At 45.3% G+C, this 144,179-nt stretch overlaps 4 protein-coding genes and 1 pseudogene across 11 annotated transcripts in view; 1 reads left to right on the plus strand and 4 right to left on the minus strand.

The window, feature by feature from the left end:
• Positions 1 to 1,184: 1,184 nt before the first annotated feature.
• LOC144132861 (uncharacterized) lies at positions 1,185 to 26,524 on the minus strand. Of its 5 annotated transcripts, none has more exons than XM_077665565.1 (7): positions 26,371 to 26,524; positions 26,235 to 26,320; positions 15,519 to 15,659; positions 13,867 to 14,154; positions 12,855 to 13,006; positions 3,000 to 3,103; positions 1,185 to 2,618 (listed from the first exon to the last, which is right to left on the minus strand). In XM_077665565.1, the coding sequence occupies exons 5-7, from the start codon at positions 12,887 to 12,889 to the stop codon at positions 2,068 to 2,070; spliced, it is 690 nt and encodes a 229-aa protein (XP_077521691.1). In that variant the 5' UTR covers positions 12,890 to 13,006; positions 13,867 to 14,154; positions 15,519 to 15,659; positions 26,235 to 26,320; positions 26,371 to 26,524; the 3' UTR covers positions 1,185 to 2,067. The 5 variants fall into 5 exon arrangements, with proteins under 5 accessions (XP_077521691.1, XP_077521692.1, XP_077521693.1 ...); XM_077665566.1 differs by having other exon boundaries at positions 1,185 to 2,615; positions 26,371 to 26,523; XM_077665567.1 differs by lacking the exons at positions 12,855 to 13,006; positions 13,867 to 14,154; positions 15,519 to 15,659; positions 26,235 to 26,320; positions 26,371 to 26,524 and adding an exon at positions 7,881 to 8,574.
• Positions 26,525 to 36,780: 10,256 nt separating this feature from the next.
• On the plus strand, positions 36,781 to 45,655 carry LOC144135209 (uncharacterized; annotated as a pseudogene).
• Positions 45,656 to 64,934: 19,279 nt separating this feature from the next.
• Positions 64,935 to 73,539, minus strand: LOC144132862 (uncharacterized). 2 transcript variants are annotated; one of them, XM_077665570.1, is made up of 4 exons: positions 73,404 to 73,492; positions 70,810 to 70,996; positions 68,629 to 68,717; positions 64,935 to 65,733 (listed from the first exon to the last, which is right to left on the minus strand). In XM_077665570.1, the coding sequence occupies exons 3-4, from the start codon at positions 68,702 to 68,704 to the stop codon at positions 65,159 to 65,161; spliced, it is 651 nt and encodes a 216-aa protein (XP_077521696.1). In that variant the 5' UTR covers positions 68,705 to 68,717; positions 70,810 to 70,996; positions 73,404 to 73,492; the 3' UTR covers positions 64,935 to 65,158. The 2 variants fall into 2 exon arrangements, with proteins under 2 accessions (XP_077521696.1, XP_077521697.1); XM_077665571.1 differs by lacking the exon at positions 70,810 to 70,996 and having other exon boundaries at positions 73,404 to 73,539.
• An 18,239-nt stretch (positions 73,540 to 91,778) lies between these two features.
• On the minus strand, positions 91,779 to 110,381 carry LOC144132864 (uncharacterized). Of its 3 annotated transcripts, none has more exons than XM_077665572.1 (3): positions 110,204 to 110,381; positions 103,967 to 104,055; positions 91,779 to 92,502 (listed from the first exon to the last, which is right to left on the minus strand). In XM_077665572.1, exons 1-3 carry the CDS (start codon positions 110,356 to 110,358, stop codon positions 91,928 to 91,930), a joined length of 819 nt encoding a protein of 272 aa, XP_077521698.1. In that variant the 5' UTR covers positions 110,359 to 110,381; the 3' UTR covers positions 91,779 to 91,927. The 3 variants fall into 3 exon arrangements, with proteins under 3 accessions (XP_077521698.1, XP_077521700.1, XP_077521699.1); XM_077665574.1 differs by lacking the exon at positions 110,204 to 110,381 and adding an exon at positions 108,477 to 108,611; XM_077665573.1 differs by lacking the exon at positions 110,204 to 110,381 and adding an exon at positions 108,447 to 108,597.
• Positions 110,382 to 131,868: 21,487 nt separating this feature from the next.
• LOC144132866 (uncharacterized) overlaps positions 131,869 to 144,179 on the minus strand; it is an 18,036-nt gene continuing 5,725 nt past the window's right edge. Inside the window, exons 2-3 of the mRNA XM_077665579.1 lie at positions 143,862 to 143,950; positions 131,869 to 132,586 (exon numbers count right to left, since the gene is read on the minus strand). Coding sequence (XP_077521705.1) covers positions 132,012 to 132,586; positions 143,862 to 143,937 — 651 coding nt within the window. The 5' untranslated portion in view covers positions 143,938 to 143,950 and the 3' untranslated portion in view covers positions 131,869 to 132,011. The remainder of the gene's footprint in view (positions 132,587 to 143,861; positions 143,951 to 144,179) is intronic.

A 144,179-nucleotide genomic window follows, 5' to 3' on the forward strand; every position in this document is an offset into this window, starting at 1 on the left:
TTGAGGCACGGATGGCAGTGTGATTGTTCCGCTATGGCCGCATTAGGTTCTCAAAGACTGCGCTGGACTGTGAAAGGTAAGGCCCGCGCATTACCATTTGCGGCATGAAGCACACTATTGAGGAAGCCACTATTCGCATGTTTTTCTAAACCGTCTAGCGCTGTTCTTACAAGAGAGTGATGTGGCTGCTTTTAAAATCCCTTCTCTACATAATGGCAGGGCCATTTCATGTCTACACAAATAATCCCTTTTGGAAATGAGAAATATAGATGTATTCCAAGGAGCTCTATGACGGCTAGAACTGCTGTCTTGTGCTCTCGCTTGCTTCTTCTGTGACTAAAGCCGCCGCGGTGGCTCAGTGGTTACGGCGCTCGGCTGCTGACCTGAAGGACGCGGGTTCGATCCCGGCCCCGGAACCGGCACTTCGATGGAGGCGAAATGCTAGAGGTCAATGGACTGTGTGACGTCAGTGTACGTTAAAGAAACCCAGAATCGTAGAAATTCCTGGAGCATAGTATTAGAATGTCTCTCATAACTGAGTCACTTTGAGATACTAAACGCCACAAAGCTAAGCCTAATCTTCTGTGACCAGGTAGACTGTCTTTATGAAACATATTACGCCTTAGTTTTAGTTGCGGAAAAAGATGGTGCCAATAAGAAAAAAGTAATTGTGAATTAATGTGTATTATACACGAGTAATGGTATATTTTTGTGAGCACTGAAGTGTGGCCTGTGTGTCGTCAAAGTTTTTGAGCCTCTATGTTTTCATCAAAGGGGGAACCTTTCTCAGTGGCAAAATATTCTGCACTATCTTTTCTTAGAATTGCATAGAAGCATTCGCCTTCGAAACAATGAAGACACTAGGCGACATTCCACGATATGAAAATTATTGAGTTTGAAAGCTTTTGCAAGCTCAGCTCGCAGAGGCAGATATTGACATACTTCATTCACTTTTCAGCACTCATAGACGTCCTTAAAACTTTAACACGAGAAACCTCACATCTTTTTTTCCAAAAATAGATGTATTATCCTGATTAATATTATCAGTATTTATGAGTCATTCCGGCAGTCCAGAATTTTGCCAAGCCATGTGGGCGTCCAAACTGAAGCTCACGACGCATTAAACTGCAAACCCATGGCACCTTTACCCAGCGGCACAGCAATAAAAAGCACTCATAAACAATTTGTTATCTTCTTATCTTTATTGAACTATAAAGTGATTGATTCTTTTTTTTTGTAAGCATCGTAGTGTCCTGGGTGCTTAGACGGCCAGGTTCTTGAGGTGAAAGACGCGGGAACATTTGAACAATAGTAGAAAGAAGCAATCCAAAGAAGAAGCAACTTGAGTAGGCACGCACTGTTCCGGATCCTCGCACAAATACTAACATTTTTGCACTAGAAAGAATTCACCACAGAGCTCTTTGGTTTATATTTTCTAAATATCGCACCACTGACTCACCATCTGCTCTAATACTTCAACGTAATATAAAGTTGCTTGAAGTTCGGCGTAGATTATAAAGGTTAAGGTTTCTCCTTCTAATAAAAATAAGAAATGGTCAAGAGCTTCTGATTTGTACCTTCAAGCAATAACGTCCAGGTCAACAAGAACAGGCACACTGATTCGCTAAAACCTTACTTTGCCACAACTAACATATTCAAATTTTATTTTTTTTCCACGCCCCATTACCGAGTGAAATCAGCTACACCATCAACAGTAGTTGACATTGATGCCTTACAAAATGCCGTTCATTGAATTGTTGCTTTTGTTCATGTCTTGCTTTGTGCTTTTGTTTTGAGCATATGGCGCCCCTCACTGGACCTGCAGTATGCTGTAAATAAAAGGAAATAAAATAAAAATTAAATGAGAAAGCCAATTCTTCATGTCGAAGTTCCCGGGCCTTCCCTCTTAAATGTTGGACTAGCAGCTATAGAACCACAGATCATTGTTCACCATCGATAAACGATCACAGTATCGACAACAGTAGTCGCACCCGCTTTGGTTCTCTCCTCTCCTTGTTTGTGTACCAACTTGTCCCAAACGTGTCGTGTGCCAAACGAGAGCTGTTATTAGAGAATCTTCTCGAAAACCTCATAGAGCGTTGTGAAGAATAAGCGGTTCCACTCCTCTCGCTGGTGAATGGGCACCAACTTGCCGATCATTGCTGCTGCGTCCTCCAGCGGTTTTCCGGCTCCGGTAAGCCTCAGATGTATTCCTTCGATTGCCACAGGTGTGGCTGGTCCTTCGTACGCCAGCTTGGCATCGGCTCCCGTTCCGTCAACTCGGAATGGAAGCGTTATCCGAGTGAAGCCCACTGCTAGTCCTATGGTGCCGCCGCTTCCCGAACAAAAGAACTGCCATGGGAAGGTTATTTGAATCCCTCCTCCACTGTTGACGAGGTCCACTTGAAGGTATCGGTTCCCCTTCTCACAGTACAGGTGGATGGGACCATAGCGGCGAAGGATTCGCAGTCCAGTGACGTTCGCGCCTCCAATTTCTACACCCGGGATGAGTGTCTTCGTGAAGCCAGGCTGAGTGGCCCACTCCTCCGGCATCTTGTCCAGCATGTTGTCGATGAGGGCGTCGGGGTCTACGTCCGAGAAGTGGCATCGACTTCCTGCTAACAGGATAGAAGTACACCATGAAATAACAGTTTAGATAAAAAACGGGTAAACAAAGATGAAGTGACGTTGTTACAGGTAAAATGGTGAGTCGCGGTTAATGTTTCGACAGGTGCTGTGTGCATACTAGTCGTAGGGGCTAAATCAGGGCAGTGGCTAGGAAAGAACCGAAGGGGCACATCAAGTTTGCACGCAGAGCATGTGAACACTAGAAAACTGGGGTGCATAAAATGGCAACACATCGCACAACAAACGCCTTAGTCGTAAAATCCATGTGTTGAGCGTCTGCACAGAACACGCACTTATAGTGCAAACATTCACCCCAAAAAGGAAGATGCTGAACACAATGGGAAATGTTCGGAATTTTTTTTTACACGCACCTGCCACAGCATGAGCAGTTTCCTTCTGTAGGAAGAGAAGTGTGACAGTAGTTAGGAGTGCATTGCGAGCCATGTTTCCTTTTCTTTCCTTCGCTCCTTTCCTTCTGAAAGAACGCGCATACCATCTATAATTTGCAGATATCATGGGTACGTAGCCAACACTGTAAAAGCGTGCCCTTGACAGGAAAACCATACAAACTCGGGTAAACTGCTCGGAAAGCAAGATGACATCACCAGTATATATATCATACAATGAAACATTACACACGTCAAGCATGAATATTTTGAATTTCATTATTCGTCGTACGGTGCTCGCTTCGATCATTTGAACGGCTCATAAAGCTTCTTGATGATTTCACGATATGGCTGCGTGCCTAGATCATCGGCTATGCTCCCTTTGTTTTCAACATTATTTTTGTCATCTGCGTTTTTTGTGCTCCTCTGCACGGTTCTTAGTGTATAGAGTTAGAGTTTTTTTGTTATTCCGTAAAGTTCTGCCTAGCAATTGCGCACTGGCACAGTACAAGATTTATGACCTCCAATTTTGAAGACAATAACGCTTTGTTATTGTAAAAATTTGTTTTTCATTGTGTGCACCTCATTTCTAAAAATTACGGCGATAGGCGTTTTCTATATAGAGTGCGATAAGCTGAGATAAAATTATTTTTGTGGGACAGGATGATGGTTTCAATCTGGAATGTGGCTAGCAATATTTGATATATTTAGGCTATGTTAATAAAAAGCACCCATAAGAAAGGTGTGCCGAAACTCTTTAGAAGCATTGAGTGTTTTTGCAAAGACTGCTGAGTTTAAAAGTTAATTAGTTTTGTTTCAAATACATTGCTCGTCAGTTCCTCTATCCACAGTGAGGCTACGCATGCCAAGACCGGCGAACCAGCAGATTCAACGTCTAAAATAAAGTTGCATGAATCTCGTACCTTACTTCTGTGAAACATTTTAAGGGCACAGGGTAAGCCCTATACTTCCCATGCATTTTAGGCCATGTTGAGGTACATGTTTCTCACTAACTAATTACAGTAGCCTAATAATACATATATCATTGTTTGCCAAATTTTGTGCTCTTTTTACTAAACTAGAATATTTGAAATGTGTTGAAAATTCGATTTTTAATTAAATTTTTTCCGGTAGTACACAAATCTGGCCTTTCTTTGCGCATTTCAAAATTCATACCAGAATAACTGCTCAGTGAAATTGCTTAATTCTAGTTCAGTAGTTGGCAACACTTATGTAGATGATTGCAAAAAAAAATCAGCCGTCTGTCTTGAAAGGCATTGGAAATAATGGTACCTTTGTAAGAAAAAACACTGTTTTGAGATAATAGAGCGTAAAGAAAAAAAAGATGTGAAAAACCTTTTTTTATTCGCAGAAACGCCTCCATAGTAATTGGTTTAATAGCCCCCTGCTTCGTTGTCACTGTCGCCGTCATTTTTTCGCTTTTCGGCTTGTCGTTTTGACTGTCGGGCCTCTTTTGTAAGCTGTCGTGTTGCTCGGTCCGCAAAGTACATGCGCTTATGGTCAGCTTCCCTCAGCCACTTGATGGTGTTGCTCCCTGGGTTCAATCCACACGCCTTCAAAACGTTGGCCCGTGCGATGCTACCATCATTAAATGAAAGTACAGCATCCAGTGTTGCCATCCGTAGGGTCCGAAGCCTAACAAACACATTCTTTGGCGCGCGTTCCCAAACAACATGGTTGAACGACTCATTTGCATTTTGAGTTCGCCCATGCGGGCACTTCTCTCTGAGCTCAGCCTTCGATAGCTCCCTATAAATGGGTTTGATAGCCTCCAAGACAGATGCAGGCAAACTCTCCTTGTGGAAAAATGGCTTGCCCTCTGACTGACTTCTGTTGAAGGCACACCACGTATCAGGTCCCTTTGGGCAAAGTCCATGGCATGGGTCATCGTCTGTGGCCGATAAGTGGAAGAAGGTTGCCCAAACGGCCTTTCGCATTTCGTCCAGGTTTCCTACATTTCTTCTGATGGCCAAACCATAGTACGTCTGGAGCATGTCTATTACTGCATCAGTCAGTCGGCCTCGGCCCGAGAGGCTCTTTCCATCAGAGAGTTTTCCTGCTTTGTTTCCTTTTTTTAGCCTTCGTAACCTTGTGCCCATCCTTTTTTGCACGTGCCCTATGCACTCAACCTTGGATATTTCAACCGAATCACCATATGGCTTTTGTGCCTTCACAGCCATAAAAGCCTTGCTGTCACCATCCCCAAGGTATTTGACGTATCGAACGCCGTGAAGCTCCTCACTCCTGCCGAAAATTTTCAGTGCTCCTGCGACTTCCATTCCACCGCTGGTGCCTTGGTAGTTGCTTTGGCACACCTCTCTATGAAGGGGGTCACTGTTTGTACCCTTGATGCTGCACTTTGGACAACGTTTAGACAAAACCTCCACATCCAGCACTTTCCCAGAGTCTATCTACACTGGTCGAGAGACTATGCCGTTATTGGAAGTATGGCCTCGCTTCTGCCAGCTTCCATCAAGAGCAACTGCGATGTCTTTATCCCCCTCATTTAGCTGCACACCTTCGTCAGCTGCCCTTTTCATCGACTCCTGAACAGCAGCTTCGATGTGACCTAGAAGCTCTTGATTGTATTTCGCAAACTTTGTCGGCGGCTTAGGAAGGTTTAGCATAGCACAGAGTATATTTCCTGCAGCCATTCCCTTACCAATGAACCTCAAGGCATACACTAACCTGAGGCATACACTAACCTTCATAGAGGCCAGAAGTAGTTTTCTTCGACGTCTCAAATCGTTGTGCGGCCCTACACACTTCACAGTTCAAACTGTAAACGCTTGCAACACCTACCCGTTTTGTCACAATTTCGATGAGCTCAACACTTCCACCGCACTCTCTGCACACACAAATCTGTGTAATTGCGGCACAAATGCCGTCCATGTCCATTAAGGCATATTGGCTGCTGCTCTGTAGCACATCCTCTTCCTGGAAGCACAGAGAAAATCTTGAAAGCTTCGATGTCGAGGAGCTGGCGCGTTCGGCGTTCGGGATCTCATTCGGTCGTGGACATCGTTTTGCTTTTTCACGATGAGCGTAGCGGTTGCCGTGAAATTCACGCCTGGCGAAGGCCTTCTTTGCCCTGGGCATCTCAGCTTATCAGCAGCAACCAACACCGGCACAATTTACAATACTGATCGAAAGGGATAGCACTCGGACGCAGCTGCATGAAGGTTGCAGAAACGTGGAGAAAACGTGCAAAGCGTCTCAGGATTGTCTTGGCTAAAAAAGAGGAGCTGTACAATAGTTGCCAGACAATGTTTTATATGTAGCTGATTTTAGACAAGTTTTGAAATCAGGTGGTGGACTTTTTGGTTGAAAAAATTGACGTTAATCCTGAAAGGGGGCGTGGCCGCTCACTACTTGGTTTCGGAAAAAGCGTTTTTCAGCCGTAAATATGGCTTTCTGAGGAAAGTGCGATCATGGAACATGTGTAGAAAGAATTGAACTTCTAAAATTCCAAAAGAAAAAAAAAACATTTTTTTCTAATTTTAACTTACCCTGTGCCCTTAAATCACTTGTATTGAAACACGCAACAAGTCAGTTTTGATCAATACATGACACACCGGAATGTACCGAGTTGCTTTGCCTTTGGCATGTCAACGACTTTGCTGATGTGGGTTAGCTTTATACCTATAATGTTCCTCGCAGCAGATCGTGTTATTCATTGAGGCATACCTACGGAGTTCGATATCTGTTATTGAAATCTGATCTGAACCCAGTCACAAAATAGTGTGTAAAGCCTCGTCGATGTACTTAAATCCGGATAAACTGTCTGTCATTTGGTATACCAATTTATGTTTTTACAGTTATTGTAATATAAACCTTTCAGCTGCTACATGCCATAAGAAATAACTCTGCAGAATTTGTTTTCTTCGTAAGAGCTCTTTATTTTTCAAACTGAACGATAATTGGTTGCTCTGATATTTACGTTAATATTTTTAAAAATCCTTACCGGGTTTAAATCTCACGTTGCTTACAGCTGCACTTCACTCGGAGCACTCAATATGTCATGCGATGTAGTTTATTATATTAAACTATCGGATTTAGAAACATAAATTCGTGAGTTTCAATTTATGACTAAATTTACACGTTCAGTCATTCTGTCACGAAGACAAACAACCGTACTGCTTGATTTTTACTTTGCTAGAAAAATAGCGCCATCGGTCCACTTCTTGAAAGATTCAATGCTTTTACTCTGCAAATAGAAGCGAAATCAGTACCGTGCAATGCAATATGCAACTTGCCATTTCGTATTGCTTCACAAATCAGAAGCTGCTTCTCGAAGTGCAGTTTATTACGATGTTTCCGTTCATAGACGACTCACTAGACCCTCTCCTCCATCTGCTTGTTCAGCATCACAGCCACTCATACTGTTCTCACGACTACAACGTATTTGGAGCTGTAACTTCTAGCTTGCGTATCGATTATCGGCGCATATTCCTTGAGGAGCTCACTTCTAAGACTACTTGCATTTTAATGGTCCTGGCCATGCGAATAAATAATAAGCGATTATACATTGAGCTTGCGTTTCACACGAGAACCGGAGACCTCAGAAAAATCAAGATCTTTTTTTTTTTGCGAAATAAGGGGTTCCTTCGGGATTGGCATGGCTTTGTGTTAATTGTGTCATTTCATCAGGCTAGAATAAAATATAAGCCGCAAGACAAACCTAGCCGTGAATCAAGTAGGCCAGTTTGTTTGGAAAGCGGTACGGGACGCAGAAATGACAACATAAATGACAGCAGCGTCTAAGGTGTGGGCGTTTGGGTTGAACCTATCTCGGCTGCACAACGGTGCTGAATAAAGAAGGACAAGCTGAAGATTCTGACTCACCACAGGTGAAACAATGCTGAGCAAGAAATAAATGACGGCTTAAGGCTTCAGGCCGCTCACGTTGCACCCTTTGGACGCGGTGCCGCTCCTATATGAAGCGGAAGAAAATGGCTCCGAAAGAGAGGGGCGTGGGAAGTCGTGCGACACGCTTTCCGACAACACGTGCGCGAAAGAAACAACCGCAAAATAAGTTTGTGCGTCTTCCGACAATATATTGCGCAAGCCAGCGTAAATGTGGGCACAAGGAAGGCGTGATAAGCGGCGTTTACAGGCACGTGCCGGTGTCGAAGATGGTTGCGACGTCCGGACCACTGCCAGCGGTGAGGGTGCGGACGGAACAGTCAGCCTCCACAGGGGCGCCGAGGTTGGTTTGCACGAGGACGCTAGTGTTCCGCGCACGGGTCGCAAACTGTAAGCGTGCTAGACCCGTTTGAGTAGGCCTGGCGTACCAGGTCACATTTTTCGTTGCGCTCTGTTTCTCGGGTCGCAAATACAATGGAAGAAAAACTTACTGCGCCAGAAATAAAAAAAACGACATTTGCTTTGATGGCATAAACCGCTTTGAACGTTGAAGCGGGCGTGAGTCGGGGGAAAAAGGAACTACCACTTCAAAACCATAGTTGTACAGCCGCAGTGCGCAAAATGAAATTACAGGAAGGAAAGCCGACATATCTCTACTTATCTGTTCCACATCGCCTTTTCTCTGGGCTCGATGCATTCATAAAACGCGTCTAAAATTTTTCTTATACTTACTGAATGCCTAAATTCCTAGGCGCTGGTTGCTAATCGATTTTTATGTGCTGTGTTTCAGCTTCAAGTATCACGAACTTGTGCTTCCTGGACGAGTAAACATTCTCCGCTAATAAATGTCTCCATCCGCTGCTTTATAAAACGACACCGATGCCCGCTCTACAAACGTAAACCTTGAAGCCAGGCTACCAACACCAATGAGGAATGTGCATGCTGGAAGGAAAAGCAGCAAATTTAGACAGTGAATCTGACCAGAATGGTATTTTCTATAGCTAGTCGGCACTGGAAGACAGCAAAAATGCACATACGAAAATTTTGTGGCAATAGGTCGCAGGGCTCAAACCCTCGAATGAAACAGTTTTCTTACCAGTTTGACCACAGCAGCCTCATATACCGAAAAACTTGCAGACAGAGCATTATAAAAATATCCCAGCCTAAGAAGACGTCCTGTAGAGTATTTTGCAGCTTGTAGCAAGAGAGGTCTGAAATTGTTGGTTAATTGGTCGGCCTCAAATAAAGCTAGCACATACCCACTGCGGGGGAGAGGACAATGCGCTGGCGGTTAATTGCTGGAACCAGGAACGTTTTGATGGAAAAGGAGTAGTTTTTATGGTTTATGGAGGATTTAGCGTCCCAAAGCGACTCAGGCTATGAGGGACGCCGTCGTGAAGGGTTCCGGAAATTTCGACCACCTGGGGTTCTTTTACGTGCACTGACATCGCACAGCACACGGGCCTCTAGAATTTCGCCTCCATCAAAATTCGACCGCCGCGGCCGGGATCGAACCCGCGTCTTTCGGGCCGGCAGCCGAGCGCCATAATCACTCAGCCACCGCAGCGGCTGGAAAAGGATTAGTAATAGTTTATACGTTGACAGAATGGAAGACGCAAAGACAGGGGTTCTGTTAACTTGAAGATCGAAGACGGGACAATGGCTTAATGTGCACAATCATATACAACGTCTGTAATGTTTCAGTTTCGCGCTGACTGAGACCAGGAGGACAAAAAAAAATAGAATCGGAAATTGCCTGAAATTGTCAGACCGGCTACAGGGGCGTCTTCGTTGTCTTCGCTGTGACTTTGTGCAATGGGAGCCGACATCCGTTGCCCTTACGTGAGTATGTTTTTCTCTGCGAGAAGTAACGCATGTCATCACACTGGGTGTTGCTGTCTCCACTTGCCGTGCTGCTGTGTACACTTGTAAATATCCATGACAGGATTTATCCACAACTTGGCCAGATAGCCGTGCCACCAATCTATAGTTTCTGCCTGCACGTAGTCACCACATCTTAAATATATCAGCATTTCAACGTTTGTAGCCTGCGCCTAGTATACTGGAAAATTCTGCGAATTAAAAGAAAATAGAAAAACGGAATGACGGACTACGGATGCGAGATGCACGCGGCCCGAAGCGCTGCAGAAATCTTTCGCGCTGTGTAGCGCCCAAGGGAATACAGTAGTGGGTGGGACAGCCAACAAAGCACGCGAGCATTGCTCTGGCCATTGTCCGTTTAAAGACCTTCCCAATTTTAAAATTAGCGCCTTTTAAGACGTTTGTACGCGCAGCAAATCTGGTCTTTTTCACATCATTTTATCCGATGTTTCGGAGGCTAAGGGGCCGGATTTTTCCTCGTTGTTTAGGAGGACGCCGATGATTTGTGCATTCTATCGTGAAGCGTTACAAAACTGCATTTCAAACCATAGAAGTATGAAATTCCTCCGTAAGTACACCTTCGATAATGCTATCTGTCTAAGAGGAATCATACTTGAGTGTTTCTACAACGTGCTGTTGTGCCTTGCTATAGGGCAATTGTCTCTGTTTTTATAGTTCCTAGATGCCTGTGCCCCTGTTCGCCTTTGTTTTCGAATCTTCGCTGGATAAAATAAACGCGCATGCGGAAGTTCGCGTTTTGTACATTGACTAACCCTTGCCAGCCGTCTAAGAGCTGAGGAAAACATACCGCTAAACAAGTTTTCTTCCGTCCCTATCTCTAAAACGCAACGGATGCCTCTGTCGCACATACTAGACGAAGGCCGAATAATCAGATACGTACGGAAGCAAGTGATATATGCTTTGATATTTTTACGACGGATGGGATGTTTTTGTTTGCAGAGCGCTACTTGTCCTCCACTACGCGAGCGGATGACAGTATGGTCAGGCCCAACCTGTAAAGCAAGTGGACAAGATGGAACTTCATTTGAGCTTAATTGGAATAAACACGCCTTTATGGCACAGAAGGCAGGCTGTCATCATGGGCCAAAGACTCCGTATGTTCTTGTTGGTCAGAAGTATGCCGGCCTCCGCACTCTACTGAGTAAATGGAATGCGCTGTTGCATTTTTAGATGCACCAGATAATGAACACAAGTTGTATAACTGCACTGCTGTGTCATTCCACGTCAAACTTCCCAGACGTGACGCTCGACCATCTCCAATTTGTTCAAAAAAATTCATGGAACCTTATCCTAATGTCTATAATCAAAGTCTCAAATATGTTTGCCGAAAAATTATTCGTGAGGGCAGTTTGAATATTTACGAAACGCGACAAACCAGGCACTGCTCAATAATTAATAGAAAAATTAAAATTTATAGAAAACCCTTCATAGTCTTTTTTCATTGACATTTGCACAGAGTCTCGCTTTCGATATAATCCCGAGCATGCAGCTTTATGCGGCATAAATATTTTTAAAAATCGAAAATAAAGATGAAAATGTGCCATTTTTGCCTTTTATTGTTATTGTCAACTTGCTGTAATGAATTCTGAAAGAGCCGTTTTGTTTTTTTAGATGTACCTATAACAAAATGTTACAGGGGATGAAACTGCGTACATCAAAGTAAAAAAAAATACTCAAGTCGCAAAAATCGCGTTTTGAGCCAAAGCACTCATTAATTTCACCCTGTGAGGTTCCAAGTAAAATACAAATATTAGCGAGTTACGTAGAACAGTCTACTGCCTTTCATTTCTGAAACTTTCATCGAGAAAATTTTTGTTTACAGTGAGAAAATTTTCGAAGTTCAGTTGCACCGTGAACTCAAATTTACAACGTTGCTCTCGCTGCAGGGATCTTTCCGAGAGAGACGCAAGTCGCAATGTTATCGCCATTTATAAAGTATGATACGCATTAGATTTATCAAATTACCAGCCCATCTCGATCCTGCTTGTGTTATCAAAGAGTTCAGAAAAAATTATATGTCCCAGCATAACTAAATTTTTAGATACGCATGCTGTCCTGTTGGACCAACACTAGCTTTAGACCTAGAAAATCGACAGACAGCTTTGATTAAACAAAAACAGCTAATAATTAAAGCCGTTGAGAAGAAATGCCTGGTCCTTGGAATTTATGTCGATTTTTCGAAGGCAGTCGACTAGCTTAACTATAATCTGGTCCTACAAAAACTGGAACGCTACGGAATTAGGGGAGCCACTTTGTGTCTTCTAAAATCATGCTTACCTCATCGCAGTCAAATGGTTGCTCAAAATAAGTTATCGATCCTTAAGCCACTTCTCTCTGGTGTTCCCTAGGGGAGCTTAATGGGTCATTATTATTCCTTGTTTACATCAATGACATCTTTTTCACCCCTGCCGTTGACCTTGTGGGCTTTGATAACGATATTAAAGCACAGTGGTCGGGTAGCACCGAAGCCGAATTACTTTCGCGAGCCAATAATTAGGTTCCTGGAGTATCTTCACGAGTTGTCAAGAAATGACGATCTGAATGTGTATTCTGAACAGACGAAGGCCATATCATTCGGAACAAGAAACAAAACTATTCACACTAACTTCAACCTATCCCTAGGAGGCAAAACAATTGCAATCGTGCAAACATGAAAACAACATGAAATGCTTAGGAGTAATCTTCTCAGAGTGTTTCACCTGAGACGAGCTGGTCAATCATGTTCGGAAACAACTGAATCGCTTCAATGGTCTTATTTACCAACATAGGGACACACTTACGTCTCATGTAAACGTCCTCACTTATCAAGCATTATTACTTCCATTGCTGACTTATTGTCTCACAGTTCGGGGAACGGCCGACGCAGCACAACATATCCAAACTTAAAACAACACAAAAGCGGGCAATTAGACTAACATCAAGCGTATCGTGGCATACCCACACACATCCATACTTCATTAAATTTGGCATTATAAAGATCACTTTTTTGTTTCCTTTCCTCGCGGGGGCACCTTGAGTGTTCAGGTGTTGGTGCCTGGCGACATCACGTACCCCAGCTCCCAAACCAAAGCTGTCATCCGCACCATGGCGATAGGTTGTAAGGTGAAGGGCAGAAACCACGAACGGGGGCGGTCGGGTCCATTGTTAAGCTCCGGCCGATGGGCTCCCCGTCTGTTTACCAGTCGGGGGGCTCCGGTGCCCTCCTGTGAATAAGACGGTGAATCACAGGCGACATTTTAGGAAACGTCACCATATCTATATCGCATGAGTAATTCTTGTTCTAAAAATCTGATCGGTCCCTGAAAAGGAACCGCATCGATGAAAGTAGTGCCATAACCCAACTCAACTCTCAACATTGTCCTCGTTTCCTGATCGTCCACTCGCTTGTAGACAATGAATCAATTGCTGTCATGTTTATTTTTCTCATTTCTACGACTCGATAAAATGGTAGGCAAAAAAGCTTACATCCGGTGACCTTCTTCTGGAAATGTCACAGAAAGACCACTCAGACACCCTGCTCAAGCAAAAACAGTTCGCCTACCTCCTGGTAAGCATCTCCCCTCCCGCAGCCTAAACACAGTAGACGCTGTTATATCCGAACGCGACCTTATCCGTGAAACTGAGTCAGACCTCCTTGAAGGCTTCAGAGTTCTAGGTGTCATTGCCCTTCGTCGCATCACGATAAGGCGGAACAATGAAGAGGTGGTGGCACCTCACATCGTCTTGACGCTTGAATGCTACCGTCTACCAGATGTTGTCAAAGCAGAATTCATCCACTGTAAAGTTCGCCCCTATATCCCCTACCCAACAAGATGCTTCATCTGCCAAAAGTACGGACACGGATCTAAAGCATGTCGCGGAAAACACACATGCGCGAAGTGCAGTGTCCTTGAGCACACAAGCTATAACTGCAATGCCGCTCAACTAGAATGTCCAAACTGCCACGGGCCACATGCCGCGTACTCGCGGACATGTCATACATTCCAAAATGAGAAAAAAAATTCAACTGAAAGTCACCGATTACATCACATTCCCGGAAGCCCGGAATAAGCTCTCGCCTCACCCTGGAAGATCCTACGCTGACGCAGCGCGCCGAGGGGCCGGGAGGCGTCTCGTCACGGTGGGCGCGCAATTCAGCATTGTTGATGCGCGACAATCTCCGCCCCTCACCAAGCAGCCTCCGGCTCTTGGTGAGCCTCTTGCAAAATGCGCATCTGCTTCTGCGTCTCGCCCGGAAGCAATGAACGTGAAATCATGATACTCAGTATCGGAGGCGCTGAGGGAGTCCCCCAAATAGAGCGGAGTCTTCTAGACCGCTTCAAACCAAAAATACATCGTCCAGTCAAGCCACCTGAAAAAGGTGGCGACATCTAAATAACCTCCAATAGTCTTCGCTTTGTCACTAAGGAATATATCAGTAGAGAGCATTATTCACTGGAACTGCAGAGGTCTACATAAGAACCTGGATGACATATATGAAATACTCGCGCAAAATCAAACGTATTTTGCCTACAAGAAACACATTTAAACGAAACACATACAAACTTTCTAAAAATATGTAGTATACAGGAAGGACAGGCAAGGCAGCGCCCACTCATCAAGTGGCGTTGCTATAGTGGCTCAGAATTCAATCCCTCTCAATGTCTTCCACGATTTGAAAGCAGTGCCAATACGAGCCCGAACTTTCGGCAGAGTATTAACCTTATGTTCCCTATATGTACTATTCGATCATCACCTACCAATGACAAACTCGAAGAACTCAGTGACCAGCTAGCCGAGCCTTTCCTGTTGGTTGGAGACTTTAACGCACACCACCCATTATGGGGAGGTAATAGAACCGATTCCCGAGATGCGCTAATTGTAAAATTTCTGTTATCATCTGGCTCACGAATATTCACTTGAAGAGAACCAATACATTTAAATGCAACACACAGCTCATACACGGCGATAGACCTTGCCATCGGCTTTCCATTACTCTTGGCAGCTACTGAGTGGGCTGTTATTAATAACCTCTGTGGAAGTGACCACTTCCGCATTTCTTTAATATACACAGAAAATATAAATCCGAGGGCAAATTATTCTAAAAAGTTTAAAGAGCAGATTGCTGACTGGAAGTTGTTCCTGGACCTCTCAGCTTTGCCCTGTTCATCAATTACAAACATGGGTATAGATGAATCTCAATCCTTGCTCACATTGCATATTATAGACGCTGCAAAGAAATCCATTCCACAGACATCAGGTAAAATACAAAATAAGCGAAAGCCATGGTCGAATGCACAGAGCAAGAAAGCTTCCCAGGACCAAAATCATGCATGATCGAAATTCCGCCGTTGTCCGACGGCTGACACCTTAGTAAACTTCAAGCAATCTAAAGCAAATGGCAGGCGCACTCGGCGTATATCCAAACGGGAAAGTTGGCAACCATTTATTTCTTTTGAAACTTTTTACGCAGATACGCATAAACTATACAGTACACTAAAAACACTTAAAGGGCATAGTTCACATCCAATTCCTCTTGTTAGCACTGTTGGCGATACATTGGAGCACCAAGCAGATGTACTAGGCAAATACTTCGAATACATTTAGCTCAGCGCATTATACAGATTCCTTCTTGAGATACAAGCTTGCTGAGGAGCGCAAACCTGTTCACAATAATAAAAGGCCATCAGTAGGAGAACACAATAGCCAATTTACTTTACAACCGTTGAAAGCTACCTTAGGCACTTGTGGCAACTCAACAGCAGCAGGCCCTGAGAGGGTGACATATGGAATGCTCCGGCACTTGCATGAAGAAATCCTTGAAACAGTCCTGTGCCTGTTTAAAAAGATATGAGCTGCTGGGCGTCTTCCAAAAGCCTGGAAAGAAGCGATTATTATCCCGGTATTAAAGCAAGGCAAAGAAGCCACACTAGCGGCCACTTATCGGCCAACTGCCCTAACCAGCTTTTTCTGTAGACTCTTTGAAAAAATGGTGAATCTTCGCCCTGTGCATTTTGTTGAAATCAACGGTGTTTTTGACCAGCACCAAGATTGATTTAGGGCTAACCGGTGAACAGTGACCTGCTCGTTGCCTTCAAATCTTACGTAAGGGACGCCTTTGTGCATAAGCAGCACTGTTCTTCTGTTTTCTTTGATTTAGAGAAAGCTTGCGATTCCCGTTGGCGCTATGGTGTCATTCGTGACCTGTTCGTCATTGGGATCTCGGGGAATATGCTGTCCACCATTCAAAGTTATCTGTCTGAACGAGCATTGAAGGTCCGCGTAGGGAACTTGTTATTTAAGCAGTTTATGCAAGAGAATTGTGTTCCTCAAGGCGGCGTTGTTAGCTGCCGTCTTTTTATAGTGAAAATGAGTTCATTAAATAGCGTCCTGCCTAGATCTATATGCTACTGCATTTACGTCGATGATGTACGAATAAGTTGCAAGTTAGGTAATTTGTCTATCTGTGAGCGGAAAACCTAGGAGTAAACAAAGTAGCAGTGTGGGCAGATCAAAACGGATTTAAACTGAACTCATCAAAGACTTTAAGCGTACTTTTCGCTAAAAAAACGTCGTATTAGACCTAAACTCGATATCTAAGTTAACGGGCAGAGTATTGCTGTCTAAACAGGCCACAAATTTCAGCGCATCATAGTCGACGAAAAGCTTAAATTCCTCAAACACATTGAGCAGCTAAGGCTGAAATAAATGAAATCAATGTACCTCCTTCTAAAGATCCTGTCCCACCAGTCTTGGGGTACAGATCGGGACTTCCTGCTGAGTCTTCTAAATAGTGTAGTTCTATCATGTATAGACTATGGCTCAGTAGTGTACGAGTCACCAAGAAAAAGCACCTTAAAGATGCTCGATGCTGTGTACCACCTGGGTCTACAGTTAGCTACTGGTGCTTTCTGTAGAAGCATATTTGCCACTCTGTACGTTCAGGCGGTTCGATGGTCACTTCAACGACGACGCAAGTGCACAAGTTTAATATACGCTACGAAGGCATTATCTCATGCTGACCATCCATGCAACACGCTCTTGCGAAACCCAACCAGTACACTGCTTTTTTTAAACCGACCCTCTGATACCCCATCTTTTCATTAGAGTCGCAACACTTGTTTAAGACATGAACATACAAGTCTCGAACATTCTGGTAACTTCTTCTAAAGACATAATGACCCCTGGGAAGTGTATCCAGTTGACTGCGACACATCTTTTCCTAAGGTTGGTAAGAACGGGTCAACAATTGGCATAAAACAGCATTTCCTGCCCCTACAAGCAAAATATCAGTGCACAGAGTTTTACGCTGTTGCCTCAAAGACATACTGAGCTTCATATACAGTTCACAGTTGTCAATTTTCTAAAACAAAAACATTGAATAGAAAAACAAGCATATTTACTGCCAAATGTCATGGTATTCTGTTGGCTGTTACATTCATCCCGGGAAAGAAAAAGTCAAGCTCTGTTATTTACTTAGATTCCTTAAGTATGATTATGGTCCTGTCTTCTGGGAACCCTGTAAAAACCCTGTAATGAATTCCCTCTTGAAATGTCTTATGTCTGCATGCACGTTGAACCTTAAAATTACAATATGCTGAGTACCAGGTCACTGTGGAATAGATGGAAATGAAGGAGCTGATAGGCTTGCAGCACCAGGTGATGTACTGAGTAGGATGGATATAAAACAACTTACATAACAGGATCTCAGGTTGTATATTTGGACTGCACTTGGCAAAGAGTGGCAGCAGGATTGGGATGAACAAACAGACAACAAACTCCATACAATAAAACCATGGATTGGGAGGTATTCCACATAAAAACAAAATAGATTAAAAGAAGTTGCTCTCTGCCGGCTGAGGATAGGACATACATCACACACTCACATCTCTTACAGGGTACTCCAGCACCACAATGCGCGAGAAGTGGAGCCCACATTTCTGTTGTCCCCACACTAATCATGTGCCCGAGACTGAATACACAAAGACGACAGCACTTCCCTGAACTTTACACATTTAAAATACCAATGCACCCTTCATTATTTTAGGTGATAAGCACGTGTTTTCATTATATAGGGTTTTTAAATTTTTAGCTGATGTAGGTTTCTTACCAGAAATTTCATAATCAAAGTAACTTCAGCACCTCCTCAACGCTGAGGAGAGTGCCAAGCTTACCCATAGCTGCTAGACGCCTCGCCCTTGCTCAACCAAGGACAGGGGTTGAGGTTACCGTTTTTCATATATAACTCCTCTTAAAACAATTTTTAGGCGCTATACATCCCTGTAAGCCATTCCACCAGATATTTAGGCACCCTATACACCCTCTTTAATCATGCACATACTCACTACCCTTAGTACTATACACGTGGTGTTGATTTTATCATCTGTACATATTTTAGCCTGAATCGAACAAAAACCTCGGGTTTGGCGCTCTTTGTCATTATAGGTGCCCTTGCTCCATAAAATCCTAGCACCATCGTTTTTGTTTCCTTTCATATTGCTGTGAATATAGAAAACTGCGGTTATTTCTAACAATGAAACCACTCTCTTGCTTCTAAAAATATCTCGCGGTTCAACCGTCTATGATACCCGCTGCCATTTTCCTTGGCCATGGCCTCTTTGTCGCAGCAAACACAGTATGCAGTCATGGTCTTTTATTCTACCAAAATACCTGAACAATATAGAAAATAATATATCGCTGTGTGACATCACAGAGAAGAGTCTGAAAACCATTTTGTACCTTTTTAATGACGTTTAGCTAGAACTTGCTCTGTACTGTGAATAAAACCATAACGCGGGTTAATTCTGCTTACGTTATACAATTGGATTGTGTAATGCTTTTGTTTTATTTATACCGTTTTTTGTTGTGATTGTGGTGCTAAATGTTGAATTGCTACTGTAAATATTTCATGTTGATACTTTAGTTTTTTTTCGACTGCATTACCTCTAGCTGTATTGTCAACAACTGCGGCAATGCGTTGTCTCAGCATTGTGGGCGTAAGGTGCCTCTCAAGCTGAATTCAAGCAGGTTTTTTCCCTGCGTCCTCTCTCTCCCAGTGGTACATATACCACTAAGAGCGACGAATGAACTTCAACCTCAAATTCAAAAGAAGAAGTCTGTCATTAAGGTCTTAAAGATACCGTCCACAATTAGAATAGTTCGTGTTTTCTTCGCTTTTGCACTACCTTGAAAAAACTCCAGCAGATGTGCTTAACAATGTGCATGATATATTGCTTAGAGGGATAAAGAGAGCCAGGTTGGGGTTGCTTCTTAGGTATTTAGGAGCAAGGCCCAGGACTGGCTGAGTGATTTTGGCTCACAATAATCATATACGAACACTGGCCCTCTTATTTTCTCGTTGTGGTGACCATCTTAATGCATAGCTAATTATTGTCACTGATTCATTCATGTCCAGAAATGAATGTTTGCTTACAAGTTAGACTTGTTGTATTTACAGTCATGGATTAAGGACGTGGTTAATTAGCTACGTAAGTTTTTCTGTTGCACTGGTATATAAGACGACTCTAATGAAAAAGCAGGTTGACCAGGTTAATCAATTCTGCCATTTCGCTCTTGTCTCATAAGCAGTCACTTTGAAACAGAATGTTTTAAATTAAAAGCTAGAAACAGCAATCGAACGTGAAGGTGATGGGTAATATTTACTTTTAGGGCAGGTTCATGAATATCACGGGCTTTTTTTAGAAATACAGCCAGTTTCCAACCAGTCGCTGCGCCTGTACAAATGACTGAACGGAGTCCGATATTATACGACCCTGTTCAATAGGCTGCAGGCAGCGAAGAAGACGGCAAATACTGAAGGGATTGCGTCGTCTGCTAATATTAGAGCCCACCCAGATGCTAACAAAACACTTCTGGACATATCTCGTCTGCGGTACTTTGAAGAAGATTCGCATTATCATTTGTGCAATTTTGCCTGAAAAAAAAAGAAACAACACTCATCAGCTGTACGCTTGCAGTACGGCAAAGGAAGCAAGAAATTTCTCAGCCTAAATGATCGCGACTATTTTTCAGCATAAACGCTTGCCCACAAATCTTTGAGCTTGCTACAAACAACTTTAAATTCTATTCCATTTGTTAGGGAGAGTATCGTCCGGTAGATGTCGTCCTGGAATTGCAGCGGGGCCCAAGTGGTTGAGCATCCGGCTCGCATGCGGGAGGTGCGGGATTCGATCCCAAGTGCCGCCGGCTACCAACCGGTGATACAATGGGTACAAGGTTTCCCTTGGCTTGGTGCTTGGCTTATCTGTTTGAAATGCATGGAAAATGGGTCATCAACCCCACCTTGAGTAGTCGAAAACACCTTGCGCCATGGCGCTCGTCGGCCATAGATGCCCTTGCGCCATAAAAATCCATAAGCAGATGCCGTCCTTTGAGAGCTACAGGCGGCAACGTTGTATAATGGGCTCAAGCTTGCTGTGCCAAGCAGAAGAGCGCCGATGAATTATAGACGGGAGTGGAGTTGAAGAAATCCTCTTGCAGACAAAAAACAAGATGGACCGACGTGATTTGCTTCGAAGAAAAAATGTTTCTTTGAAGCAAATCACGTCAGTCCATCTTCTTTTTGCCTGCAAGGGAATTTCTTTTATGCCCTGAGGCAATAAACATCGTTTCAATAAAAATCGTTTCGTAGAGGTGTCCATTATCAACGTTCGTTTAAAAAGTCACGCGATGAACAGATAAATATGTGTTGCACAAGGCTTACGGTGTAGAAAGATACAGTGCAGGCTAAGCTTTTAAGAGAGTTGCTCCCTTCCTTACTTTGTCCAGAAGCGGTGCCTCAATCTGAAGTTCAGAAAGGACGACGGGACAGCCGCGAGTTTTGAACGTAAGTTCAATCGAGAGCCTTGAACATACGCACAAATGTAAGCCTGAAGCCGGAAAATATGCTGATGTAAATGTAAGCCTGAAGCCTTAAAATATAAACATATGCATACAAGCCTACAAAATAGTAGCCTAGAAGCCTGAAAATATACATAAATATAACGGGGCGGACGGACACCTATTTGCATTTCCCAGTTCGATAGTATTCGAAACCGTTGATGTCTTTGCTGGAAGTGACTGCTTAGCCTTGTGAAGCCTAGGGTGGTCTGCCCGAGCAATGCTTCTCTTCGTACAAACCAGCTGCCATATGCTACGGTTGACAGGCGGTGGCTTCACACACGTATACATTTGCTAATGACGTCACTGCCGGTCGGATGGCGTCCCATCCCTCCAGACAGTGTTCATTCTCCGGTCTGACAACGCCACTGCCGGGCTGGCGACGTCAAGGTTTTCCAGCCAATGGCATGCCGCCACTTTAGTGGTGTCACGTTTGACGTCACTGCCTGCCAGCCAATCACGATTTATCTGGACGATGCAGGATTGTCGCCGCCGGCTTGTTTCTGTGGTAAGGTTTCTATGCTATCGCATAAAAAAGACCACCCCCTACTTATGTATGGTCATCGTCGTTTACATTCCACTGAAAAAGCACCCCTATTCACGGATAACGGATGATGTGCTGCTTTCCTTTCTTCTTATATTGCCCACTGTACACTGTGTAAAAACGGCTAAGCTATATTTCGCATTTTGGGAGGTCGGTAGAGAAAAGAATGCTCCAGCTGTCTATTTGTGCTGAATACATCCGCAGCAAGCGTAAGAGCTGTGAAAAGAACTCTAGTTAATATTTTGCCTTCTTCACAGTCTTATCATCTGCTGCGGGATGTACATTCTCTTTTCGACATCAGAAGACGAAATGTAAGCTAGGCAAACGTAGGATGGAAGACAACACGGAAAGCAGATGCGCACAGTTTGAAGAGTTACTCAACGGTGTTCGATTGGGAAGCTCCGAATTTTATTGTCCGCTGGCTTGGTAACGCTTTGGCATGCCATATGTTCTTTCGTTGCAGTAGTTCTTCCGTATGCCGTTCAGACTACTGCCCATGCTGTAGTTACCAGAGCTGGGCAGCAGCACTAGCTGCACTAGCTGCTGATGATGGCCCATATCAGTCGCAACTCGTGCAACCAAAAGCAACCCAACACTCAATTCTCAGCGCAGTTGCTTCATCATGAGGCAAATACGTAGGTCAATAGTTATTTCCCCTTTGTTATTTCTCTCTCTCTCTCTCTCTCTGTGTCTGTCGCATAGGTTAGCAGCTTAAATTATCACCTCAGACTTCATGTTGGTGTGTTGCAATTTAGCCCCTCATGAGCTCACTTTTCTTTGCCAGCCTGGGCTCCGAAAGACTCGTTGAAATCCTTGAAGAGCAAGGAAAGTGTGTGTACATTTAGTTCCTATATGAACGAGAACACACCATCCGCCTTAAACAAATGTTTGTTTCACAACTGTAAGTGAAAATCCTATTCCTCAATCGTGCTTAATGCGAAGTGTCACTCTTGATGGATAGCAGCCAAGGAAAATTTTAAAATTTGTTTTTAAAGCTGTATTTTGAAATCCAAACCAACCTTTCATCATTTCCACCGACACAGTTTGGTGGTGAGAACTTCCGTGCAGTTAACAAGGCGGTCGTCTTTGTCCATGTCCGCTGCGGTTATGGAACCAATTAAAATAGCATGATTGGCAGCTTTATGCTGCTGCTTGCCAGCAAAAGGCACCGAGCCATTCTGATCGAACGTACACGTTTACATAAGTTGTTCTTCCTGCTTACCTTTCCGGTCATTTTTCTCTCTGTGTGTGCGTGCGAGCAGAAAGCAAGAAATTACTATTCCGCTACAAATTAAATACTTTTTTTAAAGCAATAACGAAGCCTTGGCCTCTATATATGAATGCTGCTCTGTTGAGAGAGTATGTAACTGCATCCAAAGCCGTTGATCTCGCTGCTGACTCTTTGCGTGGTTGGTAATGAAATTTGTGACATAACAAGAAATAAATCGGAGCGAAATAATGTTACAAGAAGACAGTTTCCTGGGTTTCCACATTTGGGGTGGTGACAATTCATTTTGGTCGATCTAAGGAGTGGAATAGGGTGCGACATATTCTCACGCTTTGTTCTGACGGGAATCGGCGGCATTTTGCTCTCGTGTGTAGGACGAATGCCAAGCCGCCAAGTATCGGGAGTGCATCATTCATGAAGTACGTGTCCTTCAGCAATAAGGGGCAGTTAGTCACGGAATTTTTCTTTAGTTCAGTGACGGCAGCGACGAAACATGCACGTGACGTCTGCAGCCTCTTTTGTTCCCATACTTTTGGGAGAAATTTTTCGTCCGGACTCATGGGAACTCTTTTCTGTCCGGAAAAAGCGCACACCCTGATTTAATTGGAGGCTAATTACGCCTTTAAAAACGAGCACACTTTACCCATCGCCACGCGAGTATGAAAATATGTTATTTCCGTTATGCAGGTCAGCTTTCAAGAACTGAGTGATAAAGGCCAGAAAAAGTCGAAAACAGAAAGTGGGATAGTAACGATGCAGTCCTGGGGCCCTTATGGGCGATCGCGTAAATGAATTTCTACTCCAGTTGCAGGCAACGTTTCGGGTAATTGTTTTGACGGCAGGTCATGATAAGATCAAATTTCCATAACTTTTCATGAAACTTGCTTTGCTTCTATTCGACCCTCTGTAGTCCATGTGCCACTTTGGGAAGTTTAAATCCAAATAACCTGCTAAACCTGCAGCACTGTACTGCACCACAGCTTACCATACCGAGCCATACAGTACCGTAGCATACCATGATATACCATTGCATAGCATACCTTACATTACCATAGCCTAGCCTACCTTTGCTTATAATACCATATGTGTGTGGGCTTCATTATGAACCGGCGTTTCTTGATATTGTGTCCCCACAAGGGAAAATAAAATTCCTAAAAGTGAATTCCTCCAGACAATATAGCACTGAGAAATAAAGGCGTGTTATGAGTGCCGTAATGATGGATTGACGAGAGGCGTTAGCAGTATGAACTCTTTATTGCTCACATACTTGACTTCCTCTAACTTCTTAGTGTTCTTGGCAATAATAAATATATGAGGCAGCGCACCCTGTTGAAATGACTACGAGTGTCCTTTCCACATAATCCATCGCCGTAAGCCGGTTTCAGGTTGGGTTTCACTCGAGCGTCCTTTGCAGAGCAAGCATAAAATAAGGGAGAACCATGTCACCCCACAGATGCGAGGGAATGAATTTGGTGAGCACTTCAGTCACGACGGCGTCGATGGGTCCAGAACCGCTCACAAAAAGGGGAACATTGTGTGCGTAAACTGGCACCGTGGGGCCTTCTTTGAAGAGTTTCACGTCTCCACCCGGGACGCCCTCGCTATCAATGCGAAATTGGGCTGTGAAGCGGAATAGTTCCGAGCGGACGGACAAACTGCCCAGTTTTCCGGAGCACCAGCGCCAGGGAACGTTAAATCTGACACCGTGAAGACTGATGAGGTCGACTTGCATCATGCGCTTTCCTTTCAAACAATACGGAATGAGAGGTCCATATCGCTCAATTTGGTCCATACCAGTCACGTTCAGGCCAGCGAGTTCAAAGCCAGGGAAAATTGGTATGAAATCCTGAGGTCCGGCATGGAAATATTTTGGGAACTTCGCCAGAACCTTTTCCACTGCTTCGTCTAGGTCGATACCCGCGTAGTCACAACCTGTTGAAAACGATTGAGATGGGGAATTACAAGGTTTATTCCTCCCTAAGACACAATTCGCAATGCTAAATAATTGTGTCAACAATGGAAGCAATGAACTAAGAAGCCCTATTGAGCTTTTGGTGTGTGACTGAGAGCGCTGATGTTAAACATTGCGATGTGTTTACTCCGAGCTGTGCAACGTGCTAAACTTAATGAAAGCTGCCGCTGTGCTGGTTTCATTCCTAGGTAATAGCAAAAAACAACTGTAAAGCAAAAACCAAACTGACTTTGTGCCAGTCTCAGCTCCCATAGGCAGCACCGGGCGCATGCTACCAGATGCTCATCGTGAGTGCTATTATATTACCAGATTTGTCGGTTTATGGCCTAATTCCTCAGGAACGGTGCCGTAAAAATAGTTCGCTACCAAAAATAACTCAAGGTTATGTGCAACAATCGTAAAACGTCGCGAAATGCACGAACTATGCATGCATGAAAATATTTCCGACAACACATGACTGAGGCTTGATACTTTGTCGAATCACAAAAAAATCAAAAGGGCACTGATTTACGTTGCGTTTTCTTTCCGATAACATTAGGCGCTGAACATGTCTTTAGCGGAAGTGATGTCATTTGGGGGCTTGCGACGTCGTTACCTTCGAGCCAAGAAGAATAACCAGGTCTCGCGACCTAACTTCCCATCACCCAAAGGGAGTTGTCAGGAACGGTGACGTCACTTATCTCTGGCCATTCCGCAAATTTTTTTGGGCGAATGCAAAATTTTCCCCCGATGAGGCTTCTAACGCTGTCGCCATAAAGCGCGTACAGGAAGAATGTCGAAACCTATTCGAGTTGCGAGGAGTTCGAAGTACAGGGGGCCCATTCTCAGCGAGTGCATCAATAGTTAAAGTTCTTGGGCGTCTTTACTGCACACACTTCAGCACGCGGAAGCTATTTTCTGGCATGCGCGCAATGTAGAGCCCTTCTACACCCACTAGCTCCATGACAGCGGACAGGACGGCTTTTTGGTCCTGTGTTGAAAATTAAATGGTACCCTCTGCGACAGGTGCAGGCCTTGAGGCAAGGAGCTGACCGACAAACGTGATGACCGAGTCCCTGACTTAACAGCGAAAAGGCAATAAGTGTTAGACAGACTGGCCTGCAAAAGTAGAGACTACTACACGCCGAGTGCGGCGATGGTCGATCGTGATGGCCACAATGATAAACTGAGCACACAACAATATTAGTACCTATATTATCGGGCGCTCAGTGCTGTCACTTGAGCGTTAGTAATGATTACTCGCTGCATCTCATCTAGGTACATTGCTTTCAGGCAGAAGCGAGAAATTAAGCAGCTTGTGCCACCGGCCATGGTTCAACGTTTACGTGTCGTTTAGTATTTATTAGGTATGTGCTATACATTACCGGGTGGTTGTTGGTATAAATATTCGTGCCATTTACCTGAGACAGAAGTGTCAGTACTAAGCAATGAAAGGTACACTTCAAAAAAGCCAGTGAATTTCATGACATTCCACTGTAAAGCACTCCGAAGCCCGTTATACCTAGTGACACGGGCTGGGGCATTTTATTTTTCAATCCTTTTTTCTTGCCCCACCAAAATTTTTGTACAGTACTCCACGTCTAGCAACAAATTATATAAAAACAAACTGGCTTTGAACTTGGCAGCGTGAAATCCAAATTGAATGTCCTTCCTGCGTGCTCCTTAAACGGAATGTCCACCTTTCTTCTTTATGAGACCTTTAGTAATGCCTGAGACAAAACATTTTCCGCGTGTTTCATATGACTTTCTCCACTGTCTGTCTTAATACGTTTCTTTTATGACAGAAATACTGAAAATTTAATGGCTTACCCTGTGTAGTGAAGCGATTCGCTGAAACTCCAAGGGCCAAAAACAGAACCGCTAAGACTTCCACACGTGCCATAGCGATCGTGGACCTGCAAAGAAATGTGCTTGTAGTTTCAACATCAGCGCGTGAAAAACTTACTTATATTCGCGCCTCTCTATGGGAGCCGAGCACTGAGCTTTTCTTTCTAAGGAAGGTCATACAAAACCCTGAACACAGGGTCGCAGTGCGTCTTTATATAATGATAGTCAATAATTGCTTGCGCAGTCGATTAGTCGCAAGAGAGTGCAAACACTCACTTCGCTCAATAATAGCGCCCCTTAGAAGGACCTATCACAGGGTCCCGGAAATAAGAATCCGGTGTATTATCAAAAGCTCTAACAAGGTTTAGACGCCCCTTCGTTGTCGTGTATGCAGGGCAGGATATCTACAATTCACTAATATTTTAAACAATGAAACAACTCCTTCGCTGTGCTCCCCTAATAACAACTTCACTTCTCAGGAAATTACCCACGTCCGCTCCATAATTAAGCAAGAAGCTTGTTTATGCAAGCTGTTCGGTATATATAAGACCAACCGAGGGGATATCCGCTCTCTCCTCTGAAATGTTCTTCCGAGAGAAGGGCACATTTCGCATCGGGCTTGTTAGCGCTCTGTAGCAATGAATATACTTTGAAGGCGAAAGAAGTTATTTTATTCGTATATCGAACGTTTAATTCTAACTGCACAAGGTGAAAACTTGGGGTTCTTCGCAACATGATTCATAGAAGAATATGTGATAGCCTTTCCATTTCCGGCTATGGTGTCTACAATGAGCCTGCAATGTTCTTGCGGCTTTTTCATGAAAATTTCAATTAACAGCGGTTCCATTGCCCTTGCATTGTATGCATAAGACATAACCTTCTAGAATGTTCGAGTACTTTCCTTTGTATGATCACATGGGATTATACGAATGCGGCCAGCTAATTAAGCCGATCGGATCTCGGAGAATATATGTTGTCCACCGTTCAGAGTTATCTGTCTGAACGAGCATTCAAGGTCCGAGGACGGAATTCATTTTCTAATCAAATTCTACAAGAGAATGGTGTTCCTCAAGGTGGCGTTCTTAGCTGCACTCTTTTTATTGTGAAAATAATTCATTGCAGAGCATCCTACTGGATCAATACCTAGTGTTCTATGTTGAAGATACACAAATAAGCTCCAAGTCACGTAATTTGTCCATCTGTGAGCAGGTAATCTAGCGAGTAGTAAACAAAGTTGCAAAGTGGGCAGAAGAAAATGGATTTAAACTCAACTCAGCACAGGCAGTAAGTGAACCTTAAAAAAACGTATTATTAAGGCTGAACCCGACATCACAATGAACGCGCAGGGCCTTGCTGTCAAATAGAACACAAATTTCTTGACGTCATAATCCAAGAAAAGTTTACATTCGTCACGCACATTAAGCAGGTAAAACCTAAGTTGCATTAAATCAGTGAACCTTCTAAGCATCCTGTCCAGCCAGTATTGAGGCTGCCTGCAGAGTCGAGTCTTCCTGCTGAGTGTTCTAAATGGCATAGTTCTATCACTTATAGAAAACAGCTCAGTAGTGTTCGAGTCAGCACGAAAAAGCACCTTAAAATGCTCGGCGCAGGGTACCGCGTGGGTCTGCGGTTGGCTACTGATGCTTTCCGTACAAGCACAATTGCCAGTTTCTACGTTGAGACGGACTAATTGTCACTTGAACGACGGTGGCAGTTCACAAGTATATCATACGTCACGAAGGTATTGAAGCGAAAGCTTCTCTGGGCTAGCTGCGGCGCGTTTAGCATGCACCGCAGTTTGACCTCTACCTGACCTTCAACCGAGCCACAGTTGTTCTGTCGCGCGCCGTCGCCGCCGCTGCTCGTGGTTCGAGTATCTACCAATATATGTGAGACAGTTACTGCGCCGTTTGTTTTCATGAAAACCAATTTTCAATATTAATGCGATTTCCTTGGAAAACATAGGAAAGGCACATAATGGCCCCCTGAGACAGTGGAAACTTAAGTCGCGCTTTAACCTACGTGGCGGTAGTGACACATGTGCGCTGCATGCGTTGGCATTCATAACGTTGTAGCAGAAACACGGTACTGAAGCTATCGACCATCGGCGTTCTTTGTGTCCATTGGCGTTGGCGTTGACAACGTTCTACACCGATAATTTTGAGGAAAGGAAGGCGCATCAGTGGCTCCATCGGACAGCGGACGCCTCAATCGCGCTTTGAGGTACGTGGCGGTTGTGTGAGAGAGATGTGAGCTGCATGCATTATCGCTGAGAACGCTGTGGCAAACACACGTCACTGCAGCAATAGGCCGCAGCGCTCGTGAGGTGACCAACCTCTCTCGATCAACCATTAACTGCCACCTGCCAGGGTGGCAGGGGGCGCGCACTGCCTAGCCTGTGTCCGGAACGCACTCAACGTTGCAGACGCCAAGCCGCGTCTGATTGCCCGATACATCACAGCTTTCGCTCTATAACCAGGTTGAGCCGTAGTTGAACCACAGCTATTTATTTTATCTCATGCTGACCACCCATGCACCGCGCAGTTCCGAAACCCAACCAGTACACTGCTATTTTCAAACCGACTGTCTGAAACCCCCCCCCCCTCCCAATTTACACATTAAAGTCACCACACTTGTCCTAGACGCGATCATACCAGTCTCCAGCATTCTGGGGACTTTTTCTAAACACATAATTGCTCCCTGGGAAGAGCATCAGTTGACAGTGACACATCTTTTCATGAGGTTGGCAAGCATGGGTCGCCAATTGGCATAAAACAGCACTTCATGTCTCTACAAGCAAAGTATCAGTGCACAAAGTTTTACACTGAATACTCCAAGAGTTCCTTGGTTTCGTGAGCAGTTCACACCTGTCAATTTCCGAAACAAAAACAATGAATAGACATACTAGCATATTTATTGCAGAATGTCGTGACATCCTCTTCGCTTTTATATCCATCCTGCAAAATAGAATCCCAACCTGTTATCCACTTAGATTTCTTACATGTGGTTATGGCCCTGTCTTCTGGAAACCATACAAACACCCTGTAATAAATTCCCTCCTGAAATGTCGGATATCTCTATGCACACTGAACCTTCAAATAGCTATATGTTGGGTACCATGCCACTGTGGCATAGAATGAAGTGAGGAAGCTATAAGCTTGCTGCGTAGGCTAGGGAACTGAGTCATGTCCACCTAAACAAACTTCCATGCCAGAGCCTCAAACCACATAATAGGACTGCACTCCGTAAAGAGTGGCAGCAGGATTGGGACGTAGAAACAGATACCAAACTAAACACATTAAAACGAAGTATTGGAAGGTATCCCACACAAAAACAATAGATTCGAAGAAGTTGCTTTCTGCAGACGGAGAATAGGAGAGACATAGATCGCACACTCACAACTTTTAAAGGGTACACCGACACCACCATGCAAGAGATGTGGTGCCCACACCTTAGGTGTCCCCATATTAATCGTGCGCCCGAGATTGGAGACGGAAAGAGACGAAGGCACTTCCCAGAAATAAACACATTTAGAATAGCAATGCACCCTTCTTTAATTTTAGGTGATGATCGCATGTTTTCAATGGATAGCGTTTTTAAATTTTTATGACATGTAGGTTTTTTGCAAGAGATCTCTTATTCCAAGTAAGCTCAGCCCCTGCTCAATGGTGAGGAGAAGGCTGAACTTAGCTGTAGCTGCCAGATGCCTCGCCCGTCTTGCTCATGCAAGGATTGTGATTGAGGCTACCTCGCTTCGTCTTTTATAAGTAACATCTCTTACCACAATTTTTAGGCGCTATACACCATTTTAGGCCATTTGAGTTATGCTCCTTCTTGACACACTGAAATCATCGCTGTAATATCGTACTCTTAGGCCCTCTACACCTAGTGTCCACTTTAACATATGGCATATTTTAGCTTGACCCGACCAATTATCGTGCGTTTGGCACTCTTCGGCCTTAGGTGCCCTTACGGCAGAAAACCTATTAATATTATTATTCACAAAACTACTTTGGAAACGTTTTGGATATCAGAGTGAACAAGAGTGTAAAGGTAGACGTTTATTAGCTTTAAGCCCGTTGTTTGGGCACCACTGGTTTATAATTTGTCACAGATTTTATTCGTCCTTCCCGGCACAGGTTTAGAAATTCGCGACATACAGGTCGCACACTGCGTACTAATTACTACAAAGAGATTGGATACAAAGATTGATGTCCGAATATTTTCGCTAGCCTTCGCATTCAGGTAAAAATGTTTGGTGCTACCGGCAGAAAGCTGTGTCATCGAAACGTGGGTGAGAATTTTTGAGTTCCATCTACCACCCAACATTTCATGGCCTGTCATTTTCCGATGGATGGACTTCAAAAAAAAGGGGGGATTTTCTTACATAAAAAATTGGTTACACTTCCTAGGCCGTCCAACATCTTCAAAGTATTTAATTTTGTAGGTCACATAACTCGGTAAGCAGCACAAAATAGACAAAATGTTTACTGTGGCTATTTGGTGATATGCCACTTTATCAATTTCTTTTTCACGCTCGCATAACCTCGATACTCGCATTTAAATGTGCACAGATTGCTGAAAAAAAGTGCAGGTAATAATTTTCTTTAATTTTTTTCTACGTATTGTGCACTAAAAAGTTAAATAATTAGTAAATACCCTCACCACATCAGGGGATAGTGCGAGGGCAGTTTTGCGCGTTTATGAAAACTAATGCCCAGTGTCACGTGCGTGGAGAATGTTCTCTGGCTCGTCTTGTTTGGTAGCTTTAACATCAATAACCTAGCTAGCTTCTTCTTTAGGGGCTTATTATTTTTTAAAAACATACTTAAGGGGATAATTTTTTGTTTAAAGTCATCCATCTTCGGTTGTCTTGGGCAATGACCCCGCGGGGGCATCTGCAGCGCGCATATGTTGGTGAGTGGCGACACCACGGGTTCTTGAGCATCTGCAGGGACATCCTCGCAGGGGGATGATGGTGAACAGTGCGCCACCACGAACACGAGCGCCCGCGCCTAGCCGTGCGTGGCATCGCCGTGTCCGGGGAAAAGGGGATCCTGGCGGTTGAGCCGAAGCCGAGCGTTTGCACCCTTAGGGACTCTTGGCGGAGGCAACACCCCACTTTGGCCCCAGCTTCCTGTAGACGGCACTTCCAGCCTGAGCTGACCGGGAAAATCGGCAGTCGCCTTTTCCTATCTATCCTCCCCCCATCTTTCACTTTTCATTCTTCTTTCTCACAACTATCATGTCTCCTCCTCTCTTCTAGGTTTTTTCACCTCTCATCGGCGGCTAGGGTTAATCTTGTGTGGCCAACCATCCTGAGTTGCGCTATATTTATTTTAGTTAGGGCGCAGAGCTGGAGTGAGCAGGACTTGCGTGCAAGTTCCTGTCCCGTCCCCTTGCGGGGCTGCACGGTGGTCGGCTGGCATCTAACAACATACACATTTCATGGCTCCCCCCTCTCCAAACATGATCACCCTCTGAAAGGGTGCGGAACAATCCAGCATATTTTTCACTACCAAAAACAATATTCTCAAAGTTTATTGTCATACATAGTGCTGTAGAAGGAAAGCATGCAAGAATCCTACCACCTTTCCTGCTAACAAAGTGTCTAACAGATGCCTTGGGCCCCGGATACAAGGTATCGAAAATGGTCAGTGGCGACTTATTGCTATAAATCCGTGACCATGTCCGAAACTACAAAATCGCAGGCATAATATCGATTCGAGACATCCTTGTCTCCATAACAGTACACTGATCCCTGAACACCGCCAGGGACGCCATATCAGAAAATAATTTCATGCATCTAACCTAAAAAAAATGCTAGAAGAGCTCATCGATGAATATGTAACCGATGTGTACCGAAACAAAATTCGCAAGGACCACAACAAAATAGATGCTAAACACCTGGTTCTCAAATTGAACACAACTACATTACCTGAAAACATCGAAGTCGGATACATTAGACTAAAACATCAAGCATTACATTCCAAACCCCCGAAGGTGCTTCAATTGTCACAGGTGCGGCCACGGCTTGCAGAGCTGCCGCAGCCGCAAAACTTGCGCGAAATGCGCTTCAATTGAACCACCAATTTTGATGAATGTGACGCAGCCCTGCGCAGCGCTGAGAAGGAGACCATGCTGCATACTTCATGGCCTGTCCGTCCTAGAAGAACGAAAAAGAGATAATCACCATAAAGTCCAAGGAAAACATTCCATTTGAAAAGGGGAGGAGGCGTTTTGCGCTTACCAATGCATTCTCCTTCACAGAAAAAACAAACTTCGCTGATGTGGTGCGCAGGGGCGGCACACCACACAGCCCTCCGGCACCTGCTGAGGTCACTTTCACCGACCTGTGGCAGGGCCATCCGCGGGTTAGACAGGAGCAGCTGTCTGCCTTTCTCTGGTGCATGGGTCGCTATCACGCAGGACTACCCCCCCCCCCTCCCCGGAGGAGGCCTCTGGCGAGGTGAGCACCTCTGGCAAAGTGATGGATTTAACTCCCAGGCCGTCCACTTTGTGCGGCAAAACAGCTTTGTTGAGCGAAAGAAATACGAAGTCCTCAAAACGGGTCCAGAACATTAGTACACCCGTTATCATTTCCACCTGCAAACGTAAGCATGGCTTTTTTAGTTCATTGGATCATTACAGACACGATCGCGAACAGGCAAATATTCTCCCGGGAGGCGTCGCGATTGTCTTTCAAAGCGCCGTCCCTTCTCAAGAAATCAAACTGAAAACAAAACTTGAAAACATTGCAGTCAGCATCGCTAGCTATAAAACAATAACAATCTCTTCTGTATATATTCCTCCACATTTTGCATTAACAGTCCATGATCTACAAGAACTCATCGATAAACCTCCAGAGCCCTATCTAGTACTTGGGGATTTTAAAGCTCAGTCCCCTTTCTTTGGGGAGCGAATGCTGTGACTCGAGGGGCCAAAAATAGAAGGTTTTATGCTCACAAATATTGTTTGTCTTAAATACAGAAAAACTCACATGCTGCACCCCAATCTCAGAAAAAATTAGCTGTTTAAATTTTCTTTTAGTTCACCTTATGTTTTAACAATATTAAATGGGATGTCACTGACAACCCTAATGGCAGTGATCACTTCCCTATACTAATCAGTTTAACATCTCCACCAGAAATTATCCCAACAAAACATCCACGTTAGAAGCTTCATTTAGCAGACTGGCAACTTCTTAGAGAAAAAGCCATATTAGAAAAATTGTTTTAGAAAATCTGAGCACTGATCAAATGAATGAAAAGTTCATGAATTGTGTCGTACCTGCCACACAGTTTGCTATTCCTCAGTCATTGGGAGTGGTGCGACCAAACAACAACGTGTGGTGCACAAAAGAGCGCAAGCAAACAAAAAAACTACAAAATTGAGCTTGTGGCAGCTTTCTTAAGTGCCCGACACAAGAGGACCTCGTACATGTTAAAAAGGCAAGAGAAAAAGCTCGGTACGTCAGTCTCAGCGCCGAGAAAGCCTCATGGCAGAGTCATGTTCCATATTTAAAGAGTCAAAGAACACAGAAAAAATGTAGGAGTAGATTTGCAAATTAAATGGCAGCTTCTCACCGTCCACGATTCCTCTTTTGACAATACCTGGCACAAAAACAAGCATAAAGAAAAAGGCAGACATTTCGAGGGAAAACTTCGCTGAAGTTTCCAGTATGTCTCACTACACGTAGTCATTCCGAAAAAAAAAACACTGCCGGAAAACGAAGACTTCCAACAAGTGGAGTTGGGAAGGAATAATACTGCAATTTAGTTACTGTCTGCCTATAAAAAACTGGTCCAGGACCCCACCGGGTATTCTATGAAATGCTGCCCACCTTTCTCAGCCTGCCGTAAAGGCACTCTTGAGTGACTTTAACGAAATATTCATAGAACGAAAAATACTCAGAAGTGGAAAAGAGCCGTCATAGGGCCATTTCTGAAACCTGAAAAACCACCGACTTCCCCTAGCAGCTATAGGTCAATAGCACTTACAAGCCGTCTCGCGAAATCTTTTGAAAGTATCCTGAATATAAAATTAACATTGGCCCTAGAATCCCGCGAACTTCTCGACATTCATCAAAGCGGTTTTAAAGAGGCATACTCAACAACTGACCATCTAGTTTGCCTCGAAAACACCATCAGAGAAGATTTTATACACACACAGCATTGCCTTGCTGTCTTCTTCGATATAGAGAAAGCGTACGATACAACATGGAGTCTTGGGAACCTCTGGGACCTAGGGGACCTAGGTTGAATGACTACCTTTACAGCCGTTCTTTTAACGTACGCCTAGGCTCAACTCTCTCGTGGTACTTCATTCAGGAAAAAGGAGTCAGTCAGGGGTGTATATTAAGCACGACCCTCTTTATTGTAAAAATTAATTCCGTAGCTAAAATAATCTCCAAGTCCATTATGTATTCAGTCTACGTCAATGATCTTCAAATAGCCTGCACATCTTCAAACATAACAACATGCGAGAGACAAATACAACTGACAGTAACCAAAGTAATGACATCGGCAGGCAAAAATGGTTTCAAGTTTTCCAAGCACGAGCCAGTAGCTGTTCTGTTCTTGCTTAGACGAGCCCTGCACACTGATCCCTCTCTTCATCTGGATGAAGTCACACTAAAAGTAAATGATGAACACAAATTTGTAGGAATAACGTTTTACAAATGACTCAAATTCCTGCCACGTATAAACACCCTAAAAAAAAGCGTGTCAATCCCTTAATATACCAAACTACTCTCACGAAAACACTGGAGTTCCGATAGAACATGCCTTGTACAAATTTATCAGTCTGTAGTACGCTCTACCGTAGATTACGGATGTATAGTTTATGGGTCAACGAGACCATCTTACCTGGAACGACTGAATCCAGTAAATAATTTAGGTTTGCGTCTTACAACTGGTGCATATAGGACGTATCTGATAAATAGCTGTATGTAGAAACCAATGAACCATAACTTACAGACAGAAGAGCCATGCTCACATGCTCATACAATCTAAAATCCGTTCACTGCAGAAGCATCTATGCTACCCCATCACTACAAAGCGTCCGTCTAGAACACCCCTTAAAAATAAACCGCAAGTTACCCGGCCACTGCATTTGCGATTTCAAGAGATGGGCCAAAGTCTCGGCGCACTAGACGCATTGCCAAGCATTGCTCGCAGACAAGATTCTCTGCCGCCATGGTATAATTTTCCGGCATATCACTCTTACAGTGTTCCGAAAAAAAAACAGATCCACAACAAGCTACAACACAAGAATTTTTTAGACTCGAGGGAAAGCACACTGCTAGCTTTCACAGCTTTTTACACATAGGGTCCAAAACAGATCCTTACGTTGGAAGCGAAGTGGTACAACGCAATTGGAATGAAATACTAAGACTAGTGTGCATCCATCTTCACTGCCGAATGTTACGCAATTTATGAAGTCGTAGAAAAAATAATAGATCAGAATGTCGCAAACGGTGTTATTCACACATACTCGCTAATTATGCTTACAGCCCTTCACTCTTTAAATGCAATCACCCCACTGCTTGATGACATCCAACACAATATAATAACCGCCATACCTCACTGACAAAGCATTAAACTGCGCTTTTGTACCTGTCATGTCGGCATAAAAGGCAAGAATGAGCAGATTTGAGCGCTGCTCAAACTTGTGGCAAGCAAATTAAAAATGTAAATATGCCCTATAAAGATTTCATGCACTTAGCACATTCAAAAGCAAGAAAAAATAGCAGTCTACTCAATTCAACGAAGCGAATAACAAATTACACTCACTAAGACCAGTTTTTGGTGAACGGAAGTCATGTGTGCACCAGAAACGTTTCAAGGAAGTCATAATCTGCTATTTGATATGCGTCACACGCAGACATCAGAAGATGAACAGCAAACACCATGCTATAAGCAGTGAATTCTTAATAGGAAATCAATTCTGGTAATAAATCAATGCGGTCAACGCAGAAAGTTTGGATAGTTGGCAGCTTATTAAGAATTAAATGACTACCGCTTAGAACCGGGAAGAAGAAATAAAACAGGACGAGCGATCATGCAGTCTTTTCATATTGATACGTAAACTTATATTTATCCGGTGACCACGTTTCGCCGCCTAACAAGTGTTATCGCACAGCGCCGGACGCGCCTGCATCTATCCGAAGTTTCTGGCAAGTCATCGATGTTTCTATTCGCTGTCTGTTGTAGACGAACCTTATGTGATCTGATTTCATCGCCTGACGGGAATGGTGTAGAACTTTGTGGAAGGCACGAGGGTCCCAACGATTAGTCTGGAACATTCGACGACTGCTATATAACAGCCGACGCGCTTGACCCGCGGATCAGATTTTCGACGATCGCCGACCGTGTTCGCCGCTACCGTTGTGCTGTAAGTGTAGCCTCTTTTGTGGGCACAGGTTCGTCCAATAAAAGTTAGTTTTGTCTTTCACAGTATTGCTACTGTGTTCTTCAACGTCACCACCACGTGACATCTGGTGGAGGTGCTTCTTTTTTTTTTGTTCATGTACCGGACGCCCCCTACAAGCCGTGATCTAAGCCCGGACCGCGAAGAGAACACCAACGTAGTCCCGGAGAATCGAGCAAGCAGCCGTCTTCAACAGCTGCCCCCGGAGCACGGATTTCTACCTGCGAAAACCAAGAAGATTGTGGCCGAGGCAACCCCAATGGCAGCACCAGCGTCCCCCATCGTGCTGCAGCAGCCCAGGGAACCACCGACGTACCGCGGTTCCACATTTGAGGACCCGGAAAGCTGGCTGGAAACTTATGAGAGGGTCGTTACGTTTAACAGCTGGGCAAGCGACGACAAGCTACGATATGTCTATTTCATATTGGAGAACGCCGCCAGGACGTGGTTCGATAATCGAGAAACCACCTTGACGACGTGGGACTTGTTCCGAAGCAGCTTCCTGCAAACATTTACAAGCGTCCAGCGAAAAGAGCGAGGCCAAGCTCTACTGGAGACCAGGGCGCAGCTGCCGAATGAGACGATCGCAATCTTCACTGAGGAAATGAGCCGTCTGTTCCGCCACGCCGACCCGGAAATGCCCGAAGAGAAGAAAGTCCGCCTACTGATGCGTGGTGTAAAGGAGGAACTTTTCGGAGCAATGATACGAATCCCACCGACGTCCGTAGAAGAGTTCCTTCGCGAGGCCACCAGCATTGAGAAGACACTCGAAATGCGGAACCGACAATTCAACCGCCGCACGAACTCGACAAACTACGCCGGAGTTCAGTCACTGGCCACCGACGACCTGCGCGAGACCATCAGGGCAGTCGTACGAGAGGAGCTTCAAAAGATCTTCCCTTCATCGCAACCTCAAGTGGCCTCAGTCACCGAAATTGTCAAAGAAGTCCAGCGATCGCTGGGAGTTCCCGAGGTACAACCACAATCATCGCAGCCCCAGCCAGAAGCGATGACCTACGCCGCCGTCGCCCGCCGTCAAGTTCCCTCAACACGACCGCGCGAGGACCCTGTAAAGGCGTGCTCACATTAGCGGGAAAACGCGCAATGCAGGACGTTTTCCGCGTGCCGCTTCCCGCACAAGCCGGTTTTGTTCCCGCAGACAGCCTGCTGTGCCGTCCCGCAAAGCGATGGGTCCGGTACCTATTTTTCCCGTGCCGCTGACGAGAGCAGCCAATGGGCACCGACCGTCCCTTGACGTCGGTCCCAGTTCAGTGACCCCGTCGGCGGAGGCGGAGACTGCTCGCGTCCGGCCGGCTGGGCACTCGGCTGTTGCTTTGCCAGCATGAATATGCCATTTGGGGATTCCAAGACTTCGTTCCCAGTCCAGTGACCCCGTCGGCGGAGGCGGAGGGTGCGCGCGTCCGGCCGGCCGGGCACTCGGCTGTTGCTTTTGCCACCATGAACATGCGACTTGAGGATTTTGAGCGGTTCCTGGAATGTATTCGGCCCTACCCTTTTCTATATGACAAGACGCATTGTGATTATAAGGACACAGATGGCAAGAACAACCGATGGGAATTAATCGAACTGGAGTTCGGCCTTATGGTAAGTTTATTTTGTTGTGTAGTGTCTAGTATCCGGTGTCGATCCAGGTGTATGTCAGCATGAGGAAAATATTTTTTGCGGCTTCCGAGGCATCAGCAAAATTTAGGAATGCCAGGGACCGTTGGCTTAAGATTGTCAGCGGCACTGACGCCACATGTCGGAGTGGGGCACCCGGCAACGGCGGCATCGCCGCGAAAAAGTGGGCGCTCTTCCCCCTGATCGACGGCATGCTGCGAGGCACGCCGCACTACGCTAGTAGGTTAGTATAATCGCACCTTTGCCGGCATGTTTTACCCTTTCAGTGTGAATCTTTTTCTGACTTGGTGCACAGCCACAGTTCTCCAAAAGTGCCTCCGCTACCCTTTTCGCAGTGGGAAGGAGAACTGCACTTTCGCAACCCCAATATCATTGAAAGACTATCTAGAATTGGGCGCGATTGGGCACCGCCTCCGGGTCCCTTTGTGCTTGCGGCACTTTGCTTCGATACGCGTACGCGTACGGCGGTATATATGCATATGGCACGGTTCAGAACATAATGCGAGGTGTGATTTTTGAAACATTCTTTGATATCTCCAGCAGAATATTGCAAATTCCATGTTCTCAGTTCTCCTAATCTGAAAGTTTACGTCAGGGATAGTTAGCAGCCTTAAGCATGCTGCCTCACTGACAGTGCTGTAAACACTTAAGCTTATATGTTTGCGCCTCAGGATCACAACAAACGTGCCAAAGAAAACCGGGTATGTATAGTTATGAACTTCAGCTGTGATTTGCATGCATGCTTGAGCACCAAATGTTTTAGCCTGGCGTCTGTTATGCAGGCAATCACCAGGGCTGAGTCAGCGAAGTGGCAATGGGTTTGCTACCCCAGAAAGGTCGGCGTTATTGTCTGTATGTCTTGCTGGCAAATGTATGCAATTATGTCAAGCTTCTGATTGTATCTTGAGCAGCGTTGAGGCAAGGTTAAAGAGGATTTCATTGTTTCATGCAGCACTTACACAAGCCAGAGCTCTCCAGGCATGGAGCTTCTCGAAATACAAGTAAACACTGAATAAGCAGGTGTGTACTGTGTTAAACACTGCACACTACAGATTTGGTAATTTTTGTAGCTTAGAATGATAAACAATACATTTGTGCTTCTCAGTATGTTTTCAAGCAGTGTTGGTACAAGGAGAGTACAAAGAATGTCATGTTTCAGTACATTTATTTGATGCAGTGCTGATATAAACACCGTGAGCCCCGCAGAAACACAACTTCTCGGATTGTAAGTAGACACATCCATGCGTAAGTCTATATCATGCTGCAAGTTCAGTGAACTCACATTTTATACAATCCAGGTACGACTACACAGCTGTCAATCCAGATGAAGACGACTGCAGGTAAGCACTTACCATCCTTTTTACTGATATTTGCGTGATCTATATCAGAAATTTCGGAAGTGCACTGTTTGTCACGCAGCCCAGCACCTGCTCAAGCTAGGTGTGCAGGGCCTGGTAGCCCTTCACCAGCTGAAAACCGGGGGCCATCGCCTCTTAGCCCTGCACCAACTGAGATGGAGGTACTTGGGCGATACACAGCGCCAGTCAGGTAGACATGCAAGCAAAGTTTCATGTAATCATTTCTTGACTTGTTTTTGTGCTTTTTCTTCTCAAGGCTGTCCAAAGGCACATACTCAGGAGGGCCACCTTCACGGTATGTACTTGCAAGTATCATGCTTCCTAACATAAGAGAGATAAAAAATGGTGTAAACAATGCAGTTTTCATCATTTTGCAGAAGGAGGAAGAAGACCGACGACAATTTTGAAGATTGTGTCAAGGCGACCCTTGATAAATGTGCTGGCAGTCTTGCTAATATTACAATAAATCAAAGGAATGAAGTGCAATGTGACGACGAAAGTGATGCCACGGGCCGCTTAGTCACCGTGAAGCTTCGTGCTCTACCACCAAGGCAGCGATCACAAGCTATATTTCAGATCTCTAAAATTTTATACGAAACTGAGCAAGAAACTCTAGAGTAATTTGCCTTGATTTCGAGGGGAATAAAGCTTACAATTGTTTGAACTCAAGAGTATGATGCCTGCATTCATATTAAAGAACATCGTTTAGAGCACATGCAGCATTATCCTGCTTGTTTTACCTTCCGTCCTGCACGGTTGACAATCGCTTCTTGCCATGGAACTTTTCCATCCGTGACAAAATATTGTGCCAGTCTGTCTCGCACATAGACCTGCAATAAAACATCGGAGCAGCTCAACATATACTGCATAAAAATGTTGGTTGACGCAGGCTTTCCATATTTACCTTGCAGAGTGGCATCCTTGTCTACTTATCCCTCTCATTGCTGGAAGGTCATTGCCGTCTGTCCTCCATAAGCCAGGAGTTTCGTTTCCTTGCCAGTCCTCACTGTCGGCATAGCCAGGTGGGCTGTAGGCAGATCTTGCCAATGCGCTCTCCGACATCATAAAGTTATGTAGAACACATGCCTTGCAAATATTTTCCGTTGTTTCCTCTGATGCTCTAAAAGGCCTCCTTAATATTCGCCATCTTGCAGCCATTATGCCAAATGAATTTTCAATGACCCGGCGAGCCCGGCTTAAACGGTAGTTGAAAGTTGCTCTCTGCTGGTACTCCTCGCGTCCAGATGGGCTTAATCTGTGCTTCTGCAAGTCTAGAGAGGAGAACATAAGGCATATTATTTGAAAGAATCCTGCCACTCGAAATCATTTTAACTTTTAACAATAGGGTAAAGGAACACTGAAAAATAAAGTGTATAATGGCTGTGTTTGACAAAAGGCTTTCTGTTATGATGGTGCATTACAAAATGCATTGTGCCACCCCGAATGGCTTGTATCGTATACTTGATTTCAAAATAAAGTGAGCATGGTTGCAATAAGTACTACTGCTTTTGAGTAAAAATATGTTGCCGGTTACTATAACAAAAAAAAGGGATTTTAATGTGGACTTCAAGGATCACAAGCAGAACCGTCTCTTTAAATGTGCATAATGTGGTTTGGTCTTATTTGACTAGGGTACTTCACCGTGATATTTGCTCTAAAATAGAAAACAAATAACAGAAATACTTTCTGGGCAACAACATCAACTTCAATGAGCATCATGCAATTACTGGCTGTAAAATGCATAATGATGTTCATTTCAGGCTCACCACGACGGGCATAGGGACGCATCAGGAATGTTTTCAAAGGGAAGGCTTCATCGCCTACAATCACATAGGGAATGACACCTGCCGACCCAACAGTGGTGGGGGATGGAACACCACACAAGTCTTCGGTGAGGGTTTTGAGCAAATCTGACCGCAAAAATATACCAGAATCCCCTTCACCACCATAGTGGCAAAGATCGACATATGTGAATCTGAAACAAAGAGGCATATGAGAAGGAAATCAGTGAGCTAATAATGAGTGCTATAATAGCTCGATGAGAAAGGCCACGTTAAACCTCTGCAAAATATATGACGTCACTATGGGACAATATTTCACGCAGGTGTTGATAAAAATAATAAGTGCATGTTATCAGTACGTTATGCAGCTAATAAGAACTTTTAGCAGTTTTAATATTTTACACAATTGACCTTATTCCTTACCTTACAGTCCCAGAAGAATTATGACAAGTGCCCAATGCCACATGTGAATTATAACTACACGTTCTGACAATCTTAGGCATCAGAAGCCTGGCATCATTAATTATATTGCCAATAAGTATGAGCAGCTAAGTATGAAGACCAAAAAGATGCGAACTGGAAAACCACTGACTTGCGGCTGCAGTCAAGAAATGTTTCTTTGACAACCACTAAAACAATGGAAAAAAACCAAAAGAAACACTGATTTTTTTTCGACAGTGAGGGTGCCTATCTAAAGCATATTTACAGTTACAGTAATTTGATGACTACCCGAATTGGCATCGGTGCAGCACTGAGAAAAAAAAACAAGCAATATAGAGTAACAGTTTTTGAAAACCAATATTTTCTGGCAGCCAGTTCACGCATGCTATGTTTAATGCAAGGAATAATGAAGCTGCAGTAACTTCAACTGTGACCAATTTTGTCCTTTTATCCCTTCCATTTTTTCCCATACCCCTCAGAACAAACACGTTGGCAAACACTTCCTCAACTTCCAGTGAGTATCTTGGTCGGGGCTAGTTGGTTCATTGTTCTTGGGACAGACAGAACGGGCGCTGCGCCCATCCTGTCTTCCGTCTTCCTCTCGTTTTTGCTCCATGGCGCTCTGTCGCAAAAACTTTCTCGACAGATGCTCATGGTCTGTTGCTGCATTTCTTACAGCATTCAGTTAGCTTTGCCATTAATGCTTAGTATTGGTGCAACCAAAAGAGCAAACCACTGAGGTGTACGTGGCTAGAATTAAGTTGAAACCAGGTGCAGATAATAACTTTACCTGTAATGTGCATCACAGCAGGTCAAAAGAACGACACTGAAAGTTTTTTTGTAGTTAAGATTCCTTGACCCAGAGTTATTTCGGCATTCAATGTTTACATCAAGGTGAAAAACGTAGCGCAAAGAAACGAGGACACAGAAAGACGGACAACACACGGCGCTTGTGTTGTCCGTCTTTCTGTGTCCTCGTTTCTTTGCGCTACGTTTTTCACCTTGAAGTTATGAACCAACAAGCCCAAGCATATACCCTTCTGAATGTTTACATGTTTGCCGTCAAGGCTCCCAATGCAATTAGGAAAATTCCAATACTGTTCCATGTCGAATGCAATCTGAAACAGACACAAATTTTGAAGCCATTAACTGGCTTAGGAAACAATTTCATGGAAGTGGGGAGCGGGAACAGTGTATATAATGAACAACGAAAGTTATGCAGGCATAAAAATCCTCATCTCTGCTTCCTCTTTGTACAGCTGAAATCAGTTTCTTTCAGAAGCATGAATAATTTAACGAGTTTCAAAGATTTACACATAGGTCTTGCAAAACAAAATAATTCAGAGAAAAATTAATTAAAAGACCTCTGAAGATGCGGGATTTCACTGCGTAATCACAGTACAAAAACCAAAGGATGACTGGAGTAAAGGAGGCACTCGGTGTATTTCTGACCATTCCATTACACTTGCACTACATGTCATGGCAACATGTATTATACTTTAGTAAGTTGTGTGGTTCGTTGGAGAAAAGAGAGGTTTGCTTCCCAAAATTTGTTCCTTCTTAATTTAAGATTAAGGGTTATGCTTAGTTGTCACCGCAGGGTGGAACAAAGGGTAACGTGAAAAATTATAGTCGTCCATGCAGTGAGCTAGCACTGAACAGCTTTACATTCCCAGGAATGGGGTGGCAAGGTTCATATGGATGTCACAACACATCACCTGTGGTCTCCATTTTATGTTCTCACAGCCCTATGCAAGTGCTGTTTTTTCAGAAAACTAATTTCTCTCACCTTTCTCCATTCTATCTCAGTCTGAGGAAAAGGAACATATGTATGCCACAGATTCTTCCATATTGCAGCTGTGGTTTCTCTTATGAGAACTGAAGCTGTATATCGGCCAATTAAAAAGTTGTATGACAAGCTGCGGAATGTGTCCCCATTTGCAAGAAACCTGGAAAACAATCACATATGTAATAGAGATTGAGCAGCAATATATCTGACCGGCATATTTTGTAAGAAACCAAAACTTATTAAAAATTAAAACAACAAGGTGTCTAGTTGTACTGCATTGAAAGATCAAAAATTTTACAGTTTGCTCTACAAATTTGAAAATTGTGGTGGGCCACGTACAATATTTCCTCTTCCACTTTCATGAAAGAAAAGACTGCTTCACTTTGGTGTTCCATGCGCTGCCAACGGCGGAACAGCAAATTTTTTATGCTGAACATTAAAACCATTATTATTGTGCTTTCTGCATTCTTCCAGTCAAAACACACTATGCACCTAATAAGCAGTAACTTGCAGTTTCAGCACCTTCTACTTGTTTTACTTCACATTTCAGAAATTGGCTCTAATAAAATGGTTGCATCAGACAAAAACGTGGACCACACGATGGGTTAATTGCAACTAATTATTCGAAAAATACTCGCTCGCGGCGGCGCCTTAAACCTGGAAGCCTTCTGCTCCATCAGCTCTGGATCATAGGTTGAAATTCCAGTCACGCGAGACGTAGCCAAAAATATTAATTTCCTTATGCTGTGCGCAGTGTAATTAATCTCCAGATGCTTATTTAATAGGCACTATCCATAACAGCGCACCACACTACATGAAGCAGCTTCAGCAAATAAATCTGCGGTAAGCTCTTAGCCATTTTAATTAATTGGATATGATTAGCCATGGAAACTCACCGTAGTGTTATTGCCAGACGATCGTGGGCCGAAATCGGATCTCTGAATGGAGTCACCTGACGGCTGAGGCTGTGCTCGACGAAGCCCAGAAAAGTGTCGAAGGTGCTGGGAGGCACCCGAAGGTAGCTAAAAGACGACCGGCAATATGTCAGTTATATCCCGTACGACGAGCACACTTTACGAATGCATCATAAGAAACGGTACTTACTCGCGGAAGTATGCCTCGTCTTCCGCCCGCAGCCGTGGCAGCAATAGACGCGCCTGTCCTTCTTGCTCTCGACGGCGAAACATGGGTCGCACCCAAAATCGGCGCTTCCGCGCATTCTGTGTACGGCGACGGTGCAGAAGCAGCGAACAAGCAAGTATAAGTACGTTTACCGTAGCCAACAGCTCATCGTTCGAACCAGCCATCCTCGAGACAAAAAGGGCGACGGGAGGGTAGCTAGCAGACGATCAAGACTACGACGCGGGAAAAGGGCGTGCTTTCCAGTCTTCTCTGGTGTCACGTGACTATCCCCTTCTCTTTCTGCTCGTTAGGGTCCTCCCTCAGCGCCTCCTCACTCCACATTCCACGACAACCGCAGCGAGAAAACGCGCGCAGTGTGAGCGTCATTCTGAGGAGCTGCGAGGCAGCGTCGACGTTGACGCTGTGCCGCTGCGGGAAGCTTCCCGCTAGTGTGAGCGCGGCTTGACGCCGCAATTCCGTCGACCACCGCCGCCGCCGCCGCCAACACGCCCACCCGTCGACCAGCGCAGCTACCCGAGGAAGACCGACGTTTGGCGCGCTCCTGACCACCGCCCGCTCTGCTACCACTGCGGGGAAGCCGGCCATGTGTACCGGCGATGCCCATACCGCGACCTGGGATTGCGAGGGTTCGCCGTGGACGCACCGCGCCCTCAGGGAGGCGAACGCCCTCGTGACATCGCCGACTACCTCGCCGCTACTCAGCGGAGCCCTCGACGGCTGTCCCGGTCGCCGTCACCAGGCCGCTACCGGTCGCCGCAGCGCCGTCCATACACTGGCCCAGCACGGGGCCGCTCTGCGAGCCCATATACGGAAAATTAAAAGCGTCAACCGGTGGAGGTGCGGTTGCTGTTCGTCGAACTGACGAAGATCCTCCGCCGCCGACGAAGACGACGCAGAGACCATCTCGACGACATAATAACGACATGCCGCCGTCCCGACGAAGTCAGAAAGCCAAGACTACACCGACGAAAGACGACTTGACGACGCGATGTTCCAACTTCAGTTCAACACCACGCAGCCGTGATCCGGCGCCAAGACCTAACTGCAACGCCAGACAAAGAACCACCGACCTCGACGTGCTCCTCGACGGCCACGCAATTACCGCCTAAGTGGACATAGGGGCTGATTACTCCGTAATGAGTGGACACATCGCCGCCCAGTTGAAGAAAGTTCAGACCGCATGGGAAGGCCCTCAAATTCAGACCGCTGGAAGACACCTCATCACGCCGTCTGGAATCTGCACGGCAAGAATAACCATTCATAAACGCACTTACCCTGCCACCTTCGTTATCCTCCAACAGTGTTCACGAGACGTAACTCTCGGTATGGACTTCCTGAACCAACACGGCGCAATCATCGACCTCAAGTCGAAGTCAATAACGCTGTCGGAAGATAAAGCGATACTGCCGGAGAGCCCTCGTAGTCACCTTGAGTGTGCTCGAAGATCAAGTGAGCATCCCGCCTCGCTCCAGCATGGTTATTTCGGTCGGCACCGAAATACCCGCTGATGTAGAAGGTGTCATCGAAGGCGACCAACGTCTACTGCTAGACCGTGAAATTTGCGTCGTAAGAGGGATCGCTCGACTGCATGGAGGGAAAACTGAAGTGTTGCTGACAAACTTCAGCCAGGAGTTCAAGCACATCAACAAGGGCACGACGATCGCGTACATCGAGGAAATTCTAGAAACCAGTAATGCGTTTGTCCTTTCGGATTCCGCCGCATCTACCCCGACGACCAAGGTTCCCGAACCAGACTACGACATTAATCCAAGTCTCCCCTTGATTAAGCAACAGCAGCTGAGAAGTCTGCTCCGACGATACAAAGGCTGCTTTTTGACGTCATCGAGGATTCGACCAACACCAGTCGCCAAGCATCGCATAATCACCGAGGAGTGCGCTCGACCACTCCGCCAGAGCCCTTACCGAATTTCGCCGTGAGAACGTGAAGCTATAAGAGAACAAGTCGACGAAATGCTGCGCGACGACATCATCCAGCCGTCGAAAAGCCCGTGGGCATCAAATGTTGTCCTGGTGAAAAAAAAGGACGGAACCCTACGTTTCTACGTCGATTATCGTCGTCTGAACAAGATTACGAAGAAGGACGTATACCCCCTCCCACGGATAGACGACGCATTGGAACGGCTCTGCTGCGAAAAATACTTCTCTTCGATGGACCTCAAGTCTGGCTATTGGCAAATAGAAGTCGACGAAAAAGATCGCGAAACGACCGCCTTCATCACCCCAGACGGCCTCTACGAGTTCAAGGTTATGCCATTTGGACTGTGCTCGGCGCCTGCAACGGTCTAGCGCGTGATGGACACGGTTTTAGCAGGATTGAAGTGGCAGACCTGTCTCGTTTACTTGGATGACGTCGTTGCCTTCGCCGCAAATTTCGACGATCACCTTAGGCGACTTGCCACAGTACTAGAGGCCATCAAGTCATTAGGGCTCACTCTGAAGCCAGAAAAGTGCCGCTTCGCTTGCGATGAGCTTCTTTTCTAGGCCACATCATCAGCAAGTCTGGAGTCCGCCCTGACCCGCAGAAGACAGCTGCCATCGCACAGTTCCCGCAGCCCATCGACAAGAAGGCAGTGCGTAGATTTCTTGGCATGTGTGCCTACTACAGGCGATTTGTCAAGGACTTTTCACGCATCGCTGAGCCACTGACACAGCTAACCAAATGTGACGTCGAGTTCAAGTGGGAAAAGCCGCAGGCCGACGCATTTCAAGAACTCAAACGATGCATGCAGTCGCCGCCCGTACTTGCGCACTTCGACGAGCATGCCGATACCGAAATCCACACTGACGCCAGCAGCCTAGGCCTCGGTGCCGTCCTAGTCCAGAGAAAAGATGGGCATGAACACGTGATAGCTTACGCTAGCCGGTCGTTATCAAAAGCGGAAGGCAATTTTTCTACAACCGAAAAGGAATGCCTCGCCATCGTTTAGGCCACAGCGAAATTTCGCCCTTACCTATATGACAGGCCATTCAAAGTGGTCAGCGACCATCACGCATTGTGTTGGCTAGCTAACATAAAACCCGTTGAGGACGGCTGGCACGGTGGAGCCTCAGACTACAAGAATACGACATCACTGTAACCTACAAGTCCGGACGAAAACACTCAGATGCTGATTACCTATCACGCGCCTCCATTGACCCGCTGTCGCAAGATGACGAGGATGGCGACGCCTACCTTGGCATAATAAGCGCGGAAGACTTCGCCGAACAGCAACTAGGAGACCCGGAGCTAAAAGCCCTAGTCAATTATTTGGAAGGGCACACAGACGTTGTCCCGAGGGCATTAAAGCGTGGATTGTCTTCGTTCACGCTTCAAAACAACCTACTCGTGAAGAATAACTTCTCACCAGTCCTCGCCAACTATCTTCCTGTTGTTCCGTCGGCGCTGCGTCCAGAAGTACAGCCCGCCCTACAGGACGATCCGACCGCTGGGCACCTCGATTTCGCCCGGACGTTATCAAGGATACAAGAAAGATATTACTGGCCGCACCTAACCGCCGATGTCGCCCGTTACGTCAAGACATGCCGAGACTGTCAGCGACGCGAGACACTACCGACAAGGCCAGCGGGATCACTACAGCCGATCAAGCCTCCTTACCGACCTTTTCAACAGATCGGGATGGACTTGTTGGGACCGTTTCCGACATCAACTTTCGGAAATAAGTGGATCGTCGTGGCGATGGACTATCTCACCCGCTTCGCTGAAACTAAAGCTTTGTCGAAAGGCAGCGCAGCCGAAGTGGCGAAAGTTTTCGTCAAGAACAACCTGCTGCGACATGGGGCTCCAGAAGTCCTCATCACCGACAGAGGAACGGCTTTTACAGCAGAGCTCACGCAAGCCATTCTGCAATACAGCCAGACAAGTCACAGGAGGACCACTGCCTACCATCCGCAGACGAATGGTCTCACGGAGCGCCTGAACAAGACCCTCGCCGACATGCTAGCAATGTACGTCGACGTCGAGCACAAGACATGGGTGCGGTCCTGCCGTACGTAACATTCGCTTACAACACGGCAGTGCAAGAAACAACAGAGATCACGCCATTTAAGCTGGTTTACGGCAGGAACCCGACGACGACGCTCGACGCCATGCTGCCGCACGACACTGACGAGGAAAATCTTGACGTCGCTACCTATTTCCAGCGCGCCGAAGAAGCTCGACAGCTCGCCCGCCTACGGATCAAGAACCAGCAGCGTACCGACAGCCGACACTACAACCTGCGACAACGCTTCGTCGAGTACCAGCCCGGCGACCGTTTTGGACCCCAATACGCCGACGAGGACTGAGTGAGAAATTATTGCGACGCTATTTCGGACCTTACAAGGTCATTCGACGTAGTGGCTCACTGGACTATGAGGTAGGGTAGTGCCAGACGGCATTTCGCATTCACAGCGGCGCCGCGCACGATCTGAAGTGGTCCACGTGGTGCGCCTTAAACCCTTTTACGGACACTGACTAACTTCCTTATTTTTGTTGTTTTCTTTGCTACGAGTGCTTTTCTTTATATTTCGTTTGTTTGCAGCATCGGGTCCATGCTTTTCAAGAGGGGGTGTAATGACACGCGTACTTATCTTTATCGGGCGACCACGTTTCGCCGCCTAACCAGTGTTATCGCACAGCGCGGGATGTGCCTGCATCTATCCAAAGTTTCTGGCAAGTCATGGATGCTTCTATTCGCTGTCTGTTGTAGACGAACCTTATGTTATCTGATTTCATCGCCTGACGCGAATGGTGTAGAACTTTGTGGAAGGCACGCGAGTCCCAACGATTAGTCTGGAGCTTTCGACGGCTGCTATATAACAGTCGACGCTCTTGACCCGCGGATCAAATTTTCGACGATCGCCGACCGTGTTCGCCGCTACCGTTGTGCTGTAAGTTTAGCCTGTTTTGTGGGCACAGGTTCGCCCAATAAAAGTTAGTTTTGTCTTTCACAGTATAGCTACTGTGTTCTTCAACGTCACCACCACGTGACAATATTTTTGTGTGCCCTTCAAAAGCGCTAGTTTTATAAAAATAATTTTGGCACTAAATTTTGTCATCAGCATGCCCACCTAATACCTGCAGAGCAATATGCTTGAGCTCTGAAACTGAGAAAAGTGTTCGGTCTTGCTGTGTTAAGGACACTTCGTTTCGAGTTACGATGTCACACGATTAACACAAGACTGCGACGGTTTGCCGGTACCAACGCTATGCCTGATATATCATCTTTTACTACAAACATTCATCAATGGATCTAAGGGAGCCGTATTGTTTAATGAAAAATAAGTTTACGTTTGAGAACTTGAGGTATTATCATATTTTGGCCTGAATGTAAAGTTTGTGTTACCACGTTCTTTGTATTTTGTCATGTCGAAAAGTAGCATTGATCGGCTTTGTTCTCTAAATCGTCAAGTTCACCGTATCGTGTTTATATTAAGCAGTGACGGCTTACTCCGCAGAGATTCACATAATTTGTGATGTGACCGAACTATCCAGAGAAAACCTGGTTCTGTCCTTACCCTTGAACAAGAAGTATGATAACGCCACTTACGCGTTAAGGTTATATAAAAATGGGCTTGAGTTCGGCGACTTTACATACGTATAAGAAGATAACTCCTGATGTTTTTTTAGCGTTGAACAGTCACGTAAGCACATTTATGGCCTTCATGACCATATATATATATATATATATATATATATATATATATATATATATATATATATATATATATATATATATATATATATATATATATATATATCAGCAGACAAGTTAAAGGAACTGAGGGGCCCGTTTGACAAATTTATGAAGGGAGCCAACAGTCACAGAAACCGAGGTGCATAGGGGAACGTTAATTTTTTTTTTAATGTGTTATGCTTATCAGTGGGATAATAATACTTAGATTAATAAATCGCTTAAAGAAAATTACTTATAAAGCAGCAGAATAAACAACCATGCCGCCGGTGGGATCCGAACCCACGACCTCCGAATATCGCGTCCTGACGCGATATTCGTTCCCCTATGCACCTTGGTTTCGCTGACTGTTGGCTCCCTTTATATATATATATATATATATATATATATATATATATATATATATATATATATATATATATATATATATATATATAGCAAACTGCAATGTCTGCCGCTTGTATAACACATGCCTATTCTTTCATATATGCGTATAAGTTTCAGGACAAGCCGAAAGAGGGAAATAAAGAAAAATAATATAGATCTTTGAAATTCTGCGCACTCATACGCAACAAAATCGCAAGCGCTGGTCATTGCCGAAATAAAGTGACTTGCCGTGCGGTGCCTGGAGAGAGAATATTTTTCTTTAATCACATTTGATTATGCACTCATTGGCCATACAAGCTGCGGTTGCATGCCGGTGCTTTCAGGCAGTGATCGCTCAATTAATTCGTGCCCAGAGCAGATTTAGGTTGTAGCCTACGGTCGAATGGTCTTTATTGACGCCTCCTTGAGCTGGTCTTTCTAAATCCCTCGAAACTTCCTCAATCTCCCTAGGCTGTGACGTGAAGTGTGGAGTCAATAAGAAATCCACTTCTCAAATTTAATCTTCGATGTAAATGCTGTATTTATGCCCACAGTGTCCCCCTTCAAAGGATCATGGCAAATAAGATCAAACCATAATTTTTATGCGTTGCATATTGCAATCACTCAGTTCAGCCCATGGGCGCGGCCGGGCAGCCACCAAACCACGTGGCGTGACGTCACGACAGCCGGAGGAAAAGCTGGGCCCCAACTCGCGCGGTCGCGCGCGGCCGCAGCCACCACCTGACTCCCGCTCCTCCTGCTAGGGGCGCTGCGCCGGCGCATGACGTCACGGAGGAAAAGCTGGGCCCCAACTGGCGCGGTCGCGCGCGGCCGCAGCCACCACCTGACTCCCGCTCCTCCCGCTAGGGGCGCGGCGCTATGATTGACGTCACGGCATATGTATAAAAGACCTGCGCTCCTTCGCCGGGACAGTCTTATACCCCTGTCACACGGGCATTTCGAGGGCCCTCGAACCGATAGTCTATCGACTCAAAGGCGATCGAGCGCTGCTGCACGGACAGTTTCAATGGCGATCGAGTCAATAGCCTATCGAGTCAAGGGAGCAGCACGGAACTCCATCGAGATATGCAACGCATTCTTGGCTTAACCAAGCTAAGCCTGGCCATTTTTTTTAAATATTTATACAAGGATGGACTGGTGTTATGAGGTATTAACATCGCAAAGCAATTCACGCTATGCGGGTGCCGTAGTGAAGGGCTTCGGGTAATTTCGACCGCCTCGGGATCATTTATGTGCACACGGACCCAGTGCCCAGAACACACGGACCTCAAGCATTTCGGTTTCATTGAAATCCGACCGCCACGGCCGGGTTCGAACTCGCAGCTTTTTGTTCACCAGACGAGTACCATAACCACTAAGCCACCACAGCAGCTTTTCGGGAATAATGTATGGCTATGAATTGCGCATAATTTCATCTGTTACCTGTTTTTCGTTCTTATGTACATACCTTTACGTATTTGCCTCTTCGCCTAAGCACTGTCCGTTTCCGCTGGAATAATTTGTTTGAACAACAGCATACATTGGACGGGCCTATTCAAGCGTTTGTCTCATGCTTTGTTTTACTTTTGCCTTCTGAAAACGAGGTTGGAGCTACTTCACCTAGACACTAAATGCCTCTGCCAGACATGTTCGTGCATCATCAGGATCGGTGTGCTCTACTCGACGGCTACTGCCGACTGAAATCAGCACATTGTACCGAGACAAGTGTGTGTGTGTGGGGGGGGGGGGGGGGGGGTGGGGACTTGTCATTGTTGCAACATCTGTGCTTTTCAAGTGTTTCCAACAATCTTAAGACCTTGTGGAGATCATTACAAGGGACAGATATGCAACCAACGGAGCTGGTCAAGATCATTTACCTTCTGTAGAGGTGGCTGTTCAATACTTTGTGCTTGCTCGGTTAAGTTGTACCTTCCTTTAAACCGTTCATTACCAGCTAAGTGTTTCAAAAGAGCCAAGAATGACTATAAGACTCTCCCAAAGGCTGCAAAGCTCAGGAATTTTTGAGGGCTTTTCAGCTGGCGACCAATTGCCGAAAGGACTTATGTTTGACTTCTAGAGATTGACAAGACAAAACCATACAATCAATAAAACCTGGTTGATTGCACATCCAGCTTACTAGATCAGAGCCCTAGGTCAGCCTTCGTGTTCTCATTGCAATACGAAAACATATTAAACATCATAAAAGTAAAAAAATCTGCTCCACTATGATCAGATCAGCGCATACTTACCTTACTACTGTCTTTTTTGGCCGCTCACAACTAGCGAATCGCTCAAATGGTTCAGCGGTCATCGGAAGGAAATATAGCTTGCAGGGTCCAGGCGCCTTGTAGGAATGTACGAATTCAGGCCGAGATTGGCGAGTTATGAAACGCCATGAACCGCTGCCTTCCGCTGATAAGCCAGCCACCAGGCGTTGCGATCATTCCCGTCATCCGCAGATAATGTCACCCGTTACACCCTCAATTAAGAGGTAGAAAACGCCCCATCCGCCGTACCTCTGAAAAACGGGAAAAACATGGACTCGAAGCTCGAAGCTGTTTGCCGGAAGAAAACGCTCCTTGATCAACACCCGGAGTGGAAACAATTAGGCAGGATAGGTTGTTTTTATTGGCTCTCGCAAACACGCCATGGATTCTTAAGAGGAGACATGGGTATTGAAATGAGCGATTTTATTAATAAAGTAGCGTAATGATATTTGATTCGTATACGAGTTTCTTTTTTCTGTTTTCAAAAATATAATTATTTCCACAATATCTGAATTATTTATCAGATTACGGGAAAATAACTGAATCCTAATTGGTTAAATTTTTACGGTTCATCTATGCACTTTCTTTCTGCAGTTTTTGGTTTCATTTGAAATATGGCTGTTGCCGAAAGCCTTCAATCTAGAGTTATACTAATTACATTGTTGATGAAGTCTATCATCAATAAAAATCTTAAATTTTGTCGCACCGTAATTATGAAGTATAGTTAGGAGACATTGGTGTTCACAGAATTTGAAATGTTTGACTCAGTCAAACAAAAACAGCATAGCTCCACAGTTTGCTTCTTTCTGAATTCAACAGTATAAGATTAATTTATAGTGCACCATAAAAACGGAATAAAAACTTAGTAAGGCTACACCCATGGTTGCAAAAAACACGAAGCTGAGAAAATCGCAGCCATTCGGAGGTTGTTGTAGAGGCCTCAGAAAACAACCGAATGCATTCGTTCCATAATTATTCCACAGCAGTGAGTAATATCAGGTAGTGGGAAAGGGGCCTTGCCTTTCAAACAAAACCACCATGGCGGCCGTCTGGGACACGGTCGTGCAAATAGACTGGACCGGAGCAATGCCGCAATTCGCTCCAAAATCACCAACTCCTGCCTTCGTAACCACGAAATATAGATATTTAAGTATTTGGAGGTCGAATTCGAACCTTGAAAGTTTTAGCCATGAAGTTTAGAATGTACTGTTCCCGAATATGCCATTTTTTGAAATGAAAATTTTCGCATTTTCTAATTATTTCAAGACCCGAGTCTCCCCTTAACTACACTAGTTCTAGCCATACTTTTGGATAAAGATTAAGGGTGAGCGTAACCTGTGAGCGTTTTTGAGGAGTTAACATCAGTTATTAGTGTCAATATTCAACAAGGGTTAACCGACAGCTCACATGAATGTGAAGAGAAATTTTCACAAAAGAAAGAACGATACAACATAAGAAAATAGTCCTATGTGCCATAAAACACAACACAACACAATAAGAAAATGGTGGGCAATGGTGCACACGATGAGCGAAGAATATTTCAAAGAGTAACTTTCTCATTCTAACTAGCGGGAAAAATATATGTTTAGACTGGCCGCGGACAAGATATCCATGAGGACTGCAACTGAGAATTTCTTACGAATAAAGAATATCTATACAGAGATGGTGAAACATATTTAATACATAGATAACATCTAACCCCACCTTCATCTAAACCGGATACTGTGGCCTCAATGAATCATTTTAACAAGTGAAACGTGATAAAAATCTGGAGGCATCTGACTTTCGCCTCAAAAATCATTGGAAATGAAGACAAGCGCATCCAGAAGGAAGAAGAATGTAAAGAAAGACCCAATTGTGCTCCCTGAGATCGGAACACCTTTCATGGAAACGAAGAATAAAACCAGTGCACAGATATGACACAAACAAAAGAGAAAAATGGAGATAAAAAAACGATAGTCGAAAGCTCATAAGAAAAGAGAGAGCAATTACTGTGCTTACCCGGAACTTCAGTGTCAATAACCGGTTTTACTTTCTCGGTTGGTTGCTCGTATTTATGGACTTTTTGGTATTGAGCAGCAGCTCAATTGATATTGATGCTGATGTCATTATGAATTTTTTGTGCGCAAAGGCGGCTTAGGCCAACATCCCCAGGCCCCATGATGTGGTGGAATTCCCATTTCGTAAAACGTTTACACGCGCCAGGCCAGAAAAAGCTTGTTTGGTACCTTGCGGCAGTAGGGATCGAACCCCGCACATCACACGTGCGAGGCGCATGCTGGAATCACTAGGCCACCGCTTCTGTCGGCGACATTTCGGCAACCAGGCCAGACGAACAAAAAACTCATACTAGAGGGTAGAAATTAATCTAAATGCGAAAATAGGAACAATTAAAAAAAATGTGAAAAACGTCATAAAAGAAACAATTCATCTGAGGATAAGTATAACTACGCTTCAGTATTTTATTCTGAACTTTGAGACAAGCGTAACCATCAGCAAGCGGGCTTAATTTACAGTGTCCACTATATATTCCTATCACTGAGGCCACGGCGCTTGGAAGTGCAACTTTTCAAAGGCAGCTCCACTGCCTCTTGAACAATTGGACGATTTTGAAGGGTTCAAATGTATATTGCTTGAAGGTAAATCTTTCCAAGCGTTTGTGCTCTAATCTTAAGTATGATGGCGATAGCGAGGCCGCCATTGCCACTGAAACGCAGTCAGGATTGAGTAGCGGTGAATAGCGCTTACTACTTGTTCAGACAGCCGGGTGGAAAATAAATGTTAAGTCAACTCAAGTGCAGCATTGGAAAAGTGCGCCCAGAATACTTTCCAAAATATCGTTGTGCAGAGTATCATGGCCATGACTCTTCGTTCAGTGTTATATATTGAGTAGTAGAACTCTCCGAAACTGGGACTTATAAACATTGCATATATACAAAATATAACAACTGTTCTGGATAAGTGCCATTTTAATTACTGAATAAGCTCACAATTTATCTTGCCGCATCAATGACCTTTCTGGCCACACAGTGTAATGTCGAGACATGAAGTCTGAAGTCTGAAGTTTCAAGTTAGAAATGATGAAGGATGAACAGTAAGTCATTCTCTGCAGCGGCTGCAAGCTTTCAATGAGGTGATGCCACTCTGAACTGGTTTGGCTATTGCGTACACCACAGCCTAAGGCTCTAGCACTATACTGGCGTTTGTATGGAAATGGAAAGTGTCTTCAATTAGTCAACTTTTTTTAGCCAGGAACGCAGGCGAAGATACCATTCTATTCAAGTGGAAAGCGCCGAGCACGAAACATTTGGGCACAATTCGTCGCATTTAACTGTGAGCATGGGGATTATAGCTGCACGGCAATGACCCTTCGTTAGGGAACGTTTGCGAGCCTTCTTCCGTCTATTCTCCAATTTTCTTTATCACCCCGGTCAGCGCGGCTTCTGCTGACGGCGGCGGCTTTGTCTGTACCCGTATCTGGAACTTGTTAGGTCGGGGTGGGGGGCTGGAGAGCCATGTAGCCCCCTGAAATTCGCGTGGATTTTACTCCACTGTAAAGCACTATGCTAGTCACCATTAGATGCGCTACAAATTGCGGAGCCACGGGAGGCGCTGCTGTTAAACCCAGGCATTGCTTCTACCTTCACCTCAATCTCAGCGCTAGCGGAGGACCATTAAAAAATAAAGCGCACTCAGGGCAAGGAAGACTAGACAACACAGGCGCTTACTCGCAACTTAGCGTTTATTCAAAGCACACAGAAAAGGAGAGTAAAACCACAAAGGAAAAAAAAGCCTTTATGCAGGCGCATCAGGATAAGTATTCATGGACAGCCGGGAAACACGTTGCTTTTGAAGACCAAGAGCTTGGAAAACTGGGCGGCTGGCCCGAGCCATCGGGACCATGAAGAAGAGATGCAGCGTTCACTCGCAGAAGTTATGCGTGTTTTTTTTTTATTCCGCCGCTTAGGCATTCAGTAGCCTGACAGTTGGTCGCATTTTAAACGTGTCCTCAGCCGTGGCAGGGCAAGAAAGTGCCCGTTGCTTCTGCCTCGCACACTCTATGTGAGGGTCGTTTTTTCCTTGTTTGTAGTGGCGTTCTGGGAAAGCTATGGTTGTGTTTGGCGGGAAAGTGCCCTGTACGTATTCGCAATGGCAGCGATTGTGGTGTCCGGTGAGAAGCTGCTCAGAAACAACCGGCCCAGCGACGACAACAGCCCTCATCACCTTGCGAATCGACCACTAGGGCCGACTTGGTTAGAGCGATTGCACTGGCTACTCCTAAGATGTTACGAATGAGACTACAGTGGGCATCCAAGAACTTCGCGTGCCATTGCCTATTTTACCGACCACCAGAGCTCCGTATTATAAGCCTTTGATGAACTTTAGAAGCGTACAGTGCGTCGCCGTGCTTTTCCCTATATATACCGTGCTTTGCCCAATATGCAATTAATTAGGCTTACATGATTTGATTTTTTTTATTCAAAGGAAGAACAAAATAGGTATCTCAAACCTCATTGGCGACTGCATTCGAAACAGCCACCTATCGGATTGCAGCAAAATCCCCGACGAAGTTTCGACAAGTACAACGATTCCGCCGCGACTTGCGGCTGCGGTCGAATTCTCGTACCTCGAGATCCAAATCTGGGCCGTCCAGCAGGTCTCGGCGGCTCTTGACAGATAAAGGCCGAGAGACACCGACGGAACGTTGCCCCTCAGGGTGACCGACCGCCGAAGTAACACGCGCTAGACTTGAGTAGAGGCCACCCGCTGGGAAGGCGTCAGGGCCCGCGGCACGGCGCCATTTAGTCATGGTGCCGTTCTGCAGGCGACTTAACAAAGTGGTTTCCTCCTCCTCCTTCTTATTCAAAGGATGAATTGTCACAATTAATGCCCTTTGCTTTTCAGACCGAGGAGATTATCATTCTCATGAGATGTAGATCATTGTGAATTGAAGGTAGAGTGTACATCGCCGAGAAACGACTGACTTCCGCTTCCTTTATGTACTTTGCAATACGGGTGCTGTTTTATGACCTATTACTGTCATTCAAGATTTGTAGATTGGCTTGGCTTGGGTGTACTGTCACATACATCAACCCGTTCAGCAGGAAACAGTAGCATCCTGTTTTTGGAGCTTTATCTGCCAAATATCCACGACTTTCTAGTTTTCTCCAGACATTTATGTTACCATCTCATACACTTATAGTGCCACAAATTAGAAAGGTCACCAGCACGTTCAGGAAGTCAGAAACGAATAATTTTTATCTGTCTGAATATCGGGCCCCTGATGCCACAAAAACCATCCACATTACAACAACCTCACCTTTTATTTCGCCGATCTGCAAGTCATCACTTAGACTTGTGACTTCTTGTATTGCTCTGTAAGCTGAGCTTTACAACTCTTCACACCCTTGAAGGACATCCCAGAAATCCCGAGATGGCAAATGCGCCTTCAGGTAAACAGAGTAAGTGACCAGGTTACCAGTTGGAACACGAGGGAGAACGATGCGATCATCATTTCTGTGGTTGTTGGCCTCTATAATCGCTCCGCCAAAGGGCGAAAGAACTTTCACGGCCTAGAACGTCTAGAAGCTTAGTCTGCCGTAACACTGTCCTCGTCTTTCTCTTAAAACCGAGGACAAATTAAATTAAAGATGCTTGCAGCATATTGGTTATGGCCGGAATGCCATAACCACACCGCTGGATTCCTGTCCGAGCATAACCAACATCCAAGGCCAAGATTTGCTGTTAAGAATAAGATGTCGATTACTGGGCGATGCGTAAAAGCGTATCTAATACACAGGGGCATAGCCAGGGGGGGCGGCTTATGGGTCCTCAGCCCCCATCGAAATTTGTCCGTACTGTTATGCAGCGCCGACGAAAACAAACACCGGCGCTAGAAAGCTTGCTGGATTTTGTCTACAATGTGTTTCTCACACTCGAAAAGGCATTTCGGCGCGAACAGAGCGAACTCGAGCTGGATTTCGTGGAAATTAACGCCGATGCACCTGGAGTCTCATAATGCAAGAGAGCCCCATCTGAGCACACAGTTCCAAGGGCGTTTCGATGACGAGGACGCTCGTCGCGGCACCTCGCGGCGGCCGCGGAATCCACGGAGAGCATGGATTTCAATTCCGAAACTTTATCTATATAAACTTTTCATAAACATTGCCCTTTACTTAGCGAAGCAGCAAAACCAATTGCAGTAAAAGGCCCTGTTCCTTCAGGACCATAATTGCGTAATTAGAAAAGCGTATGAGTATTCATTAGCCTTTAAGAGCCCATTCACACTTGAGAGTTGCAGAGGTCGCGCGACCGTTTCGGTCGAAAAGCTACAGGCGCAAACGGCCGCGTTGGTTGCAAAACGACAGTCGCGAGCCAGTCGCTCACTGCTCGATACTGCAGCCTCTCCAACTGCACGTAGGATCCACCTCCAGCAGATCCGGTCACGTCTCCTACGCTTGAAAAATGGGAAGCTGTTCTCGCCAGCCCGCACCCGGACGTTCAGTACCGGGCCACGGCAAAAGTGCAGGATGTCGCCGACAGACTTAAACTGCTGGCCACCTTGAACGGCTGAAGTCACCCAAGAAGATTACCATTTTCTTTGTGACAATAATGCTTCTCTCTCTTGCAGCCTCCCGACTGCGAGTCGCAAACCGCTGAACCATTAAGCGAGCGAGCCGAACTTTCGGCAACGACGCCGCTCGCGGGTGCACCGAGCAATGAACTGCGCTATCTGCTCCTTGGCTGTCCTAGTCGTCGGTAAACATAGCCGGTTTCACATCGATGCCGCAGCTCAGGGCGTTTCAGAACTGACCAGCGCTGCAATCAAGATGCTACTCTCGTCACAGATTTATTGTGAACCCCATCTCATGATCATATAAAAATGTGCTCAGTTCCGCGACGCCTTCAGCAGCGGAGAAAGCGGACGCCAGGAGATCTAGCCGCATTGGGCAGTTGCAGCAAAGCGGCTGTGAGCAGAAATTTGCTTGTATCCAGCAGCTCGGTATTCGCCAACGACCCTCAAAACTGATTCATTTTTGAATTTCTACTTCCCAGAGCATGGTGTGAACGCGAACAAGCAAGATACTAGAGCATTTTTGTGACGCTAGTCGCCGGCATCCACGCTGGCTGGCAGGCCGCTTGAACGGCCGCGGTGCACATTGCCGCTATATTGTCCTTTTCGCTCAGGTCGTCGCAGTACATTGCTAATATCGAGGTATGAGAGCGCTTTCGAGGGCCAAGCGCGTGCGCAGTAGGCGCGGCCAAAGCAGACGAAACTCTGGAAAACACGGGAACGGCGTCATTCCCAAGAGTTCTCATTTCAAACAAGAATCGAACGAGAAGGCGACCTGCAGGTCGCCCTTGCAAGTGTGAACATTGGTGTTCTCGAGCTGCGGTGCAGTAGCAGGCGACTGCTGGTTCCGTGACTTCTGCGACTCTCAAGTGTGAATGGGCCCTAGAACCGCAGAAAATTTAACTTTCTATTGTAACAGCATCATGAGGAAGATTATCATGCGAATACGAAAATTACGAGGACATCAATAGCCAATTTCACCGACATTACTCTCTGAAACCCTGGCGAAAACGGTGTTTCTCAACAAACACTCTTGGATATTGGGTAATTCAACGTGTCGCATCACCTGTGGCTTTCATTTGTTGTTTTCTTTCGTTTTTTAGCTACCTGCTTTTTCGTCCTTTTTGAAGCACACCATTACTCATCTTTAATTTTCTGGACAGAATGTTTGTTACCACTTTGAAGGCAGATAAAATACACATTTCCTTATTGATTTCTGCATTCTTCCTTCATTATTCTATCCATGTGGTGCTTTCGCGACCACCGCATGGACCAAATATATATCCCGATTTCGGCGATCATAGTTTTGTTCTCTCAGGAGAGTCTGTCTTTCTATGCGTAAAGGTTGCTATCTGTGATTGAGCAACATGTTTATTTGACTCCTTTGAATTTGTATATATAGCAACTTTAACTTAGGTATGTAGAATTATTAGAGAATATACGTATATTTAAATATCTTCTTGCCGTGTTTCGTGTATGCACGCAGTGAACTTTGTTCCCAGCGACGTTTTTTTTGCCCTTTCTCAAGCTTTCTTCGCATTTGTGATATTCCATTGTATCTTCACATTTCTAAGGTATATTTTGCAGAACTACTGCTTTTTATGTGGGTTCTTTGTTGCGAATAAAGTTCAGGGGCGATCAGTTACAATATTCGAGTGGTGACAGCTGCGCCCGAGCAATACATTCGAACGAAGGACAGCGTCACTGAGATTTTTTCCTGGCCATTGCTTATGTATAAAATTGTAAACAAGATTCTTGGATGAGAAAGATTCGTTAAAATATTTGTCCTCAACTTGATTATTCACAGCAGGGACATGCCTTACCTTGACGGTTTGCAACTGATGTAGTTTTGGAATTCATGAGACGTTTTCTTTACTTACGAAATAGACAAAAAAGATGGAAGAATTGAAATCAGTTGTTTCTGCCGCAGTGTTTCGGACACACGAAGATATTATTTTATGAAAAGTAGATATTTTACTTGTCTAGACAGCGCTTAGCGTTCAAGACTTTGTTTGCAGCATATAATAATCAATACCATTTGCAATGGCAATTATGATTAATGTATTTGATCCCTCTACAAATTCTATGAGCAGGAGGCCACGGTGCAGCATGAGCCCCTCTTGAACAAAATTTGTGGCGACGCCACTGCTAACACAAACCTGACCAATGAGCAGCTGTCTTGTCACAGAAGAAGGGGCATACAGATGCCTGGTTGAGAGTATGCCAGGCAATAAAATGCCAAGGTTCGGCAATGGTGAATACATGGCACTTTGCCCGCGCGGCGATAAACATGCACACCCAGGATATGCTTGCTAGTTCCTTATCTCCGCGGCGTTACGTCTGCAGTGTGCATTATACGAGTCTCCATGTTAATTTCTCGCGTCAGTTTCTACGTGCGCCTAGGTCGAAGTAGACACGTAACGTGATCGCTGCATAAGTTGATGCACCGCGATCTTTAAGCGACGTGATGTTCAACGCGTACTGCCTTCGAGGTACACTTCTGTTCACGGCATGCACCTTAGGATATGCGCGCACATGTGCATAAAAAATTAGCGCTGGTATTGCTCGAGTAGTACTGCAAACTTTTATACTCTAAGATGTTTAAATGGGGAATCAATTTGATCGTTTTGCCACGAATTACGTCATTCTAAACTAATGCGCATTTCTTTGAAAGGTTGTAATTTGGAAACCTGGAGCGTCATAAGTGATCAGACGCTTGAACGACAAGGACACTGTGGTGGTTCATGAAATATGACTGGTTTATGATCGCCATAATCAATAATATTCCTGTCTAAAGTTGCTTCAGGAAGTGGAGCGGCAGGATCAATCAAAACGCCAGTGCCCAACCTACGTACTTAAGTGGGTGGCAAAAAAGCATCTGCAATCTATCTGAGTATACATTCTCTGAAGGACGCACAGCCGATATTGTGGCTCTGCGCAATATATCGCCAATATTAATGTCTCTCCTGACTTTCATGAAGCTCAAGGCGAAGCACTAAAATGGTCATCACACAAGGGAGCGAATAATATGACATGTGCTAATTGCTACTTTTGACTGAATTCTTATATTACAGAAAACTGCATAGTAATGCTGTGAGACTGGAGGGTTGGTGGAGGAGGAAAAAATATGTATATGAGAAAGCATACAGCATTGCCGATTATTCTTGAAAATTAAAGTTATTTCTAGTTTATTCATTAAGAAACTGACCCAGGCGCCAGCTTTCTTTTCGTTATTTCTCCTCACGCGCGTGTTCGTGTACCTGTTTCTCCTCATCTCAATTCATCAATCCTCTCATCGTGGCTACATCTTTAACCGCTCATGCAATTCAAGGAAGAGTTGCAAATGTATAGCGCATATCGTTTCGTCCCATCTGCTTTGTGCCCTCCTTTTTTTTGCGCTTCATCTTCTCAAGCCATATGTGGCATTAAGTGTTAGCAAAATATTCATTCAATGGGCTTAATAATAATGTAATACTGTTGTTTAGTTATTCTGCATATCAGCGAATTAACGGCATAAAATTACATCGCTTATTAACTTTAAACCTGTCGTTTGGTCACCACTGGTAGAAACTTTGTCGCGTATTGCCATTGGCCTATTATTACCAATTGCCAGAAGTTTGTAAAACACCATTCTCAAGTTTTTTCTTCATTACGACATGCAACTTCGGTACAAATATTGGTGTCCACATGTTTTCATCAGCCAGAGCGCCCAAGTCAAAATGCCCAAGTGAATAGCTGCGTTAACAAAACGGACGTGAGGATGCGCGTGTTGAATTCACATGCAGCAATTCGTCCCCTCGTTTTCCAACACATAATCGTAGGAAAAAACAGCGAGATTTTTTTGTGTAATAAATCTCTAGGGCGTCCAACATCTTCAAGGCCTTCGGTTTGTTCGGCCACAAAACTCGGAAAGCAGCACGAAATAGACAAGATACCAATTGTCGCTAATGGGTGATATTCTGTTTTGTGAAATTTTAAGTCGATAGCATTATATCGGTGGTAGGTTTTCAATGCACGTATATAAGGAAGAAAAATGTTGGGGCGCAGATTTTTCTGATGTTTTTTTTTTATTTTGGGCAATAAAAGGAACAGAAAACTGGGCAAGTTGGAACGGATTAATCCTTAAGCAGCGCGATACACAGGACGCGCTCGTGTCGTCACTTGTTTCTTCCTCTTTGTCCTGTGTATTGCGCTGCTTTGAGATTAAAAGGAACAATAACTAGAAAACACCCTGATCAACGCAGATGACAGCTTGAGGATACATCTGCTGTTTTCTGAAAAACGTTGTCTTGCTTCGCTTTTGCATTGGAATGTCGCCCACATGTGGTGGCTTTAACGCGTGAATAATTTAGCTAGCTTCTTTCTATTCCATTTGGACACACGGAACCAATGGGTAAACTCACACGCGACCACACCATTTTGGTGGCCGCAAGAACTTTTTAGTACGGCAACGCTTTTCATGCAAAAACGTTTTTTTCTCCCTTATATTGTTTACATCTTTTTATGGCTGCTTCACTGCGTTGTTCTATCGTTTCTAATGCCAAAGCGTTAATAAGCCAGTATCACAGAATGACCACAGTCACCGTCGGCATTGTTGGCGTCTGCCTCGTCAGGGTCGCTGAGCGTGAGCAAAAAATCCACAAAAAATTCCTAGAGAAGCAACCTAGGAGGGCGGTTGGAAACATAGGTCATGCGATCTTGTGGCGCCATTACAACTTAATCACTGGATCACGAGCAACTACCCACCGTGGCACCGTGACAGTTATGTTAATGATTGTTCGCTTGGGAGGAACAACCGGTTTACACAAAGCCCACCGATGGCAGCACGTCCTATCGCAGAGCAGTGACGGATCGTTTAACACTGCTCCAGAAGTGGTAGGAGTACTCGGATCTACGACTGTAAAGTAGAGAATGATCAATTCTGCTTATATGGAAATTTGCCCATTACGCTATCGCGTCATAGAGTTAAGGCGAAAATTAAGTGTCCCCTCTAATTTTTTCATAGGCGGCATTTCTGAAGACTCGGCGAGGTTGGCACAGGTGCGTCTACTCCCAGCGTCACTGTAAGCGCCGCGAGGGGACGATGAAAGTTGAACAGCAACATTAATGTCTTTGGAACTTCTGAAGGGTTTGTGGAGGCCTGTATATTTCATACTGGTACATGGAAACGGTGAGAGAAATAAAATATAGCCGTTAAGGAATCTTTGCATCGGATGTATTCGTTCTTTTAAATACACCTTTCGCCGCGTAGGTAGCGACATAACATGGCGTAGACGTCATAGATAACGGAAGATTTTTATTGGTACAAGGTTATCCTGCCTCCGTAGACTTCCCCACTGTTCCTGAGCCAGGCAGGTGATCCCCCGCATTATGCTGTGCTAGCTCTGAGCCGCTTCTTAGAACGAGCTGACCAGGAGCACAGTTAAAAGACTTCATTGTTTTGCTGCAGGGCAGAATCCAGTACTCCACGGAGACTCCAGAAGAAAGCTTGAATCCACACTTCCAAAAACACCGATGGGAAGAGCTTGCTCAAAACACCGCTAGCAATGTTGCCGGGTCGACCCAGGCCCTCCACAACGAAGTTGACGTTGTATGTCATCACCGGCAACGGAGAAAAGTCGTTGCCCATGGACAGGTACTCCCCGCTGCTTTCCTCGTTGGCAACGCTCAGATCCATAGTGAACCGCGAGAGGTCCGCGCTCAGGTGGATATTGCCATTTTGTCCGGCGCATGTCTTCCAGGGCATGGTGAATTGCACCGCGGCCGGGTTGATCAGATCCACCTGGACTATGCTTGAGCCATTCTTGCAGTAAGGAACGACTGGTCCTGATCGCTCAATTTTGTTCATACCGGTGACGGTCACATCGCCGATTTCCAGGCCAGCAAATACAGAACTGAAGCCTTGACGGATCCCCAGAGGGTGGGCTTTTGGCAACTTCTCCAGCAGTTTGTCTACTTCGCCGTCGAGATCAATGTCCGGCGTGTCACAATTCCCTCCTGAAAAGAAAAAAAACTCATTCGCCACTACAAATATAAGCATTTTGTTTCACGTCTGTTTTCAAGTTCTTACATGCGCTGACAAGATGCCACGGTGCTCATCTTAAAGTTGGCTTTTAAAGTTTGGTTTATAGGGGTTTAACGTCCCAAAGCAACTCAAGCTATGAGAGACGCCGTAGTGAAGGGCTCCGGAAATTTCGACCACCTGGGGTTCTTTAACGTGAACTGACATCGCACAGTACACGGGCCTCTAGAATTTGGCCTCCATAGAAATTCGTCCGCCAGGCCGGGATCGAACCCGCGTCTTTCGGGCCGGCAGCCGAGCGCCATATCCACTCATCCACCGCGGCGGCGAGTTGGTATTTAAACTAACCTGGAACCGGTGCTTGCTTTGTAAATTAGGCTACAGCAGTGGAGTTGTCAAAGCTGAGCGAAGATGTATTATGAATTTGTAGATGTGGTCAGTAGCGCTTAAGTAATTCATTAGCCAGCAAACAAGTTCTAGAGAAGTGGCATTACGAACGTGTCCAAGCGGCAGAAAGGAGCTAGGAATAGAGTTCCTGTAAATTTATTTTCCCGTGAATTTTTGATTCCTATGCTGAGGACGTGTCCAAAACAAAGACAAAATGGACTGCGGCTGTAAGGGTGCTTCGATATTTTGCGTAGCTGCGTCAATCTGAGCAATTTATGCTATAAGCCAGTAGGAGATTCCGTGAGATTCTTTGGGCTTAAAAATGATTTCGACGTCGGGGTATTTAACACTTATCTCGATTTGCACAGTGATAGCGCTGCCATTTTGTAAGTTACAAACAGCATTTTCTGATTAGTTTGTAACTTTTTTAGAGTAGCTCCTTGCGTGTCCCTCAGCACGTTGTGGTTTAGCATTTACTATTCTTTCGAGAGGTTAAACTCAAAATACAGAGGCGAGTTCTAGTATATGATAAAAACCACATGAAGATTGAAATTCCGCGAAGTGCATCGGCTTATTTACGTTCGTTAAAATTTAATAGACTTCAAATTCGATTTCATGGGAAGCTAAAAGCATTTCAGAGAAATATTTTTTGAGGCGCGAAGCAAAACTTCGAAATCAAGAAAACCTGTATGCCAAAGAGGAAAACGAGGGCTCTCCTTTGACGTCCTGCCTTGCTACCAGCGATAGAATGACATGGTTTGTGGTTCATGGACATTAAACGTCTTAATGCGACTCAGGCTACGAGGGACGCCGTAGTGAAGGGCTCCAGGAATTTCCACCACCTGGGGTACTTCAACATGCAATGGCTTCGCACAATACACGCGTGCCTCTAGCATTTGGCCTCCATCAGAATGCGACAGCCGCGGCCGGGATGGAAGCCGCGTCTTTCGGGGCAGCAGCCGAGCGCCATAACCGCTGAACCAATGTGGGAGCCGTCGACAGAATAACGTGTATATTTGACGAAGACACTGATTTATTCCCAACAGGGGCCAAGGCTTAGCTCGTGTGTGAACATGCGAAGACAGCTGGCGGACACATCCCTAGAATGTTTTGCGTTAAAAAAAATCTGGTTTGAAATCAGTCACGCAATTTCCTTGATGCATTTATTCTGAAACACAAACCTATAAAATTAGGCTTGCATGGAAGTACTGCGACGCACTACCCTCATAAAGTCAAATGCACAACCCTGCGCGTCATAAGGCCCATCTTAGAGTAAGAATAATATCTCCTGAAGATTCCTCTTAAGTTTACTTAAAACAAAATAATACATGCTTGTGAAATGTACTCTATATTCCACTGCAAATAACCATAAGATATTTGCGTTATTTGCTCAGCTCACTTCTTGGTGAGCGGGACATTTACTCGCAAATAAACCCTCGTTTAGAATGTGGTAGCTCTTTACTTCTTGAGAAATCCTTACATACTTCCTGATTTAAAAGTGATTTAGAAAAGGTACCTTTTTCAGCAACATTCAACCGCCCTCTCTGGAGCGCGCTACGCGACAAGCCATTTCCTCCTATTCGGATAGTTTTCTGTGTGCAGCGTACAGATCTGCACTAAGCGGCGCACCGTATTTAGAATGAGTATATTACAATCGCCAAACACAATAAAGAATGTGATCTAGAATGTTTTTCTCTGAAGCTCTAATTCCCTCTCATTAGAATGCAAATATGCATAGAAGAACACTTAAGTAACGGCATTATATTATGTACCGACACCCCTTGAACAGTTCTGAAGGACAACAACTCTGTTATTGTCTGTACAATACTCGACGAAAGTCGATATAATACCTCTTAGTCATCAAAAAAGACGCGCCTTATTTTTAATCAAACTCGGAAGTGTTCTCATACCCCCAAAACAATGGACAAGCAAAGTTTTCAAAGGGAAGTTGTTTATGAACACAATTTTTTCATATATGCTGAGATTTTACAAGAATAAATATAACCGCGGATCTCTCTTGGCATGCTTCAATTATTTCCTATTAACGTTTTTGCTATCGTCAAAACGTGCCTCGTTAGTTTTTTATTGCAGTCTTAACTACTTGATGCGAGCGATAAACAAACTTTTAAAGCAATCTTTTGCTACACATGGGAAGAATGAGCTTTTTTCTGCAATATTTTCCTAAAATACTTCACAATATTCCACAGTTTTCTGGCAGCTGAAAAGTTGTCCAATAACTTCGGAATTCTACGAAGCATTCATTTCATATTCATCCCAGTGTCCCTGTTTTGCGGTAGCTAAAAATATATTGCTGACCAAAGCAAAATAGGTGTAATTGATTGTAATTACACTTTGTTTACACTATCGTCGAGAGTACGAGAATACGCCAAGAAGTTCATCTGTCGTTTCCTGTCGCCCGCTATAGTACATGTAAATCTGGGCTTTTTTTATTGCAAAAGGAAAGTAATAGCACTTTGGCTTACCTCTTGTACTGAATGCACCCGCTGCAACCGCAAGAGCCATGAGAACAGCTGCAGCCAGAAGTTTCACAAACGCCATGTTGCTTTGTGACCTGCAGTGTGATTCGAGTAGGCTTCAGACATCAGAGGATGAGCAGCAAATGGCTTGTTATCAGACTTGAAATCAAAATATGAAGACAGTTGTACCAAACCTCTGTCATCAGCATTACCTAGTGATAGCTGCAGAACGATATGCGTGCGCACTGAGTATGACGACATTGCAAGGTCTTGTTGGGTTTCGCACAATGCGTTTCGAAATACGATGAAGTAACACCGTTTACGCAAAACGGAGTCTATATGCCGGTGTGAACAGACTGCATGGTCGACCAATCTTTAAGGGACATGAGGAAACCGTAAGGTTTTACCACAACTTAATTTCCAATTTAGAAGTGCAGTACAATCTTAATTCTAGCCTGAACATAATGTTAAACAAAATTCTTACAACCTTCATTTTCTTTAATGAAAACAAAACACAATGAAAAAAATATAGCATTTTTTTGCTCACTCCGCCGGAAGCGAACTGTCATCTTTGCCGTTCGTATTATACCTGCCAACTCTTTGAACGATCTGGATAGCTATCTGGAAGATATGAAACAAGATAGTCAAGAAGAATAATATGTACCTTTGAAATTCTGCGAGAGCAAACGCAACAAAAACGCAAGTTCTGGTCGCTGCCGAAATGAACTGAGTTGCCTTGTGGTTCCACACAGATAGTGTATTGTTTCTTTGGGTACCTTTTATTATACACTGCATTAGCCATAGAAGGTGCGGTTGCATGCCGAGGCACCCAGGCAGTGATCGCTCAGTTGCACAATTCATGTGTAGAGCAGATTCAGGTTGCAGTCTACGGTCGTCTGGTATTTGCTGATACGTCCTTGAGCTGAAATTGCTTAACCCACTGACACTTCCTTAATATCACTAGACTGTGACCTAAAGTGTATAAATCAATAGGAAACGTACTTCGCACCTTCAATCTTCGATGTAAATGCTGCACTGATGCCTACATTGTCACCCTTCAAAGCGTCATATCAAATAAGATCAAACCATGATTTTTTTCTAATATTTATAAAAGGATGAACTGGTTTTATGGGGTAATAACGTCCCAAAGCGACTCAGGCTATGCGGGTGCCGTAGCGAAGGGCTTCGAGTAATTTCGACCAACTGGGGATCTTTTATGTGCACAGGAGTCCCAGAGCACACAGACCTCTAGTATTTTGCTACCACTGAAATCCGACCGCCACGGCAGGGTTCGAACTCACACCTTTTAGTTCATCAGCCGAATACCATAACCACTGAGCCACTATAGCGGCTCTCTGAGAATAATGAATGGCCATGAAGTGCGCATAATATCATGTTACCTGTTTTTCCTTCTTATGTACATCCCTTTACGTCTTGGCGTCTTCGCTTAAGGACTGCCCGTTCCCGCTGGAATAATTTGTTCGAAGAACAAACAGCCTACATTGGACCGGCCTATTCATGCGTTTGTCTCATGCTTTGTTTTACTTTTGCCTTCTGGAAACGAGGTTAGAGCTACTTCACCTAGACACTGCCTGCCTCTGCCAAACAGGTTCGTGCATTATCAGGATCGGTGTCCACTACTCGACGGCTACTCCCGACTGAAATCAGTACATTGTACCGCGGCAAAGAGCCTAGCGAGACACGTGCATGTGTGTGTGTGGGAGGGGGGGGGGAGAGGGAGTTGACATTGTGGCAACATCTGTGTTTTCTAAGTGTTTCCAGGAATCTTAAGATATTGTGGAGATAATTACAAGGTACAGATAAGCAACCAACGAAGCTGGTCAAAATCATGGACTCTCTATAAACGTGGCTGTTTAATACTTCGGGCTTGCCTTAAACCGTTTATTACATTTTATGTGTTTCTCGTAGCGCCAGGAATGACTACCAAAGTCTCTCAAAAGCTACAATACACAGGAATTTCTTGAAGACTTTTCTGCTGGCTACTAATGGCCAGACTCAACCATAAAATCAATAAAACCTGCTTGACTACACATGGTGCTTACAAATGAGTGCCTAGGTCAGCCTTCTTATTCTCATCGTAATTTGAAAACGTGCATTTAACGTAATGAACGTAAAAAAATATGCTCCACAATGATGAGATGAGCGCATATCTACTGTACTACTCACTTTTTTGGCCACTGAGGACTAGGAACACGTTCAAGTGGTTCAGCGGTCTTCGGAAGAAAATACAGCTGGCTGGGGCTAGGCGCCTTGTAGGAATGTACGAATCCAGGCAGAGATTGGCGATTTATAAAACGCCGGGAACAGCTGCCTTCCGCCGATAAGCCAGCCACCAGGCGTTGCGATCATTCCCCTGACCAGCAGATAATGTCACCCGTTACACTCTCAATTAAGAGTTCGAAAACGCCCCATCCGCTGTACTTCTGAAACACATGAAAAGCGTGGACTCGAAACGCGAAGCTGTTTGCCGTAAGAAAACGCCCCTTGGTAAACATCCGGAGTGGGGGCAATTAGGCGGGGTGCGTTTCCTTTCTGTGTTCGCGCTTAAGACGCGATTTTTTTTTTGCTGAATTAGCTTTGCCCGTGCATTAAGAAAAAAAAAATTCCCTCATTAATTCTGAGGTCCTACGCTTGGATTTCATCGCCAGTGTTCAGCTAGTCGTGCGAACGTGTGTCATGTAACGTGTAGACAAATTTGGACACCGGAAAGAACAATACGGTGTAATACGGTGTGGGAAACGGTATTCGAAAGAAACTGAAAACATTTCAAAGCGGTAACTTGTTAATTTAACGAACGAAAAAATAGACGGACAAAAGAGACCGGACAGTATGTACATCAGGCCTCCAACTGACTATTTGATACCAATGAAGAATATATATAAACAGGCGGTGATGCGTATGTACTACACAGAACATCATCTGTCCATATTATCACCACTACCAGCTACTGCCGCCTCAGATAACAGTTTTAACAAAAATACAATATACGGCTCGAAAAACTCTGGCAAGGAGAAAACTCAGAGGGAATACTGTAACAGAAAACCCAAAGATGGGCCCGGAGCTCAGACCACCTCTCAAGAGAATGCAAAAAAGATAACAGCGCACAAATATGGCTTAAACACTGCAGTAAAATAAATAAGGGCAGAAAACGGCAGTAATAACCCTGAGAAGAAAGAGAAAGCAATAACTGCGCTTTCTAGAAACTTCAGTTGTCAGTAACAGGTAGTATTGTCTAGGTAGGTTCGTCGTCGTTTTGGCATTTTTCCATTAGGCAGCCGTTATAATAATGATGATCATGTGATTATGATTTTTTGTCCCGCAAAAGCAGCTTCGCCCAACGGTCAAGGACCCAATTCCTAAGCTTTTCATTGTTGGGTTTCATTGATGATCGAAACCCACACCTCCCGCATGCGAGGCTCATGCTGAAACCACTAGGCCACCGTTTGTGCCAGCGGTGCTTGGGCAACCAGGCCAGACGGACAAAAAGACATGCCAGAGGCTCGAAATGGATCTAAAAACGAAATGAGGAACCTCTAAAGAAATATTAAAAAGTGCAAAACAACAAACCACCTCAGGATACTTATAACTCTGACTCAGGACTATATTCTCACCATTGAGACAGGGATAACCATGCGCCCCCGTGTTCAAGTTACTCGTGCACTCTGCACTGCTGTGAGCTTGTACCACAAGTTTTTCGTCGCGCTCACTGCTTTTAATGCAATTATTTTGCCACTAGTGAGTGTAAGCGTAGCCAAAAGGTGGTAGCGCAGGCCCATGCCACACAGGCCATGCGCCAGCGGCTGTTGCGCTGCACCTAACCTAACCTAACCTAACCGCGCTTGCGCAACAGTACGCGAAACACTATGATAAAACTCTCTAACGGGGACGCTGCGTGCCACGAAATATTAAGGGCCTTCAAGCGTTGGACCGAAGACGTTGCAAAGTGGTACTATTGCATATTCGATGATTAGTAACCGTCAGCTCTCCTCGTTCGGCAACCTTATTGTTTTTTTTTTTACATAGTACACGCGAGACACATGACCGCCGGAACTTTTTATGGAGCCAACATTCAATATAAAAGCCCTGTGCAAAATTCTGCGCGCTGCCGCTTTAGAACGACAAACTGCTATTGATGCTTCTAAGAGCACAAATAAGAAGCACTTCGACATCAGGCTCTCTTCTGCGTTCGCCAACTGCTTTTGTTGGCCTCCATTTAAAGCACTATTTTTATAGCGGGTGTATTACGATGACGCAGTAATTTCGGAAACGGGGCGCAGCTCTCTCTTACAGGCAACTGTAGATCCATTTTCCTCAATATCCCATGAGGCCACAATTTTCTTGACGACTTTCATGACTCAGTGACGGCAGCGTCATATTTATCTGATTGGATTACAAGCAACTCCGCTTTCTAAGCGGTAGAATTGATTTCTTCTTTCTGATGAACACTCAAACTATCAAGAACTTATATACACGCCGCTTTCAGTTACTATAAATTCTCTACAAAAATTCGAGCGTTTCTTTCTTCGTGGCACACCCGCACAAAAAGATTGTGGAGAGATGTTACTAAAGTGATTCTATCGTCACTTTTCCATGGAGCGCGAAATGCATGCATGCAGCCAAAAGGCGAATATACGGTTTACATATCCCATGGTTAAGTATTAGTCTTTACGCGTTGGGTGTCAAGAAATCGAGTTCCTTGGCCAAAGCCCCGTGCGATACACTTATGACGGCAGGAGTGGTTTCACTCAAAAACTACTTACTTTTTCGACGACACGTTTTTCGGCCAACGACACAGCTGGAACCTGTAGAAATGGACCTCTTTCTACAGGTCCAAGTATGAGTCTTCCTCGCCGCGGTACGTATGCAGGGCATGTTAAATAGTGAGACCTACAGTCGCATCTGGGTTGCGTGATGCAAGCAATACGCTAGTCCTCGGTGCAACAGCGATGACCCGCTGTCAAGCCGTCGCCCCCGGAGATGCTTCTATGAACGGTAACAAGCTACAATTGGCAGCGGCGTGTCTATTGGCGCTGCAAACACCACAACAACTCGCAGTCGCCGCTACTTACGTAACAGCTTACGCATTGCTGACGTCTAAGCTGTTTCTTTCTTAGTACTTGCGGGCTGGAAATCTGCAGTCGAAGCCAGCTGAATGAGTATGATTACACCAGCGTCAGCAACGCTAAAAGTTATTGCCATGATCTTGGCATCTACCCTGTTCTTGAAATTATCCGAAAACCGTTAAATATGAACGCTCTCTATATTTTAAATTAGGTAGCGAATTGCAAACTGTGTTCGCAGTTGCCCTTTGATATGTATCACATAAACGACTGCGAGATAGAATTAATTTTCTGATGGGCATTATTTTTTTACACTCATATACATGTTATTCAAGTTTGAAAATTTAAATTTAAAAATTTTTCTTTCGCTGCAATAGAAGACTTAAAGGCGTTGTGTATGTGCTTTTTATTATTGGATAACTAAATTTTATTGCAATGCGCTGTCTTTGTTTTGTATTCTGTGTAATAGCCTATAGGAAGACGGTTATTTTGGTTCTGAATTGTTTTCGCACTGATAGTTTATTTGTTTATTTCGCATCGCAAGTAACATTTTTCTGTTTCATTAGCTTTGTTGTTATTTTATATTTAGTGCTCGACTACTGATCCGGAGTACCAGGGTGTGAACCCGACCGCGGCGGCCGCGTTTCAATGGAGGCGAAACGCAAAGCTCTGTCATGCTATGCGATGTCAGTGCACGTTAAAGATCCCCGGGTGGTCAAAATTATTCCGGAGCCCTCCACTACCACACCTCTTTCTTCCTTTCTTATCTCCCTCCTTTATCCCTTTCCTTACGCCGCGGTTCAGGTGTCCGGCGAGATGTGAGACAAATACTGCGCCATTTCCTTTCCCCAAATACCAATATTCATTTTCATCTTTACCCACCGTTGTGGCTTAGTGGTTAGTGCGCTCGGCTAATGATCCGGAGTTCCCGGGTTCGAACCCGAACCACGGCTGCCGCGTATCGATGGAGGCGAAGCGTAAAGGCGCCCGTGTGCTGTGCGGCATCAGTGCACTTTAAAGATCCCCAGGTGGTCGAAAGTATCCCGGAGCCTTCCACTGCGACACCTCTTTTTTGCTTTCCTTTCTTCCTTTCTTTTTTCACTCCCTACTGTATCTCTCCCTTACAGTGTGGTTCAGGCTTCCACCGAGATGTGAGACGAACACTGCACCTTTTCCTTTCCGCAAAAAAACCAATTAAAGTCCAAAAATATTTGTGACAGATACTGCGCCATTTCCTTTCCCCCAAAACAGATTATTATTATTATTACAACAATCATTATGTAGTTAGTAAGTGCAACCGGCTTTTAGATTTCACAGCTTTTAACACCTTGCAGCAACACAATATAATTGAAAAATGTTGTGATGTTCTTCACATTTGTTTATCTAATTTTGAAAATGTTCGAGTCTCGACATCTGACATCTCACTTACTCGCTGTGACAAATTTCATCCTCCAATTCTAATAACAGCTTCGGTTTCTGTCCCATCTTCTGCTAATTCAAGCCGTGCGGGGAATTCCCCCCGTTTCGCTTACGCACTTGGCGACTATGTTGGTCTCTTCGGTTTTTTCTCTTCTGTCGACTGGTCCGTTTTAAACGAAATCAGCGATGTTGACGAACAAGTCAGTCGCTTCACTGAAATAGTTCTCAATGGTATGCGCCAGTACATACCTGTGCACACTCCTACTCGCAGCAAGTTTCTGTTCTGGTTTTCCAAGGAACTTAGCACAGCTCTGAAACTTAAGGAGCGAGCCCACCATAAAGTGAAACGCCCTGGGCTGGATACATGGGCAGATAAATTTCGCCACTTGCGTTCCCTTTGCAAACGCCTGTACAAGCGGGATCATGCGTCATATCTTGAATATTTAGAGAATAGTGCCTCTAATCGTTATACTGAATTCTGGCGATACGTTCGCAAGCGTTCGAATAAATCTGATAGTCATATTCACTTAATTGACTCTCATAGGAGTGAAATTCGGAATGTCGCTAAAGGCTTTGCTCAACACTTTTCCTCCGTGTACAAATCTCCAAGTTGCGATTCCGTATGCCTTCCAGCTGGCGCACCTAATTCCGTTCTTCTTGACGAGAAGTTAGTAAGTGAGAGTCTTAAGTGTTTGAAACCATCTTTGTCCCCTGGACCTGATGGAATTCCAGCCGCCATAATAAAAGCCTTCAATAGTACCTTCGTCCCTGTTTTAACCAACATATTTAATAACTGTTTGAAAATTTCTGCCTTTCCCCGCATGTGGAAAACGGCGCGTGTTTTCCCTGTCTTCAAATCAGGAAACAAATCTGATGTTTCGAACTACCGCCCCATTTCTCTTCTTTGTGGCACTGCATGATATTCAGCGCTTAATCATGCTAAACCGCCAGCTTATTTTTTAAACAGTGCGGCTGTTCACCGCTGTTGAAAGAAACATGTCATGTACGTGGGCACAGCAAAACTAAACGCAAGAAAGCTTCCATAGTGAAGAAAAAAGAGCACGTAACTCGGAAATCGGTGGGTTGAGCGCGAAAGCGTTACATTACCGTGGGTGCGTGTGGCCATATGTCTAGCGACCTATTAGGTATCCTATAATAAGTAAGCGTCTCCAGCTTGAGCCTACTGGCTGTGCCACTGCGTGACTATTTCTATGAAAACCAATATGTTTGTGTAAAAAGCATTTATTGCGCAAAATAAATCGGAGTTAGTGGGGTGGGCCCCCATTCTAAAAGCCCATGAGCTTTTGCCGTCCCGCTTGCCCTGATTAGCGGCCAAAGCTGTTCTCTCGCGATGTGAGCTGAATAGAGCCGCCTCCCTGTCCTGAGTTGTTGGGTTACTGATTTTCGCAATATCTGGAGTCTTCTGGCATGGTCATGCCATGTGATAAAACTTAGCCACTTCGGCGCAGAAGGCGCAATGTGGATCGCAGTACTGTGCGATGTCAGAGCGCGTTAAGGAACCCCAGGTAATCAAAATTTACGGAGCACTTCACTACGGCTTCCCACATAGCCTTAGTCGCTTTGGGATGTTAAACTCCGATAAACGAAACCAATTTGGAAATATATCGCTCAATTTGGCTGGGTTGATAAAATTATTTTATTGCAATTTCCCTAGGACGACCCCTCGCTCTCTGTTTATATATTCTTCAACACTAGACCAGCGCCTTACCGATGTACCCATATATTCCATTTTTACTAACAGTTTAAATGAAAAAACGGTTCAGAGTTAAGAAATAGACGCGCCTGTACGTAAAAGGTTTGTAAACACCATGCCTAACTTTTTTGGACAAAAATTTGGAGATTGTAAAATTGCAAGGGACTGTTTTTCGATTTGGTTATGGAAAAATTTTAGGTAATGGGCTCTTCTTCTTATTTGTGGCAAAATCTTTTTTCCATCGCTCGCATGGAGCAGATATGAGTGCCGTAGAAATCCAAAAGAGAACGCCTTTGACGCTGGCAAAAACGTTAAAAGCAAAAAAAAAAACAATGCAAGCCTGTCCCTGGAAGATCTGTGAAATCTTACAAGATACGAAAAAAATTGCGTTCATAAACTCTTTGCCCTTAAAAATGCTTTTGGCCAGAATTATTGATTGTGCTCATTCGTGCATCTATTTGGAATATGATCTATATATTTAGAATTTCGGCAATGCATAGATTGGTTGAGAAATTTTAAGATTACAAAATTGTTCACTGAGTGAAAGTGCTAGGCGTCAGTGGCACATTTCTTCTTGTTTCGCTCTAATCATGTCTATCATCAATTTTTTTCTTTATAGGATTACTGAAAAATTTATGTGTCTCGGTCGAACACATTTTCCTTTGTAAGATACCTTTAAACAAACACCCTTGCAATATTTTATTCATGATATACGTGTGACCAATAGAAAAGAACACAAACCTAATTTTCGTTGGCCTTCAGTGATGCTTCAAAATTCTACACAAGTTTAGACGTCGGCCCAAGAAAAATTAGGTAATAATTTAAACAAATAAAAGCAAAAAATAAACGCTAAACACAGACTATCACATCTCTCTGTTCGTTTCCGCTGTTTAATTCTAGCCGATAACCTTAACTTCGACATAACTGCAGACCGAAAAAAAAATCCTGAAAACACCAACATATGCTTAGAATGTGACTTACTCAATTCCTCAACCTTTGCGAAACCTAGTAGACAAGTAGGCACCTTCTTAAGATTAGAGCAGTCTCGTCTAAACAACAAGACTTCGTTACAAGCAGAAGCCTTGATGTGAAAGAGAAGTCACAGCTCGCATAGACGTAGTCCGCTATTTTTCTCCTGTAGTAGGAGTGTTAGCTATGCTCCCAATCAGAACTTCTTGGCGTATCTAAAAAGAACCGAGGTTGTGGTGGCTTGACTTTTATCGGGATTACACCAAGCGGCGTCATACACCAACGCGTTTCTTGGACGTGCGTCAGAAAAGAGGCACTATATCAAGTCGCAGGTGAAGAACAACGCTCTGTAATTCAAATGGTGAATAGGCGCTGTCAGCTGACATCTCTTGGTAGCCCACTTTTTTTACCGATTGTTTTTCAAGAGTTATTCTGGCTCAGAAGATATTTTTTAAAAGTGTATTGCTTTTACTTTGATTCTCACTGCTCTTAATAGCCGCTGTTAAGCACGTTTACAAAAAAAAAAACGTTGCGGCAGCAAGAAATATACAAAGTAAAAGAGGATTATGACTTAAGAAACAACTATGGTGCGAATTTGATGTAACACATCTGTTTGAGATTCAACGCCTTGATACGAAGTTCGGATGCTTTACTTCGCAAGAGAAAAAAAAAAGAAACTTCGTAGTGAATGTGCATTTACTTTATAAAAGAATTTGCCTTCATTCACGAAGTGCTATTCATGTCGGGCGATTTGAGTTTCCTATCTCTACTTGAAATTTTGTTTATATATTCACCTAACAGAAATCCCAGCTCCTATTTAGGCTCTTCCTCCAATTCTCTTGCGAGAAACGGATGCTTTTTTTCTATTTTTGCATCTTGATTTTCTTCAGAATTTTCTAAACACGAATGATTATGACAGGAATAAGTCAGCTGTACTTCTCTTTAAACAAACCCTAAAAAAATTCAGTTATCAATAATTGTGATGAAATCAGCGCGTTTTGCGAAAATAAAGGGTCATAGCATTCAAACCCAGTAAATCAGAAATTAGATCTCACTTAGAGTACTTACTTCGATGACATCTGGAAAAGCGTTAGGAAAAGGCGCCTGCCCGAAAATTTCTGAAACTATTTAATAGTGAAGGATATTGAGTGGAAAATGAACAATTGTTCATTACGTCTAGTTTTCATGTAGTCCTGCTTCATGCCAAGTAGCTTTATCTAACAGTTATCGCAATTCTTCATTATCGCCCTTGTGTTTTAGTTGCGGTGGCTTCTCGCACATTGATGGCTGTGTAACGAGCAAATGAAGACAACGGCATGTGACCTACCAAGAGCGGCGGATCTTTTGTTGCACCAACGCTGCCATTTTTGCGATACAGGCGGTTTCTTTTTAGAAAAACTCATTGTCGGAGTGAGATCATGAAAATATGGCCGAATTTTCTGGGCACGCCACGCTTCTTATCTCAGACACATTGTGATGACTCTTTATAATTCTTTGTAAAAGTATTGTACATTAATTTAGTGCTCGTTTTGAGCTGGGCAGCAGACGTGCCAAGCAGTTTGCAAAAGTTTTAATTAGTTTCTTTTAGCCACAGAATTTCCTCGCGACACACTGTTCCGGTAGGCACCTATATGTGCTTGATGGGATGAAACTGATTATTCTACGTCAGAGTTAAAAATGAGTTCCCTGAAAGCCATTGTGGTCGTCAGCTTTCTTAGAGCGACCTTTGATCTACCCTACATAACAGATAAGAGTCAAATATCCAGTGTGGATAGCACAGTGCATAATCATTGGATGTGGTATGCAATGTCACGCCTTAAGCAGGAAAATAGATGCACCGTACTGGTAGGCTGCTAATTAGTTTCGATGTTCTCTGGTTACCTTGACCTCATCTGACATCCTGCTTCACACAGCCGTTATTGTGTATCATCTCCTATGTAAATATGCTCTCTACGGTCTGGAGCCGATTAGTGCAATAGAATTGTTTATCCTCCTTTGACTCCAGAACCTTGTTTTCTTTGGTTTTTCTTTCGTTTATGAGGGTTTAACGTCCGAAAACGACTTAGGCTATGAGGGACACCATAGTGAAGGGCTCCGGAAATTTCGACCACCTGGGGTTCTTTGACGTGCACTTACATCGCACAGTATACGGGCCTGTAGCATTTCGCATCCATCGAAATGAAATCGCCACGTCACGATCGAACTCGTGACTTGCGGGTCAGCAGCCGAGTGCCATAGCCACTGAGACACCGCGGCGGCTTCTAAACCTTGCTCTCACCACTAGAGCACCATAGGTTGTGCGCCTCTGTGGAGGTTTCGATTAGAGGAGGCTACAAGATCCGTTTTGCAAAACAGAACTTCTTGCCTCCAGTGCCTTTACCTAAAACACTTTTATTGTATCTTTTTAATAACTTTATTAAGGTTGTGCCTGTTTCAAGAAGCAAAAATGTAACTGGCGCAAAATTAATAAGGAACACTGAGTTCCCAAACCAAACTTTTACTGCCTTTTCACTGCTCAGCTAACTATTATGCGAATATATGGGCGGGGTTGAATGTTGGTAACTGATTCAGGTTAAAACACGCCGCAAAGATCGGTCAAGGGTAAGTATTTTGCTTCGAAAATAAGCGCCTCTAGGAATGCCTCTATCACAATAAAAAGTGTGCTCGGTGATCCAGAATTACTCTTCCTGATATCAAAGCTCTTCACTGTAATGCGACTGGCAGCCCTTGACCTACGTCTTTCCCTCAAGTAAGCGCCCATTAAGAAGCCCAATAAGATTAAGCGATTACAAACGGCATATCGGAGTGCATACCGATTGCTGCCTTGGTAAAGTCTCTTCAGATTGCATTGACAACGTTTTTAAATTTTATTCTTTACTATATTACATTCAGTGTTTAGTATACAACATTCAGTGCAAAAACCCCTTAAACATGTAAAACGAAGAAGTGTGGCGGACCCTGTAAGTAGAATCATGACCAATATGCGTCATACACTTCAATTGAAACACTAAAATGTATGACTAAAAATCAACATACTTACATTCACAGCGCAAAGACGAACACGGACACGAGGGGAGACACCACAAAGCGCCGGCTTCAACAATGTTTATTGCTGCGCGCAGCGAATACATATATAGTACAACGGGCATGCGCAGCAACGAAAAGGAAAGTCATGTGAGACTGGTAGCAGCGCCAAACCGCATAGGAAACACATCATCATAGGCACAGGAAGGAATACATAAAGCTAAAACCTAAAAGTCAGGACGCAAACAAGAACAGAAAACATAATACCCGAGTTAGAAATTCCTGTTCTTGTTTGCGTCCTGACCTTTAGGTTCTAGCTTTATGTTATCTTCCTTGTATCTGTGATGTTGTGTTTTCCTATGCGGTTTGGCGCTGCTACCAGTCTCACATGACTTTCCTTTTCGCTGCTGCGCATGCCCGCTGTACTATATATGTATTCGCTGCGTGCAGCAATAAACGTTGTTTAACTCGGCACTTTGTGGTGTCTCCGTTGGTGTCCATTTTCGTCTTTGCGCTGTGAATGTAAGGATGAAGTACCAACTCGCCCAGCCACTGATTTTAAGAAAATAATAATAATAATAATTGGTTTTGGAGGGAAAGGAAATGGCGCAGTATCTGTCTCATATATCGTTGGACACCTGAACCGCGCCGTAAGGGAAGGGTAAATGAGGGAGTGAAAGAAGAAAGGAAGAAAGAGGTGCCGTAGTGGAGGGCTCCGGAATAATTTCGACCACCTGGGGATCTTTAACGTGTGATATTCCGGAGCCCTCCACTACGGCACCTCTCTCTTCCTTTCTTCTTTCACTCCCTCCTTTAATCAACATAACTTTTCGGCACATTTAACAGGCTAGAGAGATAAAAGAATCAACATTGCTTTAGACAACACTCTCTACAAAAAGACAGTGCAAGCAATGTTTACCAGCCATTGAACTTACCAATAGCATGAAGACAACAAAATAAAAACAAATCGGGGGATACTTAAGCCCCTCCATAAGTATCCCCTTAAGTACGACGATATAGGGTAAATGGGTCCCTTAAGCAATCTGGAGTCCTCTTTGCGTACAACTGCGCGGGCATGGGCCCAGATTATTTATTTTATTTTGCATTCATAAGTTGTATTCTTACTTTTCATTTACCACGAGACACACGAGGCGTCGCGTTCAACGAGTCGAACTAACGGTCTTCAGAGCTCGATCTGTGGCGCAGCCCACTCACGTATCAATGCGCAGCGGATCGAGCCCTGGATCGAGCATTTCTCTTTTCAACACAATTGCTTTTGTCTTTAGACAGACTTTTGAGTGAAAGTTGAGAATGATTTTTTCGATGATAATCGTTGAAAACACTGCATCTTAAGTGCTGAAAAATTAAAGAGGATAGCGCTTCAGAAATTTTCTTGAAATATTCTAACTATCCAAAGTTTTTAAAACCTTGTTATTAATAATATTCTTGGGATTAGTAAAACAACTGCGCTAAAGATGTACATTTTCACTCTCTAAGGCTGGCTTGGGCGGTGTTTTTACGTAGCTTGTCAAATATCTTGGGAACACTGGTTTTTCGGATTACCGCCTCCTAATCCTTACAGTGGTGCCAAAGTGTGCTTCCGACGGTTACTCTCAATTTAAGGTTGTCTGTTATTTGAACACAAACTGCGTTAAGTCCTTCAGAGTGCGGTGTTGCACACTGCTGACGCTTATTCAGTATTTATTTTTATTTTTGTAACAGGTGAATCCTGTGATTTCACGAACATTCATCTTCACAGTGCTCTCGAGAAGTTAGCGGAAAAACTGCCCGAGTACAAATCCGTTCGTTCCCAGTCCTTCGTGCCAGTGTTCGCGGCCCTTGAAATTGGCGACGTCAATATCACTGGCCTCAACAAATTCTGCCAGTACGGGCCCCTCCTGCCCTACTGCATCAATGGGACGCGGATGCTGCAGGTAGACCTCATCAGAAGTTGGGGCGGCGAGATATCGGCTCCATGGAGACAATGCTCGGGAATGGAAGGAATCATCAGGCTTCGCTCATTCCTTATGCGACTAGCTGCACAGCCCCGTGTCAACGTGTCAACGTGTTCAGGATGCCTTGCTTTCCTACGTTGGACCTGCAGTGCCAGTGACTACGGATGACGTCGGATTTATGCTGGAGGGTGATGGAGACATCGGCAAGCAAACGAGCCTAAGTCTTAGCTTGGTCTTTATGCCGGTGAGCCAGCAGCTGTGGACGGTTATATTTTATCGCGAATTCGACTTGGCCCTTCACAAAACCCCGGAGGAGAACATGCAACGAATCGTTCGAACTTGCGTCGCGAAGAAAGATACGGATGGCATTTGAGGAAGAGGCGCGGACAAGTTATTTTCGGTCAGAAGACTGGAAAATATTGATACGAGGTGGCAAGCCAAGGAACGGGACGACATGATGACAGATGAAAGTATGATTTAACGGCTCAGGGCCTAGCGCGACCTCTTCGTCAAGCGCCGCTACCCTCTTCTTCGTCTTCGTAAGATGACCCGGGCGGCTCCTCCGAGCGATCGTCCCGATCGATTGCTTGAGTTACGAATGATCAGGTGACGATTAGGATGATCAGGAAAGATAGAAGAAGATGAAAGGCTTGCCACGAAGAGGAAGGAGATGATCTGATGAATGGTTTCCCCGCAGCTTCAGGTCCAGCGGTCAGTCCCCCACAGCCGAAGGTCAAGGGTTAAGGAATCGCCGGACAGCTTGGGCGGGGCGCCGGCTTAGTTCGGGTGGTCGCAGACACCCATCTTTAGGTTTTATTTGCGGGGGGGGGGGGGGTTGCAGAAGAACCCACTTTCTTCGCTGATATAACGTGGCAACTCCGAGGTGAAAACAAACACTTATATGGTCATCTCAGCCTTCTTGCCAGCTGAAGCTTACGATTTACAAAAAATTAACGCATGACTGAATTTCGCGCTGTGCTTGTTAAAAGATATGTTATCTCTATTACCGAAAGAAACGGCAGTCAAAACGCTAAATGGAGTTTGGCCCATTAAAGGCGGGATGTTAGATTAGCGTTAAAATGTTGCACTGGTTTTAGCGAGAGGGTCACGGTGCGTTACAGAGCTTGTGTGTTGACTACAGCCAAAGAACTTCCGCTTAGCAGTCATGGTAGCCAGAACGTGACATTACTCAAAACATTCCTGCACTTTTCCTTGTCGGTGTCCTTGTATGCCGTGGAGGAACCTACCTAAAGAAATTATTGGCCTAGTGGGGCAGCGGCCGTGAATAGCGCTACACTAGCATAATACGCTTGGCGAGGAGGTACGGTGATCCTCTGGGTACGCAGAAGCATTCAGAGTAGTAGATCGTTGCCTCAAAATACCCGACTGCGCTGCCTAATGCAGACGGACCACCACCTCACCAGGGCGTTGCCTGGCGTACATGATTACTTCCTCTTTTCTGTGGGTAATTGCTGCTTTGCAGAAAGTATGCTTTGATGTTCATGGTATAGATACTGATCTTTATTCGCTTAAAACCCAATCTGAAAAATTGAATCCGGCATAACGTTTTCCTTTTATGTCAGTTGGAACTGAAAAGTCTAACCCTAATATATAACTTGTCGCACATTTCTGCCAGCCCTTTACTGGATAGATTCATACATTCGCACGCATTGTACTCATATATAGAGCTTTGATGCAAACTTTGATGTCCACAGGTTTCCGACGACTATCGCTTTCAAGTCAAAATCTAGAGCGCCACAGGCAGCAACCTGTGTGCGCAACAGGGCGTGAGAATATTCGAGTTCCTTACGCCATCTAAAAATTCGTGGCCTCTTATTGACCTCAGACTGATGTGAAAACAAAAATTGTTTACTATTCCTACGCCATCATGCATGTTCGAGGCCTGCCAATTCTTATATTATAAAACTCGGAAAGCAGCGCGCAATAGAGCAACTACTAATTATCGCAAATTGGTGACGTGCCCCTTTTTCATAGTTTTTCAAACTAAAAAAATCTCGTTAACGGCTTTTGAATCTGGACACAATAGTTAACTAAATGCACATAAAAATTGAAATTGGTTTTTAGGGAATGAAGATGACGCAGTAGGGTAGGATACACTTTATTGCTCTAACCGGGGCTTTCGGTCAGCCCGAGGTCTTCATCTTCAAGCAGATGTCTCCCTCCGTCTTGCAGAGGTCGGCGCCCCTTTTCCATTGCACCGCTGAGTTTAGCCGCTCGCTGGGCATGGATGACCAATCCTGTTTGGAGGATTGGGTTGCCACTGGAGGGCACACTCTCACACTGCGCTGCACTCGGATTTTCTGAGCCATGGAATGCTTTATTTCGGTCACATTCCCAAGTAATAATGCATAGGGTCGGTGTTACACCGCACCATGGGCAGATGTTCCCGTATTGGTTTCGGGAACATTTTGCTAAGGATGTGTAAATTGGGGAAGGTTCCGGTTTGCAGCTTCCTCCAGTAAACTGCTTCTTGTTGATTTAAATTGTTGTGAGGAGGAGGATACTTTAGTCTCGTCCCTCTGTAATAATGTAGAATGTCGAAGTACGTCGGGATTACCCTCGAGAAGTCATCCGGGTCTTCGTTCTAGAGTGCTCGGTTAGTGTACTCGCGAGCGACTCTATCGACCCTTCGGTTGCCTTCTATCTCGGTGTGTGCCGGTACCCAGAAAATGGTGTGTCTAATGTGATCTTTGGGTAGGCCTGCGAGGAGGAGGATTTGGAGCGCTTTATGACCTATTGCGTCGTTAATCTAGTTACGGCATGCCTCTTTCGAATCTGTGAGAAATGTTAAAGGCTTATTCGTGCGATAACCCTCCGCGGTCGCTAGAGCAACAGCCATTTCTTCTCCCTCGGTTACCGTGCAGTCCCGTGCCGACGCGCAAGATATCTCCTTATAGACTGAGCCTATTACTGTCGCGACGACTTTTTGCTCCGTTGTTCCCCGTCTCCGGGGGTGCATCGCGGCGTCCGTGTAGACCGTGTTCGCCTTGACTGCCAAGTATTTTTCTACATATTTCGCTTGGGCGTTTCGCCTAGCTGCGTGTAATTATGGATCCATATTCATATGGATCATAAGGTCATATGGGTCCATATGACGCAGTAACTGTCTGACTTATCTCGGTAGACACATGAACCGCGCCGTAAGGGAGGGTATAAAGGAGGGAGTGAAAAAAGAAATGAAGAAAGAGTTGCCGTAAGGGAGGGCTCCGGAATAATTTCGACCACCTGGGGATCTTTAACGTGCACTGACATCGCACAGCACACGGCAGCCTTAGCGTTTCGCCGCCATATGTTGTGCAATGTCAGTGCATGTAAAGATCCCCAGATTGTGAGTGAGCATGGGAGCTGCCACTGCGACAGCATGACCAACACGATTCTTCTGTCCTCAGCGCAGGCATGTCCCATCTTTGCGGTTGGCTTCTTCCTGGCCCCTTCGCTGCTCTTCGGACCATCGTTACCGGGATACGTCGTCATGACTCTTCTACCCGACGGCGCATGCGCCCCTGAGCGGTCCCCAGATATCTTCAATCCACCTGGTTCCTTCGACCACACGTTTTCATTCCCTGATGGAAAGGTTATCACCGTCTTTCCTGATAACTTCCGGTTAACCATGTCAACTCCCATTCCGACCGGCAGTATAAATTGGCTGCACTCCGTCTTTTTCGTCAGTGAGCATGGGAGCTGCCACTTCGACATCATTGCCAACACGATTCTTCTGTTCTCACCGCAGGTGTGTAGACGCTCTTCTTTATAAGCCAAAAAATCCGACAATCGTTTTCTGGTCGTGCTCCCATGAGTGATTGCTTCGATGTAGCGCGATTGTTGCTTTGTTCTGATGATATTGAGACCAATCCTGGCCCCAAGCTTCGCTCAACTACTGACGATACGGATCAGTCTGACGCTATGTATCAGATGCTCAAAGACATCAATAAGCATACGCTATAATTTGGTAAAAACCAAGACGAACTTCGGGCTGACATTAAACATATTAAGACAAGCCAGGAAAACATTGAAATTAAGTTCTTAGACATACTTTGCCTGCTACAAGCCATCATGAATAAAATAGGCACCATAGATGCCTTTGAGCAAAGCCTTTCGACCATCCAAAGTTCAGCAGGAGATCACATCTCGCAGCAGGCTGTTCTACAGTCTCGCTTAGTCGATCTTGAAGATAGATCGAGACGGAATAATCTAATCATTTTTTTTTTGCATTTGCATTTTGCATTTGCATTTTGCATTTATTTCAGTCATGTACAATGGCTGAGGAGAAAGGAAAAAAAGCCGCGCACGCGGCTTGACAAAGCTCCCATCTCCCGTAGCGGCTTGGCACGGCGATGACAGGCAGCAGTAAAACAATAACAAGAGAATGCATGAAATAACAAATATGTACAATATCTTCATAACAGATCACCAGAATAGTCTCGGTACTGTTACACACACGCAAATGATAGTTTAATCACAGCACATGGATACTTAGTTTATTTTACCGTTGGATATGATTCATTGTTTTGTAAGAACATATTTCTGACAGCGTTATATGAAACGGAAAGAATGGATTGATTAGTGAAAGCATTTCTATTAAGGAAAGATGGCAACGCATACCTGAGTGTTTGAAAACCGTAATTTGTGCGTGGACAAGGTACATAACAATATTCGCAGTGTCTTGTGTTGTGAACAGCGGTATTTTCCCGTAGATTCGCAAGGTCAGAAAAAAATGTGGTGTCACTATGTACCTGAGATTTGTACTGCTGAATTACACGGTACTGATGAATAACCCTTGCATCCATAATGCGGTATTTTGCAAATAGAGCACTCGTATGTGCTAAGTATGTGGCACCCGTAATTGCTCTGACTGCATTTTTTTGTAATGTCAAAACCTTGCGTGTAATCCCTGCAAAACGTGAGGCATGAAATGAAACAGAGAAAAAAGTCATTTCTGCGTTACCCCCTGTCGCTTACCCTGATTCACTGCCCTCATCCATAAAGCGTGCTCATCCTATGGGTTCTTTTTCAGCCTTGAAGTGTCACCCTATTATCATTAAGTTCTGTTCCTTTAATATCAAATAAAATATTCTGAACTCCCCTGATACTCTAAAGGAAAACAATCTTTCCGTATCTTAAGATTTCTCGTACGCTACCCGCCTAGCGAGGCGCCGACTTGTCGAATTTGGCAAAGGGCTGCCTCACTCTCCGAAGTTTCCGCTTCGCTACAACAAACAGTTAGTAAACAATCAATTCTACATCCACAATGAAACAGCTAAGAACATTGAATTATTAAATCGGCCACGAGCTGATTTACAGCCCAGTCCCGAACCACAAACCGGCTCCTCGCGGGTTGTTATTCAAGATTCTTCACTCACCGTCAACAACACGCCCCAAGAATAGGAGAGGGGAAGTAGGAAATTGTCACCGTCCCGCAGCATATCTGTCTTATTAAAAAGCGTGACTCTTTGCATTCCCTTATTGACATATGTAACGCCGACATCATCGCGCTCACCGAAACCTGGCTTCATTATAACATTCACGGTAGCCAAGTAATAAGTGATTTATCACAATTTTCCGTCTTCAGTTGCGACCGTACGCAACGCCAAGGTGGTGGCGTTCTGCTGGCTATTTCTAAAAATATTAGGTCATATCCGATACACATTGATACCAACCTTGAAACCATCTGGGCATGCATTGAAATCCATCACCGTAAAATAATCCTTGGTCAATGTTATCGCAACCCGAACTTCACATCAAACTTCTGCGAACAGTTGCACGATGCAATTAACAGCGCCTACTTCAGATATCCTAATGCTGATATTTTTTACTCGGTCACTTTAACTTCCCGAACATTTCCTTGTCTTCCAGTTCGCCTACTCTTAATCGGTTTTCTTCTGTTTGTAACGATTTCTAAATCTTTGCTCAGTTTTTTCGTTATCTCAGTTACTCACACAACCTACTAGGTTTACGAAAGCCGCCGCTAACATCATGGATTTAATACTAACATCACGCCCTGATCTCGTCCCGCATGTAACGTACATGCCCGGGTTAAGTAACCATTTAACTCTTCATTTTGAAATATGTGCCCCACCCCTTGAAATAACTGGCTAAGAAAGTTGTCAGGGACCACAACAAAGCTAATTTCGAGATCATTAACAATTAGCTGTCTCTATTCCTTGTCACCTTCCTTGATGGTTTCGAAAATCGGTCAGCAGAAAATAATTGGAACATCATCAGTAACAAAATCGAACAACTAATCGATAAGCACATTCCCCTACGAACCATTTCTTGCAAATCAAACGGACCTTGGTATAACCTTCACCTCAAAAGACTATCGAACAAGAAAAAAGGCCTGTTTCGTAACGCTTCACGTTCCCCTTCAGACGCCCGGTGGAGCGCCTACACGGCAGCTAACAACGCAAATCTAACCGCACTCAAGAACGCCAAAAGTAATTTTCTCAGCAACACGTTACCGTCCATGATTACTAATGATCCCAGAAAATTCTGGCGTACAGTTAACCCAAGAAAAGTCGACTCAATTCAATTAACAAATCCTGACGGACTCCCTATACCGGATGCAGACTGCCCCGAAGTATTAAAAAAAACCTTTCAGTAATACCTTAGTTATTTGTCCTCTAACAGCATTACCACACTGTGAGTCATACGCGTACCCGATAATGGTCCCCGTCTGCGTTGATCCTAGCGGCATCATGAAATTATTTGACAACCTTTAAACATCACCTAGCCTCGGGACTAACATAATTATCAGCAAATTTTTGAAAAGCACCCGAACGTACTCATCACTTATGCTTTGCAAGATTTTTCAGCAGTCCATCGACTCCTGCACTCTTCCTCATGACTGGAAAATCGGGAAGGTGGTTGCGGTCCTCAAATCAGGTAGCAAAACTTCTCCACTCAACTACCGCTCAAATTCACTAACCAGCACTCCCTGCAGATTACTAGAGCACATCATGTACTCCCTTGTTGCTAACTTTCTTGAAACTAGCTCGTTCTTCAACAGCGCCCAGCACGGTTTCCAAAAATTTATTTGATGTGAAACGCAATTAGTATCATTAACTCACAAGCTTCATATTATCATTAATAAAGGCTCAGTAGCTGACAGCATATTTCTTGATTTCAAGAAAGCATTTCAAAAAGTTTGTCATCGACTCCTCCTCTTCAGACTAGCCAAACTAAACCTTGAACCTAACATCCTACATTGGTTTGAACAACTTCTTTTAAATTGTTCCCAGTTTGTGTCATCTAACAATCGCAACTCCTCATTATGTTCTGGTGCCTCAGGGCTCTGTGTTAGCCCTCTGCTGTTCCTAATATACATTAATGACCTACCTGACTGTGTATCCTCTAACATTCATTTATTTCCTGATTATTGTGTTTTCTTTCATGAAATTAACAGTTCGGGCGCTACTAACGCCCTGCAACATGATATGAATGCTATTCCTAATTGGTGTGACTTGTGAAAAAGGGACCCTAATACATCTAAATGTAAAGCCTTGTGTGTCTCTAGAAATTCCTGAAGTCCTAGCGTCTATTACCTAAATAACAGTGCGCTCGAATCCGTCACTTCCTACCGTTATCTCGGCATTGAAATTCTCTTGTGATCTTACTTGGTCCCTTCACATTAGCACCATAATTAACAATGCTAATCGCATGCTTGGTTATTTTCGCCGTAATTTTTCTTCTGCCCCCCGCTCACTTAAAGTCTTCCTGTACAAGACACTAATCTGTAGCAAACTAGAATACGCTGCTTCCATTTGGGACCATAGCTGTGCTAACCTAACCTGTTCCCTTCAGCTTGTCCACAATAACTCCGTTCGTTTCATTCTGCATAACTGCCATCGTACTGCCAGCATAACACCATTGAAACGCATGCTAAACCTTCCTTCAGTAGCTTCTCGTGAGAAATTTTCTCGAGTTTGCTTATTGCATAAAATTTTTCATATTTGTCGCAAGATTCGCAGCGCGCTCATCCCTTCGCCTTCGTACATCTCATCTCGTCTGGAAAACGCACACAAGGTTGGAATTGCTCCACTCAGGACGAAAACATGCAGCAACTCCTTCTTTCCTCGAACATCCCAAGACTGGAACCACATTTTCGGATCGATTGCCAGCACTGTAGACATTATTCATTTTAGAACCGCACTAGCCACCATTATATATGTCTATCATTAATTTGTCTGATTCGTGTTATCTTTTCTGTATTGTAATTATCTCATTCAACTACTCCCCTCTGTAATGCCCATGGCCTTGATGGGAAAATAAATAAATAAACATAATATTCCGGAGCCCTTCACTACGGCACCACCTTCTTCTGAATGAAGAGGTAAATATTTTTTACTGATTTCTTTTTTGGCAATTAAAATAATAAAATCACAGTTAAATACCCAGGTCATAGCAGTTTACAGTGTAAGGATTGCTCCGCGACTTTCTGAAAAACAGCTTCTGTTGTCTCTTTTGCAAAGAATGCCACCCGGCTCGTCTCAAGCGGTAGCTTTAACACAGGAGGGATTCAGCCTTCTTCGTTCAGTTCGATCAAGATAGGAAACTCCAGTGTGTAGGCACAAAAGCGACAGTACCGTTCTGGCGTCCAGAAGGATGTTTTCGTGGTGGGTAACCTTTGAGAGAAATGCGCCACTGTCGCCCTGATATGGTTGAGATATTTTTTATGGCTGCTAGACAGCGTTGCTGTACCGTTCTTTCCTAAGGTCGCAATCCTGAAAAGCACGCGTGGATGGAAAAGGGGCGTACTGCTCGCGGCGTTGGCTCAAGCGCCGCGAACAGACGGCGATGAGGAGATAGGAACTTTAAGATCTCTGGCCCTTCTGATGTGGTTGAGGAGGTATATATATTCCATAATACTACAAGAAAACGTTGAGTGAGAATTAAGTCCTCCAGGCGACGTCATAGCGAACGAATTCCAACTTTTGAATACACCATCCGGCATTGAGATAGCGACACCACACTCTGTAAAAGACGCTCATAAGGGGCTTTTATTGGTTCAGTCATCCATCTTCCTTACTCTTGGCAAGTGTGGTTTATGGACGCAATTCAACCGCCGCTCGGCTCTGTGCTAGCTTGGGAGTCGAATCGTGGTGCTAGCAGTCGAGGAGCACAAATTAAAACACTTCATTGCGTTCCTTCAGTGCATCCCGAAGCGCCTTACGGAATGTCGAGAAGAATCCTTGCATCCACAATTCCGAGAACAACGATGGGAAGAGCTTGCTCAACGCTACGCTAGAAATCTTGCCGAAATCACCGAGGCCCTCCACAACAAAGTCCACGTTGTATATCATCACTGGCATCGTAGAGAATTCGCCGTCCATCGAAAGGTACGTCCCACTGCTTCCCTCTCTGTCAACCATGAGGTGTAGAGTGAACCGCGTGAATTCAGCTCTCAGCTGCAGCTTGCCCTCATCTCCGGAGCAAACCCTCCACGGAGCAGTACATTCGACCTCGCCCTCGTTGATCAGTTCCACCTGGACCATGCTTGAGCCTTTCTTGCAGTAAGGAATGACTGGTCCGGATCGCTGAATCTTGTTCATACCGGTCACATTCACGTCACCGAATTCTAGGCCATCAAAGATTGGAGTGTAGCCTCGTTGGCCCCCCGGAAAATAGGATTTTGGTATCTTCTCCAGCAGTTTGTCAACTTCGTCCTCAAGATCAATGTCCGGCAAGTCACATTTGGCACCTGAAAAGAAAAAAAGATATTTGAAAGATAAAAATGTAGCACTCTTATTCATGAGTGCAGTTGTTACATGTGCCTACAGCATGCCAAGGTTCCTCATCATAAAGCTGGCTCCACATGGACTAGGAACTTGTGCTTGTTGTGCGAATGAAGCTACACAGTTGAATAGTCAGCTGCTCAGCTCACATAAATAAGAAATTGTAGATGATGTCGATATAGCTTCAATGATTCAATAATGAGCCAAAGATTAATAGAGAAGTAGCAAAACGAAACTTTTATAGGACAAGAAAACTGTGAGTGATTCTGTTCCCCTAAAATGCATTTCCTCTGAGTTCTTTTTGTCATTTCTGAAGACGTTGCCACCGCGCAAAAAAAAAATCAGGACTACGGCTTTTAGAACGCTCCCATATACTCTGTAGATGTGTCAATTTGGGCGTTAAACGTTAAGCGATACTAGAGGAGTCCTTAGAGTTGCGTAGGGCTTAAATATGCTTAACATGCGGGTATATTTAACATATATCTCGCTTTGCAAAGATATAGCACTGCACCCGTAACTTTCATTAGCGGAGATCTTCTTGTTTCCCTCAAAGCTCGATGGTTTTGTGCTGACTGTTCTTTAAAGAATTTTCTTTTCTTCAAAAAACATAGCGAGTCCTAGCATACAATCATGCATAACATAATGAAGGTTGAAATTCTGCAGCAGATTTTCTTTCGCTCAAGTTTTATAAAATCCATATGCGCCTGCAAGTTAAGGTAACTTGTATAGGAAAGACGCTTGTTTTGCGCCAAAATCCTAAATTCGGATACGAAAAAAATCGCTAAGCAAAAGCAGCAATCTGGGAAACAAAGCTGTACCATTCAAATTTATGGATGGTGGCACGTGGACTACACTATACGGTGACAGCTTTTCTCTTCTATTTGATGCCTTTTCTCTTCCATCTGGGAGTTCAACATAAGCTTTCAAGATAGGAGGCGTACAAAGCTATTTCTCTGTCACTGGGCTGTGTGTACGGTTCAAGAGAAGGACATTAGGAGTATGATAAGGGCACGAAGTTCGTGCCTTAGCAGTTTGCGATTCCATCTATTTATAGACCGTTGTGATATAAATCAAAAAGTCAGCCGACAAGCTACTCTCCATTATAATTTATTTTGATTTCTGTGTATCCTCAAAGCCATTTTCTTAATCACATATGTGCTTGACCAGGCACTCATAGCTCTCACTTTGTGCGATTGAAGCAGCTGCACGTAATGCCAGCTTGAATATGAAAATAATTCAAACATCTTGTTTTTCTTTTTTTCTCCACATGCTCGGTCAAACCGGCAATTTTTGTGTGAACAGAAAACTGAATTCCGGCTAGAGTGTAATCTGGCCTTTCTAAACTCCTATGAAGGCGCAAAACGAGTTTCCCATTCACTGTTTAAAAGCAGCAAGAGCAGATTCACATTTTAAATACAGTCTTAAAAGGTCGCGAGCAAGCAACTTTTAGCTTTTAGCTTTTAGGAAGCCAAACGCTCAAGAAATATTGTGTTCAGCCTCAAGAGCACCACCAGAAACTAAGTCGAAAAAAATTGCCACTATTTGTAATTATGTAACACTTCTTACAACACCCGTGCTGTTGCTTGATATCTTCATCCGGAGTAATGGTCTTGTGTTGTCTTTACCCACTAACGCATGCAGCGCAAAGTGCATATATAGGCGAATATAGCACATAAAGGCTTTCTGGCATTTAAGTAAAACTGCATACACGATAACAGTGAAGTATTTTATAAAGGGCTTTTCATATATTTTCGGTCGTCTTGTGTTAGCAGTTCCGAAGCATGAAGTGCGCGCACATTTTAAGCAACCTGGTGAATAGCCGGAAACACGACCGGGGTATATTGTACCTTCATGTCTCCTTTTTAACATCGTCGGAGTTAGAGGTGACACATACAATAACCTTGTTCCTCTCCGGCTCGCACTTATTCTGTCAACAACCTCCTTTAGTTTTTTAAACGGGGCTACCCTGACTGCAGCGATAACTACGCAGCAGAAATTAGCTTGAAGCAACAATATTACTATCCATTTAATTTTGCTTCCATGCTTAGGAGTATGATTTCATAAAATTTGGTTCAAGGCTTAAGTTGGAGAGGTTTCGTTTCACCGTTTTGAACCCCAATTTTGAAAACACCTGAAAGTATATTCGTGCGTAAAAAAAAACAATTACTTGAATGTTTCTTTCACAGTTATGTGAAATGTTACCCAGAGAATATACATGCATAAGGATTTCCTTTCTAGCCCGAAAAATAAAAATTGCACGCCTATCTCAGAACTATATATAAGTTCCTAGAACCTGCTTCACTGTAAACATATTTATGCCCGAATAAGAGTTGTATAATGTCCGCCGTTCCCTTTTAAACTCCGTATCTTTAACTAATGCAACTAGCAATAAGAGGTGATATAAGGAAATCGATCTTTTGTTACTGCCGTCACTAAATCGAAGAGTAAAAATAGAGCACTAACATGATTCTACTATGTTTCCATAAAAGAGTACGTCGCCTTGAATTCTTATTCATACCGTAAAGAAGTCGCCGCTGTGGCTGAGTGGTTATGGCGCTCTGCTGCTGGCCCGAAAGACGCGGGTTCGATCCTGACCGCGGCGGTCGAATTTCGATGGAGGCGAAATTCGAGAGGCCCGTGTACTGTGCGATGTCAGTGCACGTTAAAGAACCCCAGGTGGTCAAAATTTCCGGAGCCCTTCACTACGGCGTCTCTCATAGCTTGAGTTGCTTTGGAACGTTAAACCTTCACAAACCAAACCAAACCAAATCATACCGTAAAGTATTATAACGACTCTTGTCTCACCATCTGCCCGCGTTAACAAGTGACGATGCCGGCTTCTGCGTCGCCGCTGGCTAGCTTCTTGTCTCTGCTCTGGCTGCTTCAAGCACGTTTGTCGTGATACAAAGCACCGAATCTGAGCAGCTTTGTGTAGCATACTACTGGACAGAATGTGCATCTGAAGCAACCAGCGAGCCCGCGAAACGCATGGAGTAGCATCGCCTGCGCTGCCATCCCGCGGCAGGCGTTGGCGGTGTGTGACGGGTCGGGCTGCCTGTCGCCGCCATATCAGCGCCCGCTTTTTTGCGAGCGCTTGCCCTGACAGAATAGAGTGGACATCAGCGACCTGGGCTGCAACGTGCTGCACTGAACGCCTCCCTCAGGTCGTCTATAAGTGCTGAAGCAACGAATGACCATTACCAAGCAGCACAGGTAATGGGCCCAATATTGGAAATATATTGGTAAAGGCCGGTTCTACAAAGGACCAGAGTGAAACCATGTATTTCCGCTATTGCTTGGGCTCATTTTCAGCACCGCAGACACATGTTAGCAGCTCATGTTTTGTAGCGATGGCATGGTGTGTGGCGCATAAGTATTTTTAATACCGGCTGCCCCTGATTCGTTTGCGGTTGCTTTCCGTGCACCTCTGTGAAGGCTGGACTGTCTTTGTCGTGCACAGCTGTAAGCAGCATTGCATTCTTCTTTGAAGCAACTGACACCCGTACAGTAAATCCCACTTCGTTTTTTGAGTGCAGCGCCATGCAGTGAACTCCGCAGAAATTTTGAGTGCGCTGATACGAATCGTTTCATCGTCACCTGAAAGAGCCAATTCACACAGCGGTCACAAATTGTCTAAGAAATTTATTGTTTCATGCCACTGAAAATAATGTAGACACTACATCTGTCGCGGGTTACGGTAATATGTAACTGGACTTAAGGGCAGTTTTTTCGTGGGGGGGGGGGGGGGGGGGAGGAGCCGCTCTCAGTCGGCTGGGTACATAGATGTACTGGCAAGCAGATTAGCTTGTAGCGCTGGTATGCATAGATTTTTACTGATAGCTGATAATTTATCACGAAAAGCGTTTAAACTTCGCACAATGCTTATATCAGTGCAAAATGTCTTCTCAGTTTCTTGTGTCAACTTAACTAGACTTACAGTATAAGCACCTGGTGCAATTTAAGTTTAAAGGCGTTATTCTTTTCTCTGCTGATTTTTTTTTTGCTAACCTTTCTTTCAGAAGAAGCCTACTTTTACGCCATGGCTTGCTACCAGCAATTGCAAGACATGCGTGTTTGTCGAATCCACCCCTCTTAGGCCCAACAGGGTGCGTCTTATTCTTCGTTCTTGTTTTTTGCGCTTTTACGTTCAGCATAGAAAACCAACTAGCCCAAACTCGGCCTTTATTGAATCTAAAGATAGCTGCCGATCACTTAGCTCGATTGTTTTGTACACCAAATAAAAACATAGTTTTTTTTTAAATCAGTCGCCGTAATTCCTTCGACGCATTCTCCCTGGACCACACAGCTCAAGAATTAGGCTGGCATGGGAGTAGTACATTTCAAATCAGCTCCCTCATGTAATGAAATAAACTCCTGTGAGCACCATAAACGCCACCTTATAGTAAGATAAACGGCTCCTAAAAACCTGAAATTGTCTCAAAATCTACTTAAAAAAACAACCACATGCTCCTGAATTTCGCTGTAAAGTCCACTGAAATAAACGTGTAATACTTGTGTTAGTTGTCCTGCTAACTTTATGGTGAGCGTAACTTTTGCCCAAAATAAACTCTAGCCGAGGGAGCAGTAGTACTTTATTCCTTCTTACGTCGTTTAAATAATCGTATATAAAAGTGTGGAACCGGTACATTTTTTCGAAGAAGTAACTGGACCACATTTTTAGGAATACGGTACACGACAAGCCATTCAGTCCTATTCGCCTGGTTTTCTCTGTGCTGTGTACAGCCCTGCACAAAGACGTGCACCGTGCTAAGCAAGAGTGTGATTAAATGGTCAATGGCAACAAAGAGTTAAATCCAGGATGCTTGTCACTGACGGCGAAAATTCCTTCTGACAAGACAAGAAAGGAGCAATAAAATAAAACTTAAATAGCGGCATAGCGATAACAACAGCCCTACAACAGTTTTGAAGGACAACAGCTCCAATCCTGTCTAGCCAATACTCGACAGAAAGAGAATATCTTCGTGCAATCAAAAAAGGCCCACCCTATTTATAATACTCGAAGTATTCTCAAACTCAAAAACTAGGCAAACTGGTTTTTTAACTGGAAGTTGTGTTGAACGAAATTTGATATTGTCACTGAGAAACGGTTGGCGTAAGCAGGGCTGGTTTACTTGCTTTAATTAGACGCGCAAGACGTTGGAACGCGCAAGGAAGCAGGCAGCACGAGAGATGAAAAAGACGAAGCATCTAGCCCCGAGATGCCTCAAGGCTTGCCAACTGCCAGGAAATGCAGTTTAACCGCTGTATGGCGCCACTGGAGTAGTTAGTAGCGTAGCATTGCTCCCCCTCTCTTGAAGACACCGAATCGGTGTGGTAGCAATTGCAGGCAGGACCACAAGGGTAGTCGCACGTGTCTGGCGTGTGGTGTAGACACGCGCGATGGGCTAGCGGGCGTGGTACGGCTTCATCCGAGCAACGTGGACAACTTTGGAGGTCGGCCGTCTAGAAGAGCGAACTGTTCCTTGGGGGAGAACTTCGTGGGTAAGTTGACTGAGCTGGCAGAGCACCTCGTAGGGGCCAAAGTATCTGCGTAGAAGCTTTTCAGAGCGTCCCCTCATGCGGATTGGGCTCCACACCCAGACTTGTTCGCCGGGCAGGTACGCACATTTCGGTGGCGGAGGTTGTAGCGCTGAGCGTCGTGAACTTGCTGGTGCTGGATGCGCTGTCGAGCGAGTTGGCGGGCGGCCTCAGCGTAACGAACAAATTGGGCAGCACCCATAACAGAGGGGGTAGCGCTAGCTGGAAGCAGCACTGCATCCAGCATGGCTGTGGCTTCGCGACCATGTACATAACGAAATGGAGTGAAGCGTGTCGTTTCCTGGACCGCAGTATTATAAGCAAAGGTGACGAAAGGGAGTATGGCGTCCCAGTTTTGGTGGTCTGCGTCGACATACATAGAAATCATGTCGGCGATCGTCTTGTTGAGCCGTTCGGTGAGGCCGTTCGTTTGAGGGGGGTAAGCGGTTGTTTTGCGGTGACTGGTGCCGCTTAGGCGCATAACCTCCTGCGTAAGGGCCGAGGTGAACGCTGTTCCCCTGTCAGTTAAAACGATAATGGGTGCACCGTGACGAAGCACAATGTTTTGAATGAAAAAGTTCGCAATTTCGTCAGCAGTACCACGGGGAAGAGCTTCAGTCTCACAGTATCGGCTGAGGTAGTCGGTGGCGACCACAATGTAGCGGTTGCCCAGCGCGGACTCCGGAAATGGGCCGAGTATGTCCATGCCAACTTGGTGGAAAGGAACCTGAGGCGCATCAATAGGCTGGAGTAGGCCGGCTGGCTTAGTCGACGACGTCTTGCGACGCTGGCACTCGCTGCAAGTTCTTACGTAACGTTTCACAACTGCAGCAACCATTGGCCAGCAGTATTTTTGCAGTATTCGTGCCAAAGTTCGACAAAAACCCAGGTGACCAGAAGATGGGTCATCATGGCTCGCCTGCAGGACTTCGTCGCGAAGGGCCGTAGGCACGACGAGTAGATAGACAGCTTCTGTTGGACTGTAGTTTTTCTTATACAGGACGCCGTCACGTAAACAGAATGACGACAGCCCGCGCGAAAAGATTCGCGGGGGAGACTGAGCGCTTCCTTCTAGATACTCAATGAGGGGGCGTAGTTCGCTGTCGTCCCTTTGGTGTTGAATGAGGATGGACGTGGAGATGGCACCAAGAAAAACAGAATCGTCGTCGGGGTCAGCTCGGTTGTTCTCGATAGGAGCACGAGACAAACAGTCGGCATCACTGTGCTTCTTACCAGACTTATAGACGATTGTGACATCGAATTCCTGAAGTCGAAGGCTACAGCGTGCAAGCCGTCCCGAGGGATCTTTGAGGTTCGCCAGCCAACACAGCGAGTGGTGGTCGCTGACGACCCTGAAAGGGCGGCCACATAGGTACGGGCGAAATTTTGTTACTGCCCACACAATGGCCAAGCATTCTTTTTCGGTGGTGGAATAGTTCGCCTCAGATCGTGACAATGTGCGGCCCGCGTATGCGATTACGCGTTCGAGACCATCCTGCCTCTGCACAAGGACCGCACCGAGGCCAATGTTGCTGGCGTCTGTGTGTCGGCTGACTCGTCGAAGTGTCCAAGGATGGGCGTACTTTGGAGACGAGTGCGGAGGTCTTCAAAGGCTTGCTGTTGCTCCAGGCCCCAGAAGAATGGTTCGGAATCTTTCGTGAGTCGCGTGAGGGGCTCAGCGATCTGGGAGAAGTTCTGCGCAAAACGCCGATAATAGGCACAGAGACCCAGAAAGCGGCGCTCACTGCGCTTATCGGTGGGCACAGGAAAAGCAGCCACGGCAGCAGTCTTATCGGGGTCTGGGCTAACCCCTTTAGCGCTCACGATGTGGCCTAGAAACTTCAACTCTTCGAAAGCGAATTGACACTTTTGGGGCTTCAGGGAAAGATCGGCCGACCGAATTGCTTCGAACACAGCGCGCAGGCGTCTCAGGTGCTCTTCGAACGTGTCAGAAAAGATGACAACGTCATCTAAGTACACGAGACTGGACTGCCATTCGAGATCGGCAAGAAAGGTGTCCATCATCATCTGGAAGGTTGCAGGAGCCGAGCACAGGCCGAAAGGGAGCACCCGGAATTCATAGAGACCGTCCGGTGTAATAAAGGCGGTCTTTTCCCGGTCGCGTTCGTCCACCTCGATTTGCCAATAGCCGCTTCGTAAATCTAGCGATGAGAAGTACTTGGCGTGTCGCAGCCGGTTCAGGGAGTCATCAATACGCGGGAGAGGATAAACATCCTTTTTAGTGACTTTGTTTAAACGTCTGTAATCAACGCAGAACAGTAGGATTCCATCTTTCTTTGCCACTAGAACAACAGGCGACGCCCACGGGCTCGTCGACCGCTGTATCACGTCGTCCTTGAGCATTTCTTGAACTTGGCGGCGAATGGCATCGCGCTCCTTCGAAGAGATGCGGTAGGGCGGCTGACATAACGGCCGTAGGTTGGCGTCAACTATAATTAGGTGCTTTGTGAGCGGTGTCTGCCTGACCTTGGAGGTCGAGGCAAAGCAGTCGCAGAAAGACTGGATAACGCTCTCCATGCAGCGTTTCTGGTTAGTTGGGAGGTTTGGGTTCACGTCAGTGTTTATGGGAGTGGTCGGTTCCTTTACTGACGCCGGGGCTCCGCACAAAGCGTGCTGTCCTGCGAATTCCCTGAGTTCCTCGAAATACGCAATAGCTGTTCTGCCAGGCAAACACTGAGGTTCACAACCAAAATTGGTCACCAAGAGTTCGGTTCGGCCCTTGTCCAGTTCAACAATTCCTCGAGCAACACACACTTGCCGACCAAGGAGCAGCGACATGTTGGTTTCAGCAATGGCACGAATTTTGGTGCTGTTATCGCACTCTACAGTAAATAACATGCTGGATCTTGATGGCATCAAAACGTGGTCGTCCCAGACACATAACTTAGCCCTGCGTGGCTCGGTATCGTCGTCGACAGGACCTTGGGTGGAAAACAACACGATTAGCTCCTGGAGGTTGATAACGGCACCGTACTCTTGAAGGAAATCCAAACCGAGTATGAGGTGTTTCGAGCACTCGGGTAGCACAGCAAAGCAGCCAGGGAATGTAACACCGCGGATCTGGATTCGCGAAGTGCACACACCGATCGGAGTTACCACGTGGCCACCAGCTGTCCGGATCTGCGGCCCAGACAAAGGGGTCAGAACCTTCCTCAAGACCGTGGCTAGCCCTCTGCTCATTACCGAAAAATCAGCGCCGGTATCCACGAGTGCGGTAACGTCGTGGTTGTCGGCGGATACCGGAATCTCGGCGGAGGCCAGTCGGTCGCAGCGCGTCGTCGAGGTCGTCGGGTCGTGTCGTCGTCGGTCGGAGCGTCGCGGCGAATCGTCGGGTGGAGGCTCTTGACTCGGTCCAGTAGCGGCAGCCCTACCCCCGCAGGACGCCGTCTTCAGTTTTCCCGACGTGGGGGCATACCTCTGAACTGGCCAGAGGATGACGTGCGGCCGGGCGAAGAGAACCGCCTTAGGGATGGCGATCGGGACTGGCGTCGGTGCGGGGTCGAAGATTGCACGTTTTCAGCCAAGTACTGTTCGATATCCCGTGGTCTTTCACCGTAGCGTGGTCGAGGTGCGTCAGGTGAAAACCCCCTTAAACCCATCTTGCGGTAGGGACTGTGGCGGAGGATGTGGCCAGGCTCTCCGCAGTGGTAACAGAGCGGCCGATTGTTTGGCGTACGCCAACGTGCGCTTTGCTCACGGGGGGCCTGAACTCCTGCGGCACGGAGGGTGTGCTGTTGCGATTGGCTCCTGCAGGTATTGCACAGGAGCGATGGAGGAAAAGGCTCGCATCGCTGGCTTGGGACTTCGTAGCGCCTCGCTGTACGTCATAACGGAGGGCGCCGGGTGTGGAGCGGGGGGTGGCTGCACAACTCGTCGGATTTCTTCGCGGACCACGTCCGTAACGGCAGCGACGCTGGCCTGTGGAGCTTCAAAGCGAAGTTTCGCCAGTTCCTCGCGCACCAGGCTTCTTACAAGCTCCCGAAGGTCCTCAGCGGGCAGCGACGTAGGCGTGCACTCGGACTGCGAAGCGGCTGCTACAGTACCCTGACGTCCGTAGTGGGCGCCCCGTTCCTGTAAAAAGCGCTCGATACTCCTTGCTTCCTTGGTGAAGTCGGACACTGTTCGTGGCGGGTCACGGACCAGTCCGGCAAACAGCTGCTCTTTTACGCCACGCATTAAGTGGCGTACCTTCTGGGCTTCGGGAATAGAAGGGTCGGCCCGATTGAACAGTCGGGTAATGTCCTCGATGAACATCGCGACGCCCTCGTTCGGCTGCTGTGATCTCGAGCGCAGGGCGATTTCAGCTTTCTCTTTTCTTTCGCTGCTGGTAAATGTCGCTAGCAGCTCTCGACGAAAAGCCTCCCAGGTGGTAAAGGAAGCTTCGTGGTTCTCAAACCACGTTTTAGCCGAGTCCTGCAGCGCAAAGTAGACGTTGCGCAGCTTGCGCTCGCCGTCCCACTCATTGAAACCCGCCACTCGGTCTAGGCTGGCCAACCAGTCTTCGACGTCCTCGAACCTGTCCCCGTGGAGCGGTGGCGGCGATCTAGATGCGTGAAAGACAAATGGCGGGGCACTCCCGGAGTGCTGACTTGTCTGGCTAGCCGCGGTGGATGTCATGGCCCTTACCGGCGCTGTCAGTTGGCCGAACTCGGGTTGTAGGCCTCGCAGGCGGCGGCTCGCCTTGTGTACTGGTGTTGTAGCCACGTAGCTGACGTCAAAGGTGTCCTCGAGGTCAGCGTACATGGGCCATTACCCCGCACCTCCACCAAATATGTCACTGAGAAACGGTTGGCGTAAGCAGGGCTGGTTTACTTGCTTTAATTAGACGCGCAAGACGTTGGAACACGCAAGGCAGCAGGCAGCACGAGAGATGAAGAAGACGAAGCATCTAGCCCCGAGATGGCTCAAGGCTTGCCAACTGCCAGGAAACGCAGTTTAGCCGCTGTATGGCGCCACTAGAGTAGTTAGTAGCGTAGCAATATATCATAAAATTTTACTACAGCAATCAATATATCCACAGATCTCCAGGGCAGGCTTGACTTTGCTGCTATAACATTTTTGCGAGCTTAACAACGTTCCTCGTTGGCTTTAAATCGCAGTCCTAACTACTCGAAGCGAGTGACGAATGAACTTAACAAGAAAGTTTTTGCTACACATGATAAGAATTGGCCATTACCTACAATATTTCTTAAAACGTAGCTCACAATATTCAACATATGCATGACAAAAGAGATGTCCAAGAATCCTCGGCTTGTATGAAGCACCCATTCTAATTTCCTAGGCAGACACACTGCTTTCTGAAGGAACAAAATATATTTGTGCCCGAAAAGCAGATACCCGTAACAGTTTGTGATTATAAATGACGGAAACCAATGATCACCGAAAGCAAATAGCGCAAGAGATGTTTTCTCTCTCTTTTTCAAAACTTGACGTTCAGCAACGGGATATAATAAAATAATTATTTAAAAATAATTGATTACAAAGCACAAGAGAAACAACCACATGTCGTCGGTAAGATCCGAATCCGCGACCTCCGAATTTCGCGTCCAGTGCTCTAATAACGCAGCTAAGGCAACGGTTGTCCAGTTTTCTGTTTTCGGCGGTGTTTGCGTGCAGTGTAGCCGAGCCTTGAGAGTGTTCAACAGCGTCACCCTCGTTCATAGCAGAGGGCGGTGACTGTTGGCTTCCGTCATGTATTCATAACTAGCCCCTCTTTCCCTTCTTCAGTTTGTGACTGTAATTCATAGAAATCATCGTCGACAGAGGGAGGCTAGGGCAGGAAGTTAATTTAATTGTATTATGTTTGCCCCCGCAGTACGTGTAAATTTGCCTTTTTTTCTTCCGAAAAGAAAAAATATCGATTTGGGTTACCTTTTGAGTTGAATGGACCCGCTGCAACCCCAAGAGCCAGGAGAACAACTGCAGCCAAGACTTTCACGAACGCCATGTTTCTTGGTGACCTGCGCAGTGATACGCGTCACCCGTAGACATCAGAAGATGCACAGCGAAGTCAATATGAAGTAAATAAATAAAAAATACGAAGTCAATTGTAGCACAAAATGAATTTTATCAGCCTTACCTACTGGTAGCTGCACAACAATATGCGTCATCGTTGAGAGTAAGAACAGTGTATGGTCTTGTGGGGTTTCGCAAAATGCGTTTGGAATACGATGGAGCAGCCCTTTTCACGTCAATCTAATACTTTATACCGGTGTCAACACTATACAAAATAAATCATCCTTTACGCAAAACATTCTATAAGTGACCTGACGGAGTAGTGAGGTTTTATGATTAATTGCCTTCCTAATTGTTGCCTTCCTAAGTGTTGCAGTTTTAGTGTAGCTTCCAGGGGTCGCTTAAGTATTTCTAGCAGCTTGAAGACTAAAATTCTCAAATGTGACAAGGAAAATTTTATTGCATTTTTGTGTCCAACTTAATAATAATAATAATTGCTTTTGGGGGAAAGGAAATGGCGCAGTATCTGTCTCATATATCGTTTGGCACCTGAACCGCGCCGTAAGGGAAGAGATAAAGAAGGGAGTGAAAGAAGAAAGGAAGAAGAGGTGCCGTAGTGGAGGGCTCCGAATTAATTTCGACCACCTGGGGATCTTTAACGTGCACTGACATCGCACCGCACACGGGGGCCTTAGCGTTTTTCCTTCATAAAAACGCAGCCGCCGCGGTCGGGACGAAAAACGCTAAGGCGCCCGTGTGCTGTGCGATGTCAGTGCACGATAAAGATCCCCAGGAGATCAAAATTATTCCGGAGCCCTCCACTACGGCACCTCTTCTTCCTTTCTTCATTCACTCCCTCCTTTATCCCTTCCCTTACGGCGCGGTTCAGGTGTCCAACGATATATGAGACAGATACTGCGCCATTTCCTTTCCCCCAAAAACCAATTATTATTATTATTCAACTGACAAATTTGCCTTTCGGATAACGCATGCCCCGCCGCGGTGGCTCAGTGGTTAGGGCACTCGACTACTGATCCGGAGTTCCCGGGTTCGAACCCGACCGCGGCGGCTGCGTTTTTATGGAGGAAAAACGCTAAGGCGCCCGTGTGCTGTGCGATATCAGTGCACGTTAAAGTTCCCCAGATGGTCGAAATTATTTCGGAGCCCTCCACTACGGCACCTCTCTCTTCCTTTCTTCTATCACTCCCTCCTTTACCCTTCCCTTACGGCGCGGTTCAGGTCTCCAACGATATATGAGACAAATACTGCCCCATTTCCTTTCCCCAAAAAACCAATTATAATTATATAACGCATGGCTGATCTTTCAAGTATGTGCATGTCTGGATGAGACAAAATAGGAAAGTCAAGAAGAATAACATGGCATTCTAAATTCCGTGCGTGCAAAAGCAATAAAATCTGAAGCTCTCGTCGTGCCGAAATAAAGTGACTTGTCCTTCGGTGCCGTGAAAATAAAATAGTGTTTCTTTAATCACCTGTGATTGTCCACCGCATCAAAAATACAACGTCCGGCGGCATACTACTGCACTAAGACAGTTTGCGTTCAGCTATGCGATTAATTTTTAATCCGAATTTAGGCTACAGCGTGCTGATGCCTCATTTACCTCTACTTTGCCTCCGCTGACTATGACGTAATGCTCGATTCAGTAAGAAAGGTTACTTCACATGTACATCTTCAGTGTTAATGATGAAATCATGCATTCAGTATTCTCGTTCTCAGCGTCGAACTAAATTAGTTCAATACACAATTTTATTAATACAGAAAGACTGACGTTCAGACTAAGGTACTGTCGTGGAGTGTACATAGGTGTATCTCTCGTGATCTCAGGTTCATCGCTCTACATCTCGGCTTCATCCTAAGCACTGGGCGTTTCCGCTCGGCACATTTCTTGGACTACTTCGCCGCGTAGCCAGCCTCCATTGCAAGGGCTCATTCACGCGTTTACCACATCCTTTGTTTTCTATGGACGGATACAGTTGAGGTCGGAGCCACTTAGCCTAAGCACTGTCTGCGTTTTCAAGAAAGGTTATTACGGTATTAGGATCAGTGTCCACTATTCGACGGCTAGTGCGAACACATAGGAACTGCGTGAACACGCCCTGTGAGAAAGGCGGCGGGGTGGAGGCAATGTTGCAACAGCTGGTTCTTAGGGATTCAGCTGCCGATGACCGCGGGTAGTGGCAAACGGACTGTCGATCTTTAAGGAAGAGCGACGAAGGACATGGTCTCATACACTCGTTTACTTTGAAGGACGACTATATTTCTCACGTGTCGCAAAGCTCAGTCTAATATTTAATTGCGCCTATTTTTCTTTTTCAATTGCATTGCATTGTTGGCTTTCCACAAGTGATTTCACTAGCTCACTTTGTGGCTCAACCTTATTTGCTTCAGTTGACGTCATTACTCAGCGAAGAAAAAAAAAATTCTATCTACAAGGAAGAAGAAACGAGCCAATGCTACTAGGTTTACTTAAAAGAAAAAGAGAACTCTATAATTTTACTATAAATACCCATTGGCGTATTTTTTGCGTATTGGAGCACGGCAATAAAACCCAATGGTCTGCTATCACCAGAGGTCACTTCGGAGAAAAAATTTGCCTCACTGAATACTTGCTTTTTATCTCACTGATAGGATATTCATTGCCCAGTGGCCATGAAAACATGTCGTTTAAAATATAAAAAAGAACAGCTACGCCATTAGACCTATTTTTGGCTGCGCAGAAGCATAGTTATTTTTCTGAGGGTACTGAGGGTACTGAGAGGGTTTCTAAAAAGTCATGAGATTTTAAACGTCGTTACAAGCCTCAGACACTCAACCTAAAAAGCTGAACAAGTTCATTGGTTCTCCATAAAAGTGATTCTCTATAAATTCTCAGTTTTCGCACTTGTGTCGTGCCCTATGCTCTATAACCTTGCGGGCATTTTTCGTACACCCAAGGAAAACAATCATGATTTCGTTAAGGCTATAGAACCCAAAAAATTATGAAGATTTTGCCACTGGCGGTGATTGACCGAACGCCCTTAGGCTTGACTTCCAGCGGTTGTTTGTTTACATTTTCTTTTTCTTTTTTATTTTTTACAAAATTTCAATAACTGTTTGAACCTCTAGGTAATTTAAGGTACAAAACAAGAAATAGCACGCAGACAATATTAAATATATATGAAGTAATATGCGATAATATCTGGGAGATTGACGCAGGACACATCGAAAACCAAAAAAACTTGTAAGGGCAAAAAGTCCAATTACAAGATAACACTTTTTACTGAGTTCAATCTAAGCAAACATGTGGATTACAAAGACAACATAATGGGTACAATGCAATGGGAACTAAAGTTAAAAATTCCATTAGCGTAAAGAATTAAACGCGATTAGGTATGTTGAAGAAAAAATCGCAAAAACCACCACACAAGTCCCATATTAGATACCAGTTTAAAAATTATGCGCAGCACGACACAAGTCGCACAATTAAAAAAAACTACGTAATAATGCGAAACAATCATATCATGCTAGTGAAACGTTTCTTCAGAGCAATAATGAAGCTGGTGTGCAGCTTTAATTCCTGTGGTAGACTCTTCCAGTCGTTAACACCAACGGTCTGCAGAAGTCTTTCAAAGTAAGCATTTCTAACAAGGGACATAACAAAATTACCATTAGGGTGGTTTCTAGTGACACGGGATAATGAGTGAAATAGGTATACATTTAGCGGATGATCTTGCTTCGCTATTCTGCTCATGCAAATTAGTGCTGTTTTTAGTTGCCGCAAAGGCTCAAAAGGCAATTTTTGTTATTCCCCAATCAGCGGTGACTCGAATATGTGAACTTACTGTGAGTTATAGTTCTAACTGCGCGTTTCTGTAATTACTGAAGGGGAGCAAGGTAAGCACTGCCGGTTGAGCCCCAAGACTCAATGCAATATGCTATATGGCTATGAAAACCGCGAAATAACGGATTTACATTGTGGAAGCATTCAGCTGCTTTTAACAGCGCAAGACAGCTGGATGGTAACGTCTCTTAGACTATATCAATATTATCACTCCAATGACAATATTGCCCTCTATGGCGCCAAAATGTAAACTTGAAAGAATTTAATCAAACAGACAGCTGTTATTGCTAATTCTGATAACATAAGCATTTATATATTTACTTCGCTAGTGACATATGACGAATTTTGTTTTATTAGAATTGAGCGTGGGTTTAGCTTAGTCAACCGTGCCATGAATAAAACCTGCTAGATTTCACATCATGCTTGCTACATCTGAGCCGAAGTCCGGTCTTCCTACTGTCATTGTTATTCTGAAAGATGTTTGACACCATGAACGCCGATAACTACTCCACCATGATCAGACCAACGCATGGCTACGTTACTACAGTACTTACTATTCTGACCGCTTACTGCGGGTGACTTACTCGACTGCTCCAGTGGGCCTCTAAGGAAAATAAAGCTTGCAGCGGACCACGCGCCTAGCGCAAGACTTCGAATCGAGGCCTACAGCAGCGAATTATAAAGTGTCGTGGACCGCCAGCTTCCGCCGATATCCCGCCAGGGGTTGCGAACATTCATGTCACCCGGAGATAACGTAGCCCGTTACACTCTCAATTAAGAGTTCGAAAACGCCCCATCCGCTGTACCTCTCAAAATGGAAAGCCTTGACTCGAAGCATGAACTTGTTTACCGGAAGACGACGGCCCTTTTATCACTATCCGGACTGGAAACAATTAGACTGGGTGCGCTTTCTATATATACTCGCGCAATGTACACGATTGTTTCTTGACTCAATTAGAGTTAGCCGTGCGGTAGGAAAAAGATTGAGGCATGTGCCCAATCTTTCGCCGATTTCGAGGAGCTACCCTCAGTTATTAGCGACAGTAATTTGAAAGAGTTTAAAGCGGCCCACATGTATGTGAAGAGAAATTTGCCCACTCGAAAGAGCGATCGAATTGAAGAGAATGGTGGGAAATGTATGCGAAAGAAAAAAAACTTTTCAAAGCGATAACTGATTAAGTAAGCTAGCGGAAAACAGACGAACAAAAGAAGCGCGCACAAGATATACGTCAAACATGCAAGTTACAACTTTATAACAACCCAAAATAGCTACATATCGATGAAGATACGTAAGCTATTCATAGACATTTATGGCCATCCTCACTCGCGTGTACCAGGTACTGTCTCCTCACAGAGTTATTTTAGCAAGATAAAAAACTCGGCGCAAACAGTAAGGAAAGCATTACGGCCACTAAGTGCATTGTTTATGCCCAATGTCAGTGAATCGAGTGCGGCACCGCGGGCATTACGCTTAACTGCCTGCGCTGTTTCTGGGCGTTTCTGGACGTCACGCAGCACGCTGTGCGACAAATGGGTTTGTCATAATCTTGGTATGAACGTCACGAAAACTTATGCCGCACGGAGGGTCGGCTAGTGAAAAATAAGTAGACGAAGGTCATGCATAGGATTGTCTAGAGTGGCAATGCTAGGCTTGCGGTGTTTATTACACTCCCACTCGAGGACGTCACCCTCAATTTCTAGAATTTTTGTTGCCATCGCAGGGATTCTCTGGTCCATCTGTGAGTGCACAAAAGCTGCCAACTTTTCGTCTCATGGGACTTGTAAGGCTTTTGCAATACAAGCAATAATCTACAAATATGATGTACGAGGGCGCCGCTGTGGCTCAGTGGAAATGGTGCTCGGCTGTTTGCCGGAAAGACGGGGGTACGATGCCGGCCACGGTCGTCGCATTTCGATAGAGGGCAAGTGCTGGAGGCCCGACTATCGTATGCACATTAACGAACGGCAGGTGGTCGAAATTATCCGGAGCCTCCACTACGCTGTCCCTCATAGCCTGGTCCTTTTGCGACGTCAATCCCCATCAAGAAGTCAGAAAGGCCTAGCAGACAGAAAAAAAACGTTTCAAGAATAAACTTTACTATAAAGATAAACATAAGAGTGACCGCGGAGATCGGAAGCCCTGCGATGAGAACGCAGAAAAGTATGTATCTAAATGGCGAATCTGAGTTTACAGAGCATACCTTTAAACCTTAACCGACTCAAAATGGGTGTCAAGAAATTGAGTTCCCTGGCTAAAGTCGCGTGCGATAAGCTTTTATCAACGGGAAGTTTGCAGTGAGCACCGACTTACTCTTTCAACGACAGTTTTTTCGGACGACCATGAAGCTGGAACCGGTAAAAATGGACCGCTGCCTGCAGGGGGACCAAGTAAGAATCTTCCTCGCCACATCGTTCTTCTGCTGGAGTTCTTAAATATTGACACCAAGAGCGGTGTCTGGGTGGCATGACGCATGCAAGACGCTGGTGCTTACTGCAACAGCGGTAACTCCCTTCAAAGCCGTCCTCCGAAATGCTTCTATGAACGGCAACAAGCTACAATTGGCAGCTGCGTGTTTCTTGGGGCTGGAAACATCACAACAACTAGCAGTCGTCCCTATCCACATCCGTGCTTACGTGTCGCTGACGTCTCAATTTTTTTTTCTTTTGCACTTGCTGCTGGGAACGCTGCTGTCGAAAGCAGCTGCAAATGCCTTATTGCACCACACTCACCAACGTACTAAGTTATTGCTATGAACTTGGAATCCACTGCTTTACCAAAAAAAATTTGAGAATCACTAATCCTCAATGCCCTTCCTATTTCAAATCAGATTGCAAATGTCATTCTAGTTTTTTTTTCTGGACGTCACAGAAACGACTCCAGGTTAGAGTAGTGTTCTGGATGAACAACTTCGTTTATTTACTGTTTATTGTATTTTTACACTGACAAACATGTTCTTCAAATTTGAAAATTTGAATTTGATTTTTTTTACAAAAGAAGACTTCTGGTTTATAGTTGTTTAACGTCACAAAGTAAATCAGCCTATGATGAGCGCCGTCGTGAAAGACTCCCGAAATTTCGACCACCTGGGGTTCTTTAACGTGCACAGGCATCGCACAGTAGACGGGGCTCTAAAATTTTGTCTCCATCTAAATTCGGCCGCCGCGAGCGGGATTGAACCCGCGTCTTCCGGGTCAGCAGCCGAGCGCCATAACCACGCAGCCACCACGGCAGCTGTGATAGGAGCCTTAACAGCGTTTTGTACGTGCATTTTATTCATGAATATAAATTGTTTGCACTGCACTGTAACAGTTTTGTATTTCGTGTAATATAATACAAAACGATGGTTATCGGAGTTGTGCGTTTTTGGTTTTAGACCTCATAATCTATTCTACTTTTCTTCATGTGTAACATTTTTGTACGTTTGCTAGGTCCGTTGTTATTGTATAATTACTTCTCTGTGTTTCTGCATGTTTAATAACTCGGTTTGGTAAGCATTAAACGAGGGTTCTCTTGCATTCTTTTGGCTCCAGGACCCTGGTCTGCATACGGATGTTTTTACTCGTCCCTCGTATATTCAATTAATTCTTTCTCAAATATAAATCCCACAAAATTTATGCAGTGCGACACAGATAGAGTGACATTATATTATAAGGCTCTGTAAATACTTCACTCTCTCTATTTTGGAAAGGCACGCTGCAAAGGTGTATTGTAAGCCTGTAAGAATTGATTGACGCGTTGGGATAACTTTAGCGCTATTCTCAATTTACAGGGGTTTTATGGCCTGCAAAATGTAAAAAAAAAAATAAAGTATTGCCACCACTAAAAATTTCACCAAAAAATTGCGGTATTACTACAATACTTCCGGCGATTCGCTGGGCTGGGCGTCAGAGAGATTGCTATGTATAACCTACTGACGGACTGTTTTAGTGCGAAACACTAGTTCACAGTGTCTAACCTGCTCACCAAGTATGTGCGAAGATTGGTTTCAAGGGTGGTATTGGACAAAGCGTAAATATATAAAATCAATAATGCTGCGACTGGGATTCGAATAGGTAGCTGCGCGAATAGATCAGATTCGCTGCGCCCTGCACGAGGGCCATATCCTATCGCCGCAGCCGTTCACGCCACATGTTAGAACTGCGACACACTCTCGCACTGCGCAGAGCACATCGTTGTCTTCAACTAATACAACTGGTTTAGGGGGGTTTAACGTCCCAAAGCAGCTCAGGCTATGAGGGACATTGTGTAGTGGAGGGCTACGGAAATTTCGACCAATTGGGGTTCTTTAACGTGCACTGACCACGCAGAGTATACGTGCCTCTAGAATTTGTCCTTCATCGAAATTCGACCGCCACGGCCGGGATGGAGCCTGCTGAGGCGGTCGAAAAACCTAGTACTGCTTTCGAACTAATATACACACACTCACCCGGGGCATTGATCATCGTCGTCTTCATCAACTAATACTACTAAGTAATGAATATTGTTGCTAGAAGTGCCGCCGGGCCAGCCAAGCAGAACCATGAGCCAACCACGTTAAACACACGCTTTCGGACGACTACTTGGTTTAACTGAATTAAAGCTATAGTGATTTCTTGTTTTCACATTATGAGTATGAACCAAACGGCTGGAAAATTTAGAAATAAATTTCATCATAAAAAGTGCTCAATTTCCTGCCAAACAGACACCATCAGAGCCTGAAAGAGCCATAAATAGATTTTTATTAAATCGGTACATTGATCACGCAACGAACACAGCCAAATGTCATGATTTGTTTTATGGGGGTCAGAAGGAAGTTTTATTGCCGATGTCGAGAAGAACAAAATTTAATATGAGTCGGAATATTATCCGTTGCAGCTCGCTGGACATTTCAGAAACCAGCATCGAGTGATGTCAAAGTGCACTTCCCCTAAATATTGTGACGTCACCGAGCACAGTAAATGTTGTCAAGAACAACCACTGCTTGCCGGTGATGACGGCGTCATCAACTTTGTAATTGTACAGGTTGATTGGCATACCTTAATGTGAAAGTCCACTTCAGCACTGGAACTAACCTCGACTGAAACTTCCCTTACCAAATCGCTTGTAGTTATTCAATAACTCGGCGCAGAGGTCTTTTCAGCTCGTGTTCATAGATACTAAGCAAGTACATCTCTTTCAATCGAAAACTTTCGATCCGTACCCGTTTAAGAACGCGCATTCTTTGGAATGGTTGCATTGGCCATTTACCGCGCACTGATATGTAACCTCACGGGATTTCAGAATTTTGTCCTTAGGAAAATTCGGGTTCCGTGCCTTGAATTGAACTTGGTACCTTGTCAAGAACAGGAGATTGCAAAAGTTTCGCATTCCAAGAAACTTCTGCGAGGTGAACACCACATGAGGGCCTTATGTAAGACTAATGTGTTGTATTGGCACGTCGTCTTTGTTTTAACGCATCTTCGCGTTTATTACTATTGACAGCCTTCATTGAACTTCAGTTTCATTACCGTGCATTAGAATTCTGTGGGTAACAAGATGCCTTTTCAGATACTTTTTTTTTTCAGTAGCTGTAGTAGTTTTTGATGTGCAAGTTGCTCAGGAACAGCGTTTTGGAACCATGCTGGCATCTTATTCACCAACATCATGAGCCAAGGTGCGTTTACTGCGCAAGAAAAACCACTGCGTTAGTGCTTCTTTCTTTCTATCCGGTGCTAGCTGGAGCAATATAATGAACGCAACTTTCCTATCTCGTCTTCTGCCTCCCTCTGTCGCCCCTTATTTCGTTCACCATCGTTTGGAATCCACTTAGGTACTATAAGAGGCTATACTTGTTTCTTCTTTTAATGTAGTTTGTATTTTGTTTGTTTGTTTTAACGAATTCCAATCATTAACATCGCCCTGTAGTTTTTATCTTAACTTTACCTCAATTAATTTGCTACCATTTAATTTCTTTCCATTGCTCACTGCGAAGCCCCAGTTATGTGCGTAGTGCTTCAAGTGCATTTAGGACAACTCAGGGCGCAGTGCTAATTTTAGTTAAGTCCATACATACCCTTTTGGTTAAGTCCGTGGAGTAGATTATGAATAGCAAAACAGAAAACCTGTTGCCATAATTCTTGAGTACTGTGTAGCAATTTAGTTCTGTTCGACCATTCAGAGTAGCAACCCTGGAGCGCGTGCAATGTAGGAGCAACAAAATATTATTTTATCAGGTGTAAAGGTATAAATTTTTTATTTCACCGCGAGCGAATACTTGGTGTTCTATCAGGCTGTTTGTTTCAAAGTAGCATATCCCCGAAAACAGCCGCAGATTGCATAAAACGTAATACTTTCATGCCGGTTAATTTTTATTTACTAGGATTCGCTCTTCATGATACACTTAGGTTTCAGCATAGTACCGTTCTGCATTAACTACTTGAGACCGAAAATGGCACGTTACTTCTAACGAATCCCTGCACCGGTTGTGTTGAAATGATACTTAAAGTTTGTGCGAGCGGTGAAATTTAAGCACTTAACACAAGCAATATGCAGCTCGAAAGCACAACGTGTAGGAAACAACACAGTGCTAACACTGGAAGCAAATGTCGACCTTTTTATTGCCAGGCCCGAACGCAGGTTAGAAACGCAGCTTAAGGATGCCTGTTGTGTCACGTTCATTATTTTTGCAGCCCAAATTTAATCGCAATTCGAATATCATTATTCGACTGAAAGCCATCTTCTACATGACCATATATCACGACTGCTGACCAACATATAAAACGTTGCATCGATTTTTTTTATTTTTGTTGGTGTACACCTAATATATACGTACTGATAGTCAGTTTTTCACCTCTGCACTAGTTGTTTATCCAGTCACATAGTGTAGTGCCGAATGGGGCGAGTTCCCTCTCTCAGCGTTAGAAGCCCGACCCAAGCAATACCTTTCACAAGGAAGAAATTTCAGTTCTTTCTCGTTATTCTTCGCTAGTCAGAGATAAGAGTAATACTGGCGCATCGCTGTGCCAATAGAACACTTTGTAGCTTTTCATAACACACAGTTCATGGAGATGCGTCAGGACAGTTAGCAACAGGAAAAGAGTCAAAAATGAAAAGCTTTGTATGAAGTTTAACCACTTAGACTTTAAACAAGAATTAAAATATATAGAGGAGTAAAAAGGATGCTAGCTGAGGGGCCCTTCACTACACTCTCTTAGAGAGGCAGGTTATGCTGCCCAAGTCTTTGGGAAGACTTCCTTGCTAAATATGAATATTTACCATTTGCAATGCACCAAAATTCTCGCTCCTAGACATTCGAAGTTCCAGCAGTTCGGAAGAATTTAAGCCAGGCTTCAATCACCTCTATTTGCTAACCTCAAGACCACCTGTTCCTCGTTTAAAAGCGTCCTTCCATTTCTACCTGCATCAAGATTCTATGCTTTGCTATATCAATATGCTTCTGGGACTTGCGCAGTCTGCTCGTGCTCTGAAAGAGAGTGCGCTAAAGAACTCGTTGCTACCATCTCAAGCCCATACAGGATTATTCGTGTTTATAGTGTAGGGACTGACGTGGCACAGCAGGGGTGGACTAGTGGTTGCATCGGTTAGATATCCACTGCTGCTAAGTACGCATCGATGAAACAATGCTTACAAGATTTTTCTGGCCTGGTGAACACCTTATTAAGGGTAAATGCTTGGGAAATTTGCCTTTAAATCTACCTTAACAGAAAACACCTTGCCCTATTTCTCTCTGCGACTACCGATGCTCCTGCGCCATGAAAAATGGTCATCATCAGGTACTAACAGGTTTTCGAGTGGTCTGAGAATGAGAAAAATAGCACAGGGCCCGCATATGAAACATTATTCAATAGGAAGTGGGCTCGTGAGGAAAAGTCTTAATATATAAACAGTAAACTGCAATCTTACAATTTCGTCGTCATCATCTTCAGCCTGACTATGCCCACTGCAGGACAAAGGCCTCTCCCATATCTCGTCAATGAACCCGGTCCTGTGCAAGCTGAGGCCGCCTTGTAGCGGCAGACGTCTAAACATCATCGGCAAAACTAGCTTTCTACTCCCCCGGCTAAACTTTCCCTCTCTTGTTATATCCACCTCGTTAACCTTAACGGCCGTTGGTTACCTTCCCTTCGCTTTGCATGCCCTTCCCAAGCCCATTTCAACCTCCTGACCTAGACTAGGATGTCATAACCCACGTTCGATCGGTGGCCAATTGTGCCCTCTTCTTGTTCCTTAACGTTACTCCTATCATTTTTCTTTTCATAGCTCGCTGCTTTGTCATTAAGTAAAACCCTTTCCTTTAGCTTCCATGTTTCTACCCGATTGGTGAGTCACTGTGAGATACAACTGTTATATACATTCCTCTTGAGGGATATTGGTAAACTGCCACTGATGATCTGAGAGTACATGTAAGATTCTCTCCACCTAATTATTATTATTCTACTTATTTATCTGCCTAGGACCGGATCTGCGGTCCCTTCCTTCTGTAAGTTTAAGCATCCTCTTACAACTTCCAACGCGTCGCTACCAAACGTAGACTGGTGTTCTCATCAGAGAATTTTAAGAATTACTACGTACTATGCGCCCACAGGCATTGCGAAATCAGGGTGTTGAAGAGCCTTATGCGAAAGTACTGGAAGATATATACAGCAACTGCACAACTGCCATTGTTCTCCATAAAGTAAAATATGAAAGGGCATCAGGCAAGAAGGCCCGACCTCGCCAAGGCTATTCATCTCCTGTTTACAAGAGATATTTCGATGTCTGAATACGGAACAATTCGGGATAGAGTTTAGAGAGAATACCTAAATAACTTCTGATTCGCTGATGACATTGCCTTGCTGAGTCACTCAGGAGATGAACTGCAAATCATGATCAATGAGTCACATAGACAGAGCAGAAGAGTGGGCCTAAAAATAAACATGCAGGAAACCAAAGTAATGCTCATTACTCTAGCAAGGGAACAGTAGTTCACAGTGGCAGCGAGGTGCTGGAAGTGGTAAAGGTCTACTTTGGCAGGTAGTGACAACTGCTCCGGATCATCGGTGGGAAATTACTAGAAGGATAAGAAATGGGTGGGATGTATATAGCAGGTTCTCTCAGATCATGATTATCAGTTTACCAATATCCCTCAAATGAAAACTGTACAACAGCTGTATCTTCCCGGTATTCACCTACGGGGCAGAAACTTAGAGGCTTAACAGAAGGGTTCAGCTTAAGGTAAGGACAACGCAGCGAGCCATGCAACGAAAAATGATATGTGTAACGTTAAGCGACTGGAAGCGGGAGATTTGGTGATGGAACAAACGCGTCTAAACGACATCCTAGTCGAAATCAAGAGGAAGACATGGGCTTGGGTAGGCCATGTAATGCGACAGCAAGATAACCGCTGGTTTTTAAGTGTAACGCAGAAGATTAGAAGAGAAGGCAAGCATAGCAGGGGGCAGCAGAAGGTTAGTTGGGCGGATAACATTAGGAAGTTTGCAGGCACAGGGTGTGTGCAGCTGACAAAGTACAGGGCTAACTGAACAGACATGGGAGAGGCTTTTTCCTTGGAGTGGGTGTAGCCGGGCTGACGATGATGATGATGATGATAATGATATTGCGCTCACCCTGGCATCGTGCATGATGAAGAGTTCCTCGGAGAGGTGCGACATAGCGAGCGTAGGATGATAAGGTCTCTAAACAGCTTATACTTGAAGAGGGAAGAAGAGGGAATAGGAGGAACTAGTGAGGCGGAAGCCGTCAACGAGTTAGTGATAAGAGGTTAAGCAAAGAAATTCAGGATATGACTGCAGAACAGATATTCAGCTTTAGCTGTAGAGGATGACATTAATGTTCAAGCATTGAACGAGAAGCTCTCAGTTGTCAATATGAACTGCGCAGTAGAAACAGGCGGTAGAATCGCTAAACAGGATACTGGCAAGCTCTCTTAGGAGATCTTATGGTCGAGCGCACTTTATTCTGAATGTAATATAAAACCAAGGAAATGCCCCGAATTTAGCTACCTTAAACGTTACTGAAGCCACTAGTTTTGCAAGACCGAGAAACACCAGGTTGTTTCAGTCTATAGGGCTGTGTCGATATCTGTCATAGATATTCATTTTCAAAATATATTACTTCCTATACGCCTTGATTACTTGATAGGTGTGTTGGGGTAATTTCCTGCCCTAGACAGCAGAAAATGAACATCTCGGCGAACTATTATGCTACCAAGAAATGATTATTCATGTAAAAATGGTGCAGCTCTCACCACTCTAAGCTCTCACACCTATCTTAAAGGTGGTACTGTCCCTACGGGAAGAGTACGGCTGCTCCGGCGCCGGCAATCCTAAAGGGACCACGCCAATCAAAGGAGGCTGGCCCGGAAGAGGCGGCTATGGCTTCCCAGGCTGTGGAGCGACCAGAACACGGAGACGACAACCCGTCTAGCGAGACCTCATCGCTCGGTGGGGATGAGTCAACGATCATGGACGGTGATAAGTGGCCGATATGGCTGACGTGGACAACGAGGGCTTCAAGTTGGTGAGTCATCGCAATCAACGAACGGTCGGGATCCCGGTCGTGGTTTAGCCCACAGAAAAGGGGGTTGATTTAAGAGAGAAGAATGCCACCTTACTTTTCGCGGCCATTCAATCACTGCTGGGATCAGCTCCGATTCGTAGTCGGTTCACCATTCACGGGGCTCTTCAGCTGGATGTCTCGACGGAAGAGCAGGTTGACGAGCTCCTGCAGAGCTCTCAGATTTTTGTCATCAAAGTTAACATGCGGGTCCCCGTTCCTACATGAAGAACACCTGTATTATTAAGGGGGTACTAAAGTGGTATTCAGAACGCGACCTACTTGATTATCTTAAACCACAATGTGTACTCCACATGAAACGACGTGTGCGTCCTGTGGAGTCTCCAGGAAAAGCATGGGCTGCGAAACCTACCAACTCTATTGTGTTGGCATTCGCTCCCAACTCAGAGCGCCCCGAAAAAACTGATCTGGGATTCACAAAACACGCAGTTGCAGATTTCACTGAAGCTCCTCCACGGTGTTTTAGATGCCAACGGTTTGGGCACGTGGCCAAAGTTTGCACAAAGGATCGACGCTGTAAGCGGTGAGCGCTCTGCACAGTCGAATATCCTTTATTGCTGGCCCCAAAACCAAACCGACTGAGACGCCTGTCCCAGGATTAGACGAGTTCTGAGTATTGGAGTCTGATGTTGTTGCGTTACCCAACAATGTACCTATGCGACCTGAGTCCATCAAGGCGCCAAGGTCCAGTGTGCGCGAGTCGGTTGTTCGACCTCAAGCAAAAAGTTTCCATGTTCCTGAGCGGCAGGATCACAGCCAGACTCCACGGCAAGGGGGACCCTCATATGCACAAGCGACAAAAAATCCAGCTACTGCAGCCAAGAGTGTGTCCCCGTCGGCATCTTTTGTTGATGTTGTAAGTGAGAGCGTTGCGCAAAATAAGGAGCTCAAAAATCAAGGTATCTCTGATCTTCTTCATGTTTTGTTTGAGACACTGCGTTCACATGTTCCAGCGATGGCGCCTGGTAACCAGGAGAACTTCCTACAGCTGGTGCTTTCTTTTGAGTGTCTAATCACCACCTTCGCAGCAAACTTCCTTGAGATCTAATATGAATGGGGTAAACCTCGTGGATCTCATATGCACCTAAAAGTGCCGTTTATATTGCTGTGGAACTGCGCTGGGATTTTAAGTCGGTTAGGTGAACTAAAACTATTCTTGAAAGAGACTTCTGTTCCAGTGTTGGCCCTGTCAGAGGCTGGCCTGCCAAGCGGCAGATGTTTGACTGGATATGTCACCCATAAAAACTGCAGCATAAAATCATTTCCTGCAGGAAGTTCCGCGCTTTACATAAGAAGGAAAATTCCACATGTTTCTCTAAACATTGCCGATATTTGCACGGATGACACTGAGGTAGCGGCTGTGAGAATACAGCTCGGCTCTCGAACCCTTTCTGTAGCATCCGTGTACGTGTCCCCGCGGAAGAAAGTAGCATTGGATTTGTTTCTACAGCAGCTCTGCGACCGCTGCCCAGCTCCTCGAATCATCTGCGATGATTTCAGCGCTCATCATGCCGTTTGGTGTGAGAGGAACGCTGATTCCAGTGGACGCAAACTCGTACACGTTATTGACAGTTTGGACCTGTGTTTTGCCAATGACTAAAGCCCCACTTTCTTCCTGCCTCCAGCCTCAGCGACAGCTGAAACCTGACACTGCATTCACCTGACGTACGCGTGAGGTGGCCAACAACGCCTGACCGCATGGGAAGTGATCAATATCCGAGTTTTGTGTTTGCTCCCGACTTTCATACACATGGTCCTAAAATTTGCAATGTGGACAACTAGGACAAGTACAGAGAGCACCTAGAACGTGTTTCTGGTGATGTTGTAGACAAAATGATTTCAATTAAGCTAGCAGCAACTAGGGTGGTCAAGTTACCTGATCCTTTTCCGGCCTCGGATTTAAAACTCAGGAACCTTTGCGCAGCGAGAAGAAGGGCGGAGCGCCAACTCGTGCGGAAGAAGGACGACAGACGACTGAAGACGACCTTCAATAGGCTGAATTCTGCTATTAGACGGCACACGAACAAGCTGTGCAGGTCGCAATGGGCCTCATTCTGCGCTAGTTTTACTGCGGTCTCACCGATGGTGTTCTCCAGCAGCCTTGCTGGAGAATCTCGGCCTTCGAAGCCTTTTGAAGCTCTTGCAATACGCAAGGATAAACCTATTGCGTGCTTGGCAGAAGAATTTGCAGATGCACTCGTACGTGCTAATACTAGAACAGATATATATACACCACCTGCTTCCTCCAGGTCTATCATGGACGTCGCGTTCACACTTCGTTAATTTCAGACTGCGTTCAGTGGCTTGTGGCACCGGTGTGCACCAGGTCCCGATGGCATCACCAATCAAATGCTGAATAATCTGCCCTTGCAAGTCACGAAGGAGCTCCTCAACTTCATCAATCGAGTTTAGGAGACTGGCGATGTTCCTCCCTCATGGAAGGTGGTACATGTAGTTCCAGTACTGAACCCTGGAAAAGACATGACGGACCTTGCCTCGTATTGTCCTGTGTCATTGACCTCCTGTGTAGCTAGGTTGATAGAGAAGCTGCTAAATGAACGCTTATTGTGGTGGCTTGAGGACAGCAAGGGATTGCCAACATGTATGACAGGATTCCGCCGAGGTCTTAGTGCCCAAGGTAGCGTCGTAGACTTGGTGAGTCACATTGAACACCAGAGAGCTTTCGGCCTTTCCACGTTAGCCATTTTTCTTGACGTTGCGAAATCTTACGACAACGTGCGTCAGAGCTCAATTCTAAACAGTTTACAAGGAATGGACATACAGGGCCATATGTTAAGATTCATTTAGAAGTTTATAAGTGATCGCGTGGTTCGTGTACGGTTAGGGAGTACGTTAAGCACCGGAAGGGTTCTATCACGAGGTGTGCCTCAAGGAAGTGTTCTTTCCCCCACGCTCTTTAACGTCATAATGCCTGGCCTTCCCGACTCGTTGAAAAAAAGTTGCAGGCAAGTTCGTATGTGAATATATGCTGACGACATCTCTATTTCGATTATTGGCTACCAACACAAGCGAATAGCCCTGATAGCTCGACAGGCTCTACTTTCTGCGCAAGCTTACGTTCAAGGTATGGGATTGTCTCTGTGAGTGAAAAATCCGTCTTTGTTTTGCTTCGAGGTGTAGGAAGACGTCAAGCACGGTTGAAGATAGACCTCGCTCACTTTTGCATCCGTCAATTCAAACACACGCGTTTCCTGGGTGTCATTATTGACTCCCGTCTACAGTGGCGAAAAGCTATAGACGCGATTGTTTCATCTATATCTTCGCGTCTCAATGTGATCCGTAGAATTGCATGGGAGCAATGGGAGAACCATCCATCTTCAATGGTCAAACTTCATGAAGCGCTGGTGGTCAGTCGCATAATGTATCAATTATTTTAATTTCCCCCTCGGCATCACAACTTGAACGTCTCGAAGTTGTCTACAGAAAGGGCCTAAGAAGAGCCATTAGAGTTTCCCAGGCGGCTACGAATAAGTCAGTACTTCATGAGCCTCGATCGAAACCTCTTAGCCTTATCGCTTCTCAGAGACTACTAATCCATCTTGGCCGCCTAGGAGAGACGGTAGCTGGGCGATCCCTTCTCCAGCGGCTCTGAAAGAGATATGAGTAGAAGGCTTACTTGGCACTCAATACTCTAAGTTATTTGGTCCTTAATGTCCGAAGGCAAAGGAAACGGTTGAAACCCACCTGGTTTTTTCCGACCCTCGACTGTAAGGTGACAATTCCCCATGTGAGAGCAAAGCGCAGCTCTCCTTTGGCAGCAACGCGTTCGATTGTACTTGAACACTTGGAAAGAGAGTATGCCCGCCATCTTCAAATATTCACGCATGGATCTTTGGACAAGGTCAAAAAAGCTAGCGCAGGGGCATTTTGCTTTTCTTCTTTGGACTGTAAGTGGTCCGTACGCTTTACTGCTGTCGTATCCTCCACAATGGCTGAAGGTGTTGCTATTGAGGCGGCTTTACGGAAGTTAGGGTCTTGTCCGGCTCAAGCTGTTGTCAACCTGATTCAAAATCTGCCCTTCAGAGATTAGAGCGCGCATTCTCTACTGACGCCTTGTCTATAAGCTCTCTGCGCTTGGTGCAGGTTTTGCACAGCAGAGGCTTTACTCTATATTTCCAATGGGTGCCCTCTCACATAGGAATAAACGGTAATGAGGTGGTAGACAATCTCATCCACAAAAATCTCTCAAGGATTTCAACAAAAAAGAACCTCAACATGGATAAACTTCTCTACAGGAAAACGACGTTCTATTATTTCACTACTCGGGACGACGCCACACAAGCTATGTGTGACGAAAGGACTGAGAAGATCTCTGGCGACCCTACTGCATCGAATTCGCACGGCCTCTGCTCGCTCTCCTGCCTGGATGCATAAGACGGGCATAGCATCGTCTCCGCTCTGTTCTTTACGTAGTGTGTGAGGAGATATCGAACATTATATTATGTACTGCCCAGAGAAAAACGCGGAAAAGTATGTGATGTTCGGTTCCTTAAGGAAAACAGGAACCTTTCACAGTACAGTTCAGGACATTGGCTACCCGAGTGGAAACCAGACATGCAGAAGGGAGGCTGCACACCTTCTTTTAACATTTCTGAATGACACGGATCTTGTTTCTAAATGGTGACCGCAGGAACGGACTAGAATCTACTGTGATTGATTGTGTGCGTAGGTGGTGTCTTCCGGAGTGGACTACGTTATACTGTGAGTGAATGCGTGTATGGTAGATTGTGGCACAACAATGGCCTATGTTCTACTGTTACTTAATATGTGCATAGATGGTGACTTCTGGAGGTTACTGTGATGTGGACTGTGTGGATTGATTGTGTGCATAGATTGTGACTGCGGGAGAGAATGTGTGCTATTATAAGAGACTGTGCGCATAGCGGGGTAGACGCGACAGGCTTTAGGACATTGTTAATATAGAATGGGACGCTACGGTGGAGCAATTGCCGGCAGATAGAGCAAGGCTAACCCCACCTGTTGCATTCAACATCTCACCTCAACTCAACTTGGTGCCTGTGTGCATGTTTATATGATTTTTTATTTCATTACGCATAAAGCTAGTGCGAAAGAAGGAACACAACAACCGTCATATTAAACGCAAGAGGTGCGGGCCAAACGAATTTTAAATACCTTCACGCTCCATTCAAAATGGCAATGTTTTTTGACTTGTGGTAATTAGACATGTGTTCCATTGTTTATAAAGCGTTTTCTGGAAGCTTCACTGTTTCTTTCAGCGGTTTCTTCTTCTGCAAGAAATACCTCAATAAAGTAAGAACGTATTGAAAAAACTGCCCGAGTGCAAATCCGTTGGTTCGCAGCCCTTCGCGCCAGTGTTCGCGGGTCCTGAAAATGGCAACGTCAGTCGGAAGTTGCGGCGGCGAGATATCGGCTCCATGGAGACAATGCTCGGGAATGGAAGGAATCATTGGGCTTCGCTCATTCCTGATGCGACTAACTACACAGCTTCGTGTCAACGTGTCGGAGTCAAGCCAGGATTCCTTGCTTTCTTACATTGTACCTGCAGTCCCAGTGACTACGGATGGCGCCGAATTTATGCTGGAGGATGCTGAAGACATCGCCAAGCAAACGAGACTAGGTCTTAGCTTAGTCTTTATGCCGGTGATCCAGCAGCTTTGGACGGTTATCTTCTATCGCGAATTCGACTTGACCCTTCACAAAACCTTGCAGGAGAACATGCAATGAATCGTTTGAACATGCGTCGCGAAGAAAGGATACGAATGGCATTTGAGGAAGATGTGCAGACAAGTGATTTTGGGACACAAGACTGGAAAATATTATAACGTACAACACGACGAAGAACCACCAAAGCAGAGCCAACAAACTACTACTTCTTCGTCTACAATGACATGTATCCGTATGATTAAACCCTAGCTAAAGGAAGTCTCTTTCAAAATAAAACTGTAAAAGCAAACAATCTGCATTGAAAACAAACCTTGCCTGTCAATGCACAAACCACGAATTGATGTCGGTGCTTCATCCGCATCACTGCAAGTTACCTCATCACAAAGGCCATCTTCCGAAGGGCTGCACTTCCCCAATAAAACTTCGGTTGTGTCCAGTTAGTGCATCATATTCTTATGATGAACGACGAGCGCAAACAGTAGGCAATCCATGAGAGAGAAACACAAGCACAGTTGCGCCTGCCCTTTCGCTTATTGCGCTCATTGCTCACCATAACAACACTTCGCCGCCCCCCAAAAACACATTGTTTTCCCGCCTGTCTTTCCCCTTGACAGCCTCATCCTGCAACGCCCTCAACACCCCGCCTGTGCTAACTGTAGAGGATGTCCCTAGAACGAGCACTCCTTCTTTTCCTGCTTTGCTGCTTATCCCTGTCGCCAGTACTTTCACCTCTCCATTACCAGCTTTAACCGCCCATCTTGCTTGCTGGAGTTTCTTTCTACCCTCAGGGTTCTATGTAGATGCGCCATCCTAGGCGTGCTACACACAGCCGAGTGCAGAAATCTATGCTGTATTGCGCTCCAACCTGACTGTGAATCTAGCGTGAAGCACCCAACAGACTTCAAAACTCTCAAGTCGTTCATGCGAACTTCCTTCGGAAAGTCATAGACTTTCTTAATCCAATTGAGCGTGCTCTTCGTGCGAGGATACATTGCCCATATGTGACCGAGATTAACGAGAAATTTACTTTCCTAACCCGAGTTACGCGGTAAGGAATTGACATAATTTTTCGGACATTCGTAGACGCCTAAATAATCGGAGTGCTTTTATGATAAAAAAAAGTGTTACCGAGGGGCGCTGCAAATAATTCTCTCTGCCCCTTTTTTAGCGATTGTACAGTACTCACGGATTGAAATAGGACATTCGGAGCGCAAGCCTTGCAGTGCCACGCAGGCATGTGGTAAACCACAGGCCGGCTCGTTGGCTACTGGAAGGAACAATTCTGCTTTGTAGATGTTCTCCCCCTCGCGCCATATCACAATGCACCATCTTGGTTCCAAGAGCATCTCACGGGCGGCGCTCCATGAAGCGACGGCCACGCGCTCCGAATGTCCTATTTCAATCCGTGAGTACTGTACGTCCGCCTGGCCACTTGCACCGCACGGGATGAACGTCCGTCAACTTTATTCAGTCATTTTTCGTCAAGTGTGCACGTCATGGTGTAGTAGTGATCGCGGAGCTAGAATCAGTCGAAGCTCCCTTCACTACCGTGGCCTCACGGCGCAAGGTGGCACCAAGGATCACTGTCCAGGAAATATCCCTCTTGACCGCAGTCGTGAACCAGCCCAGGATGTCCCTGTACTACAAAGAAACGGAGTTAACGCAAAAATAAACTTAAGCAAAAATATATTAAGTAACATGGAAAGAGATAGCTAGGCTGTGAATTTTCCACCACAGCAAAACGCGGCGGGACTACTTCCAGATCAGGAAACTCTAGAACCTAAACCTGCAGTGGAAATAGAAGGTCGCGCAAAAAAAGCCACAGTTCCACAAGACCGGTAAACGCAGTTTGCAAGTATTACGCCATCGGCCAATTTGGACGTGTTTACATTTTTTCTTTGTGGCCTGCAATGTTTTGTATTTGCTAATCAATGCGCGAGAATTCAGCGTTCTAAGCATGAATACAGTCGAAAGCGCCACGTGCTCGAATGCATAGTAAAGAGAACAGTACGGCGCAGAAATATTCTCCAAGGCATATTTTCATCTTGCTTTCGCGAAGTTTGTTGTTAGCTTATTTCTTCATCACTCCATATGTGGACCGTACAAGAAGTAACTGGGCGGCCGTGACTGCATAAAAAGTGGGCCGGCGGCGGGGCGGTGACGTCGCCGTCTCCAGCTCTCGTCAGCTCCCGGAATAACCTGCGCCACGTGCGCGTGCTTCTCAGCTATACGATCTGGATAGGCAGAAAACAGGAGAGGCGGCAAGGGCATCCTATTCACATTTGGGAAACACAGTACCTACATCGTGCGTTACGCGTATAAACGGTGTCTTTACTATTATTGTGTTGCTGATGCATTTGTGAACGCATGCAAACGTAACACAAGAGCAGCAAATAGTGCTGTGTCGTACAATGTGGTGTACAGTATCAGTATTGAAATAAAGTTTGCAGTCATCATAAGGAAGAAATAAAAGTGGAGGCATTTTATTATTGAAGTACTTCGTATGTAAAAGGTGGTTTCGCGCTGTACTGACCACACGATTTCATTTTAGGGGGAGGCCTAGCACTTGCCGCCATCACTCCCTTCACCGATTTGATGGGAGTAGACGCAGGGTGCATGATAACTTAAATACAAAAATGATTTTGGCTAGTGGCAAACACTGATTCCCAGTAGAAAGTCTGCCCGTCGTGAAGCTGCTTAAGTCATTGCTTGACGGTGCAGATGACGCGGATCTTGACTACACAGGTAGGATGTTTAACTTTAGGAAAGCACCGCACTAAAAAAGAGACCATTTATTTTCCTGAGTACTTTTTTTAGTCCTGAGCACGAAATTTCTTAATTCACGCTCCGTGGCGCGTGCCTTGCGAACAACCAATGTGTTGAAGATCGGGTTGCAAGTGTGACAAATGCTGAAAGGCTGGATCGGCGGGCATTGCAAAAGGGTAGCGTGCTCCAAGCAACGTCTCCACTAGATAGCACAACGAGGATATGTTTGCCTTGGCACCATTCATGCCTGTCAGTAATGTGCTGCTGGTCGGTAGCAAAAAGCAGAAGGTAAGCTGAGGTGGTGTGGTAAGTAGTGAGCGTTGGAAGTCTCGATACCTTACCTGTAATCACTGATATTGTGTCATCTGGCTGCTTATTGTTCTTCAATCTGGACTGGCTATTCTTGCAATTTAAGGCAGCTTTAGCATGAGTGCAGCTCCTTGAAATCTGTCACACTTATGTACGCTCAGTTTCACACTTTTAAGTACTCACACAGTGTGATAAACCCCGGGTGAGCTAATGCAATTCTTTCCCCAAGTAATTATCGAAGCTTCACTTTTCGCAGAACTCAGAAGCTTGTTTATAAGTTGAATGCCTTTTCCAGGATATCCTCAAGGGGCCTTCCCTTGCACGCGCGAACGGACATTCACACCACGGAAACGCTTCCAATTTCCATTTTTTTTCGCGGCGTTTTGTATTCGATGTGCATTATATATCTCCATACTTATTTCTCGCGCTGGTTTGTACTTGTGCCCAGGTAGAAGTAGAGACGTCATATGATGATTCTATAACCGGTTTCAACGCAAGCTTTAAGCGTCAAAAAATACAACGCGTAATTCCTCGGTAGTTGTCTTTCTCAGCGCGGGGCATATACGTGACAAACCAAGCGCAGATATACCTTAAAATTTTGCGCTGGCGCTGCACGAATTGCACCGTTAACTTTTGAAAGCGAAATTGTTAATGAAGCACAATTTGGTCCGTTATTGAAAATTATTACATCTTGATATAGTTGCATTACATTTGCACCATAAAGATGTGAAATTGAAAGGTTTGCAATTCGACACCTAGCGCGACAAAATGACCAGAGGCTTGAACCATGCCACATTGCTTCGTGAAGTATGACCGAGTAATCATCACCATAATCAAAATTATTTTCCACTTATACTGCGCCCGGAACAGGAGTGGAATGATCTCCCTTAACGCCGCTGCCTTACGTCAGGCATTTCTCTCTGTCGTTAACTAAAAACATTTTATACATCATCTGAGCATTGTTTTGTACTGATGCCAGAGCTGTGAAGCGCGCAGTGCCGACACTTTTGCTCAGCGGACAATAGTACATATTGAAAAAATTCCCGTTCACCATGGAAAGAGATATGGGAAAGCGGCGTTTACACTGGTGCTGGTAGGTTTACATGTGCGGTATTGAAATGCTTTCTAGCGAGAGCTACACTGGGCTAAAAGTCGAGCATTTCGCGCAGCATGGGAGAGGCCAGTTGTGCACACGCGCCGTTACCATGGCAGCCGGAGAGGAGCACTGGGCGGAGTGTGCCCGCGCCCGCTTCCCCGTCGAAGCCGAGCTTGGCGTAACGTGGATGAGCAGCTGTGCGCATGCGCCAATACCACGGTAACCAGACAGACCCCACAGTTGCGCCGCGTTCTTCGTCGCCGCCTCGCCAAACGCCGCTCTATCATCAGAACCGCCCGTCGCATGCGCAGCATTGCGTGTTAAAGGCGGAGATGTAATGGGCGTCTGAATCACAACGTTTTACATACATGCAGAGAAGGAGAGTCCAGCTGCTGCTGAACGGCGGAATCGATAAAAGAAGATTAACTCTAACGATCCTTAGGTTACCGCTTGTCAGTTATTGGCTACTCAACAAAGAAAGAATGAGCGAATGAGCATCAGAAGGCGAGAGAGCAGCGGAGACACCCAAGCAAAGAGAGGAACGCATTACCAAACGGAGACGCCACACTGCCGATCGTAATAGACGGCTCATAGGCGCCGAGATAGAGCCTATGAAAGGCGTCAGTCAACATCAACCAGCACAAGAGGATGTTAAGGCTTGTCATGTGACTAATCACACCATTCGAGTTTCCGAAAAACAAGCTCAGCCAGGGAAACGCACCTCTAGCTAAGTATATCCTGGAATAGGCGAGCTAAGCCACTGCCAATTTTTTTTATTTTTCCACTGGACACTATATTCAACCAAAGTTTCTGTTCCAAGGCAGGAATATTTTAAAAGAAGGTCTCTACATACTTCCTTATATACGCGAAACAACAGTATAGAAATGCATTATTTTTAATATTTAAGCCTGCTGTTTCGGCACCGCTGTTATATATTAAGGGTCATAGATTTCGGATTTTATTTTCGTGAAATTCTTCGGATTATTTGGTTCTGATCTCAGAACCCATCTTTCGGTTGTTTTTTTTCTTCTGGTGGGGGGGGGGTGGGGGGGGAGGGGCGGTCATTTTTTTCTTTCAGAACAGTACCAGTGACATAATGCGGCAACTATGCGGTAGAAAGACACTTTTACGTTCATCTGAGCCTTTTTTGCCAGCTGGAGCTTACGACTGACGAAGAATTTACGCATAAATGACTGCATTTCGCGCTGTGCTTGTTCAGATATGTTATCTCTGTTACCGAAAGAAATGGACATATAATTTAACCGTCAGACGACACGCTAAATGGAGTTTGGCTCCTTAAACATGGCATATTACATCAGCATTTAAATGCTGCACTGGTTTGAGCAAGAGGGTGACGGGGCGTTACAGAGCTTGTGTGTTGACTTACAGCCAAAGAACTGCCGCTTAGCAGTCATGGCAGCCAGAACATGACACTATTCGAATCATTTCTGCACGTTTCCTTGTAAATGTTCTTGTATGCAGTGGAGGAACCTGCCTAATGAAATTAATGGCCTAGTGGGGCAACGGCAGTGAATAGCGCTACGCTAGTATAATACGCTTGGCGAGGAGGTACAGTGACCCTCTGGGTACGCAGAGGCATTCAGGGTAGTGGATCATTGCCTCAAAATACACGACTGCGCTACCTAATGCAGGCGCCACGCCACCTCACCACGCCGTTGCCTGGCGTCTGTCTGTCTGTCTGTTGTTGCCAGGAAGAAAAAAAAGGAAAGTGCGCAGGCCTGCTCACTGGCTCTAGCCGAGCCACAATCGCTACCACGTGCAGATAGTAGGAGAGTTGAAAGAGGGGATGGAAAGACAGGAAGTACAGACGCGCTAAAGACAAGGCCGATCCCGGAGGTAGTGCAATACCCGCCCAACCGGTGGCGGGAGTGAATGATTCTTCAAACTCTCCGCCACATTTCCAAAAATAAGTCCATTATACCCGTAACAGATACTCTACGGGCGTACGGGCGTTGCCTGGCGTACATGATCATTTCCTCTCTACCGGTTGTAATTGCTGCTTTGCAGAGAGTATGCTTTGGCGTTCATACAATAGATACGCATCTTTTTTCGCTTAAAATCGGATTTCAAAAACACAATCAAGCACACCGTTTTTCGCTTATGTCGGTTGGAAGTGAAAGGTCTAACCCTAATATAAAACGTGTCGCACATTTCTGTCAGCCTTTTACTGGATTGGGTCAGACAATCGCATTCATTGTACTCTTTACTTTATGGAGATTTGATGCAAGCTTTGATACCCACATGTTTTGGGCGGCCATCGCTTTCACGTCAAAATCTATGGCGCCGCAGGCATCATGCTGTGTGCGCAAAATGGCGTGAAAAATATTCGAGTTCCGTGCGCCATCCAAAAATTCGTGGCATTTTATTGCCCTCAGACTCATGTGAAAACAAATATTGTGTGCTATTCCTACGCCATCCTGCATGTTCGAGGCCTGCCAATTTTTCTGTTATGAAACACGGAAAGCAGCGCGCAATACAGCAAATACTAATTTGTGCAAATTTTTGACGGGCCCATTTTTCAAAAATATTCAGACTAAAAAAATTACGATAACGGCTTTTGAATCTGGACACAATCGCTACCTAAATGCACAGAAAAATTTGAAAAATGTTTTTTAGGGAAATAAGATGACGCATTAACTGTCCGACTTACCTTGGCGGATACTTGGAGGGAGTGAAGGAGGGAGTGAAGGAAGAAATAAAAAAAGAGTTGCTATGAGTCAGGGCTCCGGAATTATTTCGACCACCTGGGGATCTTTACCATGTATTGACATCGCACAGAGCACGGGAGCCTTAGCGTTTCGCCGGCATATATTGTGCAATGTTAGTGCACATTAAAAATCCCCGGGTTGTCCAAATTATTCCGAAGCCCTTTAGAAGAGCACCTCTTTTTTTTTTAAATACAGAGGTAAATATATTTTTCTGATTTAGTTCAGTTTGGAATATAAAAGAATAAAATCACCGTTAAATACCCTTACCATAGCCGTTCACAGCATGACGATTGCTCTTGAACTTTCTGAAAAACAGGTTCTGATGTCTCTCGTGCAATGAATGCCACCCGGCTCGTCTTAAGCGGTAGCTTTAACACAGGAGTCATTCAGCCTTTTTGTTCAGTTCGATCCGTAGAGAAAACTGCAGTGTGTAGGCACAAACGCGACAGAACCATTCTGGCGTCCAGAAGGATGTTTTCGTGGTGGGTAACTTTTGACAGAAGTGCGCCACTGTCGCCCCGATATGCATGAGATATTTATTTACGGCTGCCAGACACTGTTGCTGTACCGTTCTTTCCTGAGGTCGCAATTCTGAAAACCGCGCGTTGTTGGAAAAGAGGCGTACTGCTCGCTGCGTTGGCTGAAGCGCCGCGAACAGGCGACGAAAAGCGGTAAAAAATTTTTTTTAGATCTCTGGCCCTTCTGATGTGGCCTAGGAGGTCTAAATCTTCCATAATACTACAAGGAAACGTTGAGCGAGAATTTAGCGCTTCAGGCGACGTCGTAGCGAACGAATTCAAACTTTTGACTACACCATCCGGCATTGAGATAGCGACACCACACTCTGTAAAAGACGTTCATAAGGGTGTTTTTATTGGTTCAGTCATCCATCTTTCTTACTCTTGGCAAGGGTGGCTTATGGACGCAATTCAACCGCCGCTCTGCTCTGTGCTAGCTTGGGAGTCGAATCGTGGAGCTAGCAGTCGATAAGCACAATTTAAAAGACTTCATTGCTTTCCTTAAGTGCATCCCGTAGCGCCTTATGGAAACTCGAGAAGAATCCTTGCATCCAGATTTCCGAGAACAACGATGGGAAGAGCTTGCTTAACGCTATGCTAGAAATCTTGCCGAAGTCACCGAGGCCCTTCACAACAAAGTCCACGTTGTATATCATCACCGGCTCCGTAGAAAACTCGCCGCCCATCGAAAGGTACGTCCCACTGCTTCCCTCTCTGTCAACCATGAGGTGTAGAGTGAACCGCGAGAATTCAGCTCTCAGCTGCATCGTGCCCTCATCTCCGGAGCAAACCCTCCATGGAGCAGTATATGCGACCTCGCCCAGGTTGATCAGTTCCACCTGGACCATGCTTGAGCCTTTCTTGCAGTAAGGAATGACTGGTCCGGATCGCTGAATCTTGTTCATACCGGTCGCATTCACGTCACCGAATTCTAGGCCATCAAAGATAACAGTGTATCCTCGTTGGCCCCCCGGAAAAAAGGATTTCGGCATCTTCTCCAGCAGTTTGTCAACTTCGTCCTCAAGATCAATGTCCGGCATGACACATTTGGCACCTGAAACGAAAAAAAAATTATTTGAAAGATAAAAATATCAGCACTCTTGTTCATGAGTGGAGTTGTTACATGTGCCTAAAGCATGCCAAGGTTCCTCATCATAAAGCTGGCTCCACATGGACTAGGAACTGGTGCTTGCTGTGCGAATGAAGCTGCACAGTTGAATTGTCAGCTGCTCAGCTCACCTAAATAAGAAATTGTAGATGATGTCGATATTGCTTCAATGATTCAATAATGAGCAAAAGAATAATAGAGAAGTAGCAAAACGAAACTTTTATAGGACAAGAAAACTGTGAGTGATTCTCTTCTCCTAAAATGCATTTCCTCTGAGTTCTTGTTGTCATTCCTGAAGACGTTGCCAGAGCGCAAAAAATAAAAATCAAGACTACGGGTTTTAGAACGTTCCTATATACTCTGCAGATACGTCAATTTGGGCGTTAAACGCTAAACGATATTAGGGCAGTGCTTACAGTAGCGTAGGGATTAAATATGCTTACTGTGCGGGTATATTTGACATATATCTCGCTTTGCTAAGAGATATCACTGCACTCGGAACTTTCTTTAGCGGAGCTCTTTTTGTTTCCATCAAAGCTCAATATCATTGTGCTGAGTGTTCTTTAAAGAATTTTCTTTACATCAAAAAACATACCGAGTTCTAGCATACAATCATAACATAATGAAGGTTGAAATTCTGCAGCATATTTTCTTTCGCTCATTTTTTATTAATATCCGAATGTGACTAGACGTTAAGGTAACTTGTACAGGAAAGAAGCTAGTTTTGCGCCAAAATCTTAAATTCGGAAAGAGAAAAATCGCTAAGCAAAAGCAGCAATCCGGGAAGCATAGTTGTACCATTTAACTTTATGGATGGTGGCTTGTGGACTACGCTATAGAGCGACAGCTTTTCTCTTCTATTTGATACATTTTCTCTTCCATCTGGGAGTTCAGCCTAGCTTTCAAGATAGGAAGTGTTCTCTGTAACTAGACTCTGCGTACGGTTCAAGAGAAGGACATTAGGAGTATGATAAGGGCACGAAGTTCGTGCCTTAGCAGTTTCCGATTCCATCTATTTATAGACCGTTGTGATATAAATCAAAAAGTCAGCCGACAAGCTACTCTCCATTATAAATTTAGTTTGATTTCTGTGTATTCTCAGAGCCATATTCTTAATCACAGATGTGCTTGACCAGGCACTCATAGCTCTCACTTTGTGCGATTGAAGCAGCTGCACGTAATGCCAGCTTGAATATGAAAATAAAACATCTTTTTTCTCTTTTTTTCTGCACAAGCTCGGTCAAGCGGCAATTTGTGTGTGAACAGAAAACTGTATTCAGGCTAGAGTGCAATCTGCCCCTTCTAAAGTGACCTATACAGGCACGAAAAGAGTTTCTCATTCGCTGTTTAAAAGCAGCAAGAGCTGATTTACATGGCAAATACAGTCTTACAAGGTCGCGAGGAAGCAACTTTTAGCTACAACAATATTTATTTCCGGAAAAGACCTTGGATTACGGGGGAGACACAAACCTCACGCAAAACTGCAAATTTGATTGTTCTGTCGAGCCAAACGGTGAAGAAATATCGTGTTTAGCCTCAAGAGCCCCACCAGAAACTAAGTTGAAAAAAATTGCCACTATTTGTAATTACGTAACACTTCTTACAACACCCGTGCTGTTGCTTGATATCTTCATCCGGAGTAATGGTCTTGTGTTGTCTTTACCCACTAACGCATGCAGCGCAAAGCGCATATATACGCGAATATAGCACATAAAGGCTTTCTGGCATTTAAGTAAAACTGCATACACTATAACAATGAAGTATTTTATAAAGGGCTTTTCATATATTTTCGGTCGTCTTGTTTTAGCAGTTCCGAAGCATGAAGTGCGCGAACATTTAAGCAACCTGGTGAATAGCCGGAAACACGACCGGGGTATATTGTACCTTCATGTCTCCTTTTTAACATCGTCGGAGGTAGAGGTAACACACACAATAACCTTGTTCCTCTCCGGCTCGCACTTTTTCTGTCAACGACCTCCTTTAGTTTTCCAAACGGGGCTACCCTGATAGCAGCATTAACTACGCAGCAGAACTTAGCTTGAAGCAACAATATTACTATCCATATAATTTTGCTTCCATGCTTATGAGTATGATTTCATAAAATCTGGTTCAAGGCTGAAGTTGGAGAGGTTTCGTTTCACCGTTTTGAACCCCAATTTTGAAAACACCTGAAAGTATATTCGTGCGTAAAAAAAACAAATACTTGAATTTTTCTTTCACAGTTATGTGAAATGTTACCCAGAGAATATACATGCATAAGGATTTCCTTTCTAGCCCGAAAAATAAAAATTGCACGCCTATCTCAGAACTATATTAAGTTCCTACAGCCTACTTCACTGTAAACATAATTATGCCCGAATAAGAGTTGTATAATGCCCGCCGTTCCCTTTTAAACTCCGTATCTTTAACTAATGCAACCAGCAATAAGAGGTGATATAAGGTAATCGATCTTTTGTTACTGCCGTCACTAAATCGAAAAGTAAAAATAGAGCAATAACACGATTTTACTACGTTTCAAAATAGCGTACGTCGCCTTGAATTCTTATTCAGACCGTAAAGTATTAAAACGACTCCTGTCTCACCATCTGCCCGCGCTAACAAGTGACGATGCCGGCTTCCGCGTCGCCGCTGACTAGATTCTTGTCTGTGCTCTTGCTGCTTCAAATACGTTTGTCGTGATACAAAGCACTGAACCTTCGCAGCTTTGTGCAGCATACTAATGCATAGACTGCGCATCTGAAGCAACCAGCGAGCTCGCGGAACGCGTGAAGTAGCATCGCCTGCGCTGCCATCCCGAGGCAGGCGTTGGCGGTGTGTGACGGGTCGGGCTGCCGGTTGCCGCCATATCAGCGCCCGCTTTTTTGCGAGCGCTTGCCCTGACAGAATGGGGTGGACATCAGCGACCTTGGCTGCAACGTGCTGCACTGAACGCCTCACTCAGGTCGTCTATAAGTGCTGAAGCAACGAATGACCATTACCAAGCAGCACATTAATGGGCCCAATATTGGAAATATATATTAAAGGCCTGCCCTACAAAGGACCAGAATGAAACCGTATATTTCCAATATTGGGAAGATTACCTGTGCTGTTCGAGTTCATTTTCAGCACCGCAGAGACATGTTAGCAGCTCATGTTTTGTAGGGATGTTATGTTGTGTGGTGCATAAGTATTCTAAATACCGGCTTCCCCTGATTGGTTTGCGGTTGCTTTCCGTGCACCTGCGTGAAGGCTGGATTGTCTTTGTCGTGCACAGCTGTAAGCAGCATTGCATTCTTTTTTGAAGCAACTGACACGCGTACAGTAAAACCCACTTCGTTTTCTGAGTGCGGTGCCATGCAGTGAACTCCGCAGAGATTTTGAGTGCGCTGATACGAAAAGCTTCATCGTCACCCGAAAGAGCCAATTCACACAGTGGTCACAAATCGTCTGAGCAATTTATTGTTTCATGCCACTGAAAATAATGTAGACACTACATCTGTCGCGGGTTACGTTAATATGTAACTGTACTTAGGGGCAGTTTTTTTCGCGAAGGGAGGGGGGGGGGGGGAGGAGCCGCTCTCAGTCGGCTGGGTACAGAGATGTACTGGCAAGCAGATTAGCTTGTAGCGCTCGTATGCATAGATTTTTACTGATAGCTGATAATTTATCACGAAAAGCGTTTAAACTTCGCACAAAGCTTATATCAGTGCAAAATGTCTTCTCAGTTTCTTGTGTCAACTTAACTAGACTTACACTTAAAGCACCTGGTGCAATTTAAGCTTAAAGGCGTTATTCTTTTCTCTGCTGAATTTTTTTGCTAACCTTTCTTTCAGAAGAAGCCTACTTTTACGCCATGGCTTGCTACCAGCAATTGCAAGACATGCGTGTTTGTCGAATCCACCCCTCTTAGGCCCAACAGGGTGTGTCTTATTCTTCGTTCTTGTTTTTTGCGCTTTTACGTTCAGCATGGAAAACCAACTCGCCCAAACTCGGCCTTTATTGAATCCAAAGATAGCTGCCGTTCACTTAGCTGGATTGTTTTGTACACCAAATAAAAACATCGTTCTTTTTATATCAGTCGCCGTAATTCCTTTGACGCATTCTCCCTGGACCACACAGCTCAAGAATTAGGCTGGCATGGGAGTAGTACATTTCAAATCAGCTCCCTCATGTAATGAAATAAACTCCTTTGAGCACCATAAACGCCACCTTATAGTAAGATGAACTGCTCCTAAAAACCTGAAATTGTCTCAAAATCTACTTAAAAAAACAACCACATGCTCCTAAATTTCGCTGCAAAGTCCACTGAACATAAACGTGTAATACTTGTGTCAGTTGTCCTGCTAACTTTATGGTGAGCGTAACTTTTGCCCAAAATAAACTCTAGCCGAGAGGGCAGTAGTACTTTACTCCTTCTTACGTCGTTTAATTAATCGTATATAAAAGTGTGGAACCGGTACATTTTTTCGAAGAAGTAACTGGACCACATTTTTAGGAATACGGTACACGACAAGCCATTCAGTCCTATTCGCCTGGTTTTCTCTGTGCTGTGTACAGCCCTGCACAAAGACGTGCACCGAGCTAAGCAAGAGTGTGATTAAATGGTCAATGGCAACAAAGAGTTAAATCCAGGATGCTTGTCAATGACGGCGAAAATTCCTTCCGACAAGACAAGAAAAGAGCAATAAAATAAAACTTAAATAGCGGCATAGCGATAACAACAGCCCTACAACAGTTTTGAAGGACAACAGCTCCAATCCTGTCTAGCCAATACTCGACAGAAATAGAATATCTTCGTGCAATCAAAAAAGACCCACCCTATTTATAATACTCGAAGTATTCTCAAACTCAAAAACTAGGCAAGCGGGTTTTTTAACTGGAAGTTGTGTTGAACGAAATTTGATATTGTCACAGAAACGGTTGGCGTAAGCAGGGCTGGTTTACTTGCTTTAATTAGACGCGCAAGACGTTGGAACGCGCAAGGAAGCAGGCAGCACGAGAGATGAAGAAGACGAAGCATCTAGCCCCGAGATGCCTCAAGGCTTGCCAACTGCCAGGAAATGCAGTTTAACCGCTGTACGGCGCCACTAGAGTAGTTAGTAGCGTAGCATTGCTCCCCCTCTCTTGAAGACACCGAATCGGTGTAGTAGCAATTGCAGGCAGGACCACAAGGGTAGTCGCACGTGTCTGGCGTGTGGTGTAGACACGCGCGATGGGCTAGCGGGCGTGGTACGGCTTCATCCGAGCGACGTGGACAACTTTGGAGGTCGGCCGTCTAGAAGAGCGAACTGTTCCTTGGGGGAGAACTTCGTAAGTAAGTTGACTGAGCTGGCGGAGCACCTCGTAGGGGCCAAAGTATCTGCGTAGAAGCTTCTCAGAGCGTCCCCTCATGCGGATTGGGCTCCACACCCAGACTTGTTCGCCGGGCAGGTACGCACATTTCGGTGGCGGAGGTTGTAGCGCTGAGCGTCGTGAACTTGCTGGTGCTGGATGCGCTGTCGAGCGAGTTGGCGGGCGGCCTCAGCGTAACGAACAAATTGGGCAGCACCCATAACAGAGGGGGTAGCGCTAGCTGGAAGCAGCACTGCATCCAGCATGTCTGTGGCTTCGCGACCATGTACTAAACGAAATGGAGTGAAGCGTGTCGTTTCCTGGACAGCAGTATTATAAGCAAAGGTGACGTAAGAGAGTATGGCGTCCCAGTTTCGGTGGTCCGCGTCGACATACATAGAAATCATGTCGGCGATCGTCTTGTTGAGCCGTTCGGTGAGGCTGTTCGTTTGAGGGTGGTAAGCGGTTGTTTTGCGGTGACTGGTGCTGCTTAGGCGCATAACCTCCTGCGTAAGGGCCGAGGTGAACGTTGTTCCCCTGTCAGTTAAAATGATAATGGGTGCACCGTGACGAAGCACAACGTTTTGAATGAAAAAGTTCGCAATTTCGTCAGCAGTACCACGGGGAAGAGCTTTAGTCTCACAGTATCGGCTGAGGTAGTCGGTGGCGACCACAATGTAGCGGTTGCCCAGCGCGGACTCCGGAAATGGGCCGAGTATGTCCATGCCAACTTGGTGGAAAGGAACCTGAGGCGCATCAATTGGCTGGAGTAGGCCGGCTGGCTTAGTCGGCGGCGTCTTGCGACGCTGGCACTCGCTGCAAGTTCTTACGTAACGTTTCACAACTGCAGCAACCCTTGGCCAGCAGTATTTTTGCCGTATTCGTGCCAAAATTCGACAAAAACCCAGGTGACCAGAAGATGGGTCATCATGGCTCGCCTGCAGGACTTCGTCGCGAAGGGCCGTAGGCACGACGAGTAGATAGACAGCTTCTGGTGGACTGTAGTTTTTCTTATACAGGACGCCGTCACGTAAACAGAACGACGACAGCCCGCGCGAAAAGATTCGCGGGGGAGACTGAGCGCTTCCTTCTAGATACTCAATGAGGGGCCGTAGTTCGCTGTCATCCCTTTGGTGTTAAATGAGGATGGACGTGGAGATGGCACCAAGAAAAACAGAATCGTCGTCGGGGTCAGCTCGGTTGTTCTCGATAGGAGCACGAGACAAACAGTCGGCATCACTGTGCTTCTTACCAGACTAATAGACGATTGTGACATCGAATTCCTGAAGTCGAAGGCTACAGCGTGCAAGCCGTCCCGAGGGATCTTTGAGGTTCGCCAGCCAACAAAGCGAGTGGTGGTCGCTGACGACCCTGAAAGGGCGGCCATATAGGTTCGGGCGAAATTTTGTTACTGCCCACACAATGGCCAAGCATACTTTTTCGTTGGTGGAATAGTTCGCCTCAGATCGTGACAATGTGCGGCTCGCGTATGCGATAACGCGTTCGAGACCATCCTGCCTCTGCACAAGGACCGCACCGAGGCCAATGTTGCTGGCGTCTGTGTGTCGGCTGACTCGTCGAAGTGTCCAAGGATGGGCGTACTTTGGAGACGAGTGCGGAGGTCTTCAAAGGCTTGCTGTTGCTCCAGGCTCCAGAAGAATGGTTCGGAATCTTTCGTGAGTCGCGTGAGAGGCTCAGCGATCTCGGAGAAGTTCTGCACAAAACGCCGATAATAGGCGCAGAGACCCAGAAAGCGGCGCACACTGCGCTTATCGGTGGGCACAAGAAAAGCAGCCACGGCAGCAGTCTTATCGGGGTCTGGGCTAACCCCTTTAGCACTCACGATGTGGGCCAGAGACTTCAACTCTTCGAAAGCGAACTGACACTTTTGGGGCTTCAGGGAAAGATCGGCCGACCGAATTGCTTCGAACACAGCGCGCAGGCGTCTCAGGTGCTCTTCGAACGTGTCAGAAAAGATGACAACGTCATCTAAGTACACGAGACAGGACTGCCATTCGAGATCGGCAAGAACGGTGTCCATCATCATCTGGAAGGTTGCAGGAGCCGAGCGCAGGCCGAAAGGGAGCACCCGGAATTCGTACAGACCGTCCGGTGTAATAAAGGCGGTCTTTTCCCGGTCGCGTTCGTCCACCTCGATTTGCCAATAGCTGCTTCGTAAATCTAGCGATGAGAAGTACTTGGCGTGTCGCAGCCGGTTCAGGGAGTCATCAATACGCCGGAGAGGATAAACATCCTTTTTAGTGACTTTGTTTAAACGTCTGTAATCAACGCAGAACCGTAGGGTTCCATCTTTCTTTGCCACTAGAACAACAGACGACGCCCACGGGCTCGTCGACCGCTGTATCAAGTCGTCCTTGAGCATTTCTTGCACTTGGCGGCGAATGGCATCGCGCTGCTTCGAAGAGATGCGGTAGGGTGGCTGACATAACGGCCGTAGGTTGGCGTCAACTATAATTAGGTGCTTTGTGAGCGGTGTCTGCCTAACCTTGGAGGTCGAGGCAAAGCAGTCGCAGAAAGACTGGATAACGCTTTCCAAGCAGTGTTTCTGGTTAGTTGGGAGGTTTGGGTTCACGTCAGTGTTTATGGGAGTGGTCGGTTCCTTTACTGATGCCGGGGCTCCACACAAAGCGTGCTGTCCCGCGAATTCCCTGAGTTCCTCGAAATACGCAATAGCTGTTCTGCCAGGCAAACACTGAGGTTCACAACCAAAATTGGTCACCAAGAGTTCGGTTCGGCCCTTGTCCAGTTCAACAATTCCTCGAGCAACACACACTTGCCGACCAAGGAGCAGCGAAATGTTGGTTTCAGCAATGGCACGAATTTTAGTGCTGTTATCGCACTCTACAGTAAATAACATGCTGGATCTTGATGGCATCAAAACGTGGTCGTCCCAGACACATAACTTAGCCCTGCGTGGCTCGGTATCGTCGACGACAGGACCTTGGGTGGAAAACGACACGATTAGCTCCTGGATGGTTGATAACGGCACCGTACTCTTGAAGGAAATCCAAACCGAGTATGAGTTCTTTGGAGCACTCGGGTAACACAGCAAAGCAGCCAGGGAATGTAACACCGCGGATCTGGATTCGCGAAGTGCACACACCGATCGGAGTTACCACGTGGCCACCAGCTGTCCGGATCTGCGGCCCAGACCAAGGGGTCAGAACCTTCCTCAAGACCGTGGCTAGCCCTCTGCTCATTACCGAAAAATCAGCGCCGGTCTCCACGAGTGCGGTAACGTCGTGGTTGTCGGCGGATACCGGAATCTCGGCGGAGGCCAGTCGGTCGCAGCGCGTCGTCGAGGTCGTCGGGTCATGTCGTCGTCGGTCGGAGCGTCGCGGCGAATCGTCGGGTGGAGGCTCTTGACTCGGTCCAGTAGCGGCAGCCCTACCCCCGGAGGACGCCGTCTTCAGTTTTCCCGACGTGGGGGCGTACCTCTGAACTGGCCAGAGGATTACGTGCGGCCGGGCGAAGAGAACCGCCTTAGGGATGGCGATCGGGACTGGCGTCGGTGCGGGGTCGAAGATTGCACGTTTTCAGCCAAGTACTGTTCGATATCCCGTGGTCTCACCGTAGCGTGGTCGAGGTGCGTCAGGTGAAAAACCCCTTAAACCCATCTTGCGGTAGGGACTGTGGCGGAGGATGTGGCCAGGCTCTCCGCAGTGGTAACAGAGCGGCCGATTGTTTGGCGTACGCCAACGTGCGCTTTGCTCACGGGGGGCCTGAACTCCTGCGGCACGGAGGGTGTGCTGTTGCGATTGGCTCCTGCAGGTATTGCACAGGAGCGATGGAGGAAAAGGCTCGCATCGCTGGCCCGGGACTTCGTAGCGCCTCGCTGTACGTCATAACGGAGGGCGCCGGGTGTGGAGCGGGGGGTGGCTGCACAACTCGTCGGATTTCTTCGCGGACCACGTCCGTAACGGCAGCGACGCTGGCCTGTGGAGTTTCAAAGCGAAGTTTCGCCAGTTCCTCGCGCACCAGGCTTCTTACAAGCTCCCGAAGGTCCTCGGCGGGCAGCGACGTAGGCGTGCACTCGGACTGCGAAGCGGCTGCTACAGTACCCTGACGTCCGTAGTGGGCGCCCCGTTCCTGTAAAGAGCGCTCGATACTCCTTTTTTCCTTGGTGAAGTCGGACACTGTTCGTGGCGGGTCACGGACCAGTCCGGCAAACAGCTGCTCTTTTACGCCACGCATTAAGTGGCGTACCTTCTAGGCTTCGGGCATAGCAGGGTCGGCCCGATTGAATAATCGGGTAATGTCCTCGATGAACATCGCGACGCCCTCGTTCGTCTGCTGTGATCTCGAGTGCAGGGCGATTTCAGCTTTCTCTTTTCTTTCGCTGCTGGTAAATGTCGCTAGCAGCTCTCGACGAAAAGCCTCCCAGGTGGTAAAGGAAGCTTCGTGGTTCTCAAACCACGTTTTAGCCGAGTCCTGCAGCGCAAAGTAGACGTTGCGCAGCTTGCGCTCGCCGTCCCACTCATTGAAACCCACCACTCGGTCAAAGCTGGCCAACCAGTCCTCGACGTCCTCGAACCTGTCCCCGTGGAACGGTGGCGGCGATCGAGGTGCGTGAAAGACAAATGGCGGGGCACTCCCGGAGTGCTGACTTGTCTGGCTAGCCGCGGTGGATGTCATGGCCCTTACCGGCGCTGTCAGTTGGCCGAACTCGGGTTGTAGGCCTCGCAGGCGGCGGCTCGCCTTGTGGACTGGTGTTGTAGCCACGTAGCTGACGTCAAAGGTGTCCTCGAGGTCAGCGTACATGGGCCATCACCCCGCACCTCCACCAAATATGTCACTGAGAAACGGTTGGCGTAAGCAGGGCTGGTTTACTTGCTTTAATTAGACGCGCAAGACGTTGGAACGCGCAAGGCAGCAGGCAGCACGAGAGATGAAGAAAACGAAGCATCTAGCCCCGAGATGGCTCAAGGCTTGCCAACTGCCAGGAAACGCAGTTTAGCCGCTGTATGGCGCCACTAGAGTAGTTAGTAGCGTAGCAATATATCATAAAATTTTACTACAGCAATCAATATATCCACAGATCTCCACGGCAGGCTTGACTTTGCTGCTATAACATTTTTGCGAGCTTAACAACGTTCCTCGTTGGCTTTAAATCGCAGTCCTAACTACTCGATGCGAGTGACGAATGAACTTAACAAGAAAGTTTTTGCTACACATGATAAGAATCTGCCATTACCTACAATATTTCTTAAAACGTAGCTCACAATATTCAACATACGCATGACAAAAGAAATGTCCAAGAATCCTCGGCTTGTATGAAGCACCCATTCTAATTTCCTAGGCAGACACACTGCTTTCTGAAGGAACAAAATATATTTGTGCCCGAAAAGCAGATACCCGTAACAGTTTGTGATTATAAATGACGGAAACCAATGATCACCGAAAGCAAATAGCGCAAGGGATGTTTTCTCTCTCTTTTTTCAAAACTTGACGTTCAGCAACGGGATATAATGAAATAATTATTTAAAAATAATTGATTACAAAGCACAAGAGAAACAACCACATGTCGTCGGTAAGATCCGAATCCGCCACCTCCGAATTTCGCGTCCAGTGCTCTAATAACGCAGCTAAGGCAACGGCTGTCCAGTTTTCTGTTTTCGGCGGTGTTTGCGTGCAGTGTAGCCGAACCTTGAGAGTGTTCAACAGCGCCACCCTCATTCATAGCAGAGGGCGGTGACGGTTAGCTTCCGTCATGTATTCATAACTAGCACCTCTTTCCCTTCTTCAGTTTGTGACTGCAATTCATTGAAATCATCGTCGACAGAGGGAGGCTAGGGCAGGAAGTTAATTTAATTGTATTATGTTTGCCCCCGCAGTACGTGTAAATTTGCCTTTTTTTCTTCCGAAAAGAAAAAATAACGATTTGGGTTACCTTTTGTGTTGAATGGACCCGCTGCAACCCCAAGAGCCAGGAGAACAACTGCAGCCAAGACTTTCACGAACGCCATGTTTCTTGGTGACCTGCATAGTGATACGCGTCCCCAGTAGACATCAGAAGATGAACAGCGATGTTAATACGAAGTAAATAAATCAATAATACCAAATCAATTGTAGCACAAAATGAATTTCATCAGAATTACCTACTGATAGCTGCACAGCAATATGCGTCATCATTGAGAGTGAGAACAGTGTATGGTTTTGAGAGGTTTCGCAAAATGCGTTTGGAGTATGATGAAGCAGCACTGTTCAC

Source organism: Amblyomma americanum, chromosome 5 (genome assembly GCF_052857255.1).
Source record: "Amblyomma americanum isolate KBUSLIRL-KWMA chromosome 5, ASM5285725v1, whole genome shotgun sequence".
NCBI lineage: Eukaryota > Metazoa > Arthropoda > Arachnida > Ixodida > Ixodidae > Amblyomma > Amblyomma americanum.

Excerpts from the sequence above, each read along its gene's own strand:
- LOC144132861 (XM_077665565.1), bottom strand. The coding sequence starts at position 12,889 with ATGGTGCGGATGACAGCTTTGGTTTGGGAGCTGGG. Across the intron at positions 3,104-12,854 it reads GCTTTGGTTTGGGAGCTGGG|AAGGAAAGGAGCGAAGGAAA; the intron begins GTACGTGATGTC and ends GCGTTCTTTCAG. Across the intron at positions 2,619-2,999 it reads AACTGCTCATGCTGTGGCAG|CAGGAAGTCGATGCCACTTC; the intron begins GTGCGTGTAAAA and ends CTATCCTGTTAG.
- LOC144132862 (XM_077665571.1), bottom strand. The coding sequence starts at position 68,704 with ATGGCGTTTGTGAAACTTCTGGCTGCAGCTGTTCTCATGGCTCTTGCG. Across the intron at positions 65,734-68,628 it reads GGGTGCATTCAGTACAAGAG|GAGGGAATTGTGACACGCCG; the intron begins GTAAGCCAAAGT and ends TTTTCTTTTCAG.
- LOC144132864 (XM_077665572.1), bottom strand. The coding sequence starts at position 110,358 with ATGCCACCCAGACACCGCTCTTGGTGTCAATATTTAAGAACTCCAGCA. Across the intron at positions 104,056-110,203 it reads AAAAAACTGTCGTTGAAAGA|GTCACCAAGAAACATGGCGT; the intron begins GTAAGTCGGTGC and ends ATCACTGCGCAG. Across the intron at positions 92,503-103,966 it reads GGGTCCATTCAACTCAAAAG|GTGCCAAATGTGACTTGCCG; the intron begins GTAACCCAAATC and ends TTTTCTTTTCAG.